The sequence below is a fragment of the Myotis nattereri genome (assembly GCF_964212035.1).
Source record: "Myotis nattereri genome assembly, chromosome: 15".
In the NCBI taxonomy this organism is placed as follows: Eukaryota; Metazoa; Chordata; class Mammalia; order Chiroptera; family Vespertilionidae; genus Myotis; species Myotis nattereri.
Window position 1 is genome coordinate 46352434 of NC_138090.1, and position 136831 is coordinate 46489264.

The 136831-nt window shown below is 56.8% G+C and overlaps 10 protein-coding genes across 18 annotated transcripts; 2 read left to right on the top strand and 8 right to left on the bottom strand.

Moving 5' to 3' along the window:
- Positions 1-362: 362 nt before the first annotated feature.
- Positions 363-15629, top strand: MEIOSIN (meiosis initiator; the record flags this gene model as incomplete). Its single annotated transcript, XM_081107338.1, is given in 14 exon segments — positions 363-461; positions 5463-5574; positions 7282-7411; positions 8535-8575; positions 8578-8658; positions 8911-8964; positions 9905-10004; positions 10810-10910; positions 11804-11959; positions 12339-12412; positions 13526-13693; positions 13763-14004; positions 14785-14874; positions 15461-15629. Coding segments are annotated over 14 exon segments (1617 nt in total), but the record flags the coding sequence as incomplete, so codon positions are not given.
- A 682-nt stretch (positions 15630-16311) lies between these two features.
- Positions 16312-20381, bottom strand: SIX5 (SIX homeobox 5; the record flags this gene model as incomplete). The annotated part of the gene is made up of 3 exons (XM_081108495.1): positions 16312-17609; positions 17891-18690; positions 19582-20381. The coding sequence occupies 3 exons, from the start codon at positions 20379-20381 to the stop codon at positions 16990-16992; spliced, it is 2220 nt and encodes a 739-aa protein (XP_080964621.1). The 3' UTR covers positions 16312-16989.
- An 868-nt stretch (positions 20382-21249) lies between these two features.
- On the bottom strand, positions 21250-32338 carry DMPK (DM1 protein kinase). 8 transcript variants are annotated; one of them, XM_081107730.1, is made up of 15 exons: positions 30633-32338; positions 28427-28518; positions 28145-28228; positions 27958-28053; positions 27342-27490; positions 27023-27116; positions 26567-26773; positions 26237-26485; positions 25584-25669; positions 24099-24210; positions 23243-23400; positions 23057-23154; positions 22847-22893; positions 22474-22563; positions 21250-22139 (listed from the first exon to the last, which is right to left on the bottom strand). In XM_081107730.1, the coding sequence occupies exons 1-15, from the start codon at positions 30790-30792 to the stop codon at positions 21987-21989; spliced, it is 1875 nt and encodes a 624-aa protein (XP_080963856.1). In that variant the 5' UTR covers positions 30793-32338; the 3' UTR covers positions 21250-21986. The 8 variants fall into 8 exon arrangements, with proteins under 8 accessions (XP_080963856.1, XP_080963855.1, XP_080963854.1 ...); XM_081107729.1 differs by having other exon boundaries at positions 21255-22139; positions 22474-22559; XM_081107728.1 differs by having other exon boundaries at positions 21255-22139; positions 26222-26485.
- Positions 32339-32428: 90 nt separating this feature from the next.
- Positions 32429-39176, bottom strand: DMWD (DM1 locus, WD repeat containing). Of its 2 annotated transcripts, XM_081107725.1 has the most exons (5): positions 38683-39162; positions 37365-37547; positions 34146-35411; positions 33281-33352; positions 32429-32982 (listed from the first exon to the last, which is right to left on the bottom strand). In XM_081107725.1, exons 1-5 carry the CDS (start codon positions 39121-39123, stop codon positions 32935-32937), a joined length of 2010 nt encoding a protein of 669 aa, XP_080963851.1. In that variant the 5' UTR covers positions 39124-39162; the 3' UTR covers positions 32429-32934. The 2 variants fall into 2 exon arrangements, with proteins under 2 accessions (XP_080963851.1, XP_080963852.1); XM_081107726.1 differs by lacking the exon at positions 33281-33352 and having other exon boundaries at positions 38683-39176.
- Positions 39177-41479: 2303 nt separating this feature from the next.
- Positions 41480-54725, bottom strand: RSPH6A (radial spoke head 6 homolog A; the record flags this gene model as incomplete). Its single annotated transcript, XM_081107571.1, has 6 exons — positions 41480-42219; positions 45088-45205; positions 45923-46067; positions 47199-47963; positions 50957-51194; positions 54136-54725. 6 exons carry the CDS (start codon positions 54723-54725, stop codon positions 41982-41984), a joined length of 2094 nt encoding a protein of 697 aa, XP_080963697.1. The 3' UTR covers positions 41480-41981.
- A 202-nt stretch (positions 54726-54927) lies between these two features.
- SYMPK (symplekin scaffold protein) lies at positions 54928-95108 on the bottom strand. The gene is made up of 28 exons (XM_081107572.1): positions 95024-95108; positions 88917-88992; positions 88323-88445; positions 88115-88180; positions 86831-86884; positions 86668-86741; positions 83697-83823; positions 82238-82487; positions 80276-80446; positions 78820-79059; positions 75160-75314; positions 72805-72955; positions 70955-71159; positions 69737-69887; positions 68451-68686; positions 67158-67239; positions 66832-66945; positions 65830-65977; positions 64759-64919; positions 63127-63235; positions 62714-62814; positions 62105-62195; positions 60852-60953; positions 57404-57591; positions 56072-56248; positions 55780-55875; positions 55284-55604; positions 54928-55157 (listed from the first exon to the last, which is right to left on the bottom strand). The coding sequence occupies exons 3-28, from the start codon at positions 88425-88427 to the stop codon at positions 55014-55016; spliced, it is 3819 nt and encodes a 1272-aa protein (XP_080963698.1). The 5' UTR covers positions 88428-88445; positions 88917-88992; positions 95024-95108; the 3' UTR covers positions 54928-55013.
- A 955-nt stretch (positions 95109-96063) lies between these two features.
- FOXA3 (forkhead box A3) lies at positions 96064-101612 on the top strand (the record flags this gene model as incomplete). Its single annotated transcript, XM_081108621.1, has 2 exons — positions 96064-96132; positions 100629-101612. 2 exons carry the CDS (start codon positions 96064-96066, stop codon positions 101610-101612), a joined length of 1053 nt encoding a protein of 350 aa, XP_080964747.1.
- Positions 101613-110567: 8955 nt separating this feature from the next.
- IRF2BP1 (interferon regulatory factor 2 binding protein 1) lies at positions 110568-113105 on the bottom strand. Its single transcript, XM_081108721.1, has one exon. It carries the CDS (start codon positions 112736-112738, stop codon positions 110969-110971), a length of 1770 nt encoding a protein of 589 aa, XP_080964847.1. The 5' UTR covers positions 112739-113105; the 3' UTR covers positions 110568-110968.
- A 3153-nt stretch (positions 113106-116258) lies between these two features.
- On the bottom strand, positions 116259-123677 carry MYPOP (Myb related transcription factor, partner of profilin). Its single transcript, XM_081108176.1, has 2 exons — positions 123065-123677; positions 116259-117530 (listed from the first exon to the last, which is right to left on the bottom strand). The coding sequence occupies exons 1-2, from the start codon at positions 123561-123563 to the stop codon at positions 116854-116856; spliced, it is 1176 nt and encodes a 391-aa protein (XP_080964302.1). The 5' UTR covers positions 123564-123677; the 3' UTR covers positions 116259-116853.
- A 10600-nt stretch (positions 123678-134277) lies between these two features.
- Positions 134278-134712, bottom strand: NANOS2 (nanos C2HC-type zinc finger 2; the record flags this gene model as incomplete). The annotated part of the gene is made up of 1 exon (XM_081107832.1): positions 134278-134712. The coding sequence occupies one exon, from the start codon at positions 134710-134712 to the stop codon at positions 134278-134280; it is 435 nt and encodes a 144-aa protein (XP_080963958.1).
- Between the last annotated feature and the right edge of the window lie 2119 nt (positions 134713-136831).

Sequence of the window (136831 nt, forward strand, 5' to 3'; positions counted from 1 at the left end):
AACTCTGTCTCAGGTGCCTGGGGTGGGGGACATCCCTGAGAGGAACAATGAGACAGGAGGTTTCAGATTCAGATACCAAATTCCATTTTGGATGTCCTATTCAAAACCTGTTTTGGGCCCTAAACCGGTTTGGCTCATTGGCTAGAGTATTGGCCTGCGGACTGAAAGGTCCCAGGTTCGATTCCGGTCAAAGGCATGTACCTTGGTTGCGGGCACATCCCCAGTAGGAGGTGTGCAGGAGGTGGCTGATCGATGTTTCTAACTCTCTATCCCTCTCTCTTCCTCTCTGTAAAAAAAAATCAATAAAATATATATATTTTTTTAAAAACACAAAATAAAAACAAACAAACCTGTTTTTGTCCCAAAACAGGAAGCAAAGAAAAAACCACACCGGCAAACTTCATGAGTTGGCATTGCTGCTACCCCTGGCCCCGAAGACCAGGAGCAAGAAGCTTACCAAGGTATGTGGACCGAAGGAGAGGAGGTGGATTTGGGAGGTAGATTTTAAAATGTCAGTAAGCTGGTTAACTTTCCTTGTCCTGAGAAACCTAGACAGACACTCTCAGTGGAGGCTGCGATGGGAATGGGAATTTCTGGGAGTCTTGGAGCACATGACTGCAAGATTCTTTCTCACAACGGAGGCAGGAGGAGCTGGGAGGGGAATACAGGCAAGGAGCCAGGTAAAGGTCATTGCTTTGGGAGTCAACCAGCCAGGGTTTGAGCCCTCCAGCTCCATAACCGCAGAATCCTGGGCAGGTCACTCAGGTTATCAGCCTCTCAAGCTTCGTATATCTCAGCTGTAAAATGAATAAAGATAACTCCTCCTACCCAGAGATATGGTGAAGCCAAAATGACACAATAGCCATGACAGGCCCTGCCTGAATAAATGTCGGTTCCCTCCCTGTTGTGTGACCCGTGGGTATCATCACCCAGTAGTAACAGACAAAGCTTCTCTGCGTGTCCCCATTGGCTATTCAATACATGTAGATAGTGCTGAGCTAACACCTCATTCCCAGTGGAAAGAACCTACTGGGAGACTCGGAGATCCTGAAGGCTTGGTGTGATGTTGTCTTGCTATAGTTCCTCTCATTCAGTCATTTATTCATTCATCAGCCATTTTATGGAAAGATTATTGGATGTCAGAGCTTTTATGATTGTGAAAAGGGGAGGGAATGAAATTTGAGACCCAGTCCTCATCCTCTGGGAACTCAGAATCTGGCAGGAAGATGAAGCTTTGAACACAGGAGTTACTGGTCCCAGCTAGAGGTGCTACTTGCCTCCAAGGAGGGTCAGAGGAGCAGGTGTTTTGGAAAGATTTGCCAGACCCCAACCCTGCCTGCCACACTCCATCAGTTCCCAGTCATGTTGATTCTCCCCCTTAATATCTCTCCATCATGGGTGCTTATATTATATTATTTTTTTATTATTTTTGTTGTTAATCCTCACCCGAGGATATTTTTCCATTGACCTTTTAGAGAGAGTGGAATAGAGAGGGAAAGACAGAGAAATATCTATGTGAGAGAAACACATAGATTGGTTGCCCCCTGCATGTGTCCTGACCAGGGCCCAGGCCAGGGAGGAGCCTGCAACCCAGGTACGTGCCCTTGACCAGAATCGAACCCAGGACCCTTTGGTCCGCAGGTCGACGCTCTAGCCACTGAGCCAAGATGGCTAGGGCCTTATATTAGTTTCTTGTTGCTACTGTAACAAATTACTCCAAATTTAGCATTTAAGCCGAAACCGGTTTGGCTCAGTGGATAGAGCGTCGGCCTGCGGACTGAGGGGTCCCAGGTTCGATTCCGGTCGAGGGCATGTACCTGGGTTGCGGGCACATCCCCAGTGGGAGATGTGCAGGAGGCAGCTGATTGGTGTTTCTCTCCCATCGATGTTTCTAACTCTCTATCTCCCCCCCTTCCTCTCTGTAAAAAATCAATAAAATATATTTTTTTTAAAAAATTTAGCATTTAAACCAACACAAATTTATTCTCCTTCAGTTCTGGAGGTCAGAAATCCAAAATTAGTCTCACTGGTCTAAAGTCAGGGTGTCAGCAGACTTGGTTCCTCTTGGAGGCTCCAGGGAGAATGTGTTTTCTTTCCTTTGCCAACTTCTAGAGGTCACCTATGTTCCCTGGCTCAGGGCCCCTTCAAAGCCAGAAGAGTAGCATTTTCAAATCTCATCTTCTCTCTCTTTGCTTCCGTTGTCATTCACCTTCTCTGCCTTTGACCCTCCTGCCTCCAGCTTATCAGAAACCCCTGTGATTACAGTGGGCCCACTGAGATGATCCAGAATAACCTCCCCATCTGAAGGTCCTTATTCAGTCACATCCAGCACATCTGCAAAGTCCCCTTAGTCATATAAGGCAACATGATCACAGGTTCTGGGGACGAGGACATTACACAGACCACCACGGTGCTCAAAAATACTGGCGGGGTTTTATCCTCTGTCGTCAATCATTGGAGTATTTGGTACACAGATGCTGTCCTAAGCTCTTGGCAGGAAGGGCAGAGATGTCTGGGACACAGTCCCTGCTCTGGAGGAATGACCTTCTAGTCAGAGGACAGGCATAATTATATCACTGACCAGATGGCCACATCTCATGGAATTCTCCCCAGGCCTCAGCCTACTTTCTTTACCATTGATTTTCTACTATCTTAACAATCCCTTCTCCCCCATCTTCATCCTTCCTTAAGTTCAGTCCTGGGACCCTGCTCCACATACAACCTGAGTTCCTGTCAGTTCCCAGCTTCCCACTGGGCCAGTCTGCTTAAAGTGCATCACAGTTCATCAGGGCCATGGGACCTGCTCAGTCCGCTGCTCGGTGAACTAATGGGGGCTATCATGTGTGGCCTCTCCTGCGTTGGAGACGGGCTGCAGCTTAGATCTGTGACATCCTAATCACCATTCTGGCTGATTAAGCACTCCCTGCCCCGTATGATGCTGTAGCTTCTTCCTCTGGCCACCAAAGCCTTCAGCACATTACTGATTGTTTTCGTATTTCTGAACCCCTTTACATGAAGAGTGCTGAGATGGCAAGGACCATAATAGATAAGTGTCTATCCCCAGTGCCCCACAGGGCCTAGCATAGAGCAGATAATAACAAGTGAACAGTTGCTCCCAACAGACTGAGAGTTTTAGGTGTCAGGCCCTGAATGACAAATGTTTTATATACATTTTTTTATTTAATCCTCCCCACAAGGCTTTTGGGATGCATATGTTTATGCTCATTTTTTTGTTTTGAGGAAACTGAAGCCCAGAGTGGTCATATTGCGCAGAGGAACACAGCCAGCGTACAGTGAGAGAGGGGCAGATATGTCTCTTTCCAAAGGCCCACGTCCTCAACCACTCTGTCATTCGGTGCTCAATAGATGTTTGTTGAATGAATGAATGAATGAATGAATGAATGAATTTCCTCTGTTGAGGAAGTTGCAGGACCTGTCCATCTCACCCTCAGAAGATCTTTGGTGCAGTTCCCAAGCTACGAAGTCTCAATTACTGAGCCTCTGTTCTGAAATCAGAGCTGAGGCCCAATATCCTCCTGCACGAAACCTTTATACTAGTAATAATGAGTAGCATTTTATATTACTTTCCAGTTTACAAAGACTTCAGCTTAAGAGTGCCCACCATGTGCCAAGCCTGGTGTTGGAGATACTAAGCTAAAAATATAGTATCTGCTCTGGAAAAAACCCTGGTCTAGTTATAAAAAGTTAGAAAAGGTTCTCATTTAATCCCCTGAAAACTTACTGAAGGCACTCTCATTGTCATCAACTAAGCATTTATTAGGCAACTATCATATCAGGCTCTGCGCTGGGCGATTTCACACACACTAATTTATTTACTCCTAATGATAATCTCTGAGCCTGAATGAGCTTCTCATCCCCGTTGCACAGATGAGGAAACCGAGGCTCAAAGTAAAACAACCTGCTCCCATCACACAGCCAATAAGTGGCAGATTGGGACCAGGCCCTTCCAAACTGATAGTCCCTTGCTTGTGCCACATGTACTCCTTAGTTAGATCACAGCTTCCTTTCGTGGATCAGGTTAAATAATTTCAGTGACTGTCTGTATCGCATCTTATGGAACGGTTTCACTTAAGTCCCCTCTAGAGACCATGCTTGGGTTTGGAAGATTACTACTAATGGTTTTATTGTTATTCTAGGGATCTAGTACGATCCCAAAAATACCTATTGATGTTCTTCCCTCATGTCTTGACCAGGCTAACTCCTTTCATTATTCAGGTCTCAATTTAAATGCTGCTGGATCCAAGGGGACTTTCTGGACATCTAAGTTTAGTTGCAGAATCCCTTGTTGTACTCTTTTATTCATAATGCTTAATGATAATTTTGTATGATTTATGAGTTTATTAAGTCTGCTGCCTCACTATATGGTAAGTTCCATGAAGGCAAACAAAAGTATGTCTAGGTCATCCTTACATACTTGGCCCTTAGTGGGGAGTAGTCTTTTTTTGTTTGTTTTGTTAATCCTCACCTGAGGATATTTTTCCACTGATTTTTAGGGAGAGTGGAAGAGAGAGGGAAAGATAGAGAGAAACATCGATTTGAGAGAAACACATCAATTGGTTGCCTCCTGCACGTGCCCTGACCAGGGGAGGAACCTGCAACCAAGGTAAGGGCCCTTGACTGGAATTGAACCCAGTACCCTTTGGTCTGCAGGCTGACACTCTATCCACTGAGCCAAACCGGCTAGGGCAGGAGTAGTCTTTCTTAGCTTAGTAGCTCCAATACCAATACCAATCAGTGTTCGGTGGCTGGACAGGTGATGCCTGGTGGGAGGAGTCTTCGCCCTTGGTGCTGTGGGGAAGATTCACTACTTTAGCAGTCACTGGCTAAGCCACCTCTGGGTTCTGTGTGCTTGAAATATAGAAATCAACTAGTTACAGTCTCTACCCTCAGCCAATCCAAGGTCAGTGGGAAGGAATGATGTGTGAACAGATAATTATAAAACAGGGCGGCAAGTGCATTGGTGGGATCAGGACAGGGTGTTACAAGAGTGCCTAGGAGGGACATCTGACCCAGCCTGGGCGAGAGGGGTCGGGAAGGAGGGAAAGATTCTGGAAGCTCAAAGGAGATGCCAGGAGAGGGAGTGTGTGAGAAGAAGAGGAAGACTTTGCAGAAAGACAATACAGCATGTGCAAAGGACCAGGGGTGGGAAGCTGAACAGTGTGCCGAAAAACTGGACTTGGGTTTAGATCCCAGCTTGGCCATGTCCTCTCTGTAACCTTAGCAAATGCCATTACACTCTGAGCCTCAATTTCCCTACTTGTAACGCTACCTTGCTGGGCCACAGTGAGAACTAGAGAGCAAAATAGGAACATATCTGTTAATGGAGGAATTGTTGGGGCGGGGAATGGGGTCCTGGAGCCTTCCTGCCTCTGGTCTCTGGCAGCCTCTTGTTGTCTCGGGCCCCCATCTTGTGCATAACCCTGTCTTTCTTTTATGGGCAGAAGGAGATTCTGCAGCACATCCTGCACTACATTCAGTACCTCCAGAGAAACATCGATGTGGCCCAGGCCTTGCTCCAATTCCACACCGCCAATGGGGAAGGCGGAGCTGGGGGTAAGTCCATTTCCCAGGGCCTGCGCCATAAGTATTGTCCTGCTGTCAGGGACCCTGAGTGACTTCAACCATTCCAGGCCCTCCAGGATCACACAGCCTCGCACAGGGGCAAAGTCAGAAGAGGGTGTCTGGGAAGACTGTGGGGGGAGGGGCCTTGGAGCTGGGCCTTGGAGGACAGTAGAAGGGGGAGCCCTGCCAAGTGGAAGAAACAATCTGAGCCGGAGCGTGCAGGCATGAGAAGACATGTGTGGAATGTCTGGGGACAGGCAAGCAGATGGGTGTGGTTGGAGGGGCCACGTAGCATCGAAAGGACAAGTGCAGGCTCTTGAGCCAGATCCTGACTCAGATACACGTATTGTTGCCATAACCTCTCTGTGCTTCTGTTTCCTCATCTGCAGAACGGGACTAATACTTCCCTCCTGTGTTTGTAGTGAAGATTAAATGAGTTGATACAAGTAGAGAGTATTGTAGCACAATGCCTGGAACACGCCAGTCATCCAGTGCTGTATGTGCTGGGCGCTATCATTACTGGTGTAAAACATACACAGGCAAGAAGGGTAGGAAATGAGGAAGAGACCAGATCCTGAAGGGCTTCGAGCCCTGAGGAGGGAGATGAAGATGAGACATACTGGAGGATTTTCAGCCAGGGCGAGCCATGATCAGGGTTTTGCAGGGTTTTTTAAAATTATTATTTTAAAATGATCTCTGTGAAGATCTTTGACATATTTTAAATTATATTTTTATTGATTTCAGAGAGGAAGGGAAAGGAAGAGAGAGATAGAAACATCAATGATGAGAGAGAATCATTGATTGGCTGCCTCCTGCATGCCCCATACTGGGGATTGAGCCTGAAACCTGGGCATGTGCCCTGACCGGGAATTGAACCAGTGACCTCTTGGTTCCTGGGTTGACGCTCAACTGCTGAGCCACACTCGGCTGGGCTGCAGGGTTTTTTTAGAAAGAGGTCCCTAACATCTAGCGTGGAGGATTGGTTATTAAGTGAGAAACTGGAGTCCGGGAGATCAGTGAACAAACTTTCGGGGTGGGCCAGTCAGGAGACCGTGCGTCCCCATCTGGCACGGTGGCTGAGTATAGGCAGAAGAGGGTACATTTGGGAGATGTTAATGAGGAAGAATTGAGAGGCCCCAGGGAGAGAACCTGGTGACCCAGGATGGGTGGTGGAACCCTCACTGTCTTGAGGAAGGCAGGAGGAGGAATTGGTTTGGGGTGGGAAATATGGGGGCAAATTTGGGAAGCACTGAGTCTGTCTTCCGTCAGCCAAGGCCCAGAATGGCCTGGGGAAGCCCCAGAGTTCACCCTGCACCTTTGGCGCCTGACTGTGCCACCTCAGACAAGTCTGATCTCCTCCGTGGACTGCGGTGGACCACCCCACACCCTACCCGCATTGGGCGGCATTGTCTGGGAGGGAGGATTTGGGAGGGCATGACCTCTCCTTTTTTTTTTTTTTTAAATATATTTTATTGATTTTTTACAGAGAGGAAGGGAGAGAGATAGAGAGTTAGAAACATCGATGAGAGAGAAACATCGATCAGCTGCCTCCTGCACATCTCCCACTGGGGATATGCCTGCAACCCAGGTACATGCCCTTGACCGGAATCGAACCTGGGACCTTTCAGTCCGCAAGCCGACGCTCTATCCACTGAGCCAAACCGGTTTCGGCGACCTCTCCTTCTTTGTCCTGTGCAGGGCTGGGCCAGAACTCCGCTGTGGGCTCAGCAAAGCAGAGACACTTCACCCCATCCAGCTGCCCGCACTTTCGTCAGTCCTACCTTTGGGAAGCCTGTCGGAAACCCAGGAAGAAGAAGCTGACCCGAGCGTCAGGTACAGGCTGTCAGTGGAGGCAGACAGGAAGTTGGGGTCAGATGGAGGCAGGGCTCCTTCTCCAGGGTCATCACCCCCCTGGGAGGCGCAGTCAGCAATCCTGAGCCCCTAACGAGGCTTTAGAGTCAGACACGTCTGGGTTCATTTTCTGGCTCTTTGTGTTACTAGCTGAGACCAGGGGTGCACTGTCCTCTGAGCCTCATCCTCCTCATCTGGAAATTGCAGTCCCTGCCACAGGGAGGTCTTGAGGATGAGGAGCCTGAAAACGTACCACTCAAGCAATGCTTAAGTGGAGAGGCATATGGTTGGTTCCCAGTGAAGGGAAGCTACTGTTGGCATTTATTGTCTTTATGGCCAGTAACCCAACCCCGGCCAGAGCATCAGGGAGCATGGACACCAGGGAGGAAAGACGTACGAGTGAAAGACCAGTGTCCTGGGTCCAGCCTCAGCCTTGCTATAGCTCACTACACGTCCTCTCCCTTTCGAGGGCCTCCGTTTCCATGTCTTTAAAATGGGAGTTGGACCTAGTCAATGGTTTCCAGCCCTGGCTGCACATCTGAATCATCCAGGCGCCTTAAAAAGTGCCCGTGCCTGTTCTCACACCCAGAAGGCCGCTCAGTGGTCTGAGGTGCACGCTGGGCTTCAGTACTTTTTCAGAGCTGGCAAGGTCGTTCTAGCCCAGGGATGGCGAACCTTCTGAGCTCGGCGTGTCAGCATTTTGAAAAACCCTAACTTAACTCTGGTGCTGTGTCACATATAGAAATTTTTTGATATTTGCAACCATAGTAAAACAAAGATTTATATTTTTGATATTTATTTTATATATTTAAATGCCATTTAACAAAGAAAAATCAACCAAAAAAATGAGTTCGCGTGTCACCTCTGACACGCTCATAGGTTCACCATCACTGTTCTAGCCTGTAAGTAGGGGAAGGGAGTGTCAGACTGTGACCCGTAGCTAAGGATCCAGGCTTATCCAGGAAACACTGATGAGTGACTAGGCCAGGCAAAGCTTTCAAACAGGTGTCTGGGCCCAGAGCAAAGAAGACCCCCGACCTGAGCCATCTTCTAGTGACAAGGCCCCAGCCCCATCTGATGCCATCGCTCTGCTGTCCCAGATGCCAGACCCGGGCCCAGAACCCTTGTTGCTATCTGGCCCTGTCAAGCCCAAGAAGAAGGTGACCCCATCCCCAGACCAGAAGGGAGGAAACGTGGAGGGGACCAGCACTCCTCCAAGATGCTGCACTGTCTTTTTAAAAAAATACATATTTTATTGATTTTTTACAGAGAGGAAGGGAGAGAGATAGAGAGTTACAAACATCAATGAAAAACATCCATCAGCTGCCTCCTGCACGCCCCCTACTGGGGATGTGCCCGCAACCAAGGTACATGCCCTTGACTGGAATCAAACCTGGGACCATTCAGTCCGCAGGCCGACGCTCTATCCACTGAGCCAAACTGGTTAGGGCTATGCTGCATTGTCTTTGCCTTAAGGTGACAGAAATGGAGGAAGATCCTGGCTGACATTGCTGGATGTGGCTAAGAACAGCGTTACTGCTGATCTTCCCTCACCATTAATTTAGCCAGTCATTTATACACCCCTTATTAGGCATCCGCAACATCCACGCACAGTCCTGGTTAGCTGGGACTTCAACGGTGGACAAGAGAGACACTGTCTCTCACCTCACACAGCTATAGTCTCTTTCCCAGTTTTCTTTTCCCTTCAGGCTCTGCTGTAGGTGTAAGGGCTGGACAGAGTCAGTGCCACCCTGTGTGAGGGCTGCGAGTGGCAGAACTGTAGGGACTCCCTGTCCCTGTACCAGCTTCAAAAGGTGTGATGGCTCATTCAGCAGAGAGCCAGGCGAGAAAGTGGGCAAGGGAAGACATGGCCTGAGCCATTCTATCCTCTATCCACCTGTTCATTCAGCCCTGACTCTCTAAGCATTGCCTCGGCCAGGCCATGTGCTGGGTGCTGGGGACAGTCCAGTGAAGGAGTCACACACTATCACTGATTTCCAGAGTGGTCCCAAATTCCTGGGGTTGCCAAGGGAGCGTGAGGGACCCAGAGGAGGCGCCTGACTCACCTGGGGAGGGAGGGCTTCCCAATTCAGCTAGTTATGTGGCTTTGGGCAAGTTACTTCACAGCTCGATGCCTCAGTTTACTTAACTGTAAAATGGGGGTAATAATGGTACTCTTTCACATGCTTACAACTGTGCTGGCCATAGTAAGCACTCTGTACTTGTTTGCTATTATCATCTTCATCATCATTATTCCACTTAAGGATTTTATCTTCCTTACAGCTTCTGATAAAGGAGTGGAATTCCTAGTGCTGATTTGGGTGGCCCCTGAGCCTCATGCAGAGGTCCCAAAGCTTGAGGTTTTGCCTAGGATGGGGGAGGGAGAGGCTGTGGCAGACCCTGGCACCTCTTCATCCCTGCATCTGCGAGTCCCAGGCAGAGGAGTGATCACCCTAAATTGCCTCCTTAGGCAAAAACAATGTCCAGGATGATGGGCTTTACCCTGCCTTTGGGGCCCAGCACGGGGCCGAGAAGCCCTATTTTCTCTACAGAACACAGCCCTATCCCAGGTAAGGAAATGCCAAGGGCTCTGAGTGGGGGAGACTGAGGTGTTTGGTCTGGAATGGCTGAGGGGCAGTGAGAAATGAGGTTGATTTACATGTGATGGTGTCTGTGGCATGAGCACTGCTGTGGGCCTAGATTTCCGCAGGCATCATGAGCTCGAAGGAGAGATGGGCCCCAGCCTCTCACCGGTATCCCTGTCTCCCGTCTCATCCTTCTAAGCCACCCTTACTAGTCACACAGACTTTGACCATGTCAGTTCCTGGCTTAAAGCCCTCCCTCAGAGCCCAAATATCTTCATTGGCATTTGAGAACTTCTCTGGCTTCAGCTCACCTTGCCAGCACCCTCTCCTGCCCCTCACCCATGAGACTTACCCTTAACACTTGCCAATACTCGCCACTCCCCACGGGGGCCCTGCCCTTGCCCCCTCTGGGCTCTTCATACTCTGATCCCTCTTCCCAGCAAGCCTGGTCCGCTCATCTACTTGGAAAACTCTACCTCCTTCAGACCACTCTCAGTGCTACCCTCCTCCCCCCCTGCCCACCTGTCTGACCTCCCCACACCCCCATAACTGTGTGGTCAGTGCCTGATTACAGCTCTCTCCTCACAAGCCTTGAAGCTCTATGAGGGCAGCACCTCGAGCTGACCAAGCTTCCTGCCCCCGCTCTCCCCCAGCAGCCAGCGTGGAGTGATCCTGTCTTACCTCACAGTGGGCAACACCGAGTCACCCCACGGGGAGACAGCTCACTCAGGGGCACCGCAGTTCCCAGCCTAGGGCTCCGGCCCTGCCTCTCGAATTCCACCTCTTGCAGGTGCCAGCTGGTGTTCTACGATTCCAGTGAGGAGAAGGACAAGGAGGCCCCAGACACTGACCCTTGGCTTCCTGCCTGGACCCCAGAGGGCAGCCCTCATGGTGACTGAAACTCTGTCTCTCTTCCTTGGAGGCTGGTGTGGGGCCTTCTTGGTACCTTCCTTCTGAGAATTTCCATAGAAGGGGGAACGTGGGAAGGTGAATAGATGTCTGCTAAACACAGGGATGGCAAGTCACTAGCCATTGGTTGTCATGGCAGATACTGTTAATCAAGCATCACTGTTTCTGGTGATCCCAGACAGTACCTCAGAATCTTTCTTAACATACAGCTCCAGGTAGCTACAATCATTCTATCAGATCTGACACCTGATAGAAAGATACTGACTAGAGGCCTGATGCACAAAATTCGTGCAAGAGTAGGCTTTCTTTTCCCCTGCTGCTGGTACTGACTTCCCTCTGGGACCCGAGACCCAGGCTTCCCTCACAGCCCCGGCTTCATCTAGAAAGTCATCCAGAAGGACATCTGGAAGAATGTCTGGTCTAATTAGCACATTATGCTTTTATTATTATAGTTTTTTGGGTGTGGTTTTTTTTTGTTTTTTTTTTGCCATCCCTGGCATAATGACAGGCATTGTGCCTCTTTTTTTTTATTTTTTACAGAGAGGAAGGGAGAGAGATAGAGAGTTAAAACATCGATGAGAGAGAAACATCGATCAGCTGCCTCCTGCACATCTCCTACTGGGGATGTGCCCGCAACCCAGGTACATGCCCTTGACCGGAATCGAACCTGGGACCTTTCAGTCCGCAGGCCGACGCTCTATCCACAGAGCCAAACCGGTTTCGGCAGGCATTGTGCCTCTTAATTTCCTCTACCAAGCACTGAAAAGGAGCAGTTGACAGTCATCTTTCCCCAGTGTCTGGCACCGTCTCCTCAAAGCCAGCGGGGGCAGAGGGCAGTCTGTGACCACACCCCAAGCTTGATGTTTCCTTTTCAGGAAGCCCACTGGCCTTGGAGCCTCCCCACATTGACAACTGGAGTGTGATGGGCCAACCGAGCGAGATCCTAGGTCTCAGTCCTTCCCTCTTCAGCTCCCCAGGGAAACTGCTGTCACAGCAGGTGTTGGAGGATGGCAGCGAGTACCTGACCCAAGGTGAGCATGCAGGGCTGGACCTGGTCCTTGGTTCGTTCAGAAAACACACGGTGATGCCCACCAAGTGAGTGTGCAGCCTTGTGCTGGGCAGTGCTGGATGCCCAGGGGTGTATGCTGTCCGGGCCCTGTCTCTAAGAGCCCATAGCCTAGTGGGTGTGTGGGGGAGCCCCAGGCCAGCATGGGGAGTGGAAGGCTCCAGAAGCCTGCAGCAGGGACCAACTCGCTCTGCCTAGGGTAGAGGTGGCCCAGGGGAGCTGGCCTGGGAACTAGATTTGAATATGGCGGAGGAGATCCAGAAACCTGGAGAGTGGCACAGAGCCCTGGTGCCCTGAGGGAGCCATTTTCATCCTAGCCAACCTCTGCCTTCCCTCCCGGACAGCTCTCTTTGAAGAAGTGTTCTTAGATCCCGTGTCTTCACCTTCTGCCTGCGTGCTGGAAGTACCACCGAAGAAGGTAGGCATCTCTCCACCCCTCCATCCACAGGAACGGTCATTCTGCTTTCCGTGAGTCACTCACCAGCTCGATTCACTCATCCATCCCCTCAACATTTCCAGAGACTCATCTGCTCATCCTTTGAATGCTTACTGTTGGCCACCAGGCGCCCACTCTGTGCTGGGCACTTGGAATGAACTAGACAAAAGGGATGAAAGCTAAAAGGCTGTCAGGGCCTGGCTGGTGTGGCTCAGTGGTTGACCATCAGCCCACGAACCAGGAGGTTGCATTTCAATTCCTGGTCAGGGCACATGCTCAGGTTGCCAGCTGGTCCCCAGTAGGGGGCATGCAGGAGGCAGCCAATCAATGATTCTCTCTCACAATTGATGTTTCTATCTATCCCTCTCCCTAATATATATATATTTAAAAACTGCTAGGTGCCCATAAAAGACCCCACATAATATTACAACTGCTCTATGAGACCAGCGTCTCTGGGACCCCATTTAACAGAAAATAGATGAGCAACCTCAGGAATCCTCAGTTGGAAAGAGCTCCCTCCAAAACCCCCACACTGACCTCTGTGGCCACTGTCTGCTCCAGGAGTCACTCACCTGCTCGATTCACTCATCCATCCCCTCTATCCATCTGGCAAAGGGGCAGCCCTAGCCCTGGTCCCCAAACCATTCTTCCTCCAATGTGTGTGGGTGGGGCACTGCCTCAATGAGTAGTTGAATGGGCAGCAGTAGGAAAACAGATGCCCTTAGTGGAGCCTTTAGTAAGTGCCTGGCACTGTGCGAGGTGCTTCTCGGCCTGCAAGACGTGTAGTGAGCACTATTCTGTAGGTGAAATTGACGCTTAGAGAAGTTAAGACTTGCCCAGGACATCATGGCTACCAGGTGAGGTGGTAAACTGATGGGATTGAGAGATATTGCCCCAAAAACAGGAGGCAGAAGAACTCAGCCTCATAGAGTCCCCCTCTGACCCCTATGGGAACTTGGGAACATTTGTTTGAATGTCCAGGGGGTGTTTGGATGAGGTTGTCTTGAATCTGAGACGTTTCTCATGCTCATTTCCTAGGAGAGCAGTGAGTTGGGGCATGAAGGGGCACCAGTGTCTGCTCACATCCCCTCCCAGGACATACCCCCTGAGGCCCCTGAAGACCTTTCTGACTCCCACAGCCTGTGCCTGTCCTCAGTGTCACCGGGCCACCTCTTGCTGAGTGAGGACAGCCAGGCATCGTCCATCCCCAGCTCTGGGGGCATGGACACCGACCTGGACACAGAGCTGGTGTGGAGGCAGCAGGTGAGGGGGACAGCCATTGAGGTGGGCCCTGCCTCTCCTGCCAGCTCTCATCTCTCTGCCCCCACCCAGGAGGCTCAGGCCAACCCTGAGGACCTGAAGTTCTCGAGCGATGAGGATGGAGACTACACATGGACCCCCACCCGGCGGGCCTCCACCTTGCCCTCAGCCAGGAGGAAGAGCAGGAGGGGCCAGGCAGACGGGGGCCCCATGACGCTCACGAACAAGAAAGACTCCTGCCCCACTCAGCCGAAGAAAAAGTGTGTCAATGGCTTCATCATGTTCTGTAGGATGAACCGGAAGCAGTACATCCGGTGGGTGGGGGTCCTCTTTGGCTGCCCATCTCCCAGAGCATGTTGCCTGCTGCTGGCTGACCCGTTGGCCCCGTCCTCAACCACATGTTCCCCCAGCATCTCACCTGGCCCCACTGCATTGGTCAGGGCCTGTCCATTGTAAGCAGAGAAACCCACCTCAGACTTAAGAAAAATAGGACATTAATAGCTTATATAACCTGAAAAAAGACAGGGGTAGATTAGGTTCAGATGTGGGCCCAAGCGCTCACAGGATGCTGTCTGGAGTCCTTGTCCCTCTCCTGGTGGGCTTCAGCCTCAGGCAGGTGGGGCCGGCTGGGCAAGGCCAATCCTGGAAGGTCAGGCTCATGTCCTGGCCCCCATCCTAGCAACCTTGTGGGAGGAGAGCTCCTCATTCCTAAGGTTGCAAGGAAAAGTTCTTGGGTCCGACTTGGTAGATCAGGAGCCCAACCCGGAACCCATCGTTGCCAGCCTGAAGCCAGGGGATGGGAGACCCCCCAAGCCACAAGGGAGAAGAGCTGGTACCCTTATGGGAAGATCCAGGGGCTGATATTGGGAGCAGTGGATACGGGTGGCGTCTTCCCAACAACCATTTAGTCAGCCTCCCCCTTTTTGATGCCTCAGCTCCAGGGTGTGTAATGGGGGTCTTTCGAGATATCTAACACAGGAGGGAAAGAGCTGAGTCCTCAAAGGGAAAGCTGAGGCTCTGAGAGGGCAAGGGTCAGGTCAGACCTGGGTCTTTGCCCAAGCAGGCCTCTCCTTACCGCCTTCCTCCTGTCCCAGAGCCTGCCCGGGGACTGCGTCCACAACTGCCACCAAACAGCTGGCCCAGCTCTGGCGGGAGATGACGGAGCAGGAGCGCAGACCATACAGGTGAGCAGCCCAGCGGCCTGCTGGGGCGGGGGGCCTCCACTCAGCCCTGCGCCAGCTGTCAGAGCCTTGAGCTTCGGGAGACTGGAAACAGGCTGGGAGTTTCCTGGGGTAGGAGGTTTGTGTGTTGCAAACTTTTATGAAATATTTGGGGGTGACAGAGATAGAAAGGCGCTCTACCTTGGAGCTTAGAAGAGCGAGTACCTTAATTTGGAATTGGCCCCTGCTGCCCTAAGTTTCTTTTGCCCTCTCTGCCGCAAGGCATTTCTCAGAGCAGGAAACGGGGTCTTCCCTTTCACTTGGCCTCCTGCCTCTCTCTCCTCTTCACCTCGGAGCAGCCACTGCCTGTTTCTCAGTTGGCCCTCAGTGTGCAGAGACTGTAACAGGAGTGTGGGGCTGCAGCAAAGAGCCCTGGGTGGAGTCCTAGCGTATAAGCCGGGCCCAGAGGTTCGCCCGCTCCGTGGGACCAGGTAAAGCCCTGGCCTCCCTTTCAGCTCAGGCCTGGCCGCTGCAGGGCCAGAGCACCAGTGGTGAGGCAGGGCCCGGGCGGCCAGTGAGGGACCGCCCATCCCACTGCCTCTCCCCCCAGCATCAAAGCTCGAAGGTTCAGCCGCCAGCACAATCGGAATGTGAAGCAGGAAAGCTCCAGCAGCGAGGACGAGGACTGGGGGGTCCCCAAGCCCTTCTACCAGCTGCTGGCGGACAGGGCCCGCTGTTCCTCACAGCCCGCCTCTCAGCTGCCTCCTGGCCACAGATGAGAGGGTAACCACTTCACCTCTCCTCCCTCACCACCTTGCAGCTCCACAGCTCGTTTGAACCCTGGAGCCAGTGAGGAAGAGGTTGCCCCCTCCTGGGCCTCAGCCCTGCTAGGCAGGTCTCCTTGGCCAGTTCCCTCGGGCTGGGAGGGGTGGATTCGTTGACCCTCTGCTTTGTGTGTTTGCCATGTATGTGGGCAGCTGAACTCTGCCCTTCTCACAGCTCCTTTCTTCCCCGGGGAAGGAAGCGCTGCGTGAAATGCAGGGAGAAGTTAAGGAGATGGGGCTCCCCTCTAACCTGCCTTTGTCCACCCCAGAATCAAATGGTTTCAACCCTGTTCATTCTCACCTTATCCTACTCCTCCCGCCCCTGTTCTATTTATAGGTTATTTATTGTTGCCAACAAAATAAAGTGGAACCCTTGTTACCAGCAAGGGAGACTGGGCAGGCTGCCTTGGTCCCCTGCTCCCGCAGCCCTGGGGGTGCTCCTTCCACCTGGATCTGGAGGCCCCAGGGTCCCCTGCCTTTTGAAAGAAATCACACTCTCTGCACCACAAACATGGTTTCCACCCCAGCCCCTCAGGGTGCTGGGATCAGAAAGCCAGAATCTCACATTGGGCTTCGTGTGGTTCAGCTTTTCTTAAGGAAAGTTGTTTGGAAAGTAACCCACACTCCTGAAGCTTTTAGTTATCCTGTTAACTTTATTTTAACTGAAATGTAGGCATAACATGTCCTAGAAAAATAAAGATTTAGGATACAAACTAGACACGGGGGTCAAGGTTGCCCCTCGGGGGAGGGGATCTTTGGTCTGGGGCTGGACGTGATAATGAGGGCTGTCAGAGGGGAATCCTCGCCCAGGCCTCCCCACACCTGCATTGTGTTGCAGCTGGAAGAGCCCAGCTGGGAGGCTGTCAGTCCCTGGGCATAGGACTGCTCCACCCTCAGATTCCAAGCAGTTCTGAGAGCTCTGGAGGTCAATGGAGCTATTAATAGTGTTTTAGGGAGTGATAGGGAGAGGGCTCAAGGGGGTTGGATGTCCAGCCATTTTGCAGGGTTTTCAGCTCACAGCTCGTACCAGGTCAAGGGGGGCAGAGCCCCCAAGTCAGGACCCCCCAGATCTCCCCATGTATATGGGGCAGAATAAGGAGAGGGCTGTAACAGAGGAGGCTTCCCATCCAGAGGGACGGTGCCCTTGGACAGGGGTGAGCCCCGCACATCCAGGGCTTGGAGGTTAAGCAGCCGGGGGCAGGGTGTAGTGTATGTGGAATCCTCAGATCAACAACTGTTTCTGAAAGGTTCCCTTCTCCCAGCTGTCCTGGATCTCAAGCACCACTGTCAGGAGAGGCGACGAGGCCTGGCGGGGTCACAGTTCCAAGGGCTCTTCCACAGGCACTGACTGTAGCTGGGTCAGGACCTTGGTCTCAGCTTCCAGCCCCTCCTCCACCTCGCCCCCTGCTGTGGCCCCCAGGAGCAGCCCCTCAGGGTCAGGGTCTGGAAGCCTCAGCACAGTGTGAGGGGCCTGGGTCCCCAGCCCCTTCTCCGCTTCTAGCAGCCCCTCTGTGCCTGTGCTCAGTTCCAGTCCCGATGGCCAGATGGGCACGGCTGCAGGTGACAGCATGAGGCCCTCAGGTGGGGGCGCAGGGAAGCCAGCCAGGAGGCAGGAGGAGTCTGGGGAGAAGGGCAGGCTGGCAGCAATGGTGGCGGCAGGGGCAGGTGGTGGCTGTGGCAGCTGCTGGGCAGAAAGTGCGCCGAGGGCGTGGGCCTCTGGGAGAGTAGGGCTGGGGGCCACGGGAAGGGCTCCTTCGGGCACCGAGATGGCCGTGTCTGGCTTCAGGGGCAGGGCCAGGCTGGGGGCAGGCGGCAGGACCTGGGAGACCAGCATGCTGGTGGGGAAGGTGGCCGTGAGGATGATCTTGCCCTGCTGCACGGCCACACCTGTCACGATGGGGCTGCCAGACACGGGGTTGGCCAGGAGGAAGTTTCCTGTGGGGAGAGACGTCAGGGCACAGGGTTAGAGGGGGTTGCTGGCTGGGAGCAGAGGTGGCAGTTAAGCTGCTGGAAGGCAAGAGGAAGATTAGCCAGAGGCAAACCCACCCCCCTCAGAGCGGGACTAAGTCTGGGTGGTTTGAGCCTCCGCACAACCCGGCACAGGGGGGTTCTGGGATATAGCAGGGATAAGCTACCCCCGACCCAAGCCCACCAACAGCACTCTCCCTCCCTGATAACTACCCCCACCCAGGCTGGACGGAGGCAGAAGGGGGTACCTGGGGCAGTGGCCGGAGGCAGCTGCAGGGCAGTCACGCCCACCCCGGAGTTTATCAGGTGCACATTAGTAGGGCCCGCGGTAGCAGCCACCTTCACGGGGCTGCCTGGCCCAGCTGCCAATAGCTGCAGTGGCCCCACAGCTTGTGGCAGAGTCACCACCTGTGAGGTGGGCACCACCTGGGGCAGATTCAATAGCGGGGAGGTGGGGCCCAGGCCTGCAGGGTACCCAGGGGGTGGGGAAAGGGGCACCACTTGTGGAGCAGCCACAGAAGCCACGGGTCCTGGGGGCAGAGGAAAGGCAGCAGCCGGCGGGGGCCCAGGCACCACTTGGGGCAGAGGCACTGGCACCTCCTCTCCAGGTGTTCCCAGAGCAGCCACCTGGGGCTTGGTCTCTGGGGCCTCAGGCTGAGCCTCCTCCAGTCGAACCTCCCCGGTCTGAGGGTCCAGGACCAAGGCGGTCTTGCCCTCGCTGGGCCCCGGGGGACTAGGCTGTGGTGGGGGGGCGCCCCCACCCCCTGTGAGCAGCAGGGGGCCCAGGCTGGAGGCTTCACCCAGGGCCAGGCTGTTGATGATGACAGGGCTCCCATTGAGAAGCACCGCTGGGGAGCTGCTGGCAGCCAGGAAACTCCCGTTCACCAGGATGGAGGAAGAGGCAGGGCATGGCGCAGGAGGGGCGGCCCCCGCCAGGAATATGGAGCCCTGGGCAGGGGCCTCCGTGGCCACTGGAGCCACCCCCCTCTCCAGGTCCTCAGGACTGCGGCTGGACTCATCCTCAGTAGTGGGGTTCCCATCAGACTCGCTGTTCAGAGAAAGGATTGTGAGTTGTGGCCCTGAATGCTGTTCCCCCACCGGCCAGCCAGCTTCCCGCACAGAGCTGCAGGAGCCTCCCCCTCTTTCCCCGGCCCAAACTTTTGGGGACAACGGGGGGGGGGGGGGGTGCGGGCGGGGGAGTATGAAGCCTCCTCTCTCAGACCACCTAAGGACCCTCTGCAAGCCCTGCGTGGACATCACTGCATAAAAGCTGAAGCTGTCCCAAGCCAGAGTGAGGAGGCCGGGGCATCCAGGCTCCCGGTCTCGGGTCGGGCTGAAAGCAGCCTGGAGGCGGCGGAGAGCCGGGAGGTGGCGGCCAGCTCAGTTCCCGGTGCCCTCCCAGGGCGTCAGGGAAGGGCGGGAGAGGCTGGCGTGCTGGGTGGGAGGGGAAGGGCTTGGGTTACAGGGAAACCGGAGCTGGGGAAGGTTCACGTTTCACAACAAAGACAGACGACGGACCACGCCGTTTGGGCCCCGAGGGGGGGCGGGGGCGGGGAAGGACCGGGCAGCGCAGCGGCCAGAAAGAAGCCCCGACGCCGGGTGCGGGAACAAAGGCCCCTCCCTCTTTCCCCGTAGCCCCCTTTTCTCCCTGTCTCCCCAGTCTAGCCACCCACACGGATGGGGATCTAGGATGGGGTCCTGAGTGGAGCGGAGGAAAGAGGTCGCCCAGCCTCCGCGAGAGAAGCAGCGATGTTGGGGAGAGGGCCGGGACGTGTGCCCGTGGCATCCTCACTATTCCTCACGCCTGGCGGGCGCCGGAGGGTGTGAGCGGGAGGCATCTGCGGACTTGGCGCGGGCTCCGGCAGCGGGCTCGGGAGAGGGGGCTGGTGGGTGGCACGTTCCCGGGAAAGCGGGACTTGCGCCGCCCGGGTCCCCTCACCTCTTGCAGGGCGCGCCGCCGCCGACCCCGGTCCGGTCGCGCTGTCGCCGGTTCTTGAACCAGTTGCTGACCTGCGTGAGCGAGAGGCCGGTCAGCGTGGCCAGGCGGCGCTTCTCGTCGGGCGTGGGGTAGCGGTTGCCGCGGTAGCAGGCCTTGAGCGCGGCGCGGGAGCGCTCCTTGAAGCAGTAGACGGTCTCCTCGCCGTCCCAGATGGTCTTGGGCAGCGGGAACTTCTTCCGCAGACGGTACTTGTCCACTGCGCCCAGCGCGCGGCCCCGGGCCCGCTCGGCCTCGTGGTAGCGCGCGCGCAGGTAGAGGTCCTGCAGGAAGGCGTGGTGGGCAGCGGGGAAGGGGCGGCTCTCGAGCAGCCGGTAGAGCTCGGCGTACTCGCCCCGCTGGAAGGCCACCAAGGCCCGAGCGCGCAGCACCGGGTCGCTGCCACGTAGGCGCTCGGCCGGGGGCAGTGCTCCCAGGAAGCGGCTCAAGCGGCCGGCGTGGCCCGCCTGTAGCAGCGCCTCGCAGACGCACGCCACCTGCTCCGGCGAGAAGCGGAGGCCCGTGGGCGGCTCGGCAGCGGCCTCGAGGGGCGACCCGGGAACGCCCGGGGACCCCGGGCCCTCCGCTCCCGCCGCCGCTTCGCCCGCCCCGGCCCCGGCCGCCGCCGCCGCCTCACCCTCGGCCGCCTGCAGTGTCTGCAGGAGCTGGCGCGCTTCCTCCTCCTCCTCTTCGGTCGCCGCCGCGGCCACTGCCTCCCCCCCTGCAGCCGGCCCCGCGTTCGGCTCAGCAGGCAAGGTAGCCATGTTTTGCAACTTTGGAAAGTTCCTCCCTCCTTCTCCTCCTCCCTCGGGCTTTCCCCAGCCCCCTCCCCCGCCCGTCCCCCCACTCCGCCCCCCCCGTTCGCGCTTCCCGATCTTCTCCCCCTGCCGACCCTGCGAATCCCCCAGTGCCTGGCCCAGCGCCCCGATTGGGTCTCCCAATGTCTGTGTGTGCCCGTTCCCCTCCTCGTCTGTCCGTGATTCTCCCTTTGTTTTCCCTCCGCCTCAGGCCGCTCTTTTTGCCTCCCCCCGCGTGTGCCTCTTGCTCAGGGCCTCAGTTTCCCATCGGGACAACGGAGAAGGTAACGGGCCGTCCGGGAGGGCTAAGGGCGCGAAGCCACCTCCGCCCCAAGACTGAGCTTCTGCACGCCTTCGTCTCCAGGGTCCTCTGAATGCCCCCACACTCCCCATCTCGGCCTGCGCTCCGCCCCTCGGAATTCCCGGCTCCACAGGGGGGCGGGTCTGGCACGGAGAAGGGGCGGGCGAAACAGGCTAGCTAGAAAGTTTGCTGTAACTTTTCTGGAGCGTTAAGTCCTTGGAACGGATGCGCGTGGCCCGCGCAGGCGCAGTAGGAGGAGGATGGACGCGCGCGCGGTGGGTGCTGCCCACTTCTTCCCCGCGAGCCGGTGGCACAGCTGGGCCGCAGCTGGACAACGGGCGGTGTCTTGAGGGTGGGTTGCCCCTTTGCCTCTTCCTATTGGTTAAGTCCTGAGGCCACGCCCCCGAACGTCCACCCACGTTTCTGATTCGTCCGCCTCGGCTAGTCCCCGGCAGGCCATTGGCCACTTCCGCTCGCCTTCTGATTGGCCCACCGAGCAACCTCTTTCCCTCAACGCAAACAGCAGACACCGCGGAGTTCAGAGCTTGGGGCAGACAAGGGAGCCTTTTATTCACAAGGGTCGGGGGTGGGGTTCCTAGGTGGGGAGAGACAATAAATACCGAGGAAGGTCGGGGTTTCAGTGCATCCAAAACGTGGATTAGGGTGCTAGGGTCCTGGAGCCTTCGGCTGGTCGGGAGACAGGTCAATAAATACCCAAACCGCCGAGGCGGGAGGAGCCGGCAGAGGCTCCGAGAGCAGCGCACGTGAGGAGGGTGCGGGAGGCCCCGAAAAAGCGGGGCTAATACAAGCGAACGGTTCCAGAAAACAGCGGGCTCGCGCTAGACATTCTCTCGCAGAGAACGAGCGAGCAGGGCTTCATGCACAAGGATTGGTGGTTTTCGAGCCGATGTGGGTGGGGTGCGTGGAGGGTGAAAAACAGATGGCTGAGCTCTGGCTCTGCTGCCTTCTCTCGATCGCAGTGTGCCGATCCACGTCGCGGCCTCAGCCAGGCTGGAGGAAGTGGTCCGCGTTCCACCCACAGCACCACTTCGGGTTACAGGCCTCCTGTTAGCCCCGCGCTCCGGCCTCGGGCCCGGCTCCTCCCTCCCCGGCCGCCAGGGGGCGGGCCGGATCACAAGGCTGCAGCTGGGGTGGAGGCGCACATTGGAGCGGTGTGAGCCGGGAGGTGATGTGAGTGGCTTCTGGGCCGAGCGCGCGTCACCCAACCCTCCAGCGGGGCCCGAGTGGAGGACGGGCCGGGGCTCTAAAGTTCAGGGGACGAAGACGGCTCCTGGGCGGCGCCAGACCCGGGCGGGATGGCCTGCGCAGGCCACCAACCCAGTGCAGCCCAGGGCGGCGGTACCAGCCAGAGCAGCGGCGAACAGGAACAGGGGACGCGCCTGCGATAGGCCAGGCTTAGGGACCTGCGGAGGAGAGGGCGGGATCAGCACGGGTGTAAACGGATACTTGATTGGTTGCTGGGACTCGCCCCGCCCCCGCTCATAGATCGGTCCTCGTTCTTCCCGCCCCCAACAACTCGGGCAGCTGTGGTTGGTCGGCTTGCAAGCCTCTAGTCTTGTCTGAACTCGTCATTGGCTGCTCTTCTAGCGGCTGCGTTGATTGGCTGCCAAAGCACCCTCCCTCCCGCAGAAGCCCAGCCTCATAGAGGAGCAGCTAAGCACAGGCGGCTTGGGGCTCGTGGAGGCGGCGGGGGACGCCGCGGCGGGCGGGCGGGTGGGTGGAAGCAGCCGGACGTACCCTGGCAGGGAGCAGCAGGTGGCGGCGGTGCATGGGGCCTGGCCCCACCAGCGGGCACTGGCCCAGAGCCACGGCCGGGGGGCCATCTAGCTGGAGAGAGAAGGGACAGGTGACCCAATCGGAGCCCGGCCGCCTCGGTGGGGGGCGAGAGACAGGGGACCGAGGTCGGGGAGGGGATCGAGGGAGCTCCCGGACGGGATTTGGTGAGAAGCCTGAACCGTGGGAGAGCTAGTGGATATGGGGCTGAATGGAAGGTTCTGTTGCCTGGAACCCCAAAGGAGTAGGTGAGCCCTAAATCTGTACGGGGAGATGGGGACAGGGTCTGCAAAGAGGGGGCAGCAGGCTTGACGCAGGGGAAAAAGAGGGGTCTTACATGGGAAGGTGGATCCGTGGCCCGGGGACTGGGGACCCCCGTGACAGCTGGAAGGAGAAGAGAGAGGTGTAGGGTGCGTGCAGTGACGGAGGAGGACAGTGGCGCGGTGTGCCTCAGCCTGGGCCACTCTCCCTCCCCCAGGTGTCCACACACGCTGGCGAGCCCCCCTCCCCCGGTGCCCTAGGGGAAGGAGGTGGATGAGGGCCTCACCGGCAGCTCCCTGCGCCTGCAGCCCCTCCATCCGCTCTTGCAGCTGCTGGATGTGCGCCTCTAGGTCTCGGTTCCTGGCATCAGCCTCGCGGAGTTGACTGAGGGGAGGTAAGGACCGTGAGCCCTTTGGGGTCTTTGGGAGAGGCTGCTAAAGGTAGCGACAGGCCCCTGTGCCCTGACCCCGACCTGGCGAAGTTCTGGTTGGCCGTGCGGATGGCCTCCAGCTCCCTGCTCAGGCTCTCCCGCGTAAGCATCGCCTCCTCCAGGGCCTCCTGGAGCTCCTGCAAGGTCACCTCGGCCTCTGCCACATCCGCTGGGATTGCCACTGGAACTGCCACTTCAGCCTGCACATAGGGACTGGGCTTAGGGCTGCCGTGGCTCCTGGGGCACTCAGGACTTGGGCATAGGTTCCAGGCCTGGGATCCTCTCTTGCCTTCTACACTCCTAGATCTTTCTGGAATCCCCACAGTTCCTGCAATGATCCAGGCACCCTCCTTCCCTAACCCACCTCCCGCCCTGGTCTCCAGCCTTTCATGGGCTCCACTTCCATCCACCTCCTTACAGGAACCAAAGGGTTGTTCCTAAAACACTAACTCAACTTGTCCACGGTGCAGCCTTGCTCAAAACTTCTCCAGCTCCTCAGGGCCGGCAGAAGGCCTGCTGCACCAGAAGGCCCGTTTTGGTTTGGTTTGGTTTGGTTTGGTTTGGTTTGACCTCTGCAGCCTCCCTCCCCTCACCCTTCACCCCCCTTCCTCTGGAACAGTTCAGCTTCAATACCCGCCTTTCAGGGTCACGAACAAACCAGCTGGTTCCCACCTCAGGGCCTTTGCTAACCAGTGGGCACTTTCCTTCCCATGGGTGGTCCCCTCCTTCTGCAGGGCTTCCCCTGCCCAGAGAGTCCCCGGCACACACACTCAGTGCCCTCTGGTCGTCTCTGACGGAAGTAACACATTTTCCGTCTCTGTGAGTCAGCTCTCAGAGGGCTTAGTGCTCCATGGCACACGCTACCCTGGAAATCTTTGCCTTTCCTCCAACAACTCACCTTTTCCTCCGGTGGGGGCACCCTGGGCTCCAGGCTGGGCACTTGCACAGGTGGCTCAGGCAACGGCTCGGCCTCCAGTTCCATGGGCATAGGGCCCTGGACCTCATCGTCCCTGGGGAGAGAGAGAGGGCGAGGGGGAGAGAGCCAGGACTCCCTAACCTCTGGTCATGGGGCAGCTAGATCCAAAGTCCCGTGGTTTGAGGAGGGGGGCAGAGTGAAGGGAACAAGTTGCTAAATTGGTGTGACAGGTCTTCCTCTTGGAAAGGAAAAAGGCTGCCCTTTGCATGGCCTCGGGCCCCTGGGAGCTGCCCTCTGCACCTTCTGTGGGAACTCGGGGAACACCCATGTCCTAGGGCCCACTCATCTCCTCCCTCTCCAGGTGCCCTTTGCAGACCCCTCTCCTAGGGCCCTCAGGACAGTGAGGCGACCCACTGAGTGGAACACTGCCCACCTCCAAAGGTAGAGTCTTAGGACTGTGTGTGGATCCCAAGACCGGGACTCTAGACATCAGCACACGCCCCACGCCCAGCTACTGGGCGGGACACAGACGCTCCCTACATACTACGTGGCAGTAAAAGCAGGTGTTCCTCCCAGTCCAGCAGCCCCTCGTGGAACTGTGTTCAGGGACCTAACCATCGGCACATGCACCTGGACCAGCCTGTGCTTCATGCGGCCTGGCTTAGGGCCGAGGACAGGCTAACTGAGTCCTGCCTGCCCAATAAGGAGAGTATACACAGCGGGTCAGGATCAGCTTGTAGTTCATTCATAACCAATGGTGTTGGTAATACATTGTCGGTAACAAAACAGGGTAGAATGCAGCAGGTTCTCGGGGTTAAAAATGTGTGTGTATCCATGAGCCAGGGGCCATTGCTGATGATGGACTTCCTTTTTCTTATCCACATATTATAATTCACTAATGCCAAGCAATGTATTATTAGTGGGGTTCCTGTTTTATTTTTTATTGAATGATTGATTTTAGAGCGAAGAGAGAGAAACATCGATTTGTTGTTCCACTTATTTATGCTGTCATTGGTTGATTCTTGTATGGGCACTGACCAGGGATTGAACCCACAACCTAGGTATATCGGGGCAGCACTAACCAACTGAGCCACCCGGCAAGGGCTGGAATTAATGTTTTAGAAAGGCTTTATGTGAGTGATTCATTGAATTTGTGTTGTTTTAAGATCGGTTTTAAAATTCTAAACATTTTGCTTTCTAGGATTCTGAGGTCCTGTGACTCTGTACTAGAAATTTAAAAGTGGCTCTGAGGTTTTACAATCGAATCTTAACATTTCAAAGTACTGTGGTCTGAGATTTAAGGCCCTATAGCTCTGGGTTCCTAAGAGTCCTTGGTCCCAAGTCAGTAAGGTTCCAAGACTGATCCAGCAATTCTACTGGGCGCTGATGGGCCCAGATACTGTCACCCTGAGCAGCCTCCTGCACCCCCAGGCTGCTCCGCACAAGCCACACAGGGGCAGCTCTTACCTGAGGGCCATGCAGGAGTAGGAGTAGCCCACAAAAGGCAGGTGGACCCCCAGCGGCATGCCTTCCCGCATGTCTGACAGCGTCTCCTAATACAAGAGAATCAGACAGGAGGCTGGCCCCTCACCCCTTACGTCTCAAATCTCCCCCCAAACCCACCCTTCCTTAGGGCCTATAAAGTGTCCCTCCGTCATTCATGGTGTCCTGTTTCCCTCAAGGTGCTCGCCACAGTATCAGTATCTACTTCTCCAAACGGAAGTGGCTGCGGGACCAGGGGGGCAGTGCCCAGCGCAGGGCACCAGGCTGACTGAGCGCCAAGACAGCTTGTGTAGCGAGAGGGAGGCGGCCTCAGGGAGGGAGATTTTTCTATGGTGCTTTCCTGCCTTCTACCTTGGCTCCGATAGGGCCCTTCTCCAGGAGGCCCTACCCCTGTCCTCCTTCACCCCAGCCCTGATTGCTCTGGGGTGTCATCGTCTGGGGACAAGTCTGTGTCCCCCATTGGACTGCGAGTCTAGGCCACCGCTGGGCTCCCAGCCCTGGACAGGCACAGAGCAGTTCACGGGAAGAAATGATGTCAGGCCCCCAGGAGGTGGGCACTGTCGTTGCCCGAACTTAATGGAGCAGGGGTCGCAGGTACCTACCCCGCCCCCGCTCACCATGGCAGTGAGCCCATCTTCCACCACATCGAAGTTGCACGTGTCGGTGGCACCCTCAAAATCCGGAGTAAACGGAGGCACGCTGTCTCGGAGACCATCCCAATCGAGGCCGAAGAAGAAAGGATGCTTCTGGAAATCGCCTGCTCCATTCCGGCCCAGCCGCGTCTCCGGGGGACACAGCAGCCGCTGGATGAGGTCGCGGGCCTCCTCGGGGACCCCTGCATCCGCCAGCGGTAGGGAAAGGTGCTCCTGCTCCGAGGGGGCGGGAGAGCGGGGCTGTCAGCCTGGGCGCAGGCGCAGAGGGGCCGGGGCCCCCGGGGCTCCGCTCACCTTGTAGTGCACGATCTTGCCGTAGGTCTCGGCCGTGGAGTCGGCGTAGAAGGGCGTCTGTCCGTAGAACATTTCATAGGCGAACACGCCCAGGGCCCACCAGTCACACTCGGGGCCGTAGCTGCCCGGCCCCGGCCCGCCGCCCACGGCCTGCAAGATCTCGGGGGACAAGTAGTCGGGGGTGCCCACAGCCACCAGCGACCGAACCTGAGTCAACAGAATCGGAGTTGGGCTCAGCCCCGCCCCCCTGAGCCCTGACCCCGCCTCCTTCTAGCCACGCCCAGCGCCCGGCCCCGCCCCCTGCCTGTCCTAACTCCTCCTCCTTCGCCCCCCAAATCCAGGCCTGGCTCTGCCAACGCGCGTCAGCCCGCCCCGCCCCGCACTCCGCACCGCCTCCGCACCGCCTCCGCCCCCACCCCAGCCCTCACTGGTGGCACCGGTGGGCGCACCGCTCACCATTCCGTCTGCCCGCAACTTGAGGCAGGAACCGAAGTCGGCCAAGCGGATGTGGCCGCAGCGGTCGAGCAGGATGTTGTCGGGTTTGATGTCCCTGCCCAGCGGGGAGGTGGGAGCGGAGGGGGCAGGTGAGCCTCCCTCCCACCCTCTCACCAGGCTCAGGCCCCGTTCTCTTAGGGACTAGAGTAGACTCTCCAGCTCCCAGGCCTCCAGGCCTCGCCCTCAGGCTCTGTCTCCAGGTCCCTCTCCAGGCGCTGCCCCCCCGCCCCGGGCTCCACCATTTGTCCAGGTTACCCCCCCCCGCCCCTGAGGCGCCCACCTGTGCACATAGCCCAGCCGGTGCACCGAGTCTATGGCCATGACAATCTCCGCCAGGTAGAAGCGCGCCATCTCGGCCGGGATCCGCTCCCCAAACTTGCTCAGCAGCGTCAGCAGGTCCCCGCCCACGTAGTACTCCATGACCAGGTACTGGAGGGGGCGTGTCGCGGGGTCAGTAAGCCCCGGGGTGATCGGGCTGATAGCCCTGGACAAAGACTCCCAGAGATCCCGCAGCAGCAGCCCCAAGGGAGCCCCAGATGTCTTCCAGGCCAAATCAGAGACCCCCTCCCCCACCCAGAACCCCCAATTCTGCCAGATGTCACTAGGCAGAGATCCACTCCCCTCGAGAAGAGGACCCAGAGGCCTCCTGGTGCCCAGAGTGCACAGCTCCCCAGACCCCCCGCTCAGACTCCGCAGAGCTCCCCCATTCCAGGTAAGGTCCCCCCAAGGCGCAGCTTTATAGAGCCCCCAGAATCGGCCTGCGAACGCCCGCCATCCCGGGAAAGGAAGCCTATTCCTACCACAGGGCTCCCCACCCTAAAACCGCTTCTGCCCGCCTCCTTGATTGACAGCCTTGGGTGGAGGTGCGTCCCTCCAGTCGCCCGACCGGGACTCACCAGGTAGTTCTCGTCCTGGAAGGCGAAGTGCAGCTGCGTGATCCAGCGCCGGTCCCCGTTCACCAGCACATCCCTCTCTTCGCGGAAGCACGACACCTGCGGGGCAGCGGGAGGCGCTGAGGCGGTTGGGGGGCTGGGGGTGGCGGGGAGACTCCTCCGCGCGCAGCACAGCCGGCACGGGCCTCACCTCGCCTCTCTTCAGCATATCCCACTTGTTCATGATCTTCATGGCGTACACCTGGCCCGTCTGCTTCATCTTCACGACCGCGACCTGAAGGCCGACACGCGGGGGCTGGGGTGGCGGCGGGGAGGAACACCCACCGCCCAGGCCGGACTCCACCGAGACTCCGCCCACCGCGCCACGCCCATCGGTCTTAAGCCCCGCCCCTGCTGGTTTCAGGCTCTAAACTCATTCATCAATTTCTAAGCCCCGCCCCCAGCCCTGGGGCCGGCCTAAGGCAGGGCTCACCTCGCTGAACGCGCCGCGTCCGATCACCTTCAGGATCTCGAAGTCCTCCCTCCGCAGCCGGGCCTCCTTAAGCCTCGCCGCGATGGGCTCCACTGGGGGCGGGGCGGGGAGAACCAGGGTCACCGGGACTGACAGTGGAGACGGGGAGGGAGTCCCACACCCTGTGCCTCAGTCTCCCCTCGCTGATCCTCACTCTCAACCTCCCCCTCTGCCTGCCCTTTAAGACTGCTGGCCTCCCAAAGGCTTCCCCACATAAGCACTGGGTGAGGTTTTGGGGATGCAAAACTGCCCTCCTACAGAAGTGGGAGGCCCGGGAACCCCTTTTTGGGACGAGGCATGGGGTCAGGGCTCCTGTGGGAGCAGGGGTGGGGTACGGGGACACGAGTCTGCAGAAAGGAGGCCCCGGAACAGGGAGGATCAGCCCAGTTCTAGCTCCCTGGGCCCCCACCCCCAATTGGGGTGATGGGAAACGGTCCGAACCTGCAGCTTTACCCAGTCCCTCTAGGCCCTTGGACCACACTCAGGGAAACAGTGACTTGGGGGGCGGGGCCGGGAGAAGGAGCTGAAGAGGGGACAAGGCCATGGTGGACCCGCATCCAGGGCTCCAGGCCCAGTTCAAATGTGTTCTCAGTCCTTGCAGTCCGGGAGCAGCGCTCTGTCCTCCCCTAGTTACAGACGGGACTCAAGGCTCCGACAGGTGAACTCCTTTGCCCAAGGTCCTACAGCTAGGAATGCTAACGGGCAGTTTGGGAATAGAGGGGGGAGTGGGGACTGAGGCAGGGAGAGGCAGGAGACTCAGGGACTTGGGAGAGGGAGGCCTAGACCCCCGGGGGGGGGGGAAGCCACTGGAGACCTCGGGTAGGGTGGAGAGAGGATGGGGGTGAGCAGGAATGAGGGGAGATACAGTGGTTATGGAGGGGAGAGAGGCGTCCAGATGGGGTTCAGGGAGAGTGGGCCAGCAGGGAAGAACCAGCGAGGGCCCAGGATTGGGGAGGGAGGAGAGAGCCAAGACATTGAGCCCTTTTAAGGCAGTGGGAACCCAGGCCCCCTCCCCCGCCCAAGCCCGCAGGGGAGGGGCCCGCAGGATACTGCTCGGGCCACAAAAGGAGTGCTCCTCCCAGGAGAGCCGGACCCCTGCCCCCACGCAGGTCTCAGTTCACCCCGCAGGTCAAACTTCATCCCTGCAAAAAGGAGTCTGCGAGAGTTGCTAAGGGGCTAGGGGGCGTGGGGGTGAGATTCTTGAGAGGCTGAGTGGCCTCCACCTTCCCATCTGCGAATTGGGAGGCAGAAGGAGAGGAGCAGGGCCTGGGTTCCGAGGAGATGGACACAAGGAAAGAAGGGGCGGGAGGAGGCAGGAGGAGGAAACCCAGGGACAGAGGAGCCTAAGGACCCAGAGCAAGCCGAGGAGGGACAGGCCCTGGAGGGACAGATGGCAGACTGTCACAGACGCCCCAGTGAGCCCGAGTCCAGCCAGGAGAGGGTGGGGACCGGCGAGGCAGGAGGCGGGGGTTCAAGCATCGTCCCTCTGGAGGACTGGACCTATTTCTGGGGAGGACTTGGCAGGAAGGGGCTTTGTGGGAGAAGCGGAGGACGGAGGCCATGAAGGAGAATGAACGGGTCTGTGGAGCTGGAGCGAAGGCTGACCCTGGGGGTAGACGGGGGACAGGGAGGCTCCTGTCTGGAGCTGGCTGTCCCCTAGGGCCTGCCTGAGTCACTGAGCCTGTCAGTGCCTGGGCACCTGTTGGGGCAGCTGGAGAGGCTGGCGCCTAACACCTGCCCATGGACCGCGCCCCTGGCAGCTGCCCCATCCTGTCTCTGTGCCTGTGCGAGCCCCTTGCTCTGGGAACCAGGGGGGCGGCCATAGGGTGTGTGCGGGCACCTAAGAGACAGGAGTCCCAGCATGTCCCTAGGCCTGGACTGGGGGGTAGGGGTGCAGGGGGCCATGGGGGGCTGATCCCGCCCAGCCCACCATGGCTCCCAAGTCATGGTTGCCCTGGCCTCTGCTGACCCCACTCTGCCCAGCAAGAGTGGCACAGGGGTAGGGGCATGTCACCCCAAGACCCAGGCCCCAGCTCTGGGCCCCTGAATAGGAAGCTCTCCCCATGTCTGCCCTGCCCTCCAAGAGCCTCCGACGCCCAATCCCATTCCCTGCCTCTGCCCTACCCCCACCTCCCAGTGGGGAGGGGGCATGCAGGCAGGTACTCACCCCACTGCAAGAAGTCGGCCACATACTTGTCCTGGGCCAGGTCGGAGGCACCCAGCTCCTGGTGGACGCCCAGGAGAAGGTCGAGCAGGGGCTCCAGCCCCAGGAAGCCGGGGTCCAGCACCAACTGCTGGAGCCGCCTCAGCCGCACCTCGGCTGACATGTCGGGCAGGCAGCACCATGGCCCCCTCCCCGGGCCAGGGGCTCGGGGTCCTCTCGTCACGGGGCCTGGCAGCCCCTGTTCAGGCCCCAAGGCCCTGGCTGCATGTCCGCCTGTCCCTGGTTGTCCCCTGGGCCTCTGGCCACTTCTCTCTGCAGGCTGCAAAGGCCTCCTCCTCTTCTCCCCACCCCTTGACCAGCCCCCTCCCGCCTACCAGCCTTAACCCCTCACAAGCCAGGCCCCCCCAGAATGCTTCAGTGTGAGACTGGGGGGTAGAGAATCTCAACCATTCAACACCCCGCCCCCCAATAAAAGGCAGAGTACAGAGGAAAGCTGAAGCAACAGGTGTGACGGCCCAAGATGAGCCCTCCCATTCCCCAGAGGGGGCCAATTAAGGGCCAGTGACCTGGAACACTCCGCCCAAGCCCTGGAGTAGGGGGGGGGGGCGGGGGAGAAAGGGGGGAGGCCTGGGAAGGGGGGCAGGAGGCCAGGACAGCTTTGTGGGTGACTCAGCCGGGAGTCGGACTTTGGGGCAGTTTAAATTTAGCCCTCAGGCCTCCTGCTTTACACTCTTTTTTTTGGCAGGAGGTGGGGAAGGGGTGGTGAGAGAATTGGGAAGGGAGGCCCTCAGGAGCCAAGACCAGGGGTGACACTGGCCAAAGACTGGGGGAGGCAGAGGAGCCCCCAAAATAGCTCCTTGGGCCCGGCATGCAGCCACATTCCTGCCCAGGCCAAGATTAGAAACAAACACTTGGGGGGTGGGGGGGGGCAGGAGAGCCAGCCAGGAGGGATCTGTTGTCCCTTCCAGGGCGGACAGTGCTCCCGGAGGAAACCGGTCTCCCGGACGGCTGGGCTGGGCTGGGCAAGCCGGCCGGAGGCAGCAGGAGGCCAAGCCCTGTGCTCACGGGCACTCGCTCGGGGCCTTTGGAGCTGCCTGGGGAGACCCCATTTGGGAAGACCCTGTAGCATGGACTTAGGAGGTTTGGGCATTTCCGAGCCACGCAACGCTGCAAACTCGCTGCAAACTCCCACCGAGGCCTCCGGGAGGGGCCTGGTGGTTCTCTTCCCTCAAGGGTTTAGGGGTAGAGGCTCCTCCATCCAAGGGGTCCTGCTCACCGCTGGTTGGTGCCCTGAGCACATCCCTCCTCCCTCCTTCAGTTTTTCCCATTAACAGGGCGGGAGGAGGCAGGGCCTGGCTGCTCCCGCTCGCCCGTCGGAGCGGACTGATGGGCAGGCGCTCTCCCCAGCGCACACCCACTCCGATCCCATCTCCAAGTGCTTCGTCCCTGAGCTCGAAGGGCCCTCCTTTGGCCTCTGTAATGTTTCCTGAGCCCATGCAGCCCAGGTGGCTCGGTTCTACTACTTCTTCTTTTTTTTTTCTAACCTTCACTGGAGCACAAGCTTAGAGGGAAACACTGATCGGCTGCATGTGCTCCATCTTCCCCACCCCATGCCCTGACCCAGGATCAGACCAGCAACCTTTCAGTGCACTGGATGCTCAACCAAGCGAGCCACCTGGCCAGGGCTCTGTAACTTTCTAAATAAACTTTATCTTAAAAAAAAAAAAAAAAAAAAGCGGACACGCAGTGAAAGCACACACACTCCCGCCACACCTGCAAGGAAGGGATCAGAGACGCTGTGAAAACAGGGAACTTTAGTATAAATAAGAGGTGCTGGGGACAGAAGGGCCCCAAGGGGCTTCCATAACTTAACACTTTTCAAAAGCACGAACACCTGCAGGGGAGACGGGGTTTGGGCCGGCGGGGGCAGGCCGCCCCTGCCCTGCCCAGACTGAGGGGCACACTGCGGAGCTGGGGCTCATGGGCGGGGAGTTTCTCCCTCTCCCGGCCCAGGACCAGTCACATGCTGGGGACAGGGATGAGGCTAACACTGATGTTTCAGCGGAAGGAAGGGGTCACTGTACTTGGCAGTGGGTGGGGACAAGGCTGAGGCCACATGAGCCACTACATCCCCCCAGGGTCTAGGCCAGTCTGGGGGGACTCTCTGCCCCCCAGATTGTGCAGGGCGGGGGACCAGAGCAGTCCATCCGTCATGGTTAGTCTTGTTAACAGGTTGATCCGTGAGGTCAGCGGAAGGGTGATGGCTGGGAGGCGAGGCGGGTCAGGGAACCCGGCATCCAGGGCCTCACACCACCGTGCCGCTCGGGGAGTTGCCTGGTTGGGAGGAGATGCCCTGGGAAGAGGAGGGGAGACAGCAGGGGTTAGAGAACATCTGAGGACCCACCACCCGGCCTTGCCCTCAGTCCACTGGACACCCCCCACCCAGGATGCTGCTCTAGGTTCTGGAACTTCCATCTCAACTAGCTTCCCCGTCCCAGCAGGCAGCACTTTCAGGCAATAATTGAAGTCCTCAGGTGATCCTGAGCAGAGGATGGGGTAGGGGTGGAGGTGGGGAAGAGAGGAAAACTGGGGTCCCCTTCTGGGGGGGTGCCTGAGATTCTGGGGGGGAAAGAACTCAGGGACAGTCCTACCTCTACCACTGACTTGCTGGGTGACCTGGGCCAGCTTCCTTCCCCTGTCTGGGCCTCGGTCTCGTCTGTGAACTAGGGAGGTAGAGGGGTCTCTTTCAGGACTCACAAGACCCCCCAAATCCCAACACCTCACCTATGAGGCTCTGAGTTCTAGGGATGCAGGGCACTATGCTCCCAAAACCTCCCAAGGAACCAAGCCACGGCCCTCAGATGCGACATGCTGGGCGCCAAGCCCAGACTGAGCAGCTGAGACATCAGAGTCCACAGCTCCAAGGTGACAGGCGCCAGGCCTGTGCTCCACCCCGAGCCCCATGGCCCCCCCAGGGCAGGCACATCAGCCGCCTGCTGCCCGTCTTCAAGCCTCCCCGTCCTAAGAGGTGAGAGGGGCCGGGACTTGGCCGAAGTCACACAGGAAGACGTGCAGGACTGGGCCGGAGCCTGGTAATCCCGTCTGTGCCCCCCGCACCGGGCTCCTACGCCAGGGCCAGGCTGGAGGGCGAGCCCACTGCCCAGTCTTGCCCACAGAACTTGACCCGCAGTATCCAGTCTCATCATTTAAAAATCACATTTTCCACAGAAATACGGATCTGGCTTCAAGGAACAAGTGGCAAGACGTGGCTGTGCTGGGCCAGGGGCTGCCCTCTGGTAGCCGGCCACGGTCCCTACCACGCCCCGCGCTCCTACCTGACCGTGCGGACTGCTGCCCAGGGTTCTAGACCTGCCGTGAGAAGTGGCAGGGCCTGCTCTGAGACACTAAGATGGCACGGCTGCCCCGCACCCTACGGGCTAGAGGCTGTGATGGTGACCAACTGCTCTCCCCAAACCTGCCTCCCCGCGTCCCAGGTCCCAGGCAGGCCGGACTCACCGCCTTGCCCGGCCGGGCCCAGGTGCAGATGAGGCCCTCCTGGCAGGCGGTGATGATGCAGTCCTCCAGGAACAGGAGGACCGTCAGCCGCTCCTGGGCGATCTTCTTGCACACCAGGGGCTCGAGCAGGGGCACCTCGTGGATGCGTGGGCACAACGCCGTCCCCAGCACCTTGGCCGGGTCCAGACGGCTGTGGGGAACAGGGCCGCTGGGCTTGTCCCCGCTGCCGCCCCCCCCGCCCCCCCGGCTGATGTTGCCCAGGCTGTGGTAGCGCTTGTGCTCCTTCTCCGCCCCCCGGTCCCTCCGTTCCTGCAGCGTGAGCGTGGCGAAGCGGCCGATGCTGAACGGAGTGCCCGGCTCCGTCCCTGTGCCCGGGCCACCCGCCTTGCCACTGCCCGCTGGGTGTGGGAGGCTGTTGGAGCGGGACAGTGAGCGGGGCAGGGACCCGGGGCCGGGCTCGCCACCCCGAGAGCTGCTGGCAGCAGGCGGTGTGGTGCTAGGCGTGCCGGGGAGCGTGCGGGTGCGGGCCAGGGGTGGGTGTGGGTAAAGCACGTCTTCGGTGAGGTCCCACAGGCAAAACTGCGTGTCCTGGCCGGCTGAGCCGAAGCGGTAAGTGATGGAGCCGGCCTTGGGCATTGGGGAGAGCGGGTCTCCCCCATTCGGGCCGGGGCCGGCCACCTCGGGCTCCTCCTCCTCCTCGACGCTCCGTTCCGCGTCCCCACTGGCTGCCGCCGCCTCCTCGGCCCTGGTGGTGTAGGGGTCGAAGGCCACAGCATTGACCCAAGACTTGTGGCCGTGGCCGCGGGCCACCACGCGGCCCTCGGCGAAGGACCACACGGTGACCAGGTCATCTTCGCCACCCGTCACAACGTAGCGCCCATCGGGGCTCCAGCACACGCAGAGTAAGCCCCCGAAGTAGCTCTTCATGAGCCCCCGCAGGAGCATGGAGTCAAAGTGAAAGACGCGCAGGCAGCCGTCCTGGCTGACGCAGGCCAGGTGCCGGCCGTCGGGCGAGAAGGCAAACTCATTGAGGGGCCCCTCGCCCACCGCCCACTTGGCCAGCGGGTTGCGGGGTGCCTTGCTCTTGGCAGCGTAGACGGCGAAGCCCTCCCCCTGCTTCAGCAGGCTGTACTGGGGGGGTGCCGACGCACACGGGTGGCTGACATTGTACAGGTACAGGTGGCCGCTGGCGTGTGAGGCCAGAAACAGGCTCTCCGACTCAGGCAGCCACTTCAGGTATGTCACCTTGGTCTTGTCGATCAGCCGCTGCCAGGAGAGATGATGGGGTTGGGAGAGGGCCATCAGACCCTGACACACCTCCTTCCCAACCTGGTTCCCCAGGAGGCCATCAGACGTGGCCCAGGCCCCCCGGGAGAAGAGCCCCCCTCTAGGGAAAGGGCTGCTTCTGCGGCGGCCACAGAGCTCCATGAGCCTCAATGTCCCATTTGTGGCAAGGGGACAGTCCAGCCTCCCAGGGAACTGTCTTCCGTCTAATGCCCCCACTGTCTTTCCATGTTGGGCTCAGGGCAATAACCTGACCACAGGCCATCGGCTCCCCTAAGGAGCTGTGCGGCTCACTGCTCCAGCCCCAGCGCAGAGCTGTGCACACACGGGGTGCCTGGCAAGTGTTTCCTAGACGCATGAATGGCAACCCCATCCTGCCTGCAGCTCATCTTTGCTCCTTTTCTCCTCACAACTCACATCCAATCTTCAGTAACAGGCAGAACCTGACCTCTGCTCACCCTGAGCCCCAACCACCCGGTGCCAGCCACCATCAACCCCGGAGGGCCTCACTGGCCACTAGGCCACCACTGCCCGTGTCCGTTCCCCACACTGCTGCCCGAGAGCTGCCATTAGTGTGAGTCAGCGCCTGCGCGCCCCACTCTGAGCCCCAGGGCAGCCTTTCTCAACCAGGGGTTCAGAGGGAACTAAGCCCTGACGCCCTTAGGCATCCACCGAATGGAAGGAATTAATTTCTTTTCTCCGTGTCCAAGTTGCTTCTCATTCTTGGGAGAATTGAGAAAACAACCAGGTCAAAGCACTTCTGTTATACAGCTCAGCTGAGCCCAGGGGAGAGGCTCTGAAGCCCAGCTCTCCACAGCCTTCCAGCCCCTACAGGACCCGGCCCCTCCACTGACTTCCGGGAGCGCACCCCCCCCCCCCAGAACTGCTCCGACCAGGTCCTGCCGCGGGGCTCTGTCCCCGCCTCCCTCTACTCAGAATGTCCTCCCCCGGTTCCTTCTTCTTGCCTCCTTCACGTCTTCATTTCAATGTCACCCTCCCAGTGAGGCCCTCCCTGACCACTACCCCACCTCACCTCGCACCTGCCACGCCCCTTCCCCGCAGCACCCAGCACCTGTGGCGAGCCGCCCGCTCCACTTGCTGGGTAACTGTCCGCCCCGCTAGATGGAAGCTCCACAGAGGCGGGCCCTCTGGTTTGTTCACCGAGATGAGCCATCCCAGTGCTGAGAACACGCCTGGCCCTGAACAAACGCTCCGTAACTATTCCGTGAACGGGTGAGCTGGTGCCTTTTTATTCCACTCACTGTTCCACGCACTCCCTTCTGCCATTCATGCAATTCTATGCAGATGGAACACTGCTTCTGAACAGACGCACAGGGCACGAGTACCCACAGATAAGGCTGCTCGCCGGCATTTCTCTTGTGCCAAGTCGGCCCAGGACTAAGCCATCTCCATGCATGACTTTACAAGAGTCCTCCGAGGTAGGGGTGAAAGCCCCATTTTGCAGAGCAGGAAAACGGAGGTGCCGGAGGCTCTGTCACCTTCCCAGAGCCACACGGTGAGTCAGTGTGGCACAGCAAGGATTTGAATCCAATGCCCACGGGGCCCAGAATTTAAAGACCAACGGCTCTGACTTAAAACCAGTCCAAACTGACTAGCCTCAGTTCTCTAATCTGCAAAATGGGCCTCTCAAGCCCCAACCCATTGGCTGATGAAAACTCCAGGAGTAATGTATTCAGCGTATGACTAACAAAGCACAGGCCTGGGCACAGTAGGCGCTGGTGTCACTATTAGCTATCACACTGGCTGCTGTCTGTCACCCATCCCACGCAGCTGTCAGTCCACCCCCCTTTCTCCCTCATCCTGTCCCTCTCCGGCCTACACTGCTCCCCAGTGAGCCACAGTTTAATGGCAAACAGTATGTGTGGGGTTGGGTGGGGGGAGAGCAGGGAAGGGGCCACCTGGGGCTCCAGTCACCTCTTCATTGAATAGCTTGCTGGTGTCCTTCTTGATGAGGTCCAGGTACTGCACCTGGCCGGCCGAGAACCCCACCAGCAGGGAGATGGTCTCCGTGGCAGCAGTGAACTGGTTGAAGTCGTGGCAGGTGGGCTGGGTGCCCTTATAGATCCGCTTGTCAATTGGCTTGTTGAGGTCGATGGACTTAAGTGATGGGAGAAAAGGAGTTAATGGCTTCTACCACTGAGGAAGGAAGAGGGTGTTGAGGTTGGAGAAAACCACTAGGCGGAAGCACGGTTAACCCCCCGGGGGAAGTGGGCAGGTAGATGGGTGAGTGCGGAGGGAGGGCGCAACCACAGACAGGAAGAGGGACCCAAAGCATACAGAATAGAGAAAAGAAAAGACGGGAAGGACCTCCCCACCCAGGGCAGAAGACCACAGTGCCTCCCCAAAGTTGGACCCTTCCAACTTCAGGGACACCCTTACTCACAGCATTAGGGTTCGGGGTCCCCATAGTCCCTGAGCTCTGATTCCTTTCCAGTCCTACCTCATAACCTCAGCCATCTCCTCTGGGTCTTAGCAACACAATATTCCAACCTCCCCACCCCCAAACCCCCCACCAACTCAGGGTCACCCAAATCCCCAGGCCTCTAAAGCTCATCTCAGGAGTCCCTACAACAGTTCAGGGACCATTAAACCTCATGGTACCTTCACACCCCCTGGACGCTCAGGACCCCCATCCCTCCTGGGGACCACTGTAAGCTCCAGGGGTCTCATCCCCTCTGGCCCCCAGATCACTGCAGAGACCCCATCACACCTGGGGATGTCCCCTCCGGGCTTCATCACCTAAAGCTCTCCCATCAGCTCAGAGATCCTCATTTCCTCTGGGGTCCCTATAACCTCTCGGCCCCCCATCCCTTCCGGAATCCTGACCTTTGCCCAGGTCTGGAGACCCCCCCCCCCCTAACACCTCCACAGCCTGCAATGCCCCTGGGGTCTGCACCACCTCTGGGTTCCCGTCACCTGCAGAATGCCTGCCGCCCAGAACCCCGAGGGTCTACATCACCTCGGATTCTCCATCACCTCCAACATCCTCACCATCCCCATATCTCCCCTCCGCCCCACCCCACCCCCCATAACGGGGATCCCACAGGACCCAAGGCTTCCCATCCCCTCCAGGCTGCCCGGCACCGGGAGGCCTCCATCGCCTCAAGATGATGCATCACCCCCAGAACCCTTTCCCCCAGGGATGTCCATCGCACCCAGATGCCGATCTCCGGGCCCCCTAGGGACCCCCACCCGCTCAGCACCCCGGCCGCCCGGGACGCAGGCCGCTCACCCGTTGGCTCCCGCGGCGGCAGCAGCCCGGGTAGAAATAGAGCTCGCGGCCCAGGTTGAAGCAGACGCGGTCTCCGCCGGCCCCCAGGCCCGCGGGCGTGGCGGGCGGCTCCCCGGTGCCGGCGGTGTCCGGCTCTCCGAGGCGCACGAGGCTGAGGCGCACCGCGGGCAGCGCGGGCCCGGGCCCGGAGCCTGCGGGTGGCGGGGACGACGCGGGGCCCGCGGCGCCGGGGCCGGAGGTGGAGGCAGGGCCCGGCGGGGGCTGCGGCGGCTGGGGCGGCGCCGGGGTCTGGGCGGAAGCCGGGCCCGACCTGCGAGCGGCGCCGTCTCCGGGGAGCAGCTTGTAGAAGCCCTCGCGGGTGCGGAACTGCGACTTGATCTCCGCGCAGTCCCCCATGGAGGCGCCCGGGCCCGAGCCGCCCTCCGCTCCGCCCGCCGCCATCTTGGGCGCCCCCCGGGCCCGCCGCTGCCCGCCCGCCGCCCGCCGCCGGGCCCCCTGCCGGAAGCCGCGGGCCCGCGCCGGAAGAGGTGGGGTCGTCGCCCGGACGACGTCTCCTTGATTGGCAACGGGGCCGGGAGGAGGGACCAGCCCGGCTGTCGCTCGGGTAACGGTCCTGGGTCTCCGGGCGGGGCGAGGAGGTGGGCGTGGCCTTCGTGCCGGAGACGACCGTGTGGTTGGCTGCGGGGGCGGGGCCGCAGGGAAGGGGCGTGGTATTTAAAAAGAACAGGTCCCTAGCAACGGCGCCCTGGGAACCGTTTGCCTAGCAACGGAGAAACCCTCCAGAGAAGGCCTCCTTCCTGCCCTGGCCTCCCTGTGACCTCACAGATGACCCCAGATGACCCCAGTGTCTCCAGAGACTCTCGACACACACCCTCCTGAATTCCAGTGTTTCCCACGGACGTCCCCTGTCCCCCACTGGCCACAGCTTCGCCAGCCATTCCTCCGCACCCCTGATGATCCCCCAAACCTCACTGATCTCAAGTCTCCATAAAACTCTGAGGACTTCCTGGCTGGTTTGGCTCAGTGGATAGAGCATCGGCCCGTGGACTGAAGGGTCCCGGGTTCGATTCTGGTCAAGGGTACATGCCTGGGTTGCGGGCTCGATCCCCAGAGGGGGGCGTGCAGGAGGCAGCCGATCAATGATTCTCTCTCATCACTGATGTTTCTATCTCTCTCTCCCTCTCCCTTCCTCTCTGAAATCAATAAAAATACGTTTTAAAAAAATATTAAAAACACACACACAAAAAAAAATACTTCGAGGACTTCATCTGGCCCACTAGTGATTAATACCAACCCCAAACATCTCCATGCTTCCCACCAACCTCCAATATGTATCTCCATGACTCACTGTCTTCAACAATCTCACTTGGTCCTCCAACACCCACCTTCGATTCCAATATTACACTGGGCCCCGTAAGCTCCCCAGTGTTCCAATGATCCGCCAGTCACCCCAAACCTCCTCCTGGTCCCAGCCGTGCCCACAGGTAGCCAGTGCCCCTGACTTCTGCTGAAGCCACGCTGCCCCATCACAGATATTCCGAGACCCACTTATTCAGTGGCCTCCCAGATTGGTCACCAAATGTCCCAGGGGCATCTCACTCACACTCAACAAGTCCTACAATGAACTAACTTGACATCTTACTCCACATCCTGCTCCTCTCCTGTGACCCATTCTTAGGGCCAGCACTATCACCCCCCAGACCTGAGTGTCTGCCTAGATTTGTACAATCCTCCCCCCCCCCCCCCACCTCCCCGCTTCCTGTCCTCAGGTCTTGCATTCTGTCACCTAAAATCCTCGTTTCCAGCCCCTTCTTCTGCACAGCCAAGGTCCAACCTGCTCCTCTCCTGCTCCGGGCCCTGAACCAGCCTTATTTCTGCTCTCCCAGGCTCCTGTCTCACTCTCCTGTCTATCCTCCCCGTGGCATCTAGAGAGGTATGTCTGAAGCACAAACATGACCAGGCCCTCCCCTGCTGGAAGTCCATCTGTGGTTCCCTAGTGCTCTCAGGGCAAGGTTAAGCCCTGGACGATCTATTTCCTGCCAACTGCTTTCCTGTCACATCTCTCACCACTAAATCCTCACCCCATGTCCCCAAAAATGAGGTTCGAGAAGCTACCTCAGTACATCACCTTCTCTCTTACCCTTGGGCCTCTGCACACGCTGTTCCTCTGCTTGGAATGCCCTTCCCCACTCTGTCATTCACTCCCCCCCCCCTTTTTAAAAAAATATATTTTATTGATTTTTTACAGAGAGGAAGGGAGAGGGATAGAGAGTTAGAACATCGATGAGAGAGAAACATCGATCAGCTGCCTCCTGCACACCCCCTACTGGGGATGTGTCCGCAACCCAAGGTACATGTCCTTGACTGGAATGGAACCTGGGGGACCCTTGAGTCTGCAGGCCAATGCTCTATCCACTGAGCAAACCGGTTAGGGCCCCCCCTTTTGTTTTATTAAGTTGGGAAAGAGGAAGGGAGAGAGAGATCGATTTGTTGTTTCACTTATTCATTCATTGGTTGATTCTTGTATGTGTCCTGACGAGGGATCAAACCTGCAAACTTAGCATATCGGGTTGATGCTCTAAGCAACAGAGCTACCCAGCCAGGGCTGCTCCTGACCCTTTAAGAGCCAGCTGAGGGGCTCTGTCAGTCCTCTGGGCAGCACCATCTAGGTTGTCATTGCCTGGGACGCTCCCATCTCCCCTGTAGAGTAAGAGCCGTGAGAAACCAGAGGCTGCTTGGTCATCTCTGTGTCCCCTGGGCTAGACTGAGCTGACAGGAGGCTTTTTATTTTATTTTTAATATTTAAATCCTCACCCAAGGACATGCCCATTTAGAGAGAGGGGAAAGGAGAGAGACCTCGGTGAGTTGCCTCCCTGGTTGCCTCCCGTGTATTCGCCCCCTCCAGGGATCGAACCTGCAACCCAGGTATGTGCCCTGACTGGAAATAGAACCCTCGGAGCACAGGACAACGCTCCCACCAACTGAGCACACAGGCCTAGGCTCACAGAGGCATTTCATGTCCAGATGAATGAGTAAATGAAACAGAGGGGAGAGACTATGCAGAGCAGTGTCAGTGTTCCCAGCAGAGCCCGAGAGCCCTGACGAGGAGGTCGTGCCAACAGATTGGTGAGCAAATGAATAAATGACCGGGTCGTAATGCCATGGGAACATTTCATTCAGAGCAGCTGCCTTCCAGGGGCAGAGAGCAAACTAACAGTGAAAAAATAGCTCATAACTATGTATAAGGAACAACACGCTATCTATCTATCTACCTGGTTGGGGGAGGGGTCTGTCGGGCCTCAGTCCTCGGGGTCCTCGTCTTCATCTTCCTCCTCATCCTCTTCCTCTTCCTCCGCAGCCGCCAGGGCCTGCTCCTGGGCAGCCTTCAGGGCCTGCTCCTCCTCCACCGTGGGGTCGCTCATCTCCATGATCTCCAGGCCGCTGGGGTACTCTTGCTGGATGGGCGGTGGCAGCATCGGGTTGAAGTTGTCTGGACTGTACTTTTGGCCCCAGCCGATGTACATGTTCTCAAACTTCCTGGAGGGGCAGTGAGATACTGGGAAGTCCTCCCTCCCAGGCCCCGGCCTACAGGTCGTTAGGGTGGGAGTCAGCAGGATGGAAAAGTTGTGTGGGGTAGGGAGAAGTGTTCCCTTCTAGGCTGTTCCTTTCGTTTGTTCTGTTCGTTTGTTCCTTAAATACTGTGCAGATATTAAGGGCCAGACTGTGTCCAACGGCGGCTACTGCGCACGTGAAACGTGGCTAGTACACCCCAAACACTGAATTGCTAAATTTATTTACTTTTCTAATTTCATTTGTGATTTCTTCTATGACCCATTGGTGACTCAGGAATGTGTCGATTTCTACATGTGTGTGAATTTCCTTCTGTTACTGATTTCTAATTGCATCCCAGTGTTGTCAGAAAACTTATTTTCTATGATCGATCCTTTCAAATCCATTAAGACTTGTCTCATGGCCTAGCATATGGTCTCTCCTGGGGAATGTTTCATGCGCACTTGAGAAGAATCTGTATTCTGCTGTTGTTGGGGGGAGTGGATTTTTATTTAGTTTTAATTCATTTAAATTTAAACAATGAAGCCAATACTCAATTCAGTATTGGAAACATCTAAGTATGACTGGGACAATTTGGGTATACGAGTCTACTTTTGCAATTGTAAAGGTTGTGAACTGTGGATATAGGTCAAGTGTTTCCAATTAAAATTTAGGTCCAGATTGAGATGTGCTGTAAATATAAACTCAGCTCAGATTCCAAAGACTTTGTATGAAAGAGGAGAATGTAAAATAGCTCGTCAATCATTATTACATTATTGATTTCATGTTGTAATAATATTTTGGGTATTTGGGGTTAAATAAAATATATTAAAATGAATGTTGCCTGTTTATTTTTACCTTTTTAAAAACATATATTTTTATTGATTTCAGAGAGAGGAAGGGAGAAAGAGATTGAGACATCAATGATGAGAGAGAATCATTGATTGGCTGCCTCCTGCACGCCCCGGACTGGGGATCAAGCCCACAACCCGGGCATGTGCCCTTGACAGGAATCAAACCCGGGACCCTTCAGTCCACAGGCCGACGCTCTATCCATTGAGCCAAACCGGCCAGGGCTATTTTTACCTTTTGAGTAAGGCTACTGGGAAGTTTAAAATGCCATATGTGGCTCCTGTTTCATCTATGACGGACAGCACTGGTCTAGGTGTGGGGACCTCGCTAGCAGTGACAAAGCTGGCAAGAATCCCTGCTGCGGGGCCTGTGCCCTAAGGGGAGGAGATGATACACAGGACAGAATCGGTCGGGTCCCGGCCGGCTCACCTCTCCCCAGTTTTAACTGGGGAAGGAAAGAGGAGCAAAGAGGAGAATAAACTGAGAGACAGGGTGAGAGGCAGAGAGAAGTAGGGAGAGAGAGAGAAACAGCAGGAGAGATGGGGATGGAGAGGATGTCATGGGAGCAGTCTGACTTTGACCTTGCTGATCCGAGGCTGAGCTTGCTAGGAAGGCAGAGTCCCGGCCTCCACCCCAGGCCCATGCCACCAGGACCTGAGCTTCAACAGACCCCCCAGCGCGTCCCAGCACTCAGTGCGACACACTCTAGTCCAGATTGTCCTTCTGCCTACTTCCTTCCCCCCACGACTTCTTTCTTCCCCCAGAGATTTCAGATCAAGGCTGCTTTCCTCAGGAATCCTTCCTTGATCCCTTCCAGGCGTGACAGATAAAAGCTGTCCCTCCATTGGTCCCCCCATCCTCCTTAGTGGTACTCATCTTAGTTTGTAACAGGATTTTGGGGGAGGGTTTGCTGGAGGAGTGAGTGGGGGGTGAGAGATGCTACACAATTAACGTCCATGTTTCCTGTGTCTGCTCCCAGGGCAGGATCCATGTCTGCCTTTCCAACAAAGGACCTGGGGCCCAGCACACAGCTGGCAAACAGTGGTATTCAAGTCTTTCATAGTGAAGAAAAAAAAAAAGGATGGATGAATGGATGGATAGATGACTGGGTGGTGGGCGGGATAGATAAGTGGTTAGGGGATATAGGGTGGATGGGTGACTGGAGCTCCCGATTTCGATCTTTTGTTTTCAGGGGGATATTGGCAAACTAGGGTGTGGCCAGAAGTGTGCTGGCGAAAGCAAGCGTGCCTCTTCCCTGCTTCTGGAGGAGGAAAAATGATAATTGCCAAGCACGTGGTTAAAGTATCAAGATGACATGAATTCCCACCTCGACTGTGTGTCATGGCAGCGAATAGAAAAGGAGAATCTGTGAAAAATCGCCGTGCCATCTGGTGGACAGACCTGGTAAGTACGCTGGCCCTGTGGCCGCAGGTGGCGCCCTCTAGTGGCTGGTCAGAAAGGCTGGGATGCGCCTGGTAAGAGGGGCTGAGAGGCTGGTGGGAGCGTGTAGCTGCGGGTGGGAAGATGCAAAAGTGATTTCGGCCTGAAAATCCTGGGGAGCAACTGGCGGGGAAGACTCGTGGCCCAGAGAAAAAAGACCCTTCAAATGGGAGGAACTGGCCACGGGGCCCAGGGGAGCAGTTAGCTCCCCCAGGGAGGAGATTGCGCTTGTCAGGGCCACCCTGAGTCCGGTCGGCTGTGACGCCCACAGCAGGGAAGCCTGCGCCAGGGGACCAGAGATCCAAGTTTGAGTCCTGCACATGCTGTGTTCCCTGGGGCCAGCCCCTCCCCCTCTCTGGTCCCCGTTCTCTTATCCGAGGGGCTTCCCTCTGGGTCTGGGCTTTCTCATTTAGGCCAGTGGAACCCCTGGAAGCAGAGTGAGGGGCTCAGCCTTGGGGGCTTCCTGAAGGGGGGCTTCCCTCCCAATCTCTGCCCACCCCGGCGAGTTGCCCCGCCGGCCTGGTGGGGCGCCCTCTGCTGGGGGACTAGGAGGAGGAGACCTACTTGCCGACGGCGAAGGCATAGGCCCCCGGCCAGAGGTTGGAGCGCACGATCGCCACGGAGTACTGCGGGCAGAGGGCGCAGGACAGGCGGGCGGTCCAGGGTGGCATGTGCATGATCTCTGTGGGGACGTGGAGAGCACCAGGAGGTCAGAGGCTCCACTGCTGGCTGCCCACGCCCAGGGAGGGGCGGGACGGGGTGAAGAGGGGTGTGGAGGGAACTGTGGTGGCTTCAGCGCTGGAACCCTGCTCGGGACCACCCTCTTCCCGCGCGCCCCAGGGAGCCATGCCGTCTGTCGGAGCCTCGGTGGCTGCGCCCGGAAGGGAGGTACTAATCTGGGCCAGCGGCTGCCATTCTCCCTCCGGGGGCCATTGGTTTGGACCAGAGGGCACAGGGCAGCGCAGGGCTCACATGGGCTCTGTCCACGCCCACTCCCATCTCAGCCCCCTCTGCCTGCTTCCTCCAGGTGCCTGAGGCCCCAACCTCAGGCGATGACTGTCCCTTCTTCCAAAATCCCGTCCAAGCTCCTCCTCTTCTGGGGAGGCCCCCCTAACTCTCTCTCTCTCTCTCTCTCTCTCTCTCTCTCTCTCTCTCTCGTTCCCCAAGCCCACATCACCCCAGGTTGGCAATGCCCTTCTGTGCGACAGACGCAACTCACAAGGTGGACGCTTGCTTTCCGTAACCCCAGGAGGAAGCCTGTCATGTCGTCCGTTTTATAGGTGAGAGAACAGCTTAGGCTCCGAGAGATGACCCTGCAATGTTCTAGCTTGGCCCTTTCTCATGCCCCCCCCCCCCCCCGCCACTTCCGGCTGGAGGCACAAGGTGAGGAAGCCCTTACCTGCATCTTCTGAGAGTGGCGTCAGCAAAGGGGGCCCGATCTCCTGCTCGGCCTCCTCCATCCCCTCATCGGCCTTCTCTTCCTCCTCCCCCAGCTCCTCCTCCTCCTCCTTCTTCTGCAAAGGGTTCACCCAAGTGCAGCGGCCCTGGAGGTGGGGCAAAGTCAGGCGGCACCCGGGGGACAGAGGACAGCCTGCACTCTGGGAGGTGGTGCAGGGCCAGGCAGGACCCTGGGGACTGTCCTCAGGGACCCAGGTAAGGGCAGGAGGACAGGGTTGGTCACATAAGTTGGGGGCAGAAAATGGGCCCAGATAGCTGTTGCACTGAAGTAGGGACTCCTGCCTCCTGAGAGCTGTGTGGGCCCCATCTGTGCATTCATTCATTCATCAGATACTTAATGAGCACCTACTATACACAGGCTCTGCTCTAGGTGCTGGGGTGCACCCTTGAGGAAAGAGACCCCAAATCTCTGCCCTGTGGAGCCGACATTGGGCAGCCCGCATAAGCCTGGGTTTTCCCAGCTGTGAAATGGGGGTGTTATAGATGCCTCTCCCACTGGATTGCTGTTGGGCTACACGAGATACTGAAGAGCTGGTAAGTGTTTGCTGAAGGGATGAATGAACCCAAGTGCACAGTATATTGCAGAGTTCAGTTTCATCAACTGTGAGGTGGCAATGAGAGCTGTATGGATCTCCAGAGGAGTTATTTGGATTTATTAAAACCTTGTGGAATCAATAAATATTTATTGAATGAATGAATGAATGATCCTAAGCCTATAGCCAGTGTTTCCTTGAATGAGTAAATACATGGGCATAAAGTTCAGACACACAGGCATTCAATAAATGCAGGTCCACAACCTCTTATCCACAACCAACGCCAAAACCCGAAAAGCTCTGAGAACCAGAAGTCTGTCCTGAGTCATTTGGCAGCGCCCCTGACCTGAGTGGCGGGAGGGAGGCCGGGCAGTTTGGCTGCAGAAAGAGCGATGAGGCCTTTGAGCACGGCTGCAGCCCCAGCCTTGCCTGAGGTGTCGCACGCTTCATGGGACGTGCCGTGACCTTTCTAAAACCTGAAAAATTCAGAACTCCAAGATGCCTCTGGCCCCAAAGGATTCTGACTTACCTTTGAGTGAACGGGTGCATGAGGAACGGGTGGATGAGTGAATGAATGAAGGAGGGCTCAGCACCATGGCCAGCAGAGAGCTAGTGACATTGATATTACGGGGGAGTCACACCTGAGCCCCCCGGTTCTGGGACAGGTGGGGGCTGGGTTCTCACCTGCGGAAGGATGTGCTGCATGTGGTGCACCCAGTTGGCCATGGAGTCCACCAGCTCAAACACGGGGATGCCCTCGAAGTCCGGGTTCTCCTCGAAGGAGTCTCGCCCTGCGCCGCCCTCTTCCTCCTCGTCGCCCTCCTCCTCGTTGAACTGGTAGAAGCCCAGGGGGCTGATGTGCGTGGCCGACGAGATGCGCGCAATCTGGGCCCGCAAGTAGTTGGCCTCGTTGCCCGGGAAGGGCGGGTAGCTGATGACGGGCGCGTCCAGGTAGCCGGTGAAGAACTTCTTGATCTTGCGGGCCTGCACGATCTGGCTGGGCGTGACGTGTGGCAGCTTGGTCCACGGCCGGCCCGGCTCATTGCACACGAAGTACAGGTACTTGTTGGTGCCTGAGCGGCTCTCCTCCTTGGGGATGACAGGCGGTGGCTTCCAGAGCGGCTTGGGGATGACGTCGGCGACCTTGTCCTCGTCCTCCTCGCCCTCCTCCTCGCCGTGGGCGTCCATGACCTCGCCGCTCTCGGTCAGCTCCTCCACCTCCTCCTCCTCCACCTCCTCCTCGCCCTCCCGGAACTCCACCTCGGCCACCAGGTAGCTGCGCTTGAGCCCCAGGATTTTGCCCCAGAAGCGACAGGTGTGGATGGGCTGCTGCTCTACCAGCTGCTTCAGGGCCAGGAAGAGGCGGAAACTCTCGTCGGAACTCAGGCCCACGCCACCCTGTTCGAAGTAGAAGGCTGACTCCATGACGTTGGGCACGGCCGTGTCTACCTGCAGAGGGGAGGGGGGAGGGCAGAGGGGAGGGAGCTGGAACTCTGCTCCCTGGCCTGACTCTCCTGGAGGCCAGAGAGCCCAAGTACTGGGTAACCCAGCCGCTCCTGCCGCCCTCTGGCATTCAGAAGCGGGGCACGTCCTTGGGGAGGATGTCCCTTGAGGGAAAAGGCAAAATCACACTAAGAAAAAGTCCTTTCTTTCTTCATCGTTCCCTCTCGTTCCTGCCTGGAGTGGGATGTGAGAGCTGGAGTTGCAGCAGCTACATTGGGACCATGAGGCAACTCATGTCTTACGCCCTCATGGTGCTGGAGCTGACAAGGTGGAAACGGCTTGGTCCTCGATGAGCCGCCTCACCTCCCCACCGCTGGCCATGTTTACTGTTACAGTGGGGCCTTGACTTACGAGTGTCCCGACTAACGGGTTTTTCCAGATACGAGCCGTCTCTCGGCCGATTTTTTTGCTTTGAGTTGCGAGCTAAAATTCGGGTTACGAGCCAGCTTCAGGTACCCCACCGCTAGTTGGCGCAGCGAACGTCACGGTGAACGCCACATCAGCCCAGCATCACGTGTCTCACTCGTTCACTTTTGATTTGACATACGAGTCATTTGAGTTACGAGCTCCGTCACGGAACGAATTAAACTCGTAAGTCAAGGCCCCACTGTACTTGCAACTAAATGCACTTTTAAGAGACACCCCCAAATCACACAGCAAATTAAGAGGCAGGTCTTGAACCCAGGAATCAGTGATGTTGGAGATTGGCGGTGACAAATCTTGCCCTCACTGCCTCCTTTTTCGCCGTCTGCTTTGTTCAGGACTCCAGAGAGAGAGAGAGAGAGAGCGAGCGAGCGCAGAAAGGGAGTAAGAACAAGAAAGTCAAGGGCTGGGACTAGACTACAGGGAGGTTTCGGCCCAATTGCCCCATATCCGTTCGGCCACAAGGCTGTCCCGATATTTCTTCGTTCAGTCAGTCCAGAAATCTTTATTAAAGACCCAATGAGCACGAGGTCCAGACTAGCGTGCGCACTAACGTGTGTCAGAGAACAAAGCTGATGCTCAGGAGGCCGGCACCACCTGCCCTCGGCCCCGGCCGGCCCGACTGAGCGGGGGACACACAGCCCCGTCAGGGAGACAGCGGCTCCCTTGCCAGGATGGAGAGAAAGGGGGTGTGCTGGGTGGGCGGAACAATGATCGCACCAAAGAAGCCCGTGTCCTGCTCCTGGGGCCTGTGAACACGTGAGCTTACATGGCAAAAGGGGCGTGCAGCCCTAGCCTGTTTGGCTCAGTGGATAGAGGGTTGGCCTGCGGACTGAAGAGTCCCGGGTTCGATTCTGGTCAAGGGCACGTGCCCCGGTTGTGGGCTCGATCCCCAGTGGGGGGGCGTGCAGGAGGCAGCCGATCGATGATTCTCTCTCATCACGGATGTTTCTATCTCTCTCTCCCTCTCCCTTCCTCTCTAAAATCAATAAAAAAAAATTTTTTTTTTTTTTTAAAAAGGGACATGCCGGTGTGATCAAATGGGGGATCTTGGGATGGAGAGATTGCCTGGTTATCAGGGTTGGCCCCAGGAAGTCACAAGGGTCTTTTTTTTAAAATATACATTTTATTGATTTTTTTACAGAGAGGAAGGGAGAGGGATAGAGAGTTAGAAACATTGATGAGAGAGGAACATCGATCAGCTGCCTCCTGCACGCCCCCCACTGGGGATGTGCCCGCAACCAAGGTACATGCCCTTGACCGGAATCGAACCTGGGACCCTTCAGTCCGCAGGCCGACGCTCTATCCACTGAGCCAAACCGGTTTCGGCAGGGCTCATTTCTTTGCCAGATTGTTGTTCCTGGTTCTCTCACCAGCCCACCCCACTCTCACCAGAATCCTAGCATCTCAGAAGCCAGCACAGACACACAGCATCTGCAGTCCGGGCAGAGCTTAGCACGGCTTTGGAGACCAAGGTCTTGCCTTCCTGGTTCCCTCTGAGCCCAAGTCCTTCTTCTACAAATCTATCCATACATATAAAAGCCTAACCCACCATTCCACCATTCAACTGTTAGCTATGACACACACTGACCACCAGGGGCCAGACGCTCCGACCGGTAGGTTAGTTTGCTGCTGGGGTCTGGCTGATCGGGACTGGGCTAGACGGGCTGGACATGCCCTGGAGCCCTCTTGCGGTCCCTCGACAGCTGGCCAACCTCCTGCATCCCTCCCCGGCCCCAACTGTGCACCGGTGGGGTCTCTTGGCCCGGCCTGTGCCCTCTTGCAATCCAGGACCCCTTGGGGGATGTCCCGGTTTTGGCCCGATCCCCACAGGCTAGGCCAAGGGACCCCACCGGTGCACAAATCCATGCACTGGGCCTCTAGGACGAACATAATAAGTAACAGTTGCCTTGCGGGTTGTTTCAGGGTTGAAAGGAGCCAACACTCCTGAAGGTCTTCGCAGAGGGCGTAAGAGGCGCCAGAGTGATCATAAACAGAGAGTCCTCAACAAATGTTTCTTGAACGAGTGAAAGAATACTCCGCCCGAATTTTAAGCAGTCATCCAGTTCTGGAAACGAGTCAGTGGGAGAGTTCCTAGCAGGTCTCAACTTACAAAAGGGGAAACCGAGTCCAGGGGGTAGGGGACAACTCAGTGCTGAGAGATCCCAGGAGGCAGTGTTTCACAGAAAACACTGCAAAGCTGGAATTTTGGGGGAGGGAGGAGTGAGGGAGGGTGGGAGAGGCCAGCCTCCACCTCCACATGGCAGCTGGAGTCGGCTTCCCAAAGTGCAGAGCTGACCAGCCTTTCCTGGGCTTCCAGTGGCCTCAGGAGAAAGCCTGTACCCCTTCGCCCTCTGTGACAGGGTCCCGGCCCCTCCCCTGGACACACACACATTAAACTGAGATCATCTGCATGTCTGGAGTCCACAGGCTGCCTCGCTTCCAGGCTTCCGCACAGGCGAGGCCCAAGTCTGGGCCGCCACTCACCCGCCACGCCTCCCCACGGGCTCACTCACCACCTCCTCCTCCATCTCCTGCTCGCCCTCAGCACTGCCGCCGCCCCGGACGAACAGCGACTTCTGCCTCTCGGCCATCTCGTAGGTGGGCTGCATCTCGGGGTCATCCCGCAGCGAGTCCAGCTTGGGGTGGAACCACTCCAACTGTGTGGTGCGGTTCAGCGACTCCAGGATGGACAAGGGGTCCTCTGGGCGCTGGTTCAGGATTTTGGTCAGCATGTTCACCAGGTGCTCATACCTGCCTCCGGAGGGAGGGGGAGGTAGGGGGCATGACTCGCTCGGCTCACTGCTCTATGCCTGGCCCTGGGCCTGGCCCTGGGGACACAGCAGAGGAGACAAGATCCCTGACGGGGTGGAGCTGACATTCTGATGATGGAGACAGACATTAACCAAATATGCAAAATACATACTGTCAGGGTGATAATTTCTAAGGAGACAATAAAGCAGGGAATGGGACTGGGAATGCCCGGGATAGGGGGTGGTTTGCAATTTTCAGCAGGAGGAAGGAAAATAATTCCATGCTGATATCATTTAGAAAAGAGATGCTGAAATCCTAAGCAAAAGGGCATCCAGCAATTGCTCAAAAGGATGACACGCCATGGTTAAACTGGATGAATTGACAGGGATATAAGACTGGACGGATGTTAGAAAAATAGAAAAAACTATAACTCGTCATGACAGTGTGTTAAAGGGGCTCTGTAAGAACACCTCAATAGGTGCAGAGAAATCCTACATAATAAAAAGCTAATATGCAAATCAACAGAACAGCAGAACGACCGGTCGCTATGACGTGCACTGACCACCAGGGGGCAGACGCTTAATGCAGGAGCTGCCCCCTGGTGGTCAGTGCACTCCCACAGGGGGAGCGCCGCTCAGCCAGAAGCCAGGCTCACAGCTGGAGAGCACAGCAGCAGTGGCAGGAGCCTCTCGCGCCTCCGCGGCAGCGCTAAGGATGTCCGACTGACGATTTAGGTCCGCTCCCCCTGGACATCCCCTGAGGGCTCCTGGTCTGCAAGAGGGCACAGGCCAGGCTGAGGACCACCCCCCCCCCCACACACACACCAAGTGCATGAATTTCATGCGCTGGGCCTCTAGTTGTTTGATAAAATTCAACACCCATTCATGATTTTTAAGAACCTAGGAAATTGCCCTCACCGGTGTCGCTCAGTGGATAGAGCGTCGGCCTGTGGACTGAAAGGTCCCGGGTTCGATCCCGGTCAAGGGCATGTACCTTGGTTGCGGGCACATCCCCAGTGGGGAGTGTGCAGGAGGCAGCTGATCGATGTTTCTCTCTCATCAATGTTTCTAACTCTCTAGCCCTCTCCCTTCCTCTCTGTAAAAAATCAATAAAATATATTTAAAAAAATAAAATAAAAACCTAGGAAACCAAGAATAGAAGGCAAATTTTAAATAGTCTTGTAAAGGATAGCTACAAGGAACCTACAGCACACACCAAACATGACAAAAGACTATAGCGCTTTCCACTATGCGATTGGGGATGCCTGCTTTCACTTCTATTTAATTCTGCACTGGAGGCTTCAGCCAATGCAATCTGACATGAAAAAGAGAAGTATGGAAAAGGAAGAGGCAAAACTGTCATGGTTCATAGATGATGTGACTGGGAATAACGTGCAAAGGCCTGGAGCGGAGGGGGTGCCTAGCGTGTGGACGGAACACGGAGGAGGTAGGAACGGCTGGAGGGGAGTGAGGGAGAAGGGCTGTGGTGGGAGCGGAGGCTGGCGTGATAACCGTATGGCAATGGTTTCCAGGCACCGAGTCAGGCGGTATGCTGGGCGCCCGAGAGCAGTGTTGGATTCTCCCCGCAGTCATATGAGGAACAATGATGGTCCGCACCCTCCAGATAAGGAAACTGCGGCTTAGGAAATGTGAGGTCCAGTTGTATTTGGTAGCACAGCCAGGACTTAACACCAGGACCGACTGGTTTGCTTCCACAGCGTGTCTATCCGAACGCCTGTGGTGTGGAAACCCTTTGGCAACGTCTTGGGGGTGGTGGAGGGCCATCCATTTGGAAGGGTAAGGAGAGGTCAGCCTCTGGCCAGGGCTTTTCGATAAGGGAATTTGAAGCTCTAGGGGGCTGGGAACTGCTGGGGAAGTGCGACTGGTTGATTCTGACTGACTCTAGTGGTTCTCAACCTTCCTAATGCCGCGACCCTTTCATACCGTTCCTCATGTGGTGGTGACCCCCAATTTCATTGTTACAAATTGAACCTAATGAAAGCATAGTGACTAATCACAAAAACGATATGTAATTATATCTGTGTTTTCCGATGGTCTTAGGCGACCCCTGTGAAAGGGTCGTTCGGCCCCCAAAGGGGTGGCGACCCACAGGTGGAGAACCGCTGCTCTAGGAGATGAAGTTTCGAGAGCAGGCAGGGGGCTGAGTTATATTTAAACCTGTGACTTCTGCAACCTCATCTCCTCCCCTGGCTCTAGTCACACCAGCGTCCTCGCTGTGCCTCAAACACAGCCACCCTTAAAGCCTTCAGACCTGCTGTGTCCCACACGCTTGGTGGTTGGCAAGGTGCTCTCCCTCACCATGCTCAGGTCACTGATCGCGCTGGCTGCTCAGCGAGGCCTTCCCTGACCTTAGGCTCTTTACCGTGCGCTCCCTGTCGCCGCATCCTGCCTTATTTTCTCACCTTTCCATGCATTGTATTCATTGTCCGTTCTCCCACTAGAATGTGAGCTTCATGAGGAGGTCGTGGGGAAGGGGCTGAGGATGCATATGACTACAGCCAAGTGGCCTTGGCTAGTGCCTTCCTCCAGCAGGAAAGTTTAGTAAATAGCAGCCCCCCCCCCCCGCCCCCCCCCCCGCCCTCTGCCCCCCCGAATCATCTGAGCGGGAATCCCGGCTCTGCCACATTGGAGCTGTGTTATCTGGGATGCGGGCCCTCATTTCTGTGTCTGATTCCGCCTCTAAAATAGGGACAGTGGAGGTGCCCATCTCAGCTGTGGGCACGAAGGGCAACGTGTGCAGGGCTGGCACAAAGCCTGGTGAGTAACGATTGGCTTTCCAGCTACTGTTAGTATTTAGTCCGAGTCCGATGGCTCCGGAGCAATCCCCGGACTGGGGAGCCCCCGGAGCCTGAGGGGGGGGGGGTCTTGGCGGGGCCGCTCCCCGCCGGGCCCGTCCCTCCCCGCTCGGGGCGCCCTCTCACAGGCTCAGGTCGCAGCTGATGCTGGTCTGCAGCAGGTAGGCCTTGGCGTTCTGCACGGCCAGCTCCCGGGGCTCCGGCTCCGACACCTCCATGTCGAAGGGCAGGAAGCCCAGCTCGGAGGGCGAGAACTGGAGGGAAGGGTCATCGCTGGCGTAGGGCCCGTGCGGGGCCTCCTCGCCGAACGGCTGGTCCTCTCTCCGGTACGCGAACTGGCCCGCGGCGTCGGGCTGGGGGTCCTGGAAGGCCGCCTCCAGCTGCTGGAGGAGGCTGCCCCGGCCCTGCTGCAGCTGCTCCAGGAGCTCGGCCTGCAGCCCGTCCTCGTCCAGGTAGGCCTGGCGCTGGGCGTCCGAGAGCAGGTCCTCCGCGCTGCCCCCCGGCTCCTCGTCGGGGCCCAGGCCGGCCCCCGGCGCCCAGCCCTGGCCCTGGCCCGCCGGCACCTCCTGGCTGCCCCGCGGGGCTGCGAGCTCCGCCGGCGGCACCTCCGGGGGCAGCGAGAACTGGACGAAGGGGGCCTCCCCGCTGCGCCGCGGCTCGGAGCCCTGGGAGCTGCGGGGCGGCGGCTGCTCGGGGTCGGGCGGCGGGTCCCCCATCGTCCGCGGAGGGAGGCGTGCGGACCGGCCGGCCGGTTGCCCACCCGCGCACACGCCCGGTAGCTGCCGGTTTCCCAGGAGGGCGGGGCGGGCGTCCGCGCAGGCGCAGCCCGGTGGGGGAGGTGGGGGGTGCGGGGTCCCCAGCCGCCCGCGGGGCCCGTGGCTGAGGTGCTGAGCGGAGAGACGACAACCGCGCCCCAGACCCACGATCCTTTTTTTTTTAATTATTTTTTGTGAAAGGCAAAGCACCCCTCCCCGCCCCCCCCACTCCCCTCCCCCCCAAGCCCGTCAGCTGTTCCCCTTGGTCTCGGGGTCCCCGGCTTCCTCGGCGGCCGTGGCGGGGGGGCTGGGGGTCTTCCCGCGGTCTTCGCCGGCGGGGGTGCGGGGCTGGGGGCTCCTGTCCTCCTTGGGGGCCGCGCCCGCTGCTGCCTCCTGGGGACGGGAGGGGGGCCGGTCAGGACAGCTGCTGGGCTGTGCCCGCCCCGCCGCCTCTGGGCCCGGAGACACGCTGCCCGAGCCCTGCGCTCCGTCCTCGCCGCTCCGCGGTGCCAGCCCTACCTTAGGCAGCGGCCCCTCGAGGCTCGAGTCCAGCAAGGCGGCCTCCGGCAGCCCCGGGTCCTCGTCCACGCTGATGAAGATGGCCGGGGTCTCCCCCTCGGGCCCCTCCTCCCGGAAATCCACGGCTTCGTCCGGCTGCGGGGGGCCCGGCCTGGCCGAGGAGGAAGAGGGGGCTCCCACTCCCCCCGGCTTCAGCTTCTGTTCCTCCTCCAGCTGCCGCTTTAAGGCCTTCTCCTGGGCCAGCCGCAGGCCCATGAGGTCCTGGGGGGGTCTGGGGGCCGGGGCGGGGGCGGGGGCCGGCGCCAGGGGCTCCAGGTCATCCTGGGGGCGGGAGGGGCACACAGAAGCTCAGGGGTGCGTGGGGCCCGGGCCCAGGCTGCTGAGGATGGTGGCAGACAGCAGGATGGGCATGGAGTCAGGGCACCTGCCCCCCACCCACCTCCCTTTCAGCAGGAGCCTCCCAGAGCGGCGCGGTGTCGGGCTGGGGGACCCTCACCTCCTCCAGGGGCCCTGCAGGAGTCTCCTTGGCCTCCGGCTCCTGTTTGCCACTGGCCTCCAGGATGGCCATGATGGAGTTGGGGATGTGTGCTTGCTAGGGGAAGAGCAGGGCGGGGTGCTGCGGAGAGCTCTAACCCAGAGACCCCTCCTGGGCACCCCAGATGCCTGGCTGGTGCCTGGCCCTCCAGAACCTTGACATTCCGTGGCACTGCAGGGCTCCCCTCTGCCCACTCCCCTCCAGTCCCCCGGGGCCGGACCCATGGGGCCAACCACCCCACATCTTGGGATACCTGGTGGGGGGTGAAGGAGCGGACATGGGCCAGCAGGGGCTCCCGGAGCTCTGGGCACTTGTCAAACACGGCGCCCAGCTGCTGGGGCGGCAGCTGCAGGATGACCTGGAAGCTCTGGGGCTTGGTGCGTTGACAGCATTTGATGAAGCCCTCCCACACTTTGGGGTACTTCCACACCTGGATGGGGCAGGGAGGAAGGGGGCGTGAGGGGGCATGCAAGTGGCCACCCTCGGAACCGGAAGGACCGTGCCAGGATGGGGCTCACATCCCTGCCATCACAGACTCCCTTCGGGCTCCACACAGCCCTGACCTCCTGACCGAGGACCTAACTTCCTCTTCTCGCTGCAGCTGGGGCAGGAGGACAAGGAGGGAAGAAAAGAGTGGCCTTTCACCCTGGTCTCCCTGGGCCAGGCCCAGGCTGTGTTGTGAGCATTTCATTCCCACGGCGGCCTCCAGGGGGCGTCATTCGCCCTGAGAAACAGAGGAGGCCAGAGAGATGCAGGGACTTGTCCAAGGTTACCCTGGTAACTAGAGGCAGAACCAACATTTGCCCCAGGTCTGTGTGAATCTGCACTTAACCTCTAAGCCAGATGGAGCAACGTGGCCGCCTGTGGGCTGAGTCCAGTCCGAGGGCTGGTGGAGGTTTTTGGTTTCATCATGGGCTCCTGAAAACCCAGATTTCTAGCTTCTCTTGAAAACCGGCCCACCTTTCAGCTCTAGGATGCATCCTGCTAGGTGCACAGTGGTGGGGAAAGGGCAGCCATGCCTCTCCTGGGACGCGCAGCCCTGAAGTCTACTGCCTGCTTCTAGCACCCACCCATCAGGTAGCTGCCCCATGGCTGAAGCCAGACCCCTGGAGCGCCAAGGGCAGGGCAAGGGCCTGGCCAGTGTGGGTGGAGCTTGCTCTCCTCATCTGGGCTCCCTCTAGGGCAGCGGTTCTCAACCTTCCTAATGCCGCGACCCTTTCATACAGCTCCTCAAGTTGTGGTGACCCCCAACCATAACATTATTTTCGTTGCTACTTCATAACTGTTATGAATTGTAATGTAAATACCTGATATGCAGGATGTATTTTCATTGTTACAAACTGAACATAATGAAAGCATAGTGATTAATCACAAAACCAGTATGTAATTGTATGTTTTCTGATGGTCTTAGGCAACCCCTGTGAAAGGGTCGTTCGACCCCCAAAGGGGTCGCGACCCACAGGTTGAGAACCGCTGCTCTAGGGGGTGAGAGGCAGGCTGGAGAAGCCTGCGGTCCGGCCTCATCTACCTTAGTTCCTGCTGCAGCCAGTCCACTGCCGGGGGACTGGACGGTCAGGGCGGTTACCTGCTTCATGATGAGGCGGGACAGGATGTTCATGACGAAGCCCCCCAGGCGGGGGTACATGGTCAGGGACTGGATGACGGTCCTCATGAGCAGCATGGGCAGGGGGCTCTGCTCCATCAGCTGCTGCATCACCACGGCCAGCACCTCCGACGTGTACACGTTCCGCTCCGCAAAGCACAGGTTGGTGGCTGCGAGGAGGCGGAGAGTGGGCCTGTCCTCTTTGCCCGGCTGCCCCCGGGGGGTGGGAGCGCCACCACCCTTAGAGAGCATTGGCCCACCTTCTGCCCGTGTGCAGACCCAGACCAACTTGCAGAAGCCCCGGGCAAAACAGGACACTGCCCCCACCCAGCAGAGGGTCTCTTCCTGAGGGGACTGGCCTGGTCCTTGCAAGCCTGGTGGCTTGGCCCCAGGGGGAAGACATGGCTAGCTCCTGCCTGGACACCGTGGGGAGACTGTGGCCCTTCCTCTGAGGACAACCCTTGGAGAGCCGAGGCAGGAAAGACACGCTGTCAACCGCTGGGGACCCATTCTGGCTTGATTTGGGCAGCACAGCACCTCCACCCCTACTAGACAGGAAGGCAGCTCTGAATTCCATAAACACCCCGTAGTGGACAAGAGAGATGGCCCTCCACCAGCAAGGGACCACCCACACCCAACCCTCCTCAGGGCATTAGGGCATGTGCTACTGCTGGGGCACCAAGCCTAGAGTATGTGGGGGCACGACCCATAGAGGAATAAGGGAGGGTGAGGAAGCCTGGGTATACACTCAGCTCCCCAGCTCAGCTGCCAGGCCAGCAAGGGCCCACGGAGGGCTGGCACAACACAAACACCCACGAAGGCCTGGGGTCCGCTCCCTCGGGAGTGGGTGGTGGCACCCTGACGTGAGCGGGATGGGTGGTGCTCCCATCCATTGTGCTAATGGGGAGGCCCCAGCCAACTGCCTCTGAACCCCCTCTTCCCCAAACACCACTGGCCATGTGAGTCTGTCAACCAGGAAGTCTTTATTGAGCTAAAAGAAAGGCCCCAATACTTGCGAGGCTAATGGAGAACAGGGGGGGGAGGGGGCACTGTAAGGAAAGGGGGCAGCTCCCGTTAGGAAAAGGGGGAAGGTGAAGAATTACAGGTAGACAGGTGGGAGGAAGCTGGGCAGGGGACAGGGCGGGTACCTAGGCCAAAGGGCAGCGGACAGCGTAAGTGAGGCAAGTGCCAGAGAGCACCTGCCGGACACTGAGGGGGCTGCTCCCCCCCTCACTTCCAGGCCATCCCAGCTCTCATCTATTTTGCCGCAAAGCCTCAAGTCGGCCTCGTCCCCTCGCCTCCCCCTCAGCTCTGCCCCAGCCTCCTCCTGGGCTGCCCCCTCAGCCCTCTAACCCACCCTCCACACAGCAGACTGAAGGGTCTGTTCAAACTCAACCTGACCTTGCACCTCCCAGAGGCCCTCGAGATCCAGTCCTGTGGGGGCCCAGGCGGGTTTCCTCAAGGATTACAGGCTATGCAAGTGCCTCTCTTGGCCTCTGCAATTTTTCTTCCTTTCTCTGGGATGGTCTTCTCTTCTGCTGCCTCACCCCTGCTCATCCTTCTGTGGCCTCCGCTCAGGTGTCCTCTCCTCCAGGAAGCCCTCCCTGATGTCCCTCACCAGAGGCTAGGTGGCCCCTCTGAGCTCCCCTATCCCAACCTGGCTCACTGAGTTGTTACTGAGGATGGATGTGACCCCTGCAAGGGCAGGGTCAGAGCTGTCTCTATCCCCGCTGTGTTCCTAGCACAGCCCAGCACAGGGCTGAACAGAAGTGCTCAGTGAGTGAATCGCTGGACTAGACTTGAGGGCAGGTCTAGTGATAGAAAAACTCACCAGAGAAAGGGTGGTTTAATGGGGGGCATTGCTAATACTATCAGCTACCGGGGTTCGATGGTGCACAAAACAGGACTGGACTCTGATCTGGAGCTTATAGTCAAGTGGGGTTACTGGTGCCTGAGCAGAGAAACGGGCTGGGCACTGGCTGGACTGGGTGCGGGGACGACAGCTGGCCGGGAGTGCCAGCAGCGGGAGGCTGTGGGCCGGGCTGGCAGGAGGCAGCGGGGCGTTCTCAAGGCCAGGCCGTGCGGACACCTCCAGGGGCTTGGTTCTCACGTGGGAAATCGGGCACTAAACCCAGATCCTCGAATGGGCTCAGCGGGTGGCGGGGTCTGCGAATCCCCTCAAATTGCACACAAAGCCGCATCGTCGTCGGGAATGAGCCCGTAACTTTCCTCAGGTCATCGAAGCGGCCAGAGAGAGTAAGCCCACTCCCGGACCCGGCTTCTGGGCCCTCCCCTGAGGGGCTGGTGGAAGTTGGTTTTTCGTTTCACCGTGGTATTCCTGAAACCCAGATCCTAGCTTCTCTTGGAAGCCGCCCCCCTTTCTGCTCTAGGACGCAGCCTGCCTGGTGCACAGGTGGGGCAGGGCCCCCGGAGGCCGGTGCCTCCTCGCCGGGTGTGGGCTTACAGCTTAGAGCCCCTCCCGACCGAACAGGTGCAGAGCCTGCTGGGGAAGGCTAGGCACCCAGCCGCTGACATGGAAGTAAAGGGACAGGAGGGGAACCGCCACCGCCTCTGAAAGGGGACAGGAGGAATCAGAGCACAGTGTCTTCCGAGTGAGCAAGCGACAGGAAGGGCGTCCACCTCCGCTGCAGGGAAGCTTGGCTTCTGGACCAGAAACCTTCTCAGGGAGGGGGAGGGGGAGGGGGTGGAGGGGTGCTGAGAGCTGAGGGAGAGGAAGAGGTGGAACCGGTGGGACCGGCAGAACTGGGTCTCCAACTCAGGTCCACTGACCAGATTCTGTTGTATTTACTACACCACGTGGGTGCTGTGTGGCCCCAAGCAAGTTACTGAACCTCTCTGGACCTCCACTTCCTCGTCTATAGAATGGAAGTCCGCACACTCCCCAGGTAACGGGTGTGGGCTGGTAGGCAGCCTGTAAGGCACTCGGAGAGCCGGGCTCAGGGGGGCACTCAGGAAAAAGGCTCAGCAGCTACCAATAAACTGCTGATGGTGGCGAGCCTGTCACCTTGACACCATCACCCCCACCCCCACCCCCGCCCCACCCGCAACTGGAGCTCAGACGGGACTCGGCATCTCCTCCTGGCCCAACCTGGGCCCTGGCGCCCTCTGTCCACCCCACACACTAGGCTGCAGGCTCTGCTTCGCTCCTTGGGCCCGGGTTGGGGAGGGAGGGGCTCCCCAACTTTCTCGAGGGCAAGTCTGTGCCAGCACATAGTCCGTGCACTGTTTTCTTAGAAGGAGAAAAGAAGGAAGAGGAGGAGGAGGGAGGGAGGGGAAAAACGAGGGTGGGTGCTGGAGCTGCAGGTGGCACAATGGCCGACTTGGCGGGTTCCCGGGAGGCATGGGGGGGCTGAGCTCTTCCTGGGTCCGTGGAGGCCAGGCACGTAAGGGGGGTGGGGGAGGGCCTCACCTTTGATGATGGACTTCATGTCGCACTTTGCCGAGTCGATGTTGTGTAATGCGATCAGCAGCTCTCCGGGGTTCAGCGGGGACAAGGCCGAGTTCCCTTCACCTGCAGTCGGGGAGGGGGTGGGGGGGCGGGGAGGAGACAGCATGGAAGCCTAAGTGAGATCTCCGAGTGCCCCCCATTGGGGAACAGTGAATGAAGATGGGGCGCCCTCTGCTTCAGTGGGACTGGGGGGACAAAGGACTAGAGTAGGGGGAGACTGAGAACACAGAAAGGGGGCGCCGAATGAGGCAGCAGCCAGAGAGCCACCTCCTCCGGAAGCCCTCCCTCACAGCGCTCTCCTCTCGCTCTCCGGCCCCACTGGGTTCTCCGAGTTAGGGCAACATCTGAGTGTGGCTTGGCGGTCCCTCCCCCCGCCCCCCCCCCCGGGCTGTGCACCCACGAGGGCAGGGCTAGACGAGCTCATGGGTCCTCAGCACAGCAGACACACCTGGGCGCCTGCGGGCCAGGCCGGGGCCAGGCAGTGCCCGCAGAGGCTCACACGGATGCCGCGGCGGCTGGGGGACGGCCCCCTGCAGGCGCCGTTTTGAGGGCCCCAGACACTCTACGTGGATGTTCTAAATCACCAGGTTGTGTGAACAGCCTCCAACACCCACTGGGGTAATTTTTCTACGTTAAACGTTTAGTTTGTTTCTTTTTAAAAAAGTATGTTTTTGCCGAAACCGGTTTGGCTCAGTGAATAGAGCGTCGGCCTGCGGACTGAAAGGTCCCGGGTTCGATTCCGGTCAAGGGCATGTACCTGGGTTGCGGGCACATCCCCAGTGGGGAGTATGCAGGAGGCAGCTGATCGATGTTTCTCTCTCGTCGATGTTTCTAACTCTCTATCCCTCTCCCCTCCTCTCTGTAAACAATCAATAAAGTATTAAAAAAAAAAAAATAAAGAATGCCTGAGGGAGGAAGCACTTGGGCCCGGGAAGGGAAGACAGGAGCAGAGTCAGCCGCAGGCTCTGCAGTGCTGCTTCCGCTGTGGCTGGAACCATCACCCACACAGCGCAGAGCACAGGCGGGGGGGGGGGGGGGGGCTGGACAGGTGTTTAGACGGTGCTGAGTCTGGATGGCAGCCCTTCCTCCCTAAAGGTGGCATCACATCCCCCCCCCGCCCCGCCGCCGCCCACACCTCATTTCCGGGACCCTTCTTCCTGCCTGACCACGTGGGGGGCCTCCCAGAGGAGGGAGCGGAGGGCGGCCTGACCTACCGTGCTGGGTGCCCAGCAGGCGGTTGAACACCTCCTTCACCACGATGGGGTTGAGTTTGATGAGCTTCGGCAGGGCCTGGATCACTTCTTTCTACAGGGAGGGCGGGGAGGCAGGTCAGCGGCCTGTGGCTCCTGGGTGGGGGTTGGCTCCGGCCTCTGATCCTTTCCTCCTCTCACTCCCTCTGGCCCCTCAGGGCTGAGCTTTCTCCCCAACTCGGTGACAGCCCAGCTTCCTCTCCCCCGGGCAGCTGCCAAACTCACCCCCAGGACCAGCTCGCTGACTTCCCCCACAAATGGAGTGTTATCATCATCACCCCCTCCTCACACAGAGGAGATGGAACTCACCCAAGGTCTCCCAGTGCGCTGGGAACAAGATCCCGGGGAAACATGCTGGGGGCGGGGGTGGGGGTGGGGGTGGGGGTGGGGGTGGTTTCCTACGTGCTGGAACAGATCTGCTCTGTTTCCTTTAGGCCTCAGGACAGGACAGGAGAAAATCCAGGCTGAGAGGGGGGGGGAGTGGCTGCTTGAGGTCAGATGAGGCCGAGGCCGAGGAGACTGATCACTGGTCTAAGCCCCAGGATGTTCACAGGGGGGCACCCAGTCCCCTACCTTCTCCAGCCCGTTGAGCACGGGGATGAGGAAGCGGACATCGGGCAGCCGCTTGTGGTAGAGATCCCGGACGCGCTTCACCAGCTCCGGGGAGGGCGGGACTGCAGGCAGAATGGGGAGGAGGCACGGGTGTTGGGGTGGGGGCGGGGGGGCACTGAGAGGGGAGAGATGGTGGGGGTGTGTGGGGGAGGAGGGGAGGAACAGCTTCAGTTCAGAGCGGGAATCCTTGGCCCTTGGTTTTTCAGTGCATTTAGCCACAGTCCGAGCTGCAGACACCGAGGACCAGGGGTGGGGAGGGACCACAAGAGGTCCAACCACCGGGGACCCAGCAGCTTTAGTCCCAGGTCCTGGGAGGGGGAGGGGAGGCCTGCGCAATGGAGGGAAGGGTGACAGGCGGGACTCCCAGGGGGCACCTTTGTCCGTGAGGCTGTGCAGGCATCTCGTGACCAGAGTCTCGGCGCCCTTGGGGCAGTTTTCCACCAGGAGCAGCAGCTCCGGCGAGTTCATGCCCATTCCTCGGATCTGGAGGGAGAGCAGACAGGAGGCCTGAGCCAGGGGCTGGGCGACGCGGGGAGGACAAGGGGCCCAGGGTGAAAGTCAGGGAGACCCGAGTGCCAAGGGCAGGGTGGCGAGGGGGGTGCTGGGACTCTGGGGTAAGAACTGGTGAGAATAGACCTTAAAAGTGCTCATCGCTAGAAAAAGAAGTTTAACGGATGTTAACTTACTGCTGCAATCACTTCTCAATATAGAAATCATTACGATGTGCACCTTTAACTAACACCACCTTACAGGACAATTTCATCTCAACAGAACTGGGGGGTGGGGGAAGAGCTGGGGACAGTGCTCCGAGAACGGGGACACCTGGGGAAGGTGGGAGGGGCAGGGCCGAGCATCTCGGTCTCTTCCATCCAATCTCACACGGACGCACCTCCGGCAGCACCAGCCCCCTCCGTGCAGGCCACGCCTCTCCTCACTGCCATCTCTACCTAACCTCACCTTCGCTTTCTCAGTGACGACTTTTCTGGCTTCCAAAGGCATCAGTGACACCTGCCCCGCCCCCCCCCTCGGCTTCCGGGGCTGCCAGCGCCCCAGCTGGCTGCCGCCTCCGTGAGCACCCAGCACAGGGAGCGGAGGGCCAGGCTTCAGGCGACGGCGCCCTGTTCTGCCACAGAAGTGAGTGGAACTGACAGGTCTTTGCCCTCAAGGAGCCGCACTCCAGGGGCTCACCTCCAGGCCGGGGGAGACTGCTCCCTGCTCACAAGGAGCCCATCGCCCCCATTTACAGGGAAGGACAGGCTGGGTCTGGGGGGCAGGTGGGTGGGATTAAGATACCACACTCTCCTTTTGCTTCTGTTGGAAACGTTCCGTAATAAAAAAATCAGAGGCGGAGACATACGAGCGGTTTCAAATCCAGCTGCACACGGGCAGGACAGACCCTCCAGGGCCCAGGTGCCAGTTTGCACCTGAGCTTCTCATGGGGGTGACCCTGCGGCGCCAGAGGCGGGGGAGGGCCAGCGCGTAAACGACATGTTCACACGAGTTCCTCCAACAAACTCGGGGACCGCGCCCCGCCCTGCCATGTTCGCAGAGTGAGAAAGTGAGAGGCAGCTCGGCCTGTGTGGCTCAGTGGTTGAGGGTTGACTTAGGAACCTAGAGGTCACGGTTCGATTCTCAGTCAGGGCACATGCCCAGGGTGCAGGCTCAGCTCCCAGTGGGGGCGTGCAGGAGGCGGCCCATCAGTGATTCTTTCTCATCATTGATATCTCTCTCTCTTTCTCTCTCTCTCTCTCTCTCTCTCTCTCTCCCTTCCTCTCTGAAATCAGTAAAAATATATTAAGAAAAAAAAAAGTGAGAGACAGAATGTGAACTCTGGTCTGCCCAACGCCAGGCGACAACTGTGGGGCCACCCTGCTGCCTTCTCACGAAGGGATGGGCGTGTCCACGACCCACAAGCTGCAGAGCAGCTGGGCCCGGGGAGACAACCTTAGAGCTTAGCTCCCGCAGAGGAGACGACACCAGGGGAGGGGCGGGGGGTGGGGCCTCACCGGCTGCTCGATGACCCTCAGCACCGTCCGCTTGATGTCGGCGATGGCCTCCGTGTACACAGCGGCCAGTTCGTGGATCAGCTTGTGGTTCTGAGGGAGGAGGGCCAGGTAGAGGTACAGACACTGCTTCACTGTCTCGTCGGTCCAGGGCGCTGCCACCTCTGATGGGCAGGAGACGGGATCAGGCTGGTCCACTCCCCTCCATCCCTTCCCACCCCCCGTGCCTGCCCCTTCTTGGGTGCAGGCAGAGAAGAGAGCAGGCCCTGGAAGCCGACTGTCCTAGGGCAGGAAGCCAATCACCCGGGAAATGGGTGGGACCAGGACTGCTCCCCTTTTAGAAACCTCTGCACTGACTTCCCACCTCGTCCCCTCTGACCACCAATCCACAGGGAGCAGGTCTCCCCCTGCCCCTCTCCTGCTCAGAGCACACGAACGCCCTGTGCCCTCAGCTCTAAGTCCCAGCTCCTCAATTTGCTCCCCCTGCCAGGCCCTGTGGGGCAGCCTCTGCCCCTGGGGCTCTGGGCCCGTCCCCCACCCCCCAGCCCTCACTGGGAGGCTGTGCCTGGAACGCTGCTGCCCAGCCCTTCCTTTCGCACCTCCTCATCCTCTGGGCCGCACGTGGCCAGTGCCTCTCGTGGCAGCGTTCCCAGCACCCAGGCTGTGAGGGCGCCTGTGCTCCCAGGAGGCCCTGTGCTTCCCTCCACAGCCTGCACCTTCCAACTTAATGGTTCACTTTCTTAGGGCCCAGGTCTCCCCATCTGTAGTTCTGGGGGGGACCAGGCCTTTGCTGAGGGAATAGGCGATGGTCCTGCCCGGCCCCTCCTGGAGCCCTATGGCTAGCTCTCCTGTCCTCCAGGACATTCTCCCGACCCCTCGGGTTGGGTCAGGAGCCCCCCGGGCTCCTAAGCTCCCTGCTTTCGCCACCCTGGAGTGCTGGTTCTGGTTATTACTCTGCTGTATTCCCCAGTGGGCGGGGCGGGGCTCGGCTTGGACCCAGCTGTTTCCAGGGTCCAGTCCAGAGCCTGGGTCACAGCACGTGCTCAACAGGCATCTGATGAATCTGCACCAGACCTGTGTCCTTGTCGGCTCCAAACAGCACCGATGGCGGGTTGGGGTGGACCAGGAGCTGCAGGTAGTTGAGGGCAAATTTCTCCACATATTCTCGCAGCTGCTCCTTCTCGTACATGCGCTTGATGAACAGCAGGGCCTGGGAGCGCACCTGCGGAGAGTGGTGGCAGGATGGTGGAGGGAGGCAGCTGAGCCAACGCCGGCAGCACCCGTGTGAGCGGGCCCACGCTCGAGAAAGGCCAGGCCCAGCGAGTTACCTGCGCCCCCGGCTGTGAACCCACTCCGGGTCCCGCCTCGCCTCGCCGCCTACCTGCTCACCGCACCCCGTGTCACCTGCCTTGCTTGCTACCAAACCAGAATGAGCTTTCCTCAGTTCCTCAAAGGGGACAGCGTCTCCCTGGCTGTGGGAGTTGGCAGAGGTCCCCACTGTTTGGAATGCCTGCCACTGGCCATATCCTGGGTCACTCAGACCTCCCCCGCTGGGAGCCATGAGCACAGACAACACCACAGGCTGAGCCGGAGTACACGGAGGGTCTGCTGAGCAAATGGCCACGGGACACCAGGAAAGGGGCTGGCGTGAGGCTGCAGCAGGGATGGGTCCAGGGCCCTCTCAGCTCATGCACACACGTTCCCTCTGCCCAGAGCACATGGCTCCCACGCCTCCTTCCCCAGAAGCCTTCCTGACCTCTCCCTGCCCATCCCCCAGCAGATGGTCAGGGCTCCCAGCCACCCACAGTGTCACCGCCCGCTGACAGGTCACACGGCTCCTCTCCTGGTCAGCGCCCCAGGTCCCAGCACAGCGCCAGGCTTTAAGAGGGGCAGGAACGGACCTGCCCGTCCTGGGAGGGTGAGTGTACATGTGTGTGCATCCTAACAGCCTCATGACATCATACGTGGAAACACCCCCACCCAGGAACTGCTGCGAGAAGGGCGCCGCCCAGGGGCCTGTGGTGGGAGCAGACTGGGCCCTCAGGACGGGAAGGGCCCGGGACGGTGGAGAATCACCTTGTCCTTCTCATGGGAGCTGAGGTCCAGCAGGACGTGCAGGTACTGGAACTGGCGGGACGGGCGCTTGAAGATCAGGTCTCGGAGGGTGGACATGCCCAGGTAGGTGCGACTCTGGCAAGAGGGAGGGGCCGGGCTCAAGCCGCCTGCAGGAGCCTCGGGGGGCTCTCCTGCCTTGCTCAGAGCTGGACCTGCCCTCACACCCCTTCCACGAGGTCTCGGCTGGGTGCCCCACGCAGGGCCCTGTCCCCGCCACAGGCTGCTGTGAGCAGGGCTCCGGCCCCTCCGCAAAGCTGGGGACAGAGGGAGTCTGCGGCCCTGCCTACCTCATCCTCGCAGTACTTGCGAATCACCTCCAGGGCACTCTCCGTGATCAGCGGCGCCTCCAGCACAACCTTGGTGAAGATCCTGCCGGAGGGAGGGACAGGGAGCGTCTGCAGAGAGGCCGCCTGCCCCCCCCCCCCCCCACCTTCTGTGAACCACAGAGCTCAGAGGCCGCGGTGCACGCAGCCACGCAGAGCTCTGAGGGCTATAGAGCCGGGTTCAAACGCTGCCAGCTGGGTGACCTGGGAGGAGACTCACCGCTCTGAAACTCAGTTTCTCCCCTTTGTCAACTGGGACTCCTAGCTCTGCCCGTGTAATACAGCAGCAGCAGGGAAAGGGGGGGGGGGAGTTTGCTATTTTTGATGTGGAGGCCACAAAAGAGATAACGGAGTCAACGCTGGTGGGTGAGCAGGAGCCAGCCGTGCGGTGTGGGGAGGACATTCCAGGTAGAGAGAACAGGAAGCACCAAGCCCTGAACTCGGCATGTTCAAGAAATAGATGACATGCCGAAGCCGTTTGGCTCAGTGGATAGAGCGTCGGCCTGCGGACTGAAGGGTCCCAGGTTCGATTCCGGTTAAGGGCATGTACCTGGGTTGCGGGCACATCCCCAGTGGGAGATGTGCAGGAGGCGGCTGATCGATGTTTCTAACTCTCTATCCCTCTCCCTTCCTCTCTGTAAAAAATCAATAAAATATATTAAAAAAAAGAAAAAAAAAGAAATAGATGACAGGCCAGTGTGGTGAAAGTTGGGGGGTGGCAAAGAGCAGAGGGGCAAGAAAAAGAGCCTGAGGAGGTAGGTCGGGACTGGATTCCACAAGGCCCCAGGGCATGGGGTGGCGCCTGCAATTCATGCTGAGAGCACTGGAGAGCCAGGGAAGGGTGTTAGTGGGCAAGCAACAAGACAGGACTTGCATTACACCGTGTCCCCTGGCTGCTGGGTGGAGAATGGACACATAAGCTGGAGGCTGAGAACACAGGCAGGCACACAACCGGTCCCGGGGAGAGATGGGCCGGCGCTGCTATTTACAGGTGGGAAAAGGAGGCCCGAAGGGTGAGTGACAGGCTCCGTCAGGCGCAAACAGCAGAGCTGGAGATCACGCCCCCGCGGGTGTGACCAGCGCTCACGCCCAGCACCCTTCTCTGGGCCTCCAGCCCGTGGGAGAGGAGGGAGAAGGACGGGTACACGCGGGGCTGGCTGGGTGGCGGGGAGAGGGAGGTGGCCAGGAACTGGAGCGGAAAGCCGGGACGCAGGAGGGGGTGCTTGGGGACAGGAGGGTGCAGGGCCGCCCTCTCACCCGTCCTTCTGGTCTGGCTTCTCCTGCAGGCCGGAGAGCAGGCGGATGAGGCAGTCCTCGTACTTGTCCAGGGAGCCCGAGGTGCCGGCGGCGAGGTAGGCGTTGTACTCCTGGTAGAGCCAGGCGAAGGCCAGGTCCAGGCGGGCCCGGATGTCCTCCAGGATGAAGGACAGGACCTCAGCCTTCAGGCCCGCGTCGAACTGCGTCACGAGGCTGGCCAGGATCTTTATGCGCACCTGGCAGGAGAGCGAGCGCGTCGGCAGGCAGTGGGCAGCCCCCGCCCAGGCTCAGCGCGCCCAATGCAGACCCAAGGGTAAGTGAGGAAGGCCCGGTGAAGAGCCTTATGCCCAGCAGGTCCCATTTTGGGGGAAACAAATGAAAAGGAGAAGAAAATCAAACATTATAAAATAAAATGAGTTTCTAAGAGCAGGACCCATGCACTTAAATACACCGAAAAAGATCTTGAAGGATTCCAGAATTTGCCTCGGGAGAGGGATGGGGTGCAGATACCTCTATAGCCTGGAGCTCTTTAAAAATTTCTTTCCTTTTTTAAAAAATATACTTTTATTGATTTTAGAGAGAAAGGGACAGGAAAAGAGAAACACCAATGGTTTGCGTACCTTCTACAACCCGATTGGTGATTGAACCTGACACCCGGGCATGTCTCCCAACCAGGAATTGAAGGGAGACCTGTTGGTGCCCGGAGGACGCCAGCCGACCGAGCCACACCCGCCGGGGCCGGAGGCCTTTTCTAACAGGGCGCTGATATTCTACTTGGTTAATGAAACAAACCTGCCTGGCCAGGTGGCTCACCTGGTTGGAGCACTGTCCTGTACACCAGAAGGATGCAGGTTCGGTTCCAGTTAAGGGCACATGCCCGGGTTGCGGGCTCGATCCCCAGTAGGGGACGTGCAGGAGGCAGCCGATCAATGATTCTCTCTCATCATTGATGTTTCTCTCTCTCTCCCTTTCCCTTCCTCTCTGAAAGCAATAAATACTAAAAAAAAAAAAAAAAAAAAAAGAATAAAAATAGTGTTAAGCACAGAGAACACAATGGCAGCCTCCGTGTGGGGCTCCTCCTCGCAGCCAGCCCTGTGCTGAGAGCACGTGCGGTCCACGCACTCCTTCCCCCACCACCCGCGTGGATGTGGAGGGCAGGCGGCTTGGAGAAGTGGTCGGCTGGCGAGCGGCCGAGCTGGGAATGAGCCAGGGAGGGGCGTCTCTCTGCTGTGAGGTGGGCTCCAGGGACAGGGACTGGAAAGATGGACTTGGGGGGCCGGGCGCACCTGGGCCGCCCCGCTGCAGGCCACAGCCTTCTCAGCCCGCAGGATCCGCTTCACGGCGCCCAGCTTCATGGCCTCGACCTGGGCGTCGGTCAGGGGCTTCAGGACATCGCTCAGACGGAAGATCTTCTTGCGGCCCCCGGCCCCCGCCAGCCTACGTGGGAGAGACGACAGGGACACAGAGACTCAGAACCTCCTTTCCGGAGCTCGGGCCCAGCCGTGTCTCCAGGCCACGCAGACACCGCACACTGCCTGCCTGACGCCCCTGTGACCCTGAGGCGCGGGGTAACGAGGAGGAGGAGGAGGAGGAGGAGGAGGAGGAGAATGTTCTCGTTTGTATAAAGGGTGTCGCAGGAGAGCGGCCATGAGGAGGCAATGAGGGCGCGGAGATCTGAATGAAGAGAGGGGACGATTCGCACAAATTCTAGGCAGAGAGAACAGGAAGTGCAAAGGCCTTCAAGAGGGGAACAGAGCCTGGAGGGGCAGTAGACCAGGCGGCCCCGCTGACGGGACACTGGGCAGGGACCAGCTGGATCTTGGGTCCGTGAGGGAGGTAATAATGAGGACAGCGATGGTCACAACCAGCAGCACTTACGACACGTTAGGAACCATGATCACTCTCAACCCTAAGTTAATTAGCTAACCATGACTGTGAACTCAATTTAATTCTCTCTTGATCCTTAGAGATCGATAATATCCCAATTTTATATATAAGAGGATGTTTTTAAGCAGAAAAATCCCACAAACTACTAAGGCCCTGGTCAGTGTGCCAAGCGGTTAGAGTGTCAACCCAGGCACCAAAGGGTGGTGGATTCGATTTCCGGTCAAGGGCACATAGTGGGTTGCAGGCTCGAACTTCAGTTCTGGTTGGGTGGGTACAGGAGGCAACCAATCCTCTCTTCCACTCTCTAAAAAAAAAAAAAAAATCAGCCCTACTGGTTCCGCTCAGTGGATAGAGCATCAGCTTGTGGACTGAAGGGTCCCAGGTTCCATTCTGGTCAAGGGCACATGTCAGGTTGTGGGCTCGATCCCCAGTGGGGGTCATGCAGGAGGCAGCTGGTCAATGATTCTCATCACTGATGTTTCTGATTCTCTCTCCCTCTCCCTTCCTCTCTGAAGTCAATAAAAAGAAAAACAGAAAGACCCTGTTTCTCTTAATCTTTGTCATACACACACACGCAGGCCCCCAAGTCTTATACCAGCACCTGCAAGGGGACTCACCGGGGCTGCGTGACAGGGATGATGGGCTCTGGCCTTCTCTTGGCCTGGGGCGCCTCCTCCTCCAGAGTGGCCATGGAGCCCAGGGAGCCCACCACCGAGATGGCCTGGCCCTGGGCTGACAGGCGTCGCTTGATCAGGACACTCTCAGGCTTCACCACCTTCTCCTCCTTGGGCTCCTCCTTGCACTGCTTGGTCTGCTCCACACCTGAGGGGAGGCGCAAACAGGCTCCGGGCCGTCAGACCCACCTGCTCCCATGCAAGAACCTCCCGTGCACCAGGATCTATTCGAGGCTCAGACACACAAAACTCACTTAAACCTGCAAAACGCATGCCTGGAACAAGCAGGCTTTGTATCACTTTGTAATACAACAACGGAGGCTCCGACTAGAAATGCCACTCGCTGCTGGAGGGGCTAATGGACGGCCACTTCGGGAAGCGGATGAACCTTTAATGGCAACCAACACACCCTGACACATGACCCAACAACGCCATTATATACTCAAGATACACGAGGGCACGTGTGCATCAAAACATGTACACACAATGTTCACGGCAGCTTTACTCACATCGGAAAGAGCCCACAGGTGCGCCAGTGGGACGGGGTGAACCAACGGTGACTGCACCCGAGGGAGTGATATGAGCGAGAACATGCCAACTACGGTTCACACGACAACACGGATGAACCTCAAGAGCTTCTGCTGAGCACACGAGGTCAGACTTTCCACGACCCGTTTATATGAAGCTCAAGACCAGAGAAGACTCATCTCGGGGACAGAAATCACGACAGTGAGCACTGTGGAGGGAGGGTGTGGGGGTGGTGACCAGAAGGAACTTTTTAGGGTAGAAATGTCTCTCTCTTCCCACTGCAACCTGGTCTGGGTGGTACTTACACTGGTGTGCTCACTTTGTAAAAATTCACACTTAACAGTTATGTGTACACTTACTAGTGAGAGTTCTGTGTTTCACCCTAGCCGGTTTGGCTCAGTGGATAGAACAACAGCCTGTGGACTGAAGGGTCCCAGGTTCAATTCCACTCAAGGGCACATGCCTGGGTTGCGGGCTCAATCCCCAGTAGGGGGCGGGCAAGGAGGCAGTCGATCAATGATTCTCTCTCATCGTTGATGTTTCTATCTCTCCCTCCCTCTCCCGTCCACTCTGTGAAATCAATAAAATATATTTAAAAAAAAACACAAAAAAACACCCAAGGCTCAGAGAGGTTAAGAAACTTAGCCCAGGCCACACAGCCATGAGTGACTGAGACAGCCTGATTCAACGTAGACATCAAACCTGTCTGTCGGATTTCAAAGTTCAGGGTCTAAAATACTGAGCATTAATAGATCTACAGGATCTGTAGCTATTCACTATTATTTAAAGAATATTTTTATTGATTTCAGCCGAAACCGGTTTGGCTCAGTGGATAGAGCGTCGGCCTGCGGACTGAGGGGTCCCAGGTTTGATTCCGGTCAGGGGCATGTACCTGGGTTGCGAGCATATCCCCAGTGGGAGATGTGCAGGAGGCAGCTGATCGATGTTTCTCTCTCATCGATGTTTCTAACTCTCTATCTCTCTCCCTTCCTCTCTGTAAAAAATCAATAAAATATATTTAAAAATAAAATAAAATAAAATAAAATAAAATATATTTTTATTGAATTCAAAGAGGAAGGGAGAGAGATAGAAACTTCAATGTTGAGAATCACTGACCGGCTGCCCCCTGCGGATCTGTAATTATTAACACCTAAAAGCTCATGTGATTTTCATCTGTTCCACCACGAGGAAGGGCCTTTCCAGTAGGAGAAACCAGCAGGCAGAGGGCCAGTCCCTGGTCTGAATCGGCTCCGTGTGACACTCACCTGGCCCCAGTCCTGCGGCCGTCATCTGTGTGGCCATGAGCCGGGCCAGGTGCTTGATCTGCGCTTCGGTGCCTGCCGACTCCACTGGGGTGTAGATGGCTTGAAAGGAGGCAGGCATGACCTCAGGCAGGTACACCATGCTGATGAGGACCTGCGGACAGCCAGGAAGAGCAGCCTTTCCTTACCCATTGACTGGATAAGCGCTGGCTCCATGCCCAGGCCACTGGGGAAATGGCAGTGACCACGACAGACCTGGGCCTGCTCTCACGGAGCTCAGACCCCCGGGGCAGTCAGAGGGGCCACGAGTAATGATGCAGGGTGGTGTGTGACGGGGGAAGAAGGGCCAGGGACAGCTCTGGGTCCCCGAGGAACTGGCACCCAGGCTGAGAACTGAGAGGAGGATGAGAATCCGGCCGGCAAAGGGCGAAGTCTTGCTGTGGGAGGGGTAGGTATTCCAGGTACAAGAGCAGCATGGGTGGAGGCACGGAGGCACAGAGCCGCTGCCCTGCCCGAGGAGGGGAAGGAGGTTCAGTAAGAAATAGAACATGGACCAGAAATTCGCTTAAAAAAAAAAATCAGTATCCTAAGAAAGCATATCCATGCCTGTCAGGAAATTAAAACAAAAGATAATTTCAAACTAAGATTAAACTTGGAAGTTTAAGCACATACTTAAATGCTTATATTGGAAAAGAAGACAGAAAACTAATAACCTAGCATTTAACTTAAAACTGTGGGAAAAAAACATTCAAAGAAAGTAGCAGGAAAGAAAGAAAGGGGGGAAAAAAGAAAGGAAGAAAGAAAGAAAGGGGGGGAAAAAGAAAGGAAGAAAGAAAAAGACAGCAGGATAAAACAGAAAAGGTTGCAAAAAGAATATCAACAACAATTAAGAGCCAGTTCTTGGAAATCACTGAAAACAAGCAAATCTATGGCAGGATTGAATTTTAAAAAAAAGAAGAAAAAAAGAGTACGGACACAGAGGGGCACATTACCACAGCAGGTATTGTAAAAGCATAAGAATCCTATAAACAACCTCCTGCCAATTATCTGAAAAGGACAATTTCCCAGTAGAATAAGGATTGACAAGGTACGAGTTAATGGAAGCCACATCAGACAGGGACTGAGGCGAGCTGAATTTAAGTTTATCTACAAGGAAACAGAGGGCCATGGCAGGGATCTGAACAGGGAAGTGTCACGACTTGTATGTTAGAAAAACGCGCCAGCCAGGAGTAGGCGGGTGGTGCTCCGGGTGAAAGGGTGGGGCCTGGACCAGGCCGGGTCTGGGGAGGGGAAGAGGGGCAGGATGGGGGAAGGCCAAGAGCTTAACTCCCAGGTTTCTGGCTTAGCAACTAGGAGGCTGGTGTGCCAGGACAGGAGGGGCCACGGCCTGTAGAGAGAAATGTCATAAGCTTATCTTGACATGTTGAGTCTGAGGTGCCTGTGGAACATCCGAGAAAGATGCAGGAGATAGCTGCATACCGAGGCCTGCAGCTCACCACAGAGCAAACTCCTTCTCGCCGCTATCATGACAGAAGTTCCACCCCTTTCACCAACAACTAACCCGTGGGGTCTCCAGGCAGAGAGAAGGGGAGGCTGAGGGTGACTGCTGACCAGCGTGGGAAGACGCACTCTTCCACGAGCACCCAACAGAGGGGTCTGGTGCTGTGACAGCCGACGACAGGTGTGAGACTCACTCCCCGCAGCCCCCAATCAGCTCAATCCAGCTGTTCTTTCTGGGGAGCAGGGTCACTTGGGGAATCTGAGGAAAATGCTGGCCACCCTGCTCCCCAATGCTGATCTCACACCACTTAGCACACAAGTCACGGGGTGAACTCTCTCGTTAATACACCCCTGCCCCTGGGTGAGAGTGAGAGTGAGTGGGTTTGGATGGGAACTCAGACCACCTAAAGAGACTGTAGGGCCCTAGCCAGTTTGGCTCAGTGGATAGAGCATCAGCCTGTGGACTGAAAGGCCCCAGGTTTGATTCCAGCCAAGGGCACATGCCCGGGTTGTGGGCTCAATCCTCAGTAGGGGGCATACTGGAGGCAACCGATCAATGATTCTCTCTCATCACTGATATTTCTATCTCTCTCTCCTCCTTTCTTCCTCTCTGAAATCAATAAAGAAATATATTTAAAAAAAAGAGCGAGACTGCAGCGGGTGGTGACCAGTGACCCCTGACGGAGTAAAGGTCAGAGAAGAGGTCCGAGGGCCCCCTGGCCCACACCCTCCCCACTGAGAACAGGGGGTGTCTCAGGACTGATCCACCTGCAGAGGTGACAGTGTGGAGTGGAGGCAGGAAAAGGACTACAGGCCCTTCCTCCCCGCCCCGTGGGGAGCGGCCCCCCCCTTCCTCACCAGGTTGGCCACATTGTCGGGTGTCAGCAGAGGCTGCAGGAACTCGGCTGTGATGTCTGTGTCTGACTGGCCCGAGATCTGGGCTGAGACCTTCGAGGTCCCCGATGGGCCTGGTTCCAGATCCTTGTCCTCGTCGTCCTCCCCCAGGTTGGGCTCTGGGAGAGAGGAGACAAGATGCTGGCTCTAGAGAGGCAGCGGGTCCTCCCTCCGCCCCGGGCGCCCGGGCCCTGCCTCGGGGCAGCCTCCGCGGACAGCAGCGCAGTGGACGAAGACTGGGTTGCAGGCCTGGCTCTGCCATCAAAGGGCCATGTGACCCCGGGAACTAACTGCTTCTCTCTGGGCCTCAGTTCTCCTCCGGGAAACGGGAACAAGTCAGCCCAGCCCAGCTGATCACACTAAGCTCCAAGAAGATAGAAACTGGTTAACTGCCCTGATCGGTGTGGCTCAGTGGATAGAGCATCGGCCTGTGGACTCAAGGGTCCCAGGTTCCAGTCCGGTCAAGGGCATATACCTTGGTTGCGGGCACATCCCCAATGGGGAGTGCGCAGGAGGCAGCTGATCGATGTTTCTCTCTCATCGACGTTTCTAACTCTCTATCCCTCTCCCTTCCTCTCTGTAAAAAATCAATAAAATATATTAAAAAAACACACAAAAAACTGTTAACTAATCATTTCCAGAGCTTTACTGTTTAAAAACCTCTATCTTAGAAATAGAGCTCACCTTCACCAGGTTCAGGGAAATGTAAAGACCACCCAGTGCAAGCACTCTGCCTCTGTGACGGACAGAAAAAAAAAGGTTGCTCAGCCTGGGCTGCTCAGTTGCTTGGGCACTGTCCCACGCACCAAGGGACTGCAGGTTGATTCCCAGTCAGGGCACATGCCAGGCTGTGGGTTCGATCCCCCAGTAGGGGGCATGTAGGAGGAGGCAGCCAATCAAAGATTCTCTGTCATCATTGATGTTTCTATCTCTCTCTCCCTCTCCCTTCATCTGTGAAATAAAAAACATATATTTAAAAAAGAAACGGTTGGTATGACAGTTGTTAGTAGGGGTGTGGACTGTGGAAGCGTAAACTGGTTCAGCTTTTCGGAACGGCAATTTGTTAGCAGGTCAAGATTTTAAATGTGCACATCTCTTCGACAGAGCCAATTCCGCTTCTAGATATCTACTCTGAGAACGTCTATCCATTTTCAAGGTGAAATGTACAGAGTTCACGGCACGGACAGCACAGACAGGTGGAACAGTCTCCATCGGTAGGAACAGGCTGGTTGAACACATGCCCAGTGGCTCTAGCTCACGGAGAAACACCGATCATGTGAACCTTAGAAAAAAGCGTTCACGAACAGCCACGTTCCTTGAAGTTGTCTTTATAAAAATGGAAAAACTGGAATGTTCGACAGGGTGATGATTTAAGTAATTTGCAATGTTGCATTAACCAAAGGCACATGTAACTTAATTACAAAAGGTTCAACAGCTCAATAACGGGCACTTCATAGAAATGCAAATGGATAATAAATGTAAAACAATGTGTAGCCTGACTCCAACTGAAGAAAGCAAATAAACCTAGGATACGGTTTATACCCAGAGGTTGCACAGAATGTCCAGGGCTGGTAAGAGTGGTGGGTGTAAACCCCAGTGCAGTTTTTTTGGAAAACAGTTTGGCAATGGGCATTAAGCATTTAAATGCACCCGGCAGCAATGGGCACAGATTTGATCCCTCCCTCCCCCAGATTTGATCTCTGAAACTATTCCATATCTAAAAGAAACCAGGGCTCCTTAGAGAAATGTTGATTCCAAGGCTAGGGTAAGGAAAGTACAAGATGAGCCCAGAATATCTTACGTCAAAAATAAAGAACACTAAAAAAAAATCCGTATAGGCCCTGGTCAGAGTGGCTCAGTTGGTTGGAGAGTCATCCTGTAGACCAAAAGGTGGAGGGTTCAATTCCAGGTCAGAGCACATACACAGGTTGCAGGTTCGATCCCCAATCCAGGTGCATGCAGGAGGCAACCTATCGATGTTTCTCTCCCTCCCTCTTGCTTTCTCTCTCTAAAATCAATTAAAAACAAAACTTATAGAGCACATTAAAGGGACACAGCAGCCAGCTCGAAGGCTCAATAAAGGCAATTTGGGCAGCAAAATTAATGACAACAGTAATGGATCATAACCCAGAGAATAAATAAGAATCCACAAATCCATACTGATAATAAAATGGGGAGAAGAAAACTCTTCCTTATAGTATAATTCCAACTAATAAATGTAGAAGGGAAATTTTTCGTAGCCATTATAGCAGTAACAGATGCAGACGGCAATCATCAATGGATGTCTACGACCCCTGGGTCAAAGTCTGAAGAGAAACAGGTACTTTACACAGTGTCTCCCTCAGCCCATATGTACAAGGGAAAGGGGTCCTTTCACACCAGAGAAACCAAGCGACCCAAGTTCCAACACCAAAACGGGACAGACCGACACCTTGTGCCGCCTGATGCCACGCAGGCAGGGCACCGCTTCTGCACTGTTCCTGTTAAAGGCACAGAACCTCAATAATGCACTCAGGAGGCACAAGCAGACAGACCCAAAGGCAGGGCATCCCACCAACAGCTGTCCTGGACTCTTCACCGTGTCAAGGTGAACAGAGCAAGGCTGAGACTAAATAAACATGACAGTGACATGCCATGGGGGATCGGCTCCTGAAGGGTACACAGAGGTTCTGGTGCTATTCTTATAACTTGTCTGCAAGTTCAAAATTGTTTCAAGATAAACAGTTAAAAGAAATAGAAAAAAAAATTGGTGCACAAAATATAACTTTAAATGCACAAAGCCTTTGCCCCACCAGTCCCATTACTAGGAATTTGTCCTGTAACTGGAAATGTTTGCAAGACTGTTATACTATAGAAATCTTTATATTTTAAAAAATGAAATGTCCATCAACAGGGGGACTAGTTTAAATGACCCACATGCACTCCAGACAATTACTCCACCATTAAAAGGATGCAGAAGATTTCTATGTGCAGATATATAAAGAGCTCCAAGATGATTACTCAGTACATTAAGATATAGAACACTCTGTTTTGTGTGCTTAATAATGGGGGTGGGGGCGGGGGAGGAATAGATCTCTACCTCACTCCTTATATCAAAATTAATTCCTTATTTTTTAAATGAATAACAATACACACACACACACACACACACACACACACACACACACCTTTCATACATGTTCTAGAAACAAACGTAAGTGATTTTTAGAAAATTTTCGAGTCAGGAAGGTTGCCATGATTGATACTATTGGTAAGTAATGTGACCATTAAGAATTACTTAAAAAAGAAAACCCACTTAAACGAAACAAAAGAAAGGAGAATTCTACACATATGAGGCTGAGTGTAATACTTGGGGAGTGGTTACTTTTGGGGAGAGGGGCAAGAGGGAAACTATTTTTATTCTGTTCCTTTCTGTATAATTTAAGTAATTCATAATTACTTTAGAGTATACTCTAACTTTAATAACTCTATTTTGGTATCATTTATTATGTCATCACATTTACACAGTGTGATTGGTAATATTAATAAAAATGGAGATTAGGTGAGTGAAATCACTGAAACTCTTTAAACATGGTCAGCCCTCGTCACCCCCCCCTGCCAGGCCCCGCGCGTCTCTCAGCTCACCCAGCTTCATCTTCTTGAGCGAGGAATCCGAGTCGTCTCGCGGCCGCTTTCGGGCATCCTTGCTGCTGGGCATGTTGCGGGTGATCTCGGCCTGAGGGGTGCCCAGGTCCACCAGCAGGGTGGTGATCTGGGCCTGGAACTCTAGGGAGGCTGGGTGCTTCAGCACACTCAGCAGGTGCAACTTGAGGTTCTTGCGAACGCTGCTCACCTGAGACTTGGCCAGCGTGGGGGGCAGGTTGGCTGCGGAGAAACAGGAGGTTCCTGCTGTGGACGGAGCTCGGGGGCCTCAGTCTCACTCCCGAGCCCCAGCAGTGCTTGCAGGCATCTCCTAAAAGTTTCTTCCCTCTCCAATGGAATGGGTAGCCTTCCCTCTCTGCAAGCTTATGCTTAGCCCCGAGAGGTTTTCATCAGTGTTACAACCTGACGCCAAGGAGAAAACGTACCCTTCCCTTTATCACCCAGAATCCCATCTCCCTCCATCTCGGGACTGGAAACCCCAATATGCCTCCCCTGGGGATGACTATAGCCATCACCTTCCCCTCCCGAATGGCCCCGCCGAGCTGCTCCCACAGCTCCGGTGGGTCCCTGCCAGAGAATGACTGTGGACTGCCTCCTAACAGTCACCTTGCCGAGCGAGCCTCCCCTGCTCCAGAGCAAAGGAGGACGCCTGTAGCTTTGCCTGCCCAGCGTCCTTCCCCCGTTCCTCGGCCAGCAACACTCCCATCCTCCTCTGAGGGAACCACCCTGGCTCCATTCTCAGTCCAAGTGGGCAAAGCCTCAGGGCCAGTCCGAGCGCAGCAACCCCTTAGCCACTGTGATTGGCTCAGATACAGGCTTGTAGTCGCTTCTCGGCCAATCAGAAACAATGAACATCAGGTCATGGACTGGTGCTGGAATGACTGGGAAGGAGACACTCTCTTCCTGGGGTTGCCAAGTGAACAGAAGGGAAGCCTGGAGCTGCTGGGGGCCATCTTTGCTCCCCCAGGGGAAGAGACACAGAAGGACCCCAACATGGAGAAAATAAACCGACAGATGGAGACAGAGCGGTGATCTGACGCACTCACATCTCAACTCAACTTTCCAGTTTTGACATGTGCACAAAAGCTGAGAAAACGTACAATGCATCACCATGCACCCATCAGGTTTTGCTTATTTTGACACATGTATCCTCCTCCCTGCTTTTTGGGGAGAGGGCGGAGAGGCTGGAATATCTTAAGGTATTGCATAGACATTGTGTCATTTCACCCACATGCACCTCAATATTAAACTAGCATTGAACCAGGCTTCTGTCACACGCAACAGAAAGGTTCCTGTGTAACCCAGAGAGGCCTTCTCTGTGCCCACCACCCGCTAAATTAATGACGAAGCTCTCAGGAGTCCACCACCTAGCGCTCACATTTCCTCAGGAAAGAGCCGACGGCCGGGTAGTGGGGAGGGGAGCCGGGGACCAACCTACCATGCAGGGTTTCATAGGCCTGAATCACCTCGGACATGAATATGGGCCTCTGGCGGGCGATACTGGCGAGGGAGCCCAGCGCTGTGGTCAGGTTGATGGAGGAGATGGCGGGGTGCACCATGAACTTGAGGAGCTGCTCCAAGGCTGCCTTCCCCTCCTCCCACAGCACGTCTAATGAGGGAGAGAAGGGAAGCAGTCAGCAGGAGCCTTCTCCTAGGGCTCTGGAGAGAGCAGCCTGTGGGGGCAACAGGAAGAGAGACCCTGCACGTGGATGGCTGTGATTGGCTGAAAAACACAACGTTTAGTACTGATGAGTCTTTTGAGACTTAATGAGTATAAAGATGTAGTGACGAGACTGCTCAAAACATGACATAACTTTAAATATCCAACCATCAGAATCTGACGGGGTGAACTATGTTGAGGTAAACGTTGAGGACTTACATATGTGTTCGTACACACAGAACTCAGCGTCTCCTCGATCCAGTCCCCAAAAGTTAACCCTTCATAACTTTGGTGGTTATCTTTCTTTGCAAAAACACGATTGGATCAAAAATTGAATAAACCCAGCTGGCATGGCTCAGTGGTTGAGCGTGGCTCTAGGAACCAGAGGTCATGGTTTGATTCCCAGTCAGGGCACAAGTCCGGGTTGCGGGCTCCATCCCCAGTGTGGGGTGTGCAGGAGGCAGCCAATCAATGATTCTCTCTCATCATTGATGTTTGTATCTCTCTTTCTCCCTCTCCCTTTCTCCCTGAATCAATAAAAATGTAAAAAATAATTGAATGGGATGTAACAGTACTATGGAATATTGTGTAGCAATTGAACATGATTTTCTTTTGTTTTGTTTTGTTATCCTCACCAGAGGATATTTTTTCCATTGAGTTTTAGAAAGTGGAAGTGAGGAGAGGGAGGGAGGGAGGGAGAGAGGGAGAGAGGGAGAGAGGGAGGGAGGGAGAGGGAGAGAGAGAGAGAGAGAGAGAGAGAGAGAGAGAGAGACAGAGACAGAGAGAGACAGAGACAGAGACAGAGAAACATGGATGTGAGAGAAACACATCGATTGGTTGCCTCCCTCATGTGCCCTGACTGGTGCTGGAGATCGAACCCACAACCCAGGTTCATGCCCTTGACTGGGAATTGAACCCATTTCCCTTTGGTGTGTGGGCTGATGCTCTATCCACTGAGCAACACCAGCCAGGGTGAACATGATTTTCATAGGGAAAGATAAAACTTAATATTGTTGAGTTAAAAAGGCTGTCAAACAACACGGAAGAAGAGCAGCAGTGCAGGCATGCTCACTATGCCAGCCACATTAATTTCTCACACCCTAACGTATATAATGACCCCCAAGTGCCAATGAAGAAACAGAATAGGTCGCTTCCCCAGTAGAGCAGAGATTCAAACACAAGCCACTACACTCTAATATCTCTCAGCTGGAAATCTAAAGCATGTCCTGTTTTCTATAAACAAAAAAGTCATCAAACGTAGAAACTAGGAATACATACAGGCAAGTATCTGTCTTTGCGTGGAAAACGTCTGGAAGGAAACAGCATTCTTAGCAGTACTTACCTCTAGGAAGCAGGACTGCGGGATACTTTCCCTTTTGCCCCTCCACATTTATTGCCTGACACTTTAGTAGTATCAGCGTGCTACTTTCATAATTTGCAACAGGAAAACCTAGCATTTACTGAGCGCTCTTATCCGCATGGAGCCTCACTACCAACCGTAAAGGGTCTTACCATCACCTCCATTTCTCAGAGAAAATGAAGTTCAGAGAGAGGGAACTTGCCCAAGTTCACACAACGAGTGTAATAAGTGGTATGTAAGTGGTGAAGCTGGGATTTGAACTTAGCGTTCAGGCGCTGAAGCACTGCGTTATACTGTCTCCGGAAATTAAAAACCAAGAGGAGAGGGAGGAGGAGGAAGAGGAAGTGACTGGGAGATGGCGCAGCGGACGGGGTGCTCACTGTATTGGATGTAGGGGTGGTCCCGCGGCACGCGGTCCAGGCTGATGTCCTGCTCGTGGCGCCGGGGTACCTCCGAGTCAGCCATGCGGGGCGACAGGGTGACAATGAAGGCCTCCACAAACTTGATGGCGTGGGTACGGACACCGTCGTTGTCGGAGTCCAGCAGCACAATGATGTCCCCAGCCATGGCGGACATCATGTCCCAGCAGGCCTCCTGGAGCTCGCTGATGACCCGTGACTTCACCATCCACTGGAGCGGCCAGGGAGGGACGCACAGACAGAAAGGGGGACAAGACATCAGTCGCCGACTCTCCCACAGCCAGATATCCATGGACGATGATGAAAACGTCATTTGGCCCTGGCCAGTGTGGCTCAGTGGTCAGAGTCAGTCTGGGTACTGAAGGGTTGTGGTTCAATTCCGGGTCAAGGGCACCTACCTGGATCCCGGGTTTGCTCCCTGCCCTGTCAGGGTGCGTGCAGGAAGCAACCAGTTGATGTGTCTCTCTCACAATGATGTTATTTTCTCTCTCTCCCCATCTCTCCCTCCCACCCACTCTCTCTGAAAAGTAATGGAAAAAATATCCTCAGGTAAAGATTAACAAAAACAAACAAAAAAATTAAGAAAAAAATTTCGTTTGGGAAACACTTACTGGGTTACAATTCTGCCCGCAGCCCTGTGCTGAGGGACACTGGGGACAGGGCCCGGGGTGACCAAGACAGACCTGGTCCTGCCATGAGGTTCACAGACCGTGACCACCCAGAGTGATGAAGGCTCAAATCTGAAGCAAGACAAAGGAATAACCACGCTGACCATAAGCGGGGGAGGCAGGGACTAAATGAATTCATCTTTACATGATCGTTAACGAACACACCATAATGTGTCTTTTCCTTATAGCACTAACTACAGCCCAAATTAGTATTTCTGTGATTCTTTTTATTTAAAGTATGTTTTTATTGATTTTAGAGAGAGAGGGAAAGGAGAGAGAGACAGAAACATCGATGTAAGAGAGAAACATCGACCAGCTGCCTCCCGTACGAACCCCAACCAGAAATAGAACCCACAACCTGGGTATATGCCCTCACCAGGAATCGAACCAGCGGCCTTCCGGTGCATGGGACGACACTCAAAACAACTGAGCCCCACCGTCCGGGGCCTGTGATTCTTTAATTAGGGTATGTCTCTCACTGGGCCATGAGCACCATGAGGGCAGGACCAGCCAATCTCCGTCACAGAAGAGCTCCTCGGGGAATGCTTGCTGAATGCATAAATGTATAAACGGACGGGTTCACGGTGGTCCCCGACCAGCAAACAACATTCACAGCAGATCCCTTGTCTGTTCCCAAAGACCAACAGCACCTCTTGCTCAGGAAGACTCTGACCCGACCCTGGTTCTGGACCGACAGGTGGGCCTGTAAATGCGCCGTGTGCGCCAGGGTGCCCGGGCGGGCGGGTGCCTACCTGCAGGGCCACCTTGTAGAGCTGGGTCATGGTGAGGATGGCCCTCTTCACCACATTCACGTTCTCGTCCCTCAGGAGCATGTTGAGGTTCGCGATCAGTTTCAGCAACAGCTCGATGTCTCGCTTGCTGGGGGGGGGAGGAGAAAGGGCAAATCAAGTCCGTCTCTGGGCAGGTGAAAGGGACCTGGGCTCCATGAAGAAAAGGAAGTCAGGGTCAGTGTGTCAGGAGGTTGGGATGGAAGGGGGCGAAGGCAGGGAGTGCACCTCTCGTCTGCCAGCACATCCGGATGCTGAGAACAGTGGCTGGCGCCTTCGGACACAGCTGCCCCCTGAACCCTCTATCTACATTGCTCATGCACCCCCCACTTTGCCCTAAGAGACCCCTGCTGTTCAAATAAGGGCAACAGAGCTGGACACCTGTATGAGTCCGGGCAACCAACTCTGTCTCATTTAAAACAGTACCTCCCTCATAGCTTGTGAAAATTGCAGCAATACATGCGAAGTGCTTAGAACAGTATAGAAAGCATTTGGCTAATAGCAGCCGTCACTACTTTAGAACACGTTGCTTTACGTAATCACTAGTTTTGTGTACCTACGTCTGAGGGCTCTGAATGAGGGGAGGGACCTTTTCAGTCTGAGTACTAGCAGAGTCTCGTTTTTTTGTTGAAGGAAAGAATGAAAGGCCTTCAATAAACATAATAAAGAATTAAAGGCCACACCTAGAACTCAGACCATAAGTATCATTTCACACACAACCTGAAGCTAATTAGTCAAAAAATATGAAACGCTACATGAAAGCATGAACAACACCTGTTCTTACTCATATTCCTACAGCCTGCACAAATGCCTGGCACATCGCAGGCAAGTCGCATGCAGCGGCTGAACAAATCGTTTTGCTGGGGTTTTTTGCAACTCAGAAACTTAGCACAAACTCTCCGAGTAACAGGTGGACGTTGGGCAATGGTGTTACAGACCCGGTTTAGAGTCCCAGCCCTGCCACATGCTGGCTGTGTGACCTCAAGAAACTCACTTCCTCTCTCCGAGTCCGTTTTATCTTTGGCTAAATGGGCCAAAATGCACAGTATTTTTTTGAGAGTTGAATAACAAAGTAGGGAAAGCATTTAGTACAGTGCCTGACAATGAGAAACTTCACTAAATAAAGGCTATTTTGTTTTCTCGCCGTCACAGAGCATCTGGTAAATGTTTAATGAAGAACTGAGTCAGCCTGAGCAAGTCCCTTTCACATTCCCTTTCCCTTTCCATAAGAGGAGGAAAACCAGTCTCCATCCGGAAGGCTACGGTAGAGACTACAGGCGACCGCAGAGGACAGGAGTTAAGAGTGTGTGGCAGAGTAAGCACTCCACGTGGTTACTATTCTGATTTCAATTCCTGCCCAACAAATACATACTCAGCCCCTCCTGTGTGCCAGCACTGTTCTAGCCACTGGGACCCAGAGGTCTGCAATAGAGAAGTCCTGCCCTATGGAGCTGACACGCTTGTGCGGATGCAACAAGGTAACGCCAAGAACAAGAAGAGTGCAGCCCGGCTGGTGTGGCTCAGTGATTGAGCATCAGCCTGCGGACTGAAGGGTCCCGGGTTCGATTCTGGTCAAGGGCATGTACCTTGGTTGCGGGCACATCTCCGGTGGGAGGTGTGCAGGAGGCAGCTGATCGATGATTCTCTCATTGATGTTTCTAGCTCTCTAGCTCGCTCCCTTCCTCTCTGTAAAAAATCAATTAAATAGCCAAAACCGGTTTGGCTCAGTGGATAGAGCGTCGGCCTGCGGACTGAAAGGTCCCAGGTTCGATTCCGGTCAAGGGCATGTACCTGGGTTGCGGGCATATCCCCAGTAGGAGATGTGCAGAGGCAGCTGATCGATGTTTCTCTCTCATCGATGTTTCTAACTATCTCTCTCCCTTCCTCTCTGTAAAAAATCAATAAAATATATTTTTTAAAAAATCAATAAAATATATTTCAAAAAATAAAAAATAAAATAAGAAGAGTGCAGCCCGGCCAGCATGGCTCAGTGGTTGAGCGTCGACCTATGAACCAGGAGGTCACGGTGCGATTCACGGTCAGGGCACAGGCCCTGGTTGTGGGCTTGATCCTCGGTGGGGAGCGTGCAGGAGGCAGGTGATCAATGATTCTCTCATCATCGATGTTTCTATCTCTCTCTCCCTTCCTCTCTGAAATCAAGAAAAAATATATATTTTTTAAATAAACAAGAGTGCAGAAGGGGTGCCAGAGGAGTGGGCTGTGCTGGCATGGCCAGGAAGGGCTTGCTGAGGGAGGCAGAGGCAGAGGGTGTGAGCGGATCCCTGGGGGTGAGCGTCCCTTGCAGATACACTGCTGCAAGCAGAGGGGCTCTGAAGCAGAACAGCACTTTCTGAGGAGCCACAGGGAGGCCAGGAGATGTGAGTGAAGATGGAGAGGCCCAGGAAGAGCAGGGGTGAGAGTGTGGGTTTCCATCTGAGAGGCGGTGGCCAGGAGGCCTGGGAGCAGGGAGGGCCCAGGTGGACCCACCTTTTGGCGGAGGAAGCGGGCAGTGGGAACAGTGCTTCCTTTCAGGGGAATGAAAGTGTTTTGGAACTAGATTCTGAATGTGCGAAACGCAACTGACGAGTTCACTTAAAAACAGTTAATTGTCTGTCGTGTGCATTTCTTCAAGTAAACAAGAGAGAAGCCCGACAGAAGGCCACTGAGGTCACCCGGGGGGACGTATGGCGGCTGGCGTGACAGCCAGGGGAGCAGCTGAGACGGTCAATGCTGTTTACATTTTAAAGGCACAGCCAACGGTCCTCACTGACAGAGGTGAAGTGTGGGCGAAGCAGAGGTTACCGCGGACACTCCCACATTCTGACTTATTTGCTGGGGAGTCTGTGCCTGGGGGGGAGACAGGGTCTAGGAAGCGGAGGGCGGGTCTGAGGGCAGGGCCAGGTGGGGAGTAGGGGTGACTCCTGGGGCCCCGTACCAGGCCTCCTCGATGAAGCCGATGACAAATTTGCGCACTTCAATCGACTTATCTACTTGGAACGCGATGATCTCCTGCCAACATCAGGAAGAAGGCGTGTCAGGGTGGCACCAGGATCCATCCCCTCACCCCTGACCCACACCCTCTCCCATCCGTCACTCACATCCAGGAAGTTGTCCAGGAGGGTGGGGTCTTTGTTGATGATCAGTTCCTGGACCTGGAAGGAGATTGGGGATGGGGAGGAGGAACACCATATAAATCCAGGGTCCCATCGGTGCAGACAGCAGTGTGTGGGGAAGGACATGGGGCAGGCCGCAGACAGACTCAGTTCAAACCCTGGCTCTGCCACACGCACCGGGGCCTGGCAGGCTTCTCCCGAGCCTCTTCTGTGCGTGGGGGTCTCACACACAACTCCCAGGGCTGCTGTGGAGCCTCATTAAGGTCCCACCAGGCCACGTCCTGGTGGACAGTGAGCACGTGATACACACGGACGGGGCTGAAGAGGAGAGGGAAGCGCTGCAGGCTCCTGCCTCCCCGAGGCTCGGCCGTCATCAGCTCCCCACTCTCCTTCGGTCTCTGCTCCCCATCCGCACGGCCACAGGCCAGCAGGCACTTTGACCTGAGAACCCGTGCCTGAGGCCCGGGTCCCGGCCAGGCTCTTTGGAATCAGCGCCTCCCGCAGGCATGCTCACGTCAGCCCGGGGCCAGCACAGGCCTGGCTCCTATGACCCAGGGGCTGCTGTTGAGTCACCTTCATGGCACCTCCCACGAGGGCGGCCCCTCAGGACCCCACTCCACTGGTAGGGGGCGTCAGCTGGACGAGGCTGCGTGCTGAGCCATTAGCAGGGCTGGGGTTCTGAACTCCACCTGCATCCTGTTTGGAACCACACCCCCGCCCCACACTAATTCCCATGTCCTCTTTTGCCTCTGCACAAGCTAGTGTGACCTCTTCTCAAGCCCCCCGCCCACTCTTGGCTGGTTTCCGTCCTCATCCTCCACGTCTCAGCTCAGATGTCCCCTCTTCCAGAAAGCCCTCCCTGGGCTTCACAGCCCCTGGCCGCCCCCCCCCCCCCCAGCTCTGCTCACTCTGGGGCCTCACTGTCACGTGACCTGCTTGTCTGCCCCACTGGGCAGGCCCCTGGCAGAGAGGAAATGACGGGTGAGGAGCTCAGGATCTGGAGCTGGAATCCAGCTCCCAGCAGAGTGACCTTGGGCTGGTATTTAAGCTCTGAGACTGCTTCTCCCCCTATAAAACGGGGATGGCATCAGCCTGCCCCAGAGCTTTGGTGGGAATGAAAGGAGGGCGGGCTGCACAGCACGAAGCACCACGGCGCGCATCACCTAAGTGCTGGGACGGGGACACAGTGCCATCACCAGCGTCTTCTTGTTCACAGCTTCCCAAGCCCCTCCCCGCGCCCTGCCTGCCCAGCGACACCCTGCCCCTCACCTGCTTGAGCAGTGTGATCTTGGACTCACTGGTGACCAGAGCCGCCTGGTTCAGGAGATCGACCACCTAGAAGGAGGGGGAGAGGCAGGTGGTGGTGCTCATCTTGCCAGCCCAGCCCCCTCAGCGCTCCCTGGGCTCTGCCAGCTGGGGGTGGATCGCCCACACAGGGGCCGTGCCCCCCACTCCAAGACCTTCTCTCCGTGCTCACTCTCTCTGAAGTGGTCATGACATCGATGCCCAGCCCCTCCTCTTGCGTGAAAAACTGTGACGCCACGCTCCGGCGGGTGACGCTGTCCCCACTGCTGCCCGCCATGGCCGCCGCCTGAACGCCCTGGAGGAGAAAGAGATGGGCCGGCCTTCCCCTCAGCACCCAGAGGCTCCACCCTCCTCCCCAGCCTGTGGGGTTTTCCGAATCCCCTCCCCATCTCAGGGTCTGTCTCAGACTGTAGGGGTCCATGAGGGTTGTAATTTGGGGGAGACTGAGGTCTCTCGGGTCAGAGGCAGCACCAAGCCTCACCTCCAGTACTTTGCACCCAGTGGGCTGACCGCAAACATCTGCTGAGTGATGAACCAGTGAACACACAGCAGCCCCTCGCTGGCCTCAGGGTCTCTCCATCTGAGCTGTACGCTCTGGACTGGACACCAGAGCAAGCTTTCTAACACAGGGACTAGGTGCAGAGTCCTGCACAGCAAGGACTCAATACACAAGAAACGGCCTAGTTAAAGAAATTATGTTTCAGCCGTTTTTCTAGAATGCTATGGAGCTGTTTTTCAACCGGTGGTAATAATACTGTGTCCTCACCCGTTGGTTAGAGCGTCGTCCCAATACGCCAAGGTTTCGGGTTCGATCCTCGGTCAGGACACATACAAGAAACAACCTAGATATGCATACATAAGTGGAACAACAAATCAATGTTTTCGCCCTAACCGGTTTGGCTCAGTGGATAGAGCATCAGCCTGCAGACTGAAGGGTCCCGGGTTCGATTCCGGTCAAGGGCATGTACCCTGGTTGCGGGCACATCCCCAGTTGGGGATGTGCAGGAGGCAGCTGATCGATGTTTCTAACTCTCTATCTCTCTCCCATCCTCTCTGTAAAACAATCAATAAAATATACTTAAAAAAATCAATGTTTCTTCCTCTTTCTCTAAAAGTTAATGATAAAATAAAAGTAAATCAGTAAGTCAAAGTAAATAAATTAAAAAACAATTAAAGAAAAAAAAGTCAGGTAGGATGGGGAGGGGAGACTTTTGGGCATCTGTCCCAAAGCCACACTGGCACGATTATGAAATAAGGATACCAACCACAGAACTATTCCTAAAGACTACCAGTAATCCAAGCGTTCTCAAATTAGAGACTGGCTAAAAAACTATGACATATCTACATAATAAAATACTACGCAACTGTAAAAAGGAATGAGGGAGGGGGAAAGAAGGAGCGAGGACAGTCTCCATACACTAATAAACAGTGGGCCTCAGCATGCATTCAGTGAAAATATGCAAAGTGGAAGATAATGTTTACTGTGTGTTCCCTTTTTACAAAAGAGAGGGAGTTATGTACATATGATTAAAAAAAGAGCGAGCCGAAACCGGTTTGGCTCAGTGGATAGAGCGTCGGCCTGCGGACTGAAAGGTCCCAGGTTCGATTCCGGTCAAGGGCATGTACCTGGGTTGCGGGCACATCCGCAGTGGGAGATGTGCAGGAGGCAGCTGATCGATGTTTCTAACTTTCTATCTCTCTCCCTTCCTCTCTGTGAAAAATCAATAAAATATATTAAAAAATAAATAAATAAAAAAAGAAAGAAAGATGCCCTAGCTGGTTTGGCTCAGTGGATAGAGCAGCGGCCTGCGGACTGAGGGGTCCCAGGTTGGATTGCGGTCAAGGGCACATGCCCGGGTTTGGGCTCAATCCCCAGTAGGGCGTGTGCAGGAGGCAGCCGATCAATGATTCTCTCTCATCATTTATGTTTCTATCTATCTCTCTCCCTCTCCCTTCCTCTCTGAAATCAACAAAAATATATTAAAAAGGAAGGAAGGAAGGAAAGAAGGAAGGAAGGAAGGAAGGAAAGAAGGAAGGGAGGAAGGCTGAAAGTAGAAGAGAAAAGGAAATGATAAAAAAAAAAAAACCACTTTGGTGGACCAGCCGAAGTGGCTCAGTTGGTTGTGCACCAAAGTATTACAGGTTCGATTCCTGGTCAGGGCAAATACTTGGGTTGTGGGTTGGAGCCATGGTCGGGAGGATACAGAAGACAACCAACCAATATTTCTCTCTCTCTCACCCTCTTCCTCTTTCTAAGCATGTCCTCAGGTGGGAATTAAATAACAACAATAAAAAACAGGTTGGTGGTGTTGGTGTAGTATCATAAAAAGATGTCCACACAGCCTGCTGTACCGCAGAACATGTGCAAGTCAATCCATTCCATCAGGTGCGTGTGTACACAGAGTGGCCAAGCCAGTTTCCTCTTCTGTGGAACAGGGGTGGCAACAGTGTTTACCTCCCAGGACCATGCTGAGAGTAGATGAGTTGGACACTTAGTAAATACTAGTATGAGATAAATACAGCTGCGACCGTCCATGGGAAAAGATCTGACGGGTACTGTATAAACCGTTAAACAAAATTTGAGGAAGGTCAGAAAGATACATCTTGCCCTGGCTGGTTGGGCTCAGTGGATAGAGCATCGGCCTCTGGACTGAAGGGTCGCAGGTTCCATCCCGGTCAAGGGCACATGCCTGGGTTGCAGGCTTGATCCCCAGTAGGGGGCGTGCGAGAGGCAGTGGATCAATAATGCTTTCTCATCATTGATGTTTCTATCTCTCTCTCTCCCTTCCACTCTGAAATCAATAAAAATACATTTTAAACAAACAAACAAAAAGAGCCCGGCTGGTGTGACTCAGTGGTTGAGCGTTGACCTATGAACCGGGACTTCATGGTTCGATTCCCGGTCAGGGCACATGCCCGGGTTGCAGGCCCGATACCCGGTGTGGGGCGTGCAGGAGGCAGCCAATCAATGATTCTCTCTCACCATTAATGTTTCTCTTTCTCCCTCTCTGAAATCAATAAAAATATATTTTAAAAAAGATGCATTTTTTAAAAGGAACATATATACTGTACACAGGTATCTGCTGAATGAATGATTAGCCAATAGCATGCTTCCTAGTCTCCCTTCTGCCCGTCACCCCCACATCTTCGAGTCAAAGCCAACATCTTCACCAAGGCCTAGAAGACGTCCTAGGACAGAGGTGGGCAACCCCTGGCACGCGTGCCAAACATGGCACGCCAGTAACTTTTGCTGGCACGCGAAACCCTCTCTTAAAATCTTCCATTTACAATTTTTTTCTTAATATCGACTTTCTTATTTTTCAGATAAATTCAGTGTAGGTACATCTTAGATAAATAAATAATTTTACATAACACGTTATCTTAAAGACCACAGACATGGATTGACGAGAGAGGGGAAGAGCAATTTCCATAGTGTCGACAACGAACTATTGAGGACTTGGAATGCCATTCCAGAAAATTTTTTCTGTTTAAAAAACTTTGCAACAGCGTTACTCTCCATGTTTTCATCCACATACGCTTGTAAATCTTTGTTCTCAGTGATGAATTTTGTTAAGTCTCGTAATAGGAGTAGCCTGACGGATGAAAGTAGTAGCTCGTGCATATCTCTGAAGGTCACGAAATATAAACCTGATGTAAAATCTCTGTCATCAGTGATGCAGCAGCAAAAGTCCCACTGATAATATCAAATGGAGTCATAAAGTTTTCTGTCGGACTATCATTGTACATGTATACATTAAAAAATAAATAAATAAATAAATGTATTTTTCACCATATACTGTTTTTGTCGCTCAAATGAATTTTATTATTTCTTCAAGGTTCTTCACATCCATACACCGTAAGAGATATCAAGTAGGCGTAACATGTTCTCAAAACATTAGGGTTGGCACGCAGAAGAATTTTGAGTCAGAGATTTTGCTGGTTTTGGCAAGCACTCACAAAAGGCTGCCCACCCCTGTCCTAGGATCTGGCCCCTTCTACCTCTGCCTTCATTTCCCTCACCTCTCTCTGCTCTGGCCTCCTGTTGTCTCTTAAATATGCCCAGCAGGCCCCTTCTCAAAACCTTTGTGCTTCTCTTCCTTCTGCTTAGAATACTCCTCCTCTACAGAGACAGGCACAACTCCCGCCCTCCTCAAGCCTTCCAGGTTTCAGCTGAAAAATCTTGGCTGTGAGATATTTCAATTTCCTCTCCCTCCCCATCTGTGTTGCTTTATTTTTCTCCATGGCATTTATCATCAATGAACTTCCTATTAGTAAGCTCCCTGAGGGCAAAGATGTGTGTGTGTGTGTTTACATTGTTTCCCTACTATGGAACAGTGATTGACACCTAAGAAGTGTTCAGTAATTATCTGCCCAGTGAATGCCAAAGGGCTTCCCCAATCACTGGGCTTAGTGGTTGAGCATCGACCTATGAACCAGGAGGTCACAGTTCAATTCCCTGTCAGGGCACATGCCCGGGTTTCCAGCTCAATCCCCAGAGAGGCCGTGCAGGAGGAGCTGATCAATGATTCTCTTATCACTGATGTTTCTATCTCTTTCTCCCTCTCTCCCTCTCTAAAATAAATTTTAAAAAATTTAGAATGTTTGAAAAATACCCACTATATTTTTTTAACAAAATGATTATTTTTCTTTTCTTTTTAAAAATGCTTTTATTATTGCCAAAACCGGTTTGGCTCAGTGGATAGAGCATCGCCCTGCGGACTGAAGGGTCCCAGGTTCGATTCCGGTCAAGGGCATGTACCTGGGTTGCGGGCACATCCCCAGTAGGAGATGTGCAGGAGGCAGCTGATCGATGTTTCTCTCTCATCGATGTTTCTAACTCTCTATCTCTCTCCTTTCCTCTCTGTAAAAAATCAATAAAATATATTTTAAAAAAATGCTTTTATTGATTTTAGATGGAGAGATATAGAAACATCTACGAGTGAGAAACCTCAATCCGCTGCCTCCTGAAGGGTTGAGGCCTCTACCTGGGCATGTGCCCTGACTGGGAATTGAACCGGCGACCTCTTGGTGCATGGGACCACATTCAATCCACTCAGCTACACCGGCCAGGCTTAACCGCTATTGTGTATGAACTTATTTAACCTCACGCCAACTCTTCCAGGTAGGTACTATTTTTTAAAATTATTTTATTGATATTTAGAGCGAGAGGAAGGGAGAGGGAGAGAAATATTGATGTGAGAAACCAATCTGGTGCCTCCTGCAAACCCCCTACTGGGGGATTGAGCCAGAAACCCTAACAAGTGCCCTGACTAGGAACCAACCAGCAACCTCTCCATACCTGGAGCGACACTCAACCAATTGAGCCGGGAGGTCAAGTCCCCTGACCAAAGGCCCACGGTTTGCAAGATGCAGACCTAGGAGTAAGGCTGCAGAATCTACCCCCCTCACCACTGTGCTGCACTGCCTCTTTAAAAGGGACGGCTTCTCCCCTCCAGGTCTGTGAATGCCAGCCAAGGGGCACGGCCTCCCAACCACCAGCATACCCGTCGCCCATTCGAGCATAATGAGCCTTCTCATGATGAACCGTTCCACTCTTTTCACGATGATATGTTCAGATCCACCAATTTTTTTTTTAACCTGTCCTTCCTCTTCCACTTTCTGGTTTAGCCTTTATTTTTTAAAGTTTATATCCATATTTCCCCTTCTTTAATAAAAAGGGCGCATACAGTATAATAAACACCATCTTACTTTTCATTTGCCTTCGCTTAATATATGCTGGAGCCCTCTCTGTATCAGTGTGTAAAGACTTTCCTCGTTCCTTTTTACAGTTGCATAGTGTTTTATTATGTGGATTTTAAAAGTATATATATAAATTTTATTGATTTTTTTTTACGGAGAGGAAGGGAGAGGATAGAGAGTTAGAAACATCGATGAGGGAGAAACATCGATCAGCTGCCTCCTGCACATCTCCAACTGGGGATGTGCCTACAACCAAGGTACATGCCCTTGACCGGAATCGAACCTGGGACCCTTCAGTCCGCAGGCCAATGCTCTATCCACTGAGCCAAACCTGTTAGGGCTGGATTTCTTTTTTCCTGCCAGTCTTCCTATTAAAGAACACTGGGTGTGTGCGCAGTCTTTTGCCATTACCAGCAACCACTGTTTCCCCTTCCTTCCAGGTGCACCCCTCATGGAGTACCACTGCCCCACTCCCACCCGGGAGTGGGACAACTACCCTCACATACAGAACGGCCCCAAGGGTATCTTCCATTCATTCAACAAATACCAACTGGGCGTCTTCAGTGCGGCCAGCGTCGTGCTGGGAACACAGCAGTGACCATACATAACCCAGCCCCGGCCCCATGGAGCTCACGGTATTTGATTATTCAAACAGCCAAACAAATAAAGGTCCAAACCCAAATTAGATCACCTGTGACACAAAGCAAAGGAACTGGGACCTAGGAGAGCGTTCAATGGGCAGATTTCGGGACAGAGGACAGGAAAGGAGGACTCGGCAGAGGAAGTGACGTTGGCGCCGAGACCCGAAAGATGAATGGGAGTTAGCCCAGAATGGGTGGCAGGATGTTGCAGGCGGAGGGGCAGCACGTGCAAGACGCCCGAGGCCGGAAGGCGCAGGGCGCGTTTGAGGAACCAAAGGCCAGAGCGGCTATTCGAAGGGAGGCAGGAGCAGAGACAACGGAGGCAGAGCCGCGGCCGAGGGCGGACACGCCTCGGGGGCCACGTTGGAACTTTGCCCCGAGGGGAGCACGGGAGGGTCCAGAGCAGAAGAAATCGGGGTCCCAAACATCACTGCTGCCTTCTCTTCGGAGCGCCCCCAGCCCTCCGCCAGCGCCTTGCAGCCTCAGGGTCCCTCCTCCCTGGGCCCCGGGCCCCCACGCCCGCCCCGCTCACCGCAGCTCCGGCCTCCGTCCCGTGGCGCACCCTCAGCAGCACCCTTTCCCTGACGCCGCCACCGCCATCTTCCGCTCGCCGCCCCGCACGGCGCACGCGCGGCGCGCGCGGGGTCGCCGGGAAATGGAGTCCGCGCAGCAGGCCGAGCCCGCCCCGACCTCCAGCCGCGCGAGCGGCCTTCCCGCCCCCGCCCGGACGTCTCCGGGCTCTTCGTTTCCTGTCTTCGAACGTTGTGCCTTCTGGGAAATGTAGTCCCTCGGCAGAGGCGCGGGACGGGACGGGAGAGAGGATTCTGGGAAATGGAGTTCCGTGGCTCCGAGTCCCTGGACGGCCGGCGGTAGAGGGAGTGCGGAGAGTCTGGGTGGCGTCGCTCCGAGGTCTTGACGGCGGTTTGGGGCCCGAGGGGTGTGTGAGCTGAGGCCCCAATCGCCTCCACCTTTGGTCCCACCATTGGCACAGTTTGGAGCATTTCCAGCTGTCGGAAGCGTCCGTGTCCCAGCCCGTCCAATGGGCATGTGGTTTCGGGGTCTCTTACCCGTCCCGGTGGCGGTATCTGGCGCCCGGGAGTGCCCCGCGCTCTGAGGCCCCTTCCTCCCGGCGGTCATGCTGAGCCCCGGCTCTCCCCCCGCTCCCGTCTAGCAGCTGAAACCCGCCGGGGCAGAAGGGCCGGCGTCCCGCCCTCTCGGCCTCGGTGACCAGCGGTGCCTCCTACCAGTCGCGCCCTCGCGCTCCAGCCACGTCCAGCGCTCGGCCCGCGGGCTGCGGCTCCCGGCGCCTGAGGTCTGTCTCCTCGCAATCCCGCAGGGGGCGCCCCAGTCCGAGCGCGGGAGGGGAGCCCGGGGAGGGCGGGGGCAGCGGGGTGGGGGGGGCGTCCCGGCTATAAAGCTTGGCCGCCTCCCGCGGCGCCCGGGACGGCGGGGACCCTGGGCAGTCGGACGGGCGGGTGCCGGTCGGAACGCGGGCCGTGCGGGCTGAGGGATCCGGGGCGCTCGGTTCCCCCCGGGCCGGAGCGGGGGCAGGTGGGGGCGCAGGCCCGGGGGATGCTGGGCTCGGTGAAGATGGAGACGCACGACCTGGCGGAGTGGAGCTACTACCCGGAGGCGGGCGAGGTGTGTCGGCGGGGATGGCGGGGCGGGAAGCGGGGGCCGGGGATCGAGGTGCGGGCTTCCCTGGGGGCGAGCACCGGGGTGTGGGCTCCAAGGGGCGCCCCGACCGGGGCCGAGGAGCAGAGGAACTGCAGACTCGGAGGCCAGGTGCATGGGCGTCAGGGCCGGGGGGCCGGCGCCGGAGCGCGGTGTCCGCGGGCTCGTCGGGGCGAGGGGTCCATGGGGGCCAGGGAAGCGGAGGCGAGGGGCAGGTCCCGGCTTACACTCGAGGCCTGGGTGGGGGCGACCCCAAATGCAAGGGCGTCCCAGGAACAAACCAAAGCTAGGAGTCCGACCTCCAGGACAGCAGGAGAGGTAGGGGCAGAGCTGGGGAATTAGGAAGGGGATCAAAGTCGGGGTGCGGCGGGTGGACAGGAGCTAAGAGATGGAAGAAGGGGTCCCCATTCAGGGAAATCCGAGGTGGGAGCCCCGGGTTAGAATATAGTGTTAAAGATGGGGGTCCTGGGGGTAGAAATCAATTGGGGGTTCAGGGCGAGAGTGCGAGCTAAGGTAAGGTCAGAAATAAGGGTTAGGGCTGAGGAATAAGATGGAGATCGGTTTGGGGGAGTCGGAAACAACAGGTGGGTGAGAGTTGGGGTTCAGCTGGGTGAGGCCCAGATGGAGCCGGAGCTGGGCGCGGGAGAGCAGGAGAGGGGTCCATTCCCCGCCCCCATCTCTCCTCCTGACCCTTAGTCCTTCCAGCTGAACTTCACGGCTTCATTGTTCTTAGAGACCCTCAGCGGGGATCCTCCTTGGGGCTGGAGGGTTTCAGCTTTCACACCTCTCTCTATTCTCCAGTAATTGCTAATGTCCTCAGCAGCCCGTTTCTTGCTAGACCACCCTGGATTAGGGGGCAGGGGCCTGTCTTAACTCCCGCAGCAGATAGAATCCTTCCCCGTCTGACTCCCACTCCTCTTGCTGCAAGGACTCCTCCTTTGCTCACTCTACGGTCAGCATCGTGGAGGGGAAGGAGGTCCCAGCTGAGGGTTATGGGGGTCTGGACACTTCGCTTCCTCACCTGGAAGGGGGCTGTGGGCTTGAGGTCCGGGAGGGCGGCTGGAGCGGCTGAGCTCTCTGAGACAGACCTGGGCATCACAGGGGCCCCCACGTGCCTGAGTTATGGGTCTGGGGTTTGAAGTTGTCGGGTGGGACTCTTGGATCCCCAGGCCTTCGGGGCTTGGCCTGCTGCCCGGGAGGGGCCCGTCCTGGGGCTGTGGAGGTGTTAGGTGCACGTGGGGTGGTGGGGCAGGCTGACCAGGGAGGGGTTTGGAAGTGTGGAGAGGTGGAGACCCCGTGGTTGGAGGTGAAGGCTCCCAGGTAGCGGGGTGGGGGTGGGGGGGGGGGGGAGCCAGCTGAGCCCCCGGAGAGTTCAGAGTCTAGGAATATGATTTCAGGGAACCAACTAGAAATCAGTGTTTGCGTGGGCACGTCTTATGTAAATTGTGGGGGGTCTAGGATAGGACAGTTGTTGTTTGGGCCACAATCTGAAGTGGAGGGGACAATTGAGTGGAAATTGAGTCAGGAATTGAGGGACCGTCCAGAGATGATCCCCCCTTGTGGGGGGCATATTTTGGGAGAGTTGACATATGGGGCGCTGGAGACGGAAATGCTGTCTGAGGGTTCCCCAGCCTCCCCCTCAGCTGAGCCACCTCCTCCCCTTGGGTCCGGACTGTGGAGAGAGAAACATTTGCACTCACTCAGCAACTGAGAAGTGAGAGGTCCCCCACACTGCTTGCAGCCCTCCACAGGGTCTTGCTGGGGTGATATTTTCACCCCCAGGCTGGCTCCCTGCCTGGAAGGAAATTGTGCCCCCTGGCCTCCAATCCTCACAGGTCCCCCCGCCCCCCCAGCTTTTAGAGGCCGAAACCCTGAAGCCTCCTGGAGGGTGGGGGGCTGGCTGCCTGAGGTTCTGGCCAGGGACTGGGACTAGAAAGGAGGCTTCTGGTTTCACACTGCCTTCCTCTGCTCCCCGTCACACCCAACTCAAGACAATAAGGAAATGAAAGGGGAGAAATTTCACCCTCCTGGGGTGGGGGTGCATGTCCCCTGAGGGCTTCCCCCCACAACCTCAGCCCCGCCCTGGCAGGGAAATCCGGCTCAGACCCGGACACTGGGGGTTCATCCCAGCCCCAGGGCGTGGGAAAGCCTCTGGTGGATTAGGGCAGCTGGACTGCTGGAGGTCAGACCTCACAGAGGACTTCCGGGTGGGGTGGGTAGCCAGGCAAAGAGGGCCCTGGGGTCCCAGTCCATCTTCCTCTGTGTTACAAGAAAGTCTGGCTGAGTTGGAAAAGTGGGAGGGGGGATTGCAGAGGGATTGGGGAGCTCTCTGTAGATCCCCCGACTCAGTCAGTCTCACTCATCTCTTATTCTGGGGGGGCAAAGCCAGATAGTCAGGGGGGAACCAGCGCATGGGGAGGGGAGTAGCTATGGCTTCAGTTTCAATGTGAGACTTCTGGGGAGAGTAAAAGGGACGGATGGAAGGAGGCAGGTAGGTACAAAGGTGTGCTGAAGGGGAAAGACATGGGGGTGGCAGAGGAGTGTGGGGGAGAGAGAGACAGAGGGAGAGAGAGGGTGGGGGTGGGGAGAGAGACCGGGGTTAGAGAGTCCTGAGCAGAGAAAGGCAGAGGGGAAGACAGTGGGGAGGAGAGAGATGGGGAAGGGGAGGGCCAAGGAGCGTAGAGGTACTGCGACAGGGAGAGGGATAGACATATATACGGAGACAGAGAGACTCAGAGACCAGGAGAAAGGCGCTGCCTGGATGGACATGTGAAAGAGGAGAGAGTTTCCCACCGGAACTCAGAGCTGGGTGGGTTGCCACCTGTCCCTGACTCCCGGCGCGACCCTGGCGGTCCCTTTTCTCTCTGCACCTTGGGACCTGCAGACACAGTGACGGCCGAGAGTTGGCTCCTGCCAGAGCTAGAGCAGCACCCCCAATGCCAGGAGACCCCAGCAGGGTCAGGGAGGAGGGAGCAGGGTCAGGGAGGAGGGAGCAGGGTAGCCCAGCAGGTGGAGGAGAGAGGATGGGAGACGGTGGATGGAGGGAGTAAGTAGACACAGAAAGAGAGAAAGCACCATCCACCAGGCTTCCTGGTTCCCATATCTTGTTCACTTCCTGCTGGACTGTCAGCTCCAGGAGGGCAGGCCTTTCAGTCTGCGCGGTCACTGCTCTCATAGGAAGATCCAGAACACCGGTCTGGATTCAGAATCACACGTCTGTCTGCCCCTTCCCTGCTGTGTGACCCCGACAGCCTCTCAGGGACTCAGCTTGCTCAGCTGTAAAATGGGCATCATCATAGCACCTCCCCGTAGTGTGAAGGTGAAAGGGAAGCTTTCGGTGCAGGGCTGGGAGCCGTGCCTGGCACAGGGCAGGTGGCCAGGGAGTATTTGTGGAATGGATGGAAGACTGTGGAGAGTTACTTAAACGGAGCGATCAATGTCTACCGCATTTCACTAATGCACGTTTTTTCACCATTTGAACGTTTCTGAAAATGGAAAGGGTTTTACAGCCAGTGGTGTCTAGGGGTTATAATCGGCAGTGGGTTTTCCCCCATTCTTACTGATACTTAACATTGCAGCTTACAAATGGTCACGTCCTGGATTTGATGATGTATAGTAAGTAGATGATCTGAGGTTAATACATGTGATTTCGGATAGTCAAACGTTTTGACCTATTAAAACCTGGAATTTTATAACCTCAGAGATGGAGAGTACACATGTAGATCAGGTTATTGGGTAAATCAGCAGGTCTCACTTTGAGGGGTCTCCGGATCACTCATCACTCCTGGAAATGATTGAGGACCTCCAGCAGTTTTCATTGGTGTGGGCTATAGCTCTTAATGGTTTCCACATAAGAAATAAAAATGGAGAAAAATGTATTCTATAGTTCCAAAGCAGCAATAACTTTTAGTGGGAATAATGTCTTTTTATTAAAATGAGTATATTTCAAGACATCCCGTGAGAGGGGTGGCACCGCTGCGTTTTGGCAGATCCCGTGGTGTCTGCGCCGTAGGAAGCAGCTGTGTTCTCATAGCTGCTTCTGCATTCGGGCTGTTGCCACGTCATATGTCACGTGGCCTCTGGAACCCTCCACTGTGCGCATAAGAGAGAAAGAGTGAAGAAGGCTAGGGACACCTTTGCCTTAGATGACAATAGTTTTGACCTCGTAGACACCCTGAACCCTAAAAAGGCCTTGGACACTCCCCAGGGTGTCCTGGTCTCCACTTGGAGAACTCTGGAACATGAGCTCCAGGGTATTGGAACGTGGGGGGTGGGGGGTGGGGGGTGGGATCGGGGAGGGGTGTGTGAGGAGGGATGAGAGAAAGACTTCAAGAAACAGCCGTCTATGGGGAAAAGGATGGGCGGGGTCTCAAAGCCACCAGACAGACAGACAGATGGACACACAGTGAGTCCAGCGAGTGGGGACTCCCTGACCCTCCCTATCTCTCTTTCTCTCCATGCAGGTTTACTCTCCAGTGACCCCAGTGCCCACCATGGCCCCCCTCAACTCCTACATGACCCTGAACCCTCTGAGCTCTCCCTATTCTCCCGGGGGGCTCCCCGCCTCCCCACTGCCCTCAGGACCCCTGGCGCCCCCAGCCCCCACTGCGCCCCTGGGCCCCACCTTCCCAGGCCTGGGTGCCAGCAGTGGTGGAGGCAGCAGCTCGGGGTACGGGGGCCCAGGCCCAGGGCTGGTGCCCGGGAAAGAGATGCCCAAAGGGTACCGGCGGTCCCTGGCCCATGCCAAGCCGCCCTATTCCTACATCTCGCTCATCACCATGGCCATCCAGCAGGCGCCCGGCAAGATGCTGACCCTGAGCGAGATCTACCAGTGGATCATGGACCTCTTCCCGTACTACCGGGAGAACCAGCAGCGCTGGCAGAACTCCATCCGCCACTCGCTGTCCTTCAACGACTGCTTCGTCAAGGTGGCGCGCTCCCCGGACAAGCCGGGCAAGGGCTCCTACTGGGCCCTGCACCCCAGCTCAGGGAACATGTTTGAGAATGGCTGCTACCTGCGCCGCCAGAAGCGCTTCAAGCTGGAGGAGAAGGTGAAGAAAGCGGGCAGCGGGACCTCCGCCACCAGGAACAGTGCAGGGCCTGCCGCGTCCACCGCCGCCCCGGCCGCCCCGGCCACCTCTCCGCCGCAGCCCCAGCCTCCGCCCCCCGAGCCCGAGGCCCAGGGTGGGGAAGATGTGGGGGCTCTAGACTGTGGCTCACCCTCCTCCTCCACACCCTACTTCACTGGCCTGGAGCTCCCAGGGGAGCTGAAGCTGGATGCTCCCTACAACTTCAACCACCCTTTCTCCATCAACAACCTGATGTCGGAACAGACACCGGCGCCTCCCAAATTGGACGTGGGGTTTGGAGGCTACGGGGCAGAGGGTGGGGAGCCTGGGGTCTACTACCAGGGCCTCTATTCCCGCTCCCTGCTGAACGCATCCTAGCAGGGGCGTGCTCCCATGGCGGGTGGGGTATGGCTGTAGCTCCTACCATCAGGCTGTGCGGCCTGGTCCTCCTGGTGACACTTGGCCGGTCCCCCCCAATTGACATCTCGGTTGGTCTGTGACTCACTGTGGTGACTGCCGCTTCTGCGGGCATCATGTCAATCCATTGGGCACTGTGATAACTGCCTTGGACATCGTGGTGGGCCGTGGGGCGCTGTGAAGGCCTCCACGCAACTGACATTGTTGGTTGGCCCATTGGGTGCTCTGATGGCCACCCTGGGGATGACCTCGTGGTTGGCCCTTTGGACACTGTGATGGGCATCCCCGTGGCCGACCCTTTGGTTGCGACGGTGATGCTGTTTCAATTGCAATTTCTTTGGCCTGTTGGGCGCCATGATCACTTCTTTTTGGTGGACCTCTTGGCATAGCAGGTGCCAAGTTGGCCACCATCCCATGTAACACCTGTCTGGGCCCACTGGCTGCTCTGATGGCCACCGTCGTGGCTGGCTGACATATCGATGCACCCATGTGCGCCATGACGGCCGCCACAGCCCCTGTGTTGGCCCTGTCGTCACTGTCTCTTCGGGGTGAGTTGAGCGGGGGATGGAGATAGGAGCATGCCGTGGTTTTCTCTGGAGCCCATGGCCCCTCTGGTTCAGGAGAAACTGGAAAGGACGCGCGGGTGTGGGGAATTTCTACTGAAGTCTGGTTCTTGTCTGGGAAGTGGGATACTGGCTGTGTGTGAACATTAAAGGCACCCTTTCTGCCTCTTCCGGAACGTCTCTTCCTTGGGGGGTGGGCCCCGTGGAACGTGAACACCTGAACTGCTCTTTCCCCGTCCCCTCTCCTTCCTGCCCCCGGGAGCTGGCTGCCTGTGGGGGTGGGGCTCAGGGAGGCATCGACCTGATCTTTGGCTCTTGGCTGTCCCTGACCCCAAGGACAGTTTGCTCACAGATAGCAGCCCCCGCAGCAGCGGGGCCAGGGCAGCAGGGGGAGGTGGCTGTGCAGGGACCAAGGCCATCTCCCCACCCCCGCTCCGCAGACACACACCTCACCTCCAGCTCTGGGGCCCTGGGGCTGCTCCACTTTTGGTTAAGCTGTGGCGGACCAGGGACAAACAAGGTGTTAACTGAGAGAGGCTGTGTGTCTGTGCACGAAGGCCTCTGGGTCACCATCATGTCTGTGGAGGCTCCACAGGCTGTTGTTAACTATTGTTTCTATCTCATGGTGTGTGTTGGTATGTCTGTTCCTACTCTGGGTGTGTGCTTACTGTGGGTGCCTTAGGATACCAGACTCTTGCGTGCGTGTCCGTATGCTGTGTGTGGCTCTCTGGGTCTCACTGTTGGGTGTGTGTCTCTGTGTGTCGGTTTGTCTGCATACCCATGGTCTAAGGCAGTGATGGCGAACCTGTGACACGCGTGTCAGAGGTGACACGCGAACTCATTTTTTTGGTTGATTTTTCTTTGTTAAATGGCATTTAAATATATAAAATAAATATCAAAAATATAAGTCTTTGTTTTACTATGGTTGCAAATATCAAAAAAATGTCTATATGTGACACGGCACCAGAGTTAAGTTAGGGTTTTTCAAAATGCTGACACGCCGAGCTCAAAAGGTTCGCCATCACTGGGCTAAGGAGTGTGCGACTGCGCTGTGTTGCAGGTGCGCCTGTCATCGTGCTTCCTGTGTATTTGTGTCAGCGTCTGTCTGTTGACAAGAGAGGCCGCTTGTGTTTACATACTTTGACTGTCTGCTGTGTGCCTGTCACCGTTGTATGGAGGGTCGCCCGGCCCTGGTGCGTGTCTGTCACTTCTGCAGGCGGGTGTGTGGGGAAGGGGCTGGGTCCTCCTTCGGCCACCGAGGGCCTCTGGGGGCCTCTGGCTCTGGGGCCTGGGTGTCGGTTCCTCCAGGCTCTGCCTCGGCTCCGAGGCTGTCACTCAGATGTTCTGTGGACATGGCTCTCAGACACACCGCTGTGCACTGCACAGCCCTGACTTCACAGGGGAGACATGGGCCCGGGGTGGGGAGGGACCGGACTGGGGTCCCGCAGCCAGCCGGGAGCAGGGGGACACGGTTGTCTGGATGGTGTTTTTCTTAGTTCACATTTGTCTTCCCTGGTCATGGCTCTAACCCTCATCCACGTGTTCATTCAAAGACCAAAGGCTGTCTATCCGTGAGTGTGCGAGACGTCTCTCCCAGTGCCTGTGTCCAGCTCTGTCTCTTAATGTCATCTCTCTCTGTCCCTTGGTCCCTAACCTTCTCTCTGTGGCGTTATCTCTGCCCCTTGGTGTTTTTTTTTTATTTTTTTATTTTATTGTTTTTTTACAGAGAGGAAGGGGGAGGGATAGAGAGTTAGAAACATCGATGAGAGAGAAACATCGATCAGCTGCCTCCTGCACATTCCTCACCGGGGATGTGCTCACAACCAAGGTACATGCCCTTGACCGGAATCGAACCTGGGACCCTTGAGTCCGCAGGCCGAGGCTCTATCCACTGAGCCAAACCGGCCAGGGCCCCTTGGTTTTTTTTGAAAATGTTCGCTCATTCTCTACATCTGTCTTTCATATCATCTGCCTTGCTCCCTTTACACACATCTCTCTCTCTCTCTCTCTCTCTCTCTCTCTCGTTCTCTCATGGCTTTACCTCTGTCCCTCCCTTTGGGCCCCTGGGTCTTTCCTTTTCTCTCTTGGGGTCCACCTCCGCCCCCCCCTTCCTTCTTTGGATCTCTGGCCTCTCTCCTCCCCTGGTCTCCCTCTCCCAGCTCCCTGAGTTTCCGCTCCTACCTGCCACCTCGCACAGGCCAGGCCCTCTATTTCTGTCGCTGTGCCCGCCCTGCCGGCTGCGTGTCACCCCCGCCCCCTGCCGTGCTGGCTCCCTGTCAGTCGTCCCTCCAGCCTCGCTGTCCTGGGCAGGCTGGGGAATTCCTCCCGGTTCCTGGAAAAAACAACTGGGGCCGAGAGAAAGGCCCTCAGTCTCCCCGGGCGCCTGCCCCCCTCCCTCGGGCCTGGGGGTCTCTCCCAGAGTCGGCCGGCCTGAGGCAGGAAGCCCTGCGGTTTCTGGCTTCTCCCAGGCGGCCTCCGGATCTGGCCCCCACCCCCCGGCCAACAGCCCAAATATTATTCCGCAGGAGGAGCCCGGTGGCAGCGGGAGGAGGCCCCGGCTGAAAGAGGCTTTCAGGGCGGCCAGGCCTGGGGCTTCCTGTCCCCAGGCTCGGGCCTCAGGCCGCCCCTGCGGGGACCTCAGGTGGCCGGAGGGCGGGTGTTGTTGTAGGGTCCTGGGCGGAGGGTGGGGCCATCCGTCAGGGTGTCTCGTGGCCACCAGCTCGGCTGGCGTGGGCAGGTGTGACCCCCACCCCAGGGACAGCCGGCTGCTGTCCAGCGTGGAAAAGTACCATGGCCAGACGTGGGACGCGTGGACAGACATGAGGACGCCAGGGATCGGGGATGGAGGGATGGCCGTGGGGACACGGAGGAGCCTGGGGGCACATGGACCTGGACACAGTTTGTGGGCCTGAGGTGACACGGTCCATAGGAGGGGTCCCTGGGGGGAAACGGGGCCAGGGTGGGTCCCTGCGGTGGGCCCGGGGCCATCTGCATCAGAAGACAGGAGATGACCAAGGCAGTAGGAATAGCCACGAGGGTTTAGGGTTTACCATGCCAGGCGTTGTGTGAACCTGTTACTATCGGTGGAATTGAGGTGGGAAGAGGTGACGGGACTTACCCCCAGCCACACAGGTAGTATTAGTGGGGGAGCTAGGCCTGAACCCAGATAGTCTGGCAGAGTCAGTGCCCCTGACCGCCAAGCTGTTCTAGAGCCTGGGAGGGGCAACAGCAGCCAGGGGGGCCCTGGGGTCCCCAGCCCTCTCATAGGCACCCCACCACAACCGGCTGCAGGGGGGCTCTGGACGCTAGCAGTCCGGGCAGCTTACGAGTGTGTACGTGCACGTCCGCGTCAGTGTGTCGCTGGGTGTCATACATGTATCCTGCTGTCAGGCTGTGTCATTGTGCCTAGGGATTTGTATGTTAACTGTGATGTGTCTCTGGTCGCCATGTTAGCGTGCGTTGCGTGTGCCTGCATGTGTCTGTGTCGGTGTCTGCCGGTGGGTTTCTGTGGGTGTTGCGGTGTCTGTGTCACGCTGTATGCGTGTGTCTGTTACAGTGCGTCTTTGTCACTGGGGCCTGTGGGTCTGTTTACGTCTCTGACCCTCTGGGTCTGCCTATATCTGTCTCTGTGTGTCACTGTGTCTGTCCCTCGATGTGTCACCATCTACCCAGGTGTCACCGCGTTACTCACCGCCCAGGCCACAGGTGGGCGTGTCGGGCCCACTGGTGCCAGAGCTGGGGCCCACCCCATCCCACCCTCCATGGGCCGGGCCGGACGCCTGTTTGCAGTGCCTGCCCCAGGTAAACACCAAGATCCGGAAGCCAAGGGCCACCTCCCTCACCTCCGCCCTGCCCCTCAGCCTGCCCTGGACTGGGCTGGACCGAACTGCCGGTGCCCCCAAACTGGACATGTGCCCTGCCCCTCCCCCACCCTTAGTCACCAGCCTCCCCAAGCCCCAGCCTTGGCCCCGTCCTGTCCTGTCTGTCTGCTCCTGTGTGCGTGCCTCTCTGGGGGTCTGCTGGCCTCTCTGTCCCTCATCCTCTCACCGGGGTTTCTCTGGCTGTGCCTTTCTCTAGAATGACCGTTGTCTGCGTTCTGTCACTGTCCTCCTCACTTTTCTGGCTTCTCAGTGAAGCCTCACTTCTCGCCCCGCTTGGGCCAGCCCCCCGCTCTGCCAGTCACACTCTGGGTCTCTCTCGGCCTCTCTCCCCTTATCCTTTGCAAGTTTCTCTCTCTCCTGTCTCCGTCCCTCTCCTTCCCGTCTCTCAGTCCCGGCCTCTATCCCTCTGTCCTGAGCCGCCAGCCAGCGCAGGAGCAGACGTCTGCCTGCCCAGGCCCCTTAGGGCAGTGTGCGGCCCCCAGCCCACTGGGATGTGTGTATATATATACACACACATATATAGAGGTATATGCACGTAGTATTTATATCTGCACCCGGGGGCAGAAGGGCAGACACTGGGGCCTTTGTGTAGCTGCTGCTGCCCGCTGCCTGCCTGCCCGCCACTCCTCTCCCTTCGTCCCTGCCGCCCGCCTGCCCGCCCGCCCTCACCCCCACCCCCCCCCCGCACAGAAAGGTTCCTGTGGGGCCTGCCAGCTTCCTCTGCCTGAGGTGTGAGTGGGCACGCCACGGGTGAGGCGGGCAGGGGGGCCTGGGGGATTTTTCCAGCTCCGGGGAAGCTTTCCGGGTGGGGAGGGCTCTGGAAGAAACGGGACTTCTCAGCTGGGCTACTGTGTGTGTCCGCTGTCCTTGGGCGTCCCCAGGGAGTCTGTCCGTTCACCTAACGTCATTCTGACTTTCTTCTCTGCCGGTTTGGGTCTTCCTCGGCCCGCGGGCCGGATCCGGCCCGTTTGAAATGAATAAAACGGAAAAAAAAAAAAAAAAGATCGCACCCTTTTATGTAATGATGTTTACTTGGAATTTATATTAGTTCACACAGACACTCCATCCATGCTTTTGTTCCGGCCCTCCGGTCCAGTTTAAGAACCCATTGTGGCCCTCGAGTCAAAAAGTTTGCCCATCCCTGTGCTAGGTCCTCTATTGAACCCTGGACACAGATAAATGAGCTGCTGTCCAGCCCACTGATGCTTTGCCATTTGTCTCACTTGCTCCATCCCTTCTCTCGGTGCTTGAGACCCTCTCCCTGTTCAAGACAAAACCCAAAGTCCTTACCACGGCCCACAGCAGCGATGGCGAACCTTCTGAGCTCGGCGTGTCAGCATTCTGAAAAACCCTGACTTAACTCTGGTGCCGTGTCACATAGAGAAATTTTTTGATCTTTGCAACCATAGTAAAACAGACTTATATTTTTGATATTTATTTTAGATATTTAAATGCCATTTAACAAGAAAAATCAACCAAAAAAATGAGTTCGCGTGTCACCTCTGACACGCGTGTCATAGGTTCGCCATCATGGCCTACAGGGCCCCCCGATGCTCCCTCACTGTCCCTCTAACCTCGCTCTTATGACTCCCCCCCTTGCCACAGCTGCACTGGCCACGTGGAACCAACCAAGGGCCTTTGCACGCGCTATCCCCCCCCCCAGCTTTCTCCTGGCTCACCCCCTTACCGCCTTCAGTTCTTAGTGCCGTCCCCTCAGTGAGCCCTTCGCTCCCTCCCTCTTTAAATAGCAACTTCCATCGTTCTCTCTCCCTTTTCTCTGGCTTCTTATTTTTCAATCCTTGCCTGAGGATATGTGTATTGATTCTAGTGAGAGAGAAACATCGACTGGTTGCCTCCTGTAGGCACCCCAATTGGGAATCGAACCCGCGACCTTTTTGGTAACGGAGCCACCCGGCTGGAGTCTGTGGCTGATTTTTTTCTTCCGAGGACTTAACGCTCCACAACTGTCACATCTTCTGGGTCTGCCTGTAGCTCGCACCTGAATGCCAGCTCCATGAGAGTAGGGACTCGTCTGCTCCCGGTTGTATTCACAGCACCCACCGCAGCGCCTGTCACACCGCGGGTGCTGTATACTCGTTTATTGGAGGGGACCGTCTATCCGGCCTTCACACCAGCCCTGTGCTGCGTGCTGCGGGGACACAGTGGCGACCTCAGGCTTCTCAGTGAAGTCTGGCTTCTCTGTCTCCACTGGGGCCAGCCTCCTACGCTGCCAGGCCACACACTGGGTCTCTGCCTCTCTCCTCTGTCCCTGTCTCTCTCAGTGTCAGCCTCTATTCCTATGCCTCTGAACCGCCAGCCACTATAGGAGCGGGGCTGGGATATGAGAAGTGCAGGACCTGTCAGAGCCCAGAAATGGCACCTGCTGCAGCCTGGGGGTCCAGGAGGGCTTCCTGGAGGAAGCATCAGCTGAGCTGAGACCTGGTGGGGGAGGAGTCGGCCAGGCCTGTTCAGGGGACCAAGGGACCAAAACAGATGGAGCCTGTCCTTCACAGAGCCCCCCCTCTCCGCGTCTCACAGAACTCTCTAGTTCAAACCTGCCCCTTCTGTTTCAGTGTCTCTCTCATCTGCTCTTTATTCCTCTCTCTGAACCTCCATCTTTCTCCCTCCTTCTATCTCTATCGTGTACCAGGATAGTTCTCTACTCCTGCAAGTATCCACGTATCTGGATCTTCCTCTCCTTTTTGCTGAATGTCTGTTTCTGCCTCATCTCCTCCATCTCAGAGGGTCCCTTGGGCTCTCCGTCCCTCTAGGCTCGCCTTTTCTCTCAGTGAGCTGCTCCCTGCATCTCGCTACCGCCTGTTGTCTCCCATTTCCCCCTAGGTCTCTTTTGTGTTTCTATCTTTCTTTTTAGGAGCTTGGTCGCCTCCTCACTGATCCCCAAATACATCCAGACCCCCTTCACTCTGGACCCACGCTGGTGCTGGGGGGAGGGGGACTGATCCAGCCCCTCACACCCACACAGGTCAGGTCCTCTGCTGTTAATGGTTAACCCAACCTCTATCTAGAATACACACACCGACCAGGCTGGGGGTGACTCCCCTGCCCCCCACCCACCCACCAGCTGTTCTTAAAGGACCAGGTGTCCTCCACAGCTCTTTGGCCCCCATTGAGAAGGAGGGCCCTGGTGTTTGGAGGCCTCTAGCCCTGAGGATGGGGGAGGGGGAGCTACCCAGTGCTTGGGGCTGCAGAGCTGTGTCTGGGGAGGCCAGATTGCCCGGGAGGGGTGCACAGGCAGGGGACTCCATCCAGTCTCACTTGCCCCAGGCTTATCGCCTGGTGTTATTTAACCAGGGGTGGTTTTCCCAGCCCTGCCCAGAGCCCAGGCTGGCAGTGCCAGGGGTGACTGAACACCTGAGACCTGATGGCTTGGGGGAGGGGGTGGGAACCCTCAGTCCAAGAACTGGGGGTTTAAGAACTCAAGATGTGGACAAACCGCACCCCCTACCCACCGCCCTAATATCTGGAGGTGGGGGCATGTGGTCTGAAGAGGTGTGCGTGGGACCCCTGGGCGACCCAGGTCAGAATGTTAGGATCTTCCCGATTGAGTGACTCACACCTGGCCTCCTGAGATTGGGGCAACCATGGTTGTAAGACAGAGGTGTAAGACAGGGCTGCTCGGGGGCAGAACTCCCATCCCCCATCTGTCCATCCGCCAGCCTTTGTGCCCGGCATTCCCTCTCCCCTCCCCGGAATTGCCAATCCAGGTCACAGGGGAGGCCGCCGGGGTGGGGGCTGGGCTTCTGGGGCTGCCCCTTCCCCTTAACCCCTGCTTGGCCACAGCCTGCCCAGGCCCCGCCCCCTGACGTCAGCGAGCAGGAAGTCCTGGTTAATGATCAGCCCACCTGGACAGGTGCGGGACCAGGCCCGGCACATCAGAGGCGGCCGCGGGGGGAGTGCTTCCCACCCTGCCCGTCAGGGTGCTGGGATGGTCTCCCGGATGCACACGAGGACCCAGTTCAGGCTGCCCGAGCGCCTCCCTCTTGCGCGCTTGGGCCCCATGAGGCCCGAGGCAGCCGAGGACCCTGTGAGTGTGACCCACAGCCGTCAGCCTCCTTCCCCGGGAAGTCCCTCTAGCAACCTCCCCTAATTCTGCCTCTGCCCCGCACGCCTCGCTACCCACCCTCTGAAGCCTCCTGCTGCCCCTTTCCCGCCCCTCATGGGCGGAGTCCTCCTCCCCACATTCTGGGTAAATACAGGGGAAGGACCAGAAAAGAAACCTAATTCCCAAGCGTGGCTATGGCTCCCGGGCAGCAGCCATCTCCTCTGGGCCTGTCCTGTCACCTGAAGAGCAGGCGATGGCTAGACCGTCTGACCAGCCGCCAGCGTTGGCAAAGGTCGCCAGCGGGCCGCCCGGGTGGAGAGCGACACCTGGAGGGCACACTGAACATCCTCCCTGCAGGACCAGCTCCGTCCCGCAGAGGGCGCAGCAGCTCACAAACTAAGGGACCAAGAAGGAAAAAACCCATTTTTCGGTTTATTGAAGGAGGAAAGGGGGCAGGAGAGGGGAGCAATAAAACGCTTTTGCTTCATTTATAAAGAGCGACATTTCCAGGAGGCGCCTTCTCAACGAGGACGGGCCGCCTCTTCCCCAACTACGAGCAGCAGCAAAGCTAAGCCAAGGAGGGGAGAGGGAAATCGGAGGGGCCAAGGGACCCCAAACACCCCCCTCAGACAGAAGCCACGAGCTTTCTCCCCCCACCCTCAATGCGTCTACCCCAGGGACCCCTCTGGGAGGAGGAAGGGAGTATGTACACAGTGGGGGTGGCACTGGGCTGGGGAAGGGAGGGAATAATTTATCCGCAGCAGCGGTGGGCGGCAAGGGGACGGGCAGCAGACTGGTGGCAGTGGTGGCCTAGGGGTCCCGTTCTTTCTTGACCTTGATGTCTCCAGCGAGGATGGTGGCGATCTCGCCCTGCATGAAGGCCCAGGGGACGGAGGAGCCTACCAGCGGGCACTTGTCTCCGCTGGGGCAGTACACCTCCCCCGCGGGGCCCTGCGCCTTGATGAACTCTCTCGAGCAGGGAAAGCAGAACTTGTGTCCGGGCACTGAGGGGCACTGGACGAAGTGGGTGTCTTCCAGCCGCTCGCGGCAGAGGGTACAGCACAGGGGGGCTCCAGGGGTCGCCCCGGTGCCGCTACCACCCCCGCTCACAGCTTCGGCCCCGGCGGTCGGGCTGACTTCGGCATCGCCATTTCGGGCCACTAGGCGATGCTGGGCTACGGGCTGGGCCGTGGAGGAGGCCGCTGGGCTGGCACCCCCGGCACGCCCGGGGCCCCCACCCCCACTGGGGTCCTTGGGGGAGTGGCCCAGAGCTTCAGCCACGTTCTTCAGGGCAGCGATGGGCGAGGGCATCCCGGGGGTCTCGGCGGAGAACGGACCACCCGGGGCCACCCAGTGTCGCTGCTGCTGCTGCTGCTGCTCCTCGGTGGTCATCTTCCCGGCCGCCTCGCCCTCGGGCTCGGGGGATGCCTTGCGACGGCGCGTGGCGGGCGCCAGGTTCCGGGACGGGGCTCTCGGGGGCGGGCCGCACAGGGCCGCAGGGGCCGGCTCCGGGTACTGCTGGGGCAGGGCCTCGGCGGGCGCCGGCTCGCGGAAGCTTCGGACGCCGTCGGTGAGCAGCTCCCCGAGCTGGCGCCACTCCCCCGAGCCGTGCCGGCGTTCGTATTCGAGGTACTTGAAGCCCGAGGAGGCCAGCGCCTTGCCCGGCTCCCGCAGCGCGTCGTGAAACATCTGGCGAGCCACGGCCAGGACGCCCGCGTACACGTTGCCGGAACCACAGGGGTATTCGGTGAAGAGCTTCAGCTCAAACTCGTAGCCGGGCGGGCGGGCGGCCGCGTCGAAGGCGAACACGCGCCCCACCAGCCCGTGGTCCTTCTTGAAGCGGACGTTGAAGGGGGCACAGGCGGACAGCGCCAGCAGCTGCTCCCGCACCGCCTTGGGGCGCCCGTGCCACTCCTCCGCCCGGCCCCGCATCGCTTCGTTCAGTTCGGCCAGACAGTCCGCATTCCTCTGCTGCTTCTCCTTCTCGAAATCGGAGCCGAAGATCGGGCGGGCGGCACTCAAGCCGGGCGCCAGCGTCAGTGCTCGGCTTCCCAGGCCGGTCACGGCAGCTGCCAGCAGCCCCGGGGGCACCAGGCCAGGCATGGAGCCAAGCAAGGCCCGGCGCGCCCCCTCCACCACCACGGCGTCCTCGCGGCCCAGCCCGTTGGCCAGGCGGGACCCCAGCGTGTACTCCAGGGCCGGCGAGGGCAGGGGGAGGCGGCCCGAGGAGGTGGCCCTGTCATAGCGGTCCTGGCCCGCAGCGCCGCTGCCGGTCCCCGAGGGTTGCGGCTGGGCCGGCGGCGGCGGCAGCTGGGGTCCCTGGGCCGCCGCCGCCGCCGCCAGGTCCTTGCCGGTGGGGTGCTTGAGGGCCGGGGGCCCGGGGGAGCGGCCCTCGGGGAGCACGTGGCTGCGCTTGAGCTGGCGGGCGGCGTCGATGAGCAGTTCGATGCGATCGGCGCCCTCAAAGTTCACGCAGCCGCGGCACACGGCCTCGCTGAAGTCCCACACCATGGCCCACGGCATCTTGGGCAGGTCGCACAGGTAGCACCACTGGCGGCGGGACGCCTGCACCGACGCCATGGCCCCCGCGCGCGCGCGCCGCCGCCGCCGCCGGGCCCCCGCGCTGCACCCGCCGCCGCCGTTCGATCCGCGCCGTCGACGTTCTATTCGTGTCCCCGGGAAGCGCGAGCCACGGTCGGGCCTTGGGCTCGGCCTCCCCGCGGATCCAGGCCCGGCCCCCCTTCCCCGCCCCCTGGGCCCTAAGCCTTTTTCCTCACTCCCGCCTCCTTAAAAAGGCAGCCGCAGAGGCACGTCGGCGCCCCCGTCCGGTCCAGGCTCCGGGCCGAGGCGCACAGCTCGGGCCCAGTGACGGGCCGCCGCCTCGGGCTCCCGCCGCTCGCGTCGCTTTCGCCGCCGCCACTGCAACGGCCGCCGCCGCCGCCTCCACCTTCTTCTGCCCCAGAGGCCGCTTCGCAGGGAAAGTTACATAACGCGCCGGCAAAGCCTTCTGGGAAACGTAGTCCCGCCGGGGCCGGTTCTTAAAGGGGACGGCTGAGAGGGACTCGTCGCTTCCCTGCCGCGCAACCCCTACCAACTCCTCCAAAAGGGCAGGGAGTTGGGCGCGCTTCGGGGAGCTCGGGCACAAGAGTTGGGGATGAAGATGTGGTACCAAGGGTCAGAGGTACCACGAATCCAGAAATTGTAGGAGGCGGACATGTTTCCGAGCGTGTACATAGTTTCTGCTCGGACTTGCTGTGCAGCTTCGAGCACAAGTCTTGCCCTCTCTGAGACTGAGCTCCCCGCCCATCAAAGGTAAGCCAATGGCCAGTGAAGAAGGCAGGCGCTCCTGGGTTGGGGTGGAGGGGCCCTGATTGGATGGTTTCTGGGTAGGGGACGGGAAGTTGGCCATTTGATGGTATGCGGGGGTGGGGTGGGGTGTCCACTTGGCACTTCGTTCTCCCCAGAATCCTGGGTATCAGCCCCTAAGCCGGCCCAGCATCAGCCGGGTAAGAAGAGAGGCCCGAAGGCCTCTGCCTCAGTTGCCTCCTCTGCTGGAGCGGTAAGCGCCCTCCAACGCTGTTCCAGCGCTGACAGCGCGCTCTGGTGTCCAAAGGGTTACGACGTCCGTTTCTGCGCCCGCCTCCAACTTTCACTACAATTCCCAAAATGCCCCGCGGATCGGACAAACTGACGCACTTCCGCTGTCTGGGAGGTCTGGGGAGGCCTTCCTATTCCCACAGACTGTCCTACCTCCGACACCCCCCGTCAATTTTGCGGGGGGTTGGGGGGGGTGCTTCTCCCGTGTTTTCGGGGCACGGAGTTGAGGGGATCACCACCTTCTACTGCTCCCCAATTGGAGTGAAGGGAAGGAGGCCCGAGATGGCGAGCAAGAGTGGGGGGCGGGGGGTGTAGTTTCTGGGACGAGCAAGCGCCAGACCACCTTTCAGCAACCTGAGTGCTTACTACCTGATAGGCCCAGCCCGGCTCTGGCGACTCCCATGTTTTTTCTTATAAATTTTTTTTTTTTTTTTTTTTTATTGATTGCAGAGAGGAAGGGAGACAGAAATAGAAACATCAGTGATGAGAATCACGGATTGGCTGCCTCCAGCACGTCCCCTGCTGGGGATAAAGCCTGCAACCCAGCATGTGCCCTGATGGGGAATCAAACTGTGACCTCCTGGTTCATAGGTCCCCGCTCAACCGCTCAACCACCCAACCACCGAGACATGCTGGCCCAGCCGTGTTTTTTCTTCGTGTCCTTGGAATAGTGTGAGGCAGGCGGATGTGAGGGCTGGGCAGGGAAGACAGGTCTCTAAGTTCTAACCCCCATTAGCCTCTTCCTAAGCCTGGGTCCATGCTAAGGACACAATATTTTAATGTATTGTCAGCGTTGCATACTCAAGTGTTTTTCAAACTAATTGGGGGCTGCCTACCCCACTCCCTCATCCAGCTGCAGGCATAGCAGCTCTGATTTTATGTTACCCACCTATAACTTGTAAAAAATGGACTTCTTGCCCAGCTGGCGTGCTTCAGTGGCTGAGCATTGCCGACCTATGAACCAGGAGGTCACAGTTTGACTCCCCATCAGGGCACTGGCTGAGGTTGCGGGCTTGATCCCCAGTGTGGGAGGCAGCCAATCAGTGACTCTTATCGATGTTTCTCTCGCTCTTTAAAATTATTTATATACCAGAGGCCCGATGCACGAAATTCGTGCAAGGGGCTTGGCCCTCACAGCCCTGCCTGCCTTGGCTGGCCTTTGCAGCCCCAGCTTTGTCCAGAAGGTCATCCAGATGGTTGTTCTGCTTTTCAGTCTAATTAGCATATTAGTTCTTTATTATATAGGATATATATTAATGGACTTCTTTGGAAAGGACTCCTTTTGCTTCAACCTAAGCAATGTTATGGGCACCATCATGGCCCTTATGTGCTAGCTACATTTTTACGTAAGTTAAAGGTGCATCTACAACTATTAAAAGGGCCAGCAGGTATCACTGAAAATTGCATTTGGGTCATTCTCTAGTAAACTCTAGTGGCAGACAAGAGTTCTGGCCAGATGCCAGCTTCAGGTGGACTGGATTGGCACCTGACAAGTTTAAGGCAAGTTCCTAAACTCAGGAAAAAAAAAAAAAATGGAGACCCCTAGCTTCTGCTTTTCACCGGCTACCTTCAGGTTAAGATGCAAACCTGCATATGAATGCTAAGCATGGTGCCAGGCCCCGAAATGAAGCATTGTAAGTGAAGTGTGTGTTTGTTAGCTGCCCATTATTTCAAAGATGCAACTCCGCTTCAGCACTGGGCAGCGCTGAGGACACAGGAGTGACTGAGAGAGGCTCAGGCCTGGACCTGACAAGGCTCAGCCTAGTGAGGGAGGTAGACTTTCCATTTAACTGTAGATGATTAACTTCATTAACTTCAGATGATTAACTTCATTTCTTGGCAACTGCTGGGGGGGGGGGGGTGTCAGACAAGGCTTTCCTCAGGAGGTGATATTTGAGCTAAGGCCTGGGAGATAAGTAGAATCTAGTTGTAGAAAATAAAGCCTCCTACATCAAAAGATGCCCATTGTACAGATGAGGAAAATGGAGGTCCGTGGTGACGCAGCTGCCCAGGGCGACACCAGGGGCGGAGCCAGGTCTGAATCCAGGGAGGTGGTTATTTCCGGCTTTGCTCCAGGCTCTGCAGCAGGTTTCAGAGTAAGAAAATCAGCTCCTGGGACTCTTCCCCCTCCCCACGTGGGAGTCTGTGGCTCGTTTCTCAATAAATTCCCACCTTTGCTATAAAAAAAAAAATCAACTCCTGCCTTCCTGAACTATGGAGGAAACATGCCTTAAGTATGTTTAACACGTCTTCACTTGGAGGCACTATTATGTAGCAGGCCCATCCTAGGCGGGGAGGGAATCCAGGATGCTTTCCTGGAGATGACAGTGCGGTGGCATCTGGAGGATGAGTAAGTAGAATAAGATGTGAACGCTGGCCTTGATGGTTTTAACAAAAGAAGGCTCCAGCCTCTCTAACTTCAAGGGTATGTCGCCTGTTCCCGGGAGGGTTGGGCAGGTGTAGGGACTGAAATCCCAGGCCTGTCTCAGCCAGAGCCTTGAGTGATTGTATTAAAAATAAGTTTATTGATATCTTGTCACCACTGAGGAGAAAGGAGGGGGCTGAGTTCTGGAGGTCAGACTGCACTGGGAGGCAGAGGACCCAACCTATACCTCCCCTTGAGAACTCGCCCCCCCCCCCCGAATACAGACTGCTGTCCCCTCATTGTCATCCACGCTCTGATTTGCCTCGCAGCCCCCACTCCCTCCGAAGTCTGGACTGGGAAGCGGGGAGGCCTCCCACAGATCAGTTCTCTTCAAGTCAAGACCAGGAGTGATTAGGGAAGGGGGCGTGAGGTTCCCTCTGCAGCCCACCAAGGGCAATAAGAAATAACCTAAAATTGATGGCTTAGAAGTCAGGGTTAAGGAAAGCAGCCAGGCAGACAGCGCTGTACTGGAGAAAGGGCTGGGGGGCCCATCAACGAGGGCCCCCGCGAATCAGGCACTAACTAGTACAGGGTGTGGGGTGCTCACGCCCCTGCAGCAGGGAGCCAGGGTGCAGCTGGCATGGGGAAGGTGCATGGCCCTCCTCCGCTGGGCTAAGCTGGGAGAGGTGGTGCAGGCAGAAAGTGCAGACAAGCTTGAATCCAATGGTCGATTTCACGGAGATTTCCATCGCCCTCGCCTCTTCCGTGTAGGAAAACCTTTCCTCCTCTTGTGTGGGGGGGAGTCATGGGGAGGAGGAGGGGTTGGGGGTGGCCGGGGCGTCCCTTCCTCGCTTCTACGGGCGATGATCACCCCCCTGGCTGCCACCTTGGCCCGGTCCACGACAGCAGCCACCACAGACACGGGCTCTGGGGTGATCTCCACCTTGGGGGTAGGTGGAGGCAGGACAGGCCTAGGGGGTGGGGGTGGAGGTGGGGGCAGTGGGTCAACGGGGGTTCCAGGCAGCAGGGGCAGCAGGGCGCTGAGGGCCTCGCTCAGTTTGGTCAGTCCCTGCCGCAGGGTGCCAGCCAGCTCCCTGATGGCGTTGGCAGTCTCCTGCTGCGCCCGCAGGAAGTCCAGGGAGGGGTCTGGGGACGAGGGCAGAGGCAGGAGAGGGGGTGAGGGGCTGGCGGGCGAGGGCGCCACTTGAACCTGTGGCAGTGGCTGGGGTGCTGGAGGGGCTGGGGGCGGTGGAGACAAGGCCAGACGGGGCAGCTGGACGGTCTGCAGGGCTGGAGGGGGCGAGGACTCACGCTCCTTGGGCGGTGGGCAGCCCCTTTCCTGGGGGTGGCAGGAGGGCCGGGCCCAGGGCTCCGGGCTGCTGGAGCCCCCCTTGCTGTGGGCTGGTGTATCTGCGGAGAGAGATGTAGGCAAGGTGTGCGTGACCCTGCAATGCTGTCTGGATTCCTCCCTTCTACCTCCACCCGCCTTAGCCCCAGAGCCGCCATCTTTAAAACTCAAGTCAGATCATGGCTTGCAACAGAAGCCCGCATACTGCGGAGTCAGTACGTTATACTGAGTGATAACCTGGTAGCCTCTGGCGGCCTTAGTGGAAAAGGGTCCCGGAGGCCTGCAGCAGAGTCAGGCAGAGCCAACCTAGAATCTAGAAGGTTCAGACCATCTGATACCCCCCCCCCACCCCCACCGCTCACTTCTCAGACCTCTTTGCTGGATCCCAGGGGGAGAGGTGTGGTGGCCGGAGCAGTAGGGGTTGTCTCCTATGCAGATGCCAGGGTTTCAACCTCAGCTCCAGTCTGTACCAGCTCACCCCCAGGCCTGCTGGGCTGCCTCCATCTCCTCTCACCTGGCATCTCATTCATGCCCATGAACTTGAACACAGTCCACAGGCAGCGGCTCCCGGATTTCCAGACCCAGCCTGACCCCTTCTCTCCAGCTGTGGACTCAGCATACCCCGATGGTCACCTACTAATGCCTCTCGCTCACTTGCCCAGAGCTGAGCTCCCGGTGCTCCCAACCTGCTCCTCCCCCAGCCCCCCCACCCCCACCCCCCCATTGCGGCTTATGGCAGCTCTCCATCCTTCCAACTGCTTGGGCCAAAAACTTTTTCTCTTTTTCTCTCCCGAGGCCCCATCCATATACAAACACCATTGGTTCTGCCTTCAAACTGATCCAACACCCAACCTCTCCTGTCCGCCTCCACGGCCCCCACCTGGTCCAACCGTCACCTCCCACCTGAACCGTGGCAGGTGCCTTCTCACTGGCTTCCTGCTTCCACCCTGCCCCTCACAGTCTGTCCTCCACCAGAGCCTCAGGGGTCCAACTGAAATACATGTCAGTTATGCTACAGGGAAGAAGCCAGTCGCAAAGGACCACATGTCACGTGACCCATTTATATGAAATGTCCAAAATAGGCAAATCTACAGAGACAGAAAGTAGATTAGTGGTTGCCTAGGGCAGGGTGGAGATGGGGGAATAGGGAGGGGGGTGATGGCTAAGAGGTGCAGGGTTTTTCTTTTCTTTTTTTTTTTAAGTAGATTTTATTGATTTCTTACAGAGAGGAAGGGAGAGGGATAGAGAGTTAGAAACATCAATGAGAGAGTGAGAGAGAAACATCGATCAGCTGCCTCCTGCACACTCCCTATTGGGGATGTGCCTGCAACCAAGGTACATGCCCTTGACCGGAATCGAACCTGGGACCCTTGAGTCTGCAGGCCGACGCTCTATCCACTGAGCCAAACCGGTTAGGGCCAGGGTTTCTTTTTCAAGGGATGAAAAGTACCTGAAATTGATTGTGATGGTTGCAGACTGTGCATATAGGAAAAGCCAAGGAATTGCAGACTTGAGGTGGGCGGGTTATACGGTAGGGGAATTGTAGCTTAATGAAGATGTTAAAAAACACAAGTCAGATGTCTTTCGCAGCTCAACGCCTCGTGGCTTTCATCTCAGAGGAAGGAAAGTCCTCAAAGACCCCAAGTTTCTGCGTGATCTGCCCCCACGGCCTCCCTGACCTCATCTCCCTCCCCACGGTCTGTACCTTGTTCATTTGGCTCCACCACCTTGGCCTTATTTTATTTATTTTTTAATATATTTCTTTATTGACTTCAGAGAGGAAGAGGGAGAGATAGAAACATCAATGATAAAAGAGAATCATTGGTTGGCTGCCTCCTGCACGCCCCCTACTGGGGATCGAGCCCGCAACCCAGGCATGTGCCCTTGGCTGGAATCGAACCTGGGACCCTTCAGTCCCCAGGCCAACACTCTATCCACTGAACCAAACCGGCTAGGGCCATGGTCGGCAAACTGCGGCTCTTGAGCCACATGCGGCTCTTTGGCCCCTTGAGTGTGGCTCTTCCGAAGCCTTAGGAGCACCCTAATTAAGTTAATAACAATGTACCTACCTATATAGTTTAAGTTTAAAAAATTTGGCTCTCAAAAGAAATTTCAATCGTTGTACTATTGATATTTGGCTCTGTTGACTAATGAGCTTGCCGACCACTGGGCTAGGGCCACCTTGGCCTTCATACTGATCCTCACAGTAGGATGTGCCTTTGCATTTGCTATTCCTTGGCCTGGAAAGGTCTTTCCCCAGACACACCTGCCTGGCTCCCTCCCTCACCTCCTCAGGCCTCCACTCACAGGCGGCCTCCTTGGGAAGACATTCCTTGATATCGTCCCTCTTAAATAGCTCCCATCCCTGTCCTTTTGTCTCCTGGCCAGGCCCTGCCCTCCTGCGCTGTTTCAGAGTCCTCACAGCCATTCTCTGGCATAGGTGCTATCATTATCACCCCATCTTACAAATAAGGCGACTGAGGCCCAGAGAGGTGTCCCAGATCTGGCGAATGGTCGAAGAGGGAGTGGAACCCAGGTAGGTTCCAGAGCCCACACTTTTATCCACTCCCTGGGCCGCGGCTGTGGGCCTGAGGGTGGCGAGTCTCACTCAGAAGGACATGAGAACTGCAGCCACTTGAAAATAGGGCTTTTCGTCTACTGACTACGATGCACGGAAAGTGGCCCACTCCCCACACCCACAGGGCTCACGGAGGCCCCATCACACCGGCGTTAAAATCCTATTTGCCAACATTGAGCCTCAGTGTCCCTACCTGTAACTGGATGTGTGTCAGTGCCTGGGACCAAGGGCCCCAGTAACAGATCATCTTCCCGAGGGCCATTCCTGGGAGTCACTGACTCACCTCTGGCACATGCGTAAGTGCCTGACACTCAGTGAATTCTCCATGTTGTTACTGTTTTTTCAAACATTAGGCCAGAGAGAAATGGTCCCAATTCTCTCTCCGTGTCAATAAAGACACCTCAGGCAGCCCCAGGCTGTTTCAGTCCTTCAGTTCCTCTTTGGAGTTTCACACTGTGGGTCTTCTGTGTACTATTCTAATCAAGGAGCTTTAAGCACCTTCCTGCACATTCCTGCCTCAGGGCCTTTGCACGTGCTGTTCCCTCTAGCTGGATGGAGTGCTTTCCTCAGCTATTCATCCATTTGGCTCAATCCCTCTATTCAGGTTACTGTTCAAGGTTTACCTCCTCAGAGAAGCTGACCCCTCTTACCCTGTCTAAAGCAGACCTCCTTCTATCACTCACTATCCTCTTAATGCCTTTTTTTTTTTTTTTCAGTTTTTATAACTCCCTATATATGATCCATGTTGGATTGTTTGTGGTCTGTCTCCCATAATTAGAACGTCAGCTTCATAAGAGAAGGGAAATTGTCTTTCTGCACAGTATTCCCCGCATCTACAACAGTGCCTGCCTCAGAAAGGTACTCAGTAAACATTTGTTGAATGAATGAATGAAGGGGCTGCACAGGTTTTGAAAAAATAAGTTTACCATGTCTGCTCCAGTTCAACGGGGCCATTTCACAGATAGAAACACGGAGTTTTCATTCACACTGAGAATAAGAGTCCCAAGTGATTGTGTCTCTCTCCTGCTCAAGACACTTTTATGACTTCTAAATGCCCTCAAGATAAAGTCCACCCCCTAGCCGGTTTGGCTCAGTGGATAGAGCATCGGCCTGCGGACTGAAGGGTCCCAGGTTTGATTCCGGCCAAGGGCACACGCCTGGGTTGCGGGCTCGATCCCCAGTAGGGAGTGTGCAGGAGGCAGCTGATCAATGGTTCTATCTCTTCATTGATGTTTTTATCTCTCTATCCCTCTCCCTTCCTCTCTAAAATCAATAAAAATATATATTTTTTAAAAAAAGATAAAATCCAAAGCCTGGCCTTCACTTGTAAGCCATGTGTGACCCAATTCTGGCACACTCATTAACTTTCAGTCATACTAATTGTTGTTATTGCCAGGCAATCTAGCCCAATTGCTAAGTGCATGGACTGTGAGTTGCACACGTGTGTATTCCAGTTTTACCTCTACTACTTACTTGCTGTGTGACCTTGAGTAGGTGAAGGAACCTCTTTGAATCACAAGATCCTGAACTGCTTTGTTTGATCATGTCCCTCCCTTCCTCAAAACCCTTCTGTGGCTTCCCAAAGCACTTCCGGATAACATGCGAACTCCTCAATCCAGCCTAAAGGCCCTGCAGAGTCTGGTCTTTGCTGACCTCTCAAACCTCATCTCAAAACATTTCCTTTCTTCAATCTTTCCACTCGCCCGCTCCTCTCTCCAACTGGGAGACTTCAATTTTCTAAACTGGTCAAGCTTTCTTGCTTCCAAGCCACTGTACATGCTGTTCCTTCTACCAGGAACACTTTCCTAGCGCTTCATCCTCACTTTATGTCTCAGCTCTGATTTCTCCTCCTCTAGGAAGCCCTCCTTGACTTCCCAGGGTAGGTCAGCTGGGAGTCATCACTGTCTATGAGTCTGTCTTCCCCACTGGACTGTGATTCCCCAGTCACAGAAACACTGAGGTTTGATTCACACTAAGAACAAAGGTCCAGATTATTGTGTTTCTTTCTTGCTTAAGACTCCCAAATGCCTTCAAGATGAAGTCCAAAGTCTGACCTTCATTGTGTCCCCAACACTACCCACCATAGGACAGTGCCTGGGGAATAGCTGTGTAAGAAATAATAACCTAGACTCAAGGCTAAGTGGAAAATCGTGTACTCAGCTCTCCACATCTCCTCGACTCTGCATGACCTTGGGGGTTAACAAACCTCTGTGAGACTTTGACTTATAAAATAGTGAAGCAGTCCGTACCTCACAACATTGGCAATTATATCAGAAGCTGATAATGAATGTTCCAGAGGCCATGTTCTAAGCAATTTATGCATATTAATTCACTTCATCATTACAGCAACCTTTGGGTAGCAACTGCTTTTTATCCCCATTTTACAGATGCAGAAACTGATCTGCAGTAACGTACCCACAATGACACAGCTGAGTGGCAAAGCTGTGGTTGGAGCCCAGTCTGCCTCCAGAGTCACTACCCTACAAGACGTTTAATTGAAATGATGCCTTGCCCTAGCTGGTTTGGTTCAGTGGATAGAACATTGGCCCGCAGACCTAAGGGTCCCTGGTTGGATTCGGTCAAGGGCACGAGCTGTGGGCTCGATCCCCAGGAAGCAGCCAATCAATGATTCTCTCTCATCACTGATGTTTCTAACTCTCTCCCCCTCTCCCTTCCTCTCTGAAATCAATAAAAAAATATTTTTAAAAAGATTCTATCACAAAATTCTTAAAAAAGGAGAAAAGAAATGATGCCTGAGCTGATGACTCTGGGTGTGGACTCTGGGGCCAGGCTTCCTAGGTCGGGGTTCTGTTCCTGACTCTGACAGTCACTGGCGGTGGAACCCGAGGCAAGTCCTTTCACTTTTCTGAGCCTCAGTTTCCCCAGGTGTAAAATTGGGATGATGCCAGCATCCCCCTAGCAGGGTTGTAGTGGGAAGCTGATGAGCCACCTACAGGGCTTGGACCAGTGCCAGGCACACAGCAGACTCTCTGCTACGGTGATGCTTAAGGAACTCACCTGCCCCGCGGTCTTCCCTGCGGTCCTCGGACAACACGTAGCGCTGGGTGTAGGCACTTGGGGCCAGTGGCTGTGAGGGGGGCGCCGCTGGGGGCTGCTCCGCCCCTGCGCCGGCGCCCGGCCCCGCCACACCCGGCCCGAGGATGGCAAAAATGGTCTCCTCCTCGGCAGAGAAGGCGTCCTCGGCGGTAGCCCCAGCGCCCTGCGTGGAGTGCGGCACGCGGGCCAGCTTCTCCTTGGTGCGGCGCTTGAAGTCGTTCCAGCGCTTCTGCACCTCCTGGCCGGTGCGCTTCCAGCTGGTGATGCCGTTGATCTTGGCCGCGATGCCGTCCCACACGCGCCGCCGCTCGGCCACGCTCACCCGACGGCTCTGCGCGCCGTAGAGCTGCGGGTAGTGGGCGCGCACCTCCCGGATCAGGATCTGGTTCTCTTCGAACGAGAACCGCGGCTTGCGCAGCCGGGTGGTCTCTTCCGCTTCGCCCGCCGCCGCCGAGGCCATGGCGCCCCCCGACGCCGCCGTCCGGCCGCCTGGCGCATGGGGGGCGCCGGCGCTGCGGGCACAGGGCGCACCGCGCTGGCGGGGGCTCGGCGTCCCCCGCGCCGCCAACCCCACCCTGGCCGGCCGCTGCGACACCGGCTCCTTAGTACCCGGGGCCAGGGATGGGGGCAGGGGACGGGGGGCGATGGGCCGTGGGGAGCAGTCCGAGTGCCTAATAGCAGCTGACACCCGTGGAGCGCTCCTCTCCTGCCAGTGAGGCGCCAAGTGCCAAGCCGAGGAGTTGATGGAAACTGGGGAGGATCTGGAGGGGTGGAGGGAAATGAGGAAGAGCGGCAGAGGGGGTATCTGCAGGAGTCGGAGGAGAATGGGGGCATAGGACAAGTGCAAGCAGAATGGGGGTGTTTCGGAGGTCGAAAACGCACAAGGGTAACGGGGGTGCAAGATGCTGAAGGGGAGATGCAGCAAGAAGGGGGGATCTGGAGCAGAGGAGCGCTCTGGGGGTTCCGGGCCAATGGGACGTCTGTACGACCATTACGGGAAGGGGTCCTCGGAGGGGATGAGCAGGAATAGCGGCGAGTTGGGGGCTCCTAGGGCAGGGGAGCTGGGACCATGAAATACTAGGAATTGGGGTCTGCAGAGATGGCGGGGGCTTGCTAGAAATTAAGGGGCGCTCTGGGGGTAATGGAAGTCAGGGATTAGGCGGGGGACAGCGGAGGCTATGGTGGGGGGGCTCCTGGAAGAGTGAGGGTCGCGGAGGGTGGGGACCGAGTCGGGCCGCGGGTCACTCACCGGCGCCGCCGCAGCCCCCGCCTGCCCGTCGGTCCAGGCTCGGGCCCCTGCGGCCTCCTCCCTCCCCCCGCTGCTCTCCGTCCTCCCGCTCTGGACCCCGCCTCCCGCTGCCGGGAGAGCCGCGGCGCAGGCGCAGCACACGCCGGTGGGTCCCCAACGCCCCGACCGCCGGGGTTTCACGCCCCGCCCACGTCGCCAGCGCAGGACCGCCTCCCGCCAGCCTCCGCCGGCCGCAGCCTCCGGTGCCACCGCGGCGCACGCGCAAAACCCCGTCTCACGCATGCGCGCCGCTTGCCTCTAGCCTTGGTACCCAAGGCTGTCGCCCTGAGCAGGCGTCGCCATCCTTGCAGGAGGCAGGAGAGATCAGGGAGAGAGCGCGGGGACCGTCCCCGCCGTTTGGACTCTCAGCCCACCCAGCTCCATATCTATGCATATGTTTTTTTCTCTAGCAGAGAAGGGAGGGAGACGGCGCTGGAGGGATGCGCTTTGTTTCCATGACAACTGCGTGGGTGGAGTGAAAGCGGATGGGGCGGGGGGCGTCGTAGTAAAACCGGGTTGTCGCCTCCTTATACTCGCCCCAGCGCGGGACTGCTCGGGATCTGCTAACCACCTATTCCCCGTAGGGGCGGGGCACCCTGGGAATGTGTTGTTCCAGGCGGGCGCAGTAACTATGGCAACGCATAAACCTTCCATCCATGCCTGGCGCACCCCCAACCATGTACACATTTACTTCTCGAGGTAAGGGAGGGAGACCTGAGTGAGAGCGTCCTCGGTAGGGAGGGTGATCCTGGCGCGGGCATGACGTTAAGCAAACGCGTGGAAGAAGGAATGAATCTAGAAGACCGGTTGGGTGAGCTGGAAGGCAGGATGCAAGGCGGGCCGAAACATTTGTAATTTAGTAACCCGCAGGAGACTTCAAGGTCATCAACCAACGGTGCTTCATCTGTTCAACAAATATTTATTGAACGTCTACACAGTTCCAGGTGCAGTGAATACAAAAGACAAAAACCTATACCTTCATGGTGCTCACTCTTTACTTGGGAGAATCAGACAACTGGCAAAATAAATAGACATATAAGTGAGAAGGTGATAAGTATTATGAAGAAAATGGAAGGGGCCCTAGCTGGTTTGGCTCAGTGGATAGAGCATTGGCCTGCGGACTGAAGGGTCCTAGGTTCGATTCTGGCCAAGGGCAGTGTTAAGGCAGTGGGCTCTGAGCCAGGAAGCAAGGGCCTGCCCTGTGCTTCAGGTGTCGCCCTGGCCGTTGTGTGCAGGGTGGATGGGAGGGGGCAAGTGTTTTGGGCAGAGTCAAGGGGCAATCTAGAGCAGGGACAAGGAAGGGGTGGGGATACTGGGCCAGGGCAGAGATGGTGGGAAAGGTGGAAATTAATTGGGAGGCATTTGGAAGGCGGAATGTAGAGTGCAGAGCCTGTCAGGCTGGGGAGCAGGGAGATGTGTAGGTGACACCCAGTTCTCTGGCCCAGGTCCCAGTTGGGGGTATAGGGCCAGTTAAGACCTAGTGAGTATTTTCAGTAGGTGATGTTCATTGAGTTTTGTACCCACCCCCCCCCCCCCCAAAAAAAAGAGATACTGATATCCTACCCCTCAGTACTTCAGAATGTAATCTTATTTGGAAATAGATTATTGGAGACGTAATTCATGAAAATGACGGCATACTGGAGTCCTTATAAGAAGAGGAGAGAGACGCAGAGGAAAGACCAAGATCGGAGTGATGCTGCCAGAAGCCAGGGAAGGCCTGGGGCTGCCAGAAGCTGGAAGAGGCGAGGACGGACCCTCCCCTAGAGTCTTCGGGGGGAGTGTGACCCGGCCAACAGCTTGATTTCAGATTTCTGGCCTCCAGAACTGTGAGAGCGTGCATTTCCATTAATTTTTTAAAATATATTTTATTGATTTTTTACAGAGAGGAAGAGAGAGAGATAGTTAGAAACATCGATGAGAGAGAAACATCGATCAGCTGCCTCCTGCACACCCCCCACTGGGGAAGTGCCCACAACCCAGGTACATGCCCTTGACCGGAATCGAACCTGCAGGCCGACGCTCTATCCACTGAGCCAAACCGGTTTCGGCCCATTAATTTTTTTAATCCTCATCCAAGGATACGTTTTTGTAGATCAGAGAGGGGGGGGGGAGAGAGAGAGAGAGAGAGAAACATTGATCAGTTGCCTTCCACACATGGAACCCACAACCTAGGTATGTGCCTTAACCCACAACCTTTCGGTGACAGGACGACACTCTAACCAACCTAGCCACCCGGCCGGGGCCATTTCTGTTGTTTTAAGCACCAGTTTGCTATGGGAGCCCTCGGAAAGGAATACGCTGGGCATCTGGCGAGGCATCCAGGGTGGTGTTGCCGGGCAAGTGTGGGCTGAGGGACGATGTGGGTCTAAATCAGGCCTGGAGCCAGGGAGCCACTGGCAGAGGTGAGGCCTAGACTTGTGTAGGTGTGGGGGTGTTGAACAGGATGCAGGAGGTCAAAGGGCAAGGCCCCGGGAATGGGGATGAATTAGGGAAAGTGTCCTAAAGCCTGTTTTCCTAACTAACTGTGGGTCCAGAAAAACATTTAGTGGGTCGCAGACAAACAAACACAATACAGCAGAGTAGGAAATTGTCGGAGCGCATTCTAAGCAGTAAGGTAAGTATTGCTTTGAGGACCTTTTGCTTCAGCTGTGTATTTTCAGAGGTTTTTAAGACACATCCTAGGACCGTGGCAATTGCTCAGTTCTGGAGTCAGGCTGTCTGCTTTCCAGTTTCCCCACTTACTTGCTGTGTAACCTCGGACAGGTTGCTCAGCCTGTCTGGCCCTTGGCTTTCCTGTCTGTGAAATGGGGATTAGCCCTAGTGTCTCCCTCATGGAGTGTTAGAATGTTAACTGGGTCCATATGTAGAAAGCATTTGAGCAGGGCCTGGCATGTAATAACTGTTTTGTTATTATTACTAAGAGTACTCTTTTGTGAACTTTGGTTTCAGAGGGGTGTGTGTGTGTGTGTGTGTGTGTGCGCGCGCACGTGTGCACATGCGTGTGTTAGATCGTGATGTAAAACTCCTCGTTGTGGGCTGCAATAAGAAGTGAAAGGAACTGGATCTAGGAGAGGAAATTTGTTCTTTAGACTTTTCAAACCATTAAACCAGGCCACCTGGATTATCTAGGCTGAGCTCCCTTACTTAAAGTCCACCGAGGCCCTGGCTAGTGTGGCTCAGTGGGCAGAGCATCGCCCTTTGGACTGAAGGGTCCCGGTCTCGATTCCAGTCAAGGGCACATGCCCGGGTTGTGGCTCAGTCCCTATTAGGGGGCGTGCAAGAGGCAGCCGATCAATGATTCTCGCTCATCATTGATGTTTCTGTCTCTCTCTCTCCCTCCCTTCCTCTCTGAAATTAATAAAAATATATTTTTTAAATTATCAACCTATAAATGATTTGGTTTCTATTCCAATTGAATGGACTTGCATCCATAAAACACCTGCGTTGCAGCACTGGGGCTAGTGTTTGAATAGCTGGGGGGACAGTGGCCTCACCGAGTGGACACATCAAACTGACCATCGCAACTATAGACACAATCAGTAATGAAACCACATAGCATGTTCGCTGGTGGTTAAGGTGGAAAGGAAGGTAGAGCAGGCAGGAGGGATCAGCAGCGTGAGGATGCGAAGGCCTCACAGAGGAGGTGATATCTGACCAAAGAACGGCGGGAGGTGAGGGGGCAAGCCACCACCAGTGGGAATCTGGGACAAGAGTGATTGATCCAAGGAGGGGCAGGGTGTGTGCAAAGGCCCTCAGGCAGGTATGTCCTGGAAGCATTCGTGGAACAGCGAGAAGAGAGTGAGAGGAGAGGTTCAGAGAGAGGCCCCGGAGAGGACTTCGGCTTCTACTCTGAGTGAGACAGACCGCAGGAGGGCTCCGTGCGGAGGAGGGATGTGACCTGACTTGTGTTTTAGCGGGATCACTTTTGTTGGGGGTGGAACGTGTACTCTAGGCCCTGGAGCCCAGGAGGTCAAGAACAGAAGCAGGGAGACGGGTGAGGAGGTGACTGCCACAGTCCTGGTGAGAGGAGCTGGGGGCCGGCCGGGTGGCGTGGTCAGAATCTGGGTGTGGTCAGTACGTTGAGGGGGGCGCTGACAGGGTGTCCTCTGGGTGTGTGACTTCCCTTCTGGACATGATGAGGCGTCCAAGCGGGGATTCCTTAGGCAGTTGTCTATGATGAGAGTGGAGTCTGTGAGAAAGGTTTGCATTTGTCAGAATGACTGTGGGGGAGGGGGAGGAAGGAAGGAGAGGAAAGGGACAGAGTGAAAGACACAAAGAAACAGAAAGCTAAACCTAAGAGAGATCTCAGCGTGGTCAACAGATCAAAAACAGGGACTTCAGTTAGTGGAGCTACCTTTTCCATTTGCATAAAATTCTCCAGCGTGGCCCAGATTCTGGCCAGCCTCCGACATCAGCTTTTTTTTTTTTTTTTAATATATTTTATTGATTTTTCACAGAGAGGAAGGGAGAGGGATAGAGAGTTAGAAACATCAATGAGAGAAAAACATCGATCAGCTGCCTCCTGCACACTCCCCACTGGGGATGTGCCCGCAACCAAGGTACATGCCCTTGACCGGAATTGAACCTGGACCCTTGAGTCCGCAGGCCGACGCTCTATCCACTGAGCCAAACTGGTTAGGGCTCGGACATCAGCTTTAACTGACAGTCACAACACACTAGACCCCTGGACCCTGACAGGAGCACAAATTCAATTTCGGAGTCTCACGAGATAGTAGGCACCTGACCAGAGGGGGGAGGGGAGATGGTGGGCACCCTGACCTGAGGGGGAGGGGAGATGGTGGGCACCCTGACCTGAGGGGGAGGGGAGATGGTGGGCACCCTGACCTGAGGGGGAGGGGAGACGGTGGGCACCCTGACCTGAGGGGGAGGGGAGATGGTGGGCACCCTGACCTGAGGGGGAGGGGAGATGGTGGGCACCCTGACCTGAGGGGGAGGGGAGATGGTGGGCACCCTGACCTGAGGGGGAGGGGAGATGGTGGGCACCCTGACCTGAGGGGGAGGGGAGATGGTGGGCACCCTCACCTGAGAGGGAGGTGGGATGGTGGACACCCTGACCTGAGGGGGAGGGGAGATGGTGGGCACCCTGACCTGAGGGGGAGGTGGGATGGTGGGCACCCTGACCTGAGGGGGAGGTGGGATGGTGGACACCCTGACCTGAGGGGGAGGTGAGATGGTGGGCACCCTGACCTGAGGGGGAGGGGAGATGGTGGGCACCCTGACCTGAGGGGGAGGGGAGATGGTGGGCACCCTGACCTGAGGGGGAGGGGAGATGGTGGGCAGAGCGGGGGAAGGTGAGGTTCAGGAATCCCACCTTCGGCGTGTACACTTCAGGGCACAATGGAACTCTGTGGGGTTCTAGGGCCATCTTTAAGGGACCTAATTTTTCTTGTTTCCTTTTTAAAAAAAAATATTTTTATTGACTTCAGAGAGGAAGAGAAGGGAGAGAGAAACATCAATGATGAGAGAGAATCATTGATCAGCTGCCTCCTGCATACCCCACACTGGGGATGGAGCCCACAACCCGGGGCCTGTGCCCTTGATCAGAATTGAACCCGGGACCCTCCAGTCTGCAGGCCGGTGCTCTATCCCCTCAGCCAAACCGGACAGGGCTATGGACCTAATTTTTCTCCCATGGCTCTATGTGGGTGGAGAAATGCGCCCCCCCCCCCCCCTTATCCTCTGGGCTGGAGGGAGGGGGGAGGGGTTCACTCTTAAGCATTTGCTTCTCTGCATGACATCCAGCCTCTGTCGCTCTCCCTGTTCTGTTCTAGAACACCCAGGGTGGGCGCCCGAGGCCCGCGAGCAGGAGTCTGTGGTGCCCTCCAGGCCCATTCGGTCCCTTGTCTGCCTGCCCTGGGCCCCGGAGGCTGCCTAGTGCTCTCCATCCCCCTGGCTCCCTAGTCCCTGGTTCATGGTCGGGACCCGAGGGGGAGGGGGACGGTGCTGGAGTCTGAGCAGCCCCCCTGCATCCTGTCTCCGCTCACAGACACCTGCACCGCCCCATCCACTCACCTCTGCCCCGGCTCCCTGGCTCCCTGCTCAGCCTCCTCATTTAGCTCCAGGCTGATTTAGGCCCAAATCCGTCCCTCGGCCCAGACTCCTGAGGCGCCGAGGACATCCTGGATGCCCAGCGTGTCCTTTCCCAGGGCTGCCATAACAACACCGCACGCTGGGCGGCTTAAGCAGCAGACATGCATGCATCTCCTCACAGTCTGGAGGCCAGAGCTAGAATCCAGGCTGTAGGCGGGGCCGCACTCCCTGGAAGGCTCTAGCGGAGGATCCTTCGTGGCCTCTTCCAGCCTCTGGCAGCCGCGGGCCTCCCCTGGCTGGTGGCAGCATCACTCTGATCTCCGGCTCTGCCTCCCTCTCCTCCGTGTGCCTCTCCCCCCTTCTCCGAAGGACACCAGTCCTGGTGGATAAGCGCGCACCCTATCCCAGTATGACCTCATCTTAACCGATGGCGTCTCCACGTGAGGCCACATTCTGATGCGCTGAGGGGTAGGACATACCTTTTGGGAGAGGACAACATTCGCCCCATAGTTCCGACCGAGCGCCTTATACTCGCCATATCCTAACTGACCCATGTCCCCAGTGGGAACCGGGGGCAGCCACCTGGTGTCGCCTAGGCGTCTCCCATCCCCTGGGTGTCCAGGGAGGCAGCCAGGGTGCTGTGGCTCCCGGAGAGTCTGGGCTGAGTGGGGAGTGGGGCCTAAATCAGGTGGAGCTCCTGAGAGGTGGCAGGGAGGGAGCCAACGCCTGGGCGCGTGGAGCAGTGCAGGTGCGAGATGCTGGGGGAGATCAAGGTCAGGCTAGATGATGCCCTCAGCCCCTGCGGTGTCCGCAGCTCCTCCAGCCACCCTGCCACTTAATTCTCTGTCAAATAAATGGCTTATTTCATACACACACACACACACACACACACACACACACACACACACACACCTGGCGACTACTAATTGTTTCTCTCTAGCCCTCTCTGCTGAACCAGGACCCGGTGTCCAGCAGCCTCCCAGACGCTTCCCCTTGCGCCCCAGGCACTTCCTGTCACCCACACCCCAGACCGCCCTCAGCACCCTCTGCCCTCCCTCCTGCAGGTCTCACCGCACCCCTCTACCCGGCCCGTCCTGGCTGCTTGCTCTCTGTGACTGCTGCCCACACTCTGTCACACTTGGGCCTTTATTAAATTAGCAAACTCTCCTGTCACCCCACTGGAGAGGCCATCAGCTTACTGCCTGATGCAGCACCCCCTCCCCCTGCTTCCTCCAGGGCACCCTGTGCAGGGCTCAGCACCACAGCTGCACACTGCAGTTCTGTTTGGCTTACCTCGGGGGTCTCTGTCATGGGCAGAGCTGCGTTTCTGGGAAAGGACCAGTGAGCGGAGGGCCTCACTGGGTCTTTGGCGCTCTGTGTGACTGGTGTGTGTGTGTGAGGGGAGCCGGGGAGGATTTCTGCGTCTGAGGGTGCACGGTGAAGGCCAGACTCACCAGGGTGAGCCTCTGCGATCTCACCTCTCACTCAGCTGGCCGGGTTCAGTTCCACCTCAGGGCCTTTGAACTTGCTGTCCTCTTTGCCTGGGATGCCCTCCCCCCAGATATTCTCTGATTTTCGTTTTTTTAAAAAAATATTTTTTTTACATTGATTTCAGAGAGACAGAGGGAGAGAGAGATAGGAACATCAAGGATGAGAGAGAACCATGGATCGGCTGCCTCCTCCTGCATGCCGCCCACTGGGGATCGAGCCCACAATCCGGAATCGAACCCGGGACCCTTCAGTCTTCAGGCCGACGCTCTAACCACTGAGCAAACTGGCTAGGGCAATACTCTCTGCTTTTCTCATTTCATTTGGACTCTGCTCAGATGGCACCTCCACCGAGAGGCCTTCCCTGACCACCACATACGTAACAGCCTCTCCTTCATGCTCCATGCCTTTGCCTGCCTTCTTTTCCGTCACCCCTGACATTGTGTATTTATTGATTGTCAGGCAACTCCCTTCCCCACTCGAGTGTCAGCTCCCTGAGGGCAGGGGTCTTGCCTGCTTTGCTCACTGCTGTACCTGCCCATGCCTCGACCAGTACCTGCCACAAAGTGGATGCACAATAAATGTTTGTGGACCAATGGAATAAAAGAACCTCTGACATTATATGCAGCGTTTTGTGCATATGTATGTTTCCCTGGGCACCATACTTTTAAAAAATATATATTTTATTGATTTTTTACAGAGAAGAAGGGAGAGGGATAGAGAGTTAGAAACATCGACCAGCTGCCTCCTGCACACCCTCCACTGGGGATGTGCCCACAACCAAGGTACACTCCCTTGACTGGAATCGAACCTGGGACCCTTTCAGTCCGCAGGCTGACGCTCTATCCACTGAGCCAAACCGGTCAGGGCAGGACCATACTTTGTCATCACCTCTACTATGGGGTCTGGCACCCAAAGTTTAAGAATAACCATAAAGTTGGTCCTGGAAGACCCGTGGTCTAGCAGGGCAGGAGGGGGACCCCTGGAAAGAGCCAGAAGGAGGAGCCAGGGGGTCACGGTGGAAGCTGGGCCGGGAGGGCCAGTCCCCAGGAGACCGGTGTGGCGGACATACCGAGGGGCACATCCTGAGAGGAGCCCAGGACCCCCTCCTGCTCCGCCTCCCGGGCAAACGCGGGTCCCCCTCCCCCACCAGCGGGGACTGGGGGGAGGGGGCGGGCGAGAAGACACAAACAGACACAGCGATTCCAAAGGCAACCAGCGACGCTCTTTATTAACCAGCGACGCTCTTTATTAACCAGCAACGCTCTTTATTAACCAGCGGGCAACACGTGGGCCCGCCGTGCGCCAAAACAACTGAAAACCTGACTGGGGCTCGGATTCGCCCCTTAACATAAACGCTAGGCAACTGCCATTCCCAGCCGGGCGGGCACGTTGTTGACTTCACTGTCAGCACCGGGAGGCAAAGCAAAACAACAAACCCGACCTTAAAGCAAACTGTGTGATTCGGTGGGGGCGGGCGGGAGGTGGCGGAGAGAGGCCAGCCCACGCAGTCTGTCCGCCCGCGCCCGGCCCACGCAGTCTGTCCGCCCGCGCCGGCCCACGCCCTCTGGCTGGGGGAGAGGACCTGAGTGGTTTGCGCTGAGGGCAGAGCTCAGGAAAGCAGCCAAACGAACAGCCAACAGCCTGGGGGGAGGGGGGACCCAGTCAGGGGGGAGTTGCAGGGTGTCAGCTCACCTCAAGGCTCTCCACTCCCAGACATGGGGTCCTGCAGTGGGCCCCCTCCCTCCCCCAGCTCCTGATGGACGCGCTGATGGGGGGCTGGAGGGCAGGAGGGCGCCCTCCCTGTGGTTCCCAGTGAACCCGGGTCTGCAGGTGCTGAGGACGGTGGGCCAGGCTGGCCTGAAGTCACAGTCCCATCTTGAAGTTCTCGGGCCGCGGGTCCAAGCCAGTCTTGTGCACTCTGCAAGTTCTGACGGCTGGCCTGGGAGAGCACCGCGGGCCCTGTGGGTCCCAGGACCCAAGGATTCCACAAGGAATGGAGCCCGGGGCTGGGGCTGAGAAGTCAGAGGGACAGAGCTGGTGTCCCTTAAAGATCCATGAACTGTGTCTCAAAAGGAGCCATCGGGCGGTGTGGTCCAAGGGGCAGCGGTCCTGTTGCACCAAGAACCCACAGGCGCCCGCAGGACAGAACCCACAGGCTGAGCGGCCCCAGGGGCTGGGCCGGCCTGGCTCCCCGGCAGCCACCCTTGTCTCAGGATCCATCAGGGCTGGAGTTCTGGGGACCAGCAGTTCCAAAGGGCCGGGTGAGTCTGGGGAGGGTCCAGGAACGCAGTGGGAACTTAACCAGGATGGTTAGGGGTGCAGGGGTGGGGGCACCTCACGGTCCTCAGCGCTTGACCTTGCGGCCAGCCGAGTTGCGCCCACTGCGGCGGTAGAGAGACTGCTGGCCACCGTTGAGCGGGCAGTACTTGAGCGTGTGGGCCTGGCCGCCGGTGGCCCCGCACAGGGGACAGACGTAGTGCCGCAGGATGGGACACACCACCTCACCCTCCGGGGTCTTCAGCTGGTGCGAGGCGTAGACGTGGCGGGACTCCCCGTTGTGCTTACAGAAGTTGCACAGGGTGGCCGGGCCTCCGCTGGCCCCCGACCCTCCCTGCCCCGGCCCCGGCCCCGGCTCCGGCTCCGGCTCCGGCTGGGGCTCGGGTCTTGGCTCCCTCATGTCCTGGGTCTCGGGCCGTTGCCCCTGACTCTGGACCAGTGCCCACACCACCTGGCTCAGGTTGAAGTAGTCCTTCCACATGTCGAAGGGTGGCAGCTGCATGGCGCCCGGGTGGCGAGGCTGGGTGGCCGGAGAGAGGCTGGGCTGGGGGCCGGTGGCAGGAGCAGCGGGTGGTTTTCTGGAGCAGAGGAGAACTGCACCCCCTTTTATACTCCCCCAAAGACCCTTCTAAGCAAAGGTGGAGCTTAGGATTTAAAGGGCCCACTCCCTGCCCATGACTCCTGTCTGACTAGCCCCCCACGGAGATCGGGAAGGGGGCCGTTGCCCTGGTCTCTGGTTCTTGCTCTGCCTCTAAGCTGCCCTGTGGCCTCTGGAACGCCCTTCCCCTCCCTGGGCCTCTGTTCCCGTGTCCATTCGATGGAGCAAATGTCCCTCACCCCCTCCTCGCTTCCTCCACGTGCTCCAGAGTCATCCCTAATAACAGTCCCGCCCCTGACTCCAAGCTGGGCACCGCCTCACAGTTGCTACACGATATGATTTCACCCTCACAGCAGCTCCACGTGGGGGCACAGTTATACCCCCATTTGACGGGCAAACATTTGAAGCTCAGAGAGGGAGACTCATGGGCCCAGAGGCACGTAGCCTGCCAGTGGCAGAGCTGGGCTCTGACCCAGGTTTGTGGGACTCCGAAGCAAGTGCTCCCCTACCTTTCTTGAATAAATTAAAACCTCACGTCTTATGCCCTGAACTAGAAGCCACTTAGTAACTATTTATTGAGGGCACACTGCCGTGTTCAGGGTTTTTTTTTTTTTTTAAATATATTTTATTGATTTTTTACAGAGAGGAAGGAAGAAGGATAGAGAGTTAGAAACATCAATGAGAGAGAGAAACATCGATGAGAGAGAGAAACATCGATCAGCTGCCTCCGGCACACCCTCTACTGGGGATGTTGCCCGCAAACAAGGTACATGCCCTTGACCGGAATCGAACCTGGGACTTTTCAGTCCGCAGGCCGATGCTCTATCCACTGAGCCAAGGGCTTTTTTTCCTTGTGTGTGTGTGTGTGTGTGTGTGTGTGTGTTTTATTCTCTGTGCCTGGTTTTGTTTGCAGCAGATTATATCCAACATAGAACTTAGTCGCAAACATTCAGCTGTGCAGTGAGGATGGTGCTTAAGTACAAATGGGTGATATGATTTCCTTTATTTATTTTTATTTTTAAAATATCTTTTTATTGATTTCAGAGAGGAAGGGAGCGGGAGAGAGAGACAGAAACATCAGTGAGGAGAGATAGTCATTGATCAGCTGCCTTCTGCACACACCCTTGGGGATCGAGTCCACAACCTGGGCATGTGCCCTGACCAGGAATCAAACCATGACCTGGTTCATAGGTCACTGAGCCACGCTGGCCGGGCTGATTTCCTTTCTTACTTTTTTTTTAAATATCACAACCATGTCCAGTCTTTTTTTTTTTTTTTTTTAACATTTTTATTGATTTCAGAGAGTAAGGGAGAGAGAAAGAGAGATAGAAACATCAATGATGAGAGGATCATTGAGCGGCTGCCTCCTGCACGCCCCCTATTGGGGATCGAGCCTGCAACCCAGGCATGTGGTCTTGACCGGAATCAAACCTGGGACCTTTCAGTCCGCAGGCCGACACTCTATCCACTGAGCCACACCGGTTAGGGCAGACTTGGTGATTTTCACCAGACAGTTACAAGCCCTGGAACTCCACTCGATTCTAAATTTCCCCACATCGGCTGCCAGATGGGTTCTGGCGAAACCCAGGGGTGGATGAAGCAGAGGGAGGTGGCTCCGTTGCACCGCTGGAGGCCAGGTTGCCAGCAGTATTCCTCCAGAGCTGCATGTGCTAGTCCACGCCCCCAGGAAGACCTGCTTGTACCTACCCTTGAAGGCGAAGTTAAGGGCTCACGAGGGGAGGTAGCGGATGACGTTGGCCAGGTCGCCCCTCCGGAAGGAAGCACGCCCTGTTCCTTGGGAATGCGCACGGTGCAGTCCCCAATGCCCAGGTACCGCCTGTCCACTGCGATCTGGCCGGCTCCATTGGGGGCTACGGCGATGCCTCAGGCCAGAAGTCCTTGGCAAAGGAGATGGCCTGGTCTGTCTCGGTTGCCCAGTGGGCCGTGCAGAGGGCACAGAGTGGAGTGCAGGTGCAGATACACGGAGGGTGGGTGCTGCTGGCTCAGCACTGCCACTGTAGGA

Coding starts and splice junctions, on each gene's coding strand:
- DMPK (XM_081107734.1), bottom strand. CDS start 30,811: ATGGTGCTGCCTGCCCGACATGTCAGCCGAGGTGCGGCTGAGGCGGCT. Junction 25,670..26,221: donor CCATGGTGAGCGGGGGCGGG/GTAGGTACCTGC, acceptor CTCTTGTATTAG/GAGACGCTGTCAGACATGCG. Junction 22,140..22,473: donor ACCTGCTGCTCCCTGCCAGG/GTACGTCCGGCT, acceptor TCTCCTCCGCAG/GTCCCTAAGCCTGGCCTATC.
- DMWD (XM_081107725.1), bottom strand. CDS start 39,123: ATGGCGGCGGGCGGAGCGGAGGGCGGCTCGGGCCCGGGCGCCTCCATG. Junction 35,412..37,364: donor GCAAGCTATTCAATGAAGAG/GTGACTGGAGCC, acceptor CTCTCCTGGCAG/CGGCTGATCGACAAGACCAA. Junction 33,353..34,145: donor GGGCCCGGCCGGGCAAGGCG/GTGAGTCCGGCC, acceptor CTACCTCCCTAG/TTCACAGACGAGACCGAGGC.
- SYMPK (XM_081107572.1), bottom strand. CDS start 88,427: ATGGCGGGCAGCAGTGGGGACAGCGTCACCCGCCGGAGCGTGGCGTCA. Junction 66,946..67,157: donor GCAAGTACTGCGAGGATGAG/GTAGGCAGGGCC, acceptor CCCTCTTGCCAG/AGTCGCACCTACCTGGGCAT. Junction 63,236..64,758: donor TGAGGGTCATCGAGCAGCCG/GTGAGGCCCCAC, acceptor CTCTCCCTCCAG/ATCCGAGGAATGGGCATGAA.
- IRF2BP1 (XM_081108721.1), bottom strand. CDS start 112,738: ATGGCGTCGGTGCAGGCGTCCCGCCGCCAGTGGTGCTACCTGTGCGAC.
- MYPOP (XM_081108176.1), bottom strand. CDS start 123,563: ATGGCCTCGGCGGCGGCGGGCGAAGCGGAAGAGACCACCCGGCTGCGC. Junction 117,531..123,064: donor CAGGGAAGACCGCGGGGCAG/GTGAGTTCCTTA, acceptor CTCTCTCCGCAG/ATACACCAGCCCACAGCAAG.